The 144,179-nt window shown below is 31.0% G+C and overlaps 8 protein-coding genes and 3 long non-coding RNA genes across 16 annotated transcripts; 4 read left to right on the top strand and 7 right to left on the bottom strand.

Moving 5' to 3' along the window:
* Positions 1 to 2,151: 2,151 nt before the first annotated feature.
* Positions 2,152 to 3,231, top strand: LOC108478226 (uncharacterized). The gene is made up of 2 exons (XR_001870284.2): positions 2,152 to 2,501; positions 2,946 to 3,231. It is a non-coding gene; the product is annotated as an uncharacterized LOC108478226 (long non-coding RNA).
* An 11,398-nt stretch (positions 3,232 to 14,629) lies between these two features.
* Positions 14,630 to 23,685, top strand: LOC108479866 (uncharacterized WD repeat-containing protein C1306.02). The gene is made up of 19 exons (XM_017782690.2): positions 14,630 to 14,833; positions 14,929 to 15,215; positions 15,306 to 15,396; positions 15,562 to 15,644; positions 16,494 to 16,717; positions 16,807 to 16,912; positions 17,049 to 17,131; positions 17,322 to 17,537; positions 17,947 to 18,306; positions 18,959 to 19,121; positions 19,250 to 19,441; positions 19,764 to 19,973; positions 20,051 to 20,143; positions 20,380 to 20,594; positions 20,814 to 21,377; positions 21,462 to 21,542; positions 21,627 to 22,438; positions 22,590 to 22,743; positions 22,838 to 23,685. The coding sequence occupies exons 1-19, from the start codon at positions 14,707 to 14,709 to the stop codon at positions 22,899 to 22,901; spliced, it is 4,125 nt and encodes a 1,374-aa protein (XP_017638179.1). The 5' UTR covers positions 14,630 to 14,706; the 3' UTR covers positions 22,902 to 23,685.
* A 23,430-nt stretch (positions 23,686 to 47,115) lies between these two features.
* Positions 47,116 to 49,715, top strand: LOC108479327 (S-adenosylmethionine synthase 1-like). Its single transcript, XM_017781865.2, has 2 exons — positions 47,116 to 47,248; positions 48,261 to 49,715. The coding sequence occupies exon 2, from the start codon at positions 48,268 to 48,270 to the stop codon at positions 49,447 to 49,449; it is 1,182 nt and encodes a 393-aa protein (XP_017637354.1). The 5' UTR covers positions 47,116 to 47,248; positions 48,261 to 48,267; the 3' UTR covers positions 49,450 to 49,715.
* A 3,725-nt stretch (positions 49,716 to 53,440) lies between these two features.
* On the bottom strand, positions 53,441 to 59,569 carry LOC128285218 (uncharacterized). Its single transcript, XR_008275662.1, has 2 exons — positions 59,524 to 59,569; positions 53,441 to 53,669 (listed from the first exon to the last, which is right to left on the bottom strand). It is a non-coding gene; the product is annotated as an uncharacterized LOC128285218 (long non-coding RNA).
* A 5,352-nt stretch (positions 59,570 to 64,921) lies between these two features.
* Positions 64,922 to 67,081, bottom strand: LOC108478893 (glucan endo-1,3-beta-D-glucosidase-like). The gene is made up of 4 exons (XM_017781349.2): positions 66,951 to 67,081; positions 66,631 to 66,671; positions 65,238 to 65,496; positions 64,922 to 65,142 (listed from the first exon to the last, which is right to left on the bottom strand). Exons 1-4 carry the CDS (start codon positions 67,030 to 67,032, stop codon positions 65,114 to 65,116), a joined length of 411 nt encoding a protein of 136 aa, XP_017636838.1. The 5' UTR covers positions 67,033 to 67,081; the 3' UTR covers positions 64,922 to 65,113.
* A 1,412-nt stretch (positions 67,082 to 68,493) lies between these two features.
* On the bottom strand, positions 68,494 to 76,140 carry LOC108479250 (squamosa promoter-binding-like protein 1). The gene is made up of 10 exons (XM_017781727.2): positions 74,686 to 76,140; positions 74,369 to 74,550; positions 73,489 to 73,985; positions 71,590 to 71,664; positions 71,398 to 71,505; positions 71,193 to 71,310; positions 70,947 to 71,088; positions 70,618 to 70,768; positions 69,423 to 70,058; positions 68,494 to 69,280 (listed from the first exon to the last, which is right to left on the bottom strand). Exons 1-10 carry the CDS (start codon positions 75,288 to 75,290, stop codon positions 68,831 to 68,833), a joined length of 2,964 nt encoding a protein of 987 aa, XP_017637216.1. The 5' UTR covers positions 75,291 to 76,140; the 3' UTR covers positions 68,494 to 68,830.
* Positions 76,141 to 91,105: 14,965 nt separating this feature from the next.
* LOC108478212 (pto-interacting protein 1-like) lies at positions 91,106 to 94,710 on the bottom strand. Its single transcript, XM_017780646.2, has 8 exons — positions 94,513 to 94,710; positions 93,346 to 93,461; positions 92,716 to 92,966; positions 92,498 to 92,624; positions 92,016 to 92,289; positions 91,728 to 91,860; positions 91,547 to 91,633; positions 91,106 to 91,425 (listed from the first exon to the last, which is right to left on the bottom strand). Exons 2-8 carry the CDS (start codon positions 93,428 to 93,430, stop codon positions 91,291 to 91,293), a joined length of 1,092 nt encoding a protein of 363 aa, XP_017636135.1. The 5' UTR covers positions 93,431 to 93,461; positions 94,513 to 94,710; the 3' UTR covers positions 91,106 to 91,290.
* A 958-nt stretch (positions 94,711 to 95,668) lies between these two features.
* LOC108479585 (uncharacterized) lies at positions 95,669 to 99,309 on the top strand. Its single transcript, XM_017782281.2, has 3 exons — positions 95,669 to 96,217; positions 96,509 to 97,991; positions 98,103 to 99,309. The coding sequence occupies exons 1-3, from the start codon at positions 95,914 to 95,916 to the stop codon at positions 98,287 to 98,289; spliced, it is 1,974 nt and encodes a 657-aa protein (XP_017637770.2). The 5' UTR covers positions 95,669 to 95,913; the 3' UTR covers positions 98,290 to 99,309.
* A 2,063-nt stretch (positions 99,310 to 101,372) lies between these two features.
* Positions 101,373 to 108,234, bottom strand: LOC108479417 (uncharacterized). Of its 6 annotated transcripts, none has more exons than XM_053022739.1 (13): positions 107,866 to 108,234; positions 107,536 to 107,628; positions 106,498 to 106,559; positions 104,983 to 106,369; positions 104,207 to 104,893; positions 104,029 to 104,112; positions 103,761 to 103,836; positions 103,306 to 103,622; positions 102,757 to 103,198; positions 102,523 to 102,605; positions 102,126 to 102,151; positions 101,918 to 102,024; positions 101,373 to 101,827 (listed from the first exon to the last, which is right to left on the bottom strand). In XM_053022739.1, the coding sequence occupies exons 4-9, from the start codon at positions 106,327 to 106,329 to the stop codon at positions 103,007 to 103,009; spliced, it is 2,703 nt and encodes a 900-aa protein (XP_052878699.1). In that variant the 5' UTR covers positions 106,330 to 106,369; positions 106,498 to 106,559; positions 107,536 to 107,628; positions 107,866 to 108,234; the 3' UTR covers positions 101,373 to 101,827; positions 101,918 to 102,024; positions 102,126 to 102,151; positions 102,523 to 102,605; positions 102,757 to 103,006. The 6 variants fall into 6 exon arrangements, with proteins under 6 accessions (XP_052878699.1, XP_052878703.1, XP_052878701.1 ...); XM_053022743.1 differs by having other exon boundaries at positions 101,918 to 101,951; XM_053022741.1 differs by having other exon boundaries at positions 101,918 to 102,048; positions 102,523 to 103,198.
* Positions 108,235 to 116,065: 7,831 nt separating this feature from the next.
* On the bottom strand, positions 116,066 to 116,755 carry LOC128285276 (uncharacterized). The gene is made up of 2 exons (XR_008275742.1): positions 116,646 to 116,755; positions 116,066 to 116,318 (listed from the first exon to the last, which is right to left on the bottom strand). It is a non-coding gene; the product is annotated as an uncharacterized LOC128285276 (long non-coding RNA).
* A 7,195-nt stretch (positions 116,756 to 123,950) lies between these two features.
* Positions 123,951 to 126,265, bottom strand: LOC108476900 (uncharacterized). Its single transcript, XM_017779266.2, has 4 exons — positions 125,785 to 126,265; positions 125,112 to 125,695; positions 124,415 to 124,927; positions 123,951 to 124,345 (listed from the first exon to the last, which is right to left on the bottom strand). Exons 1-4 carry the CDS (start codon positions 126,026 to 126,028, stop codon positions 124,220 to 124,222), a joined length of 1,467 nt encoding a protein of 488 aa, XP_017634755.1. The 5' UTR covers positions 126,029 to 126,265; the 3' UTR covers positions 123,951 to 124,219.
* Positions 126,266 to 144,179: the final 17,914 nt, after the last annotated feature.

The following is a 144,179-nucleotide window of genomic DNA, read 5'->3' as shown; positions in this document are numbered from 1 at the left end:
TCTCTCATTTCAAAGATATGCAGTATCCTACCCAGCACGATTGGATACGATCCTTTATACCTCTAAAAATACGATTGATTTTTGACTTTTGAAAACTCGTACACTAAAATTATAAATGGTTATCCAAATATTTAGTTCACTGAAAAAATTATACCCAGCACGATTGAGCACGATTTTCTGAATTTCCAAATATTGGATATTGCCTTATATCAGAATTTTTGAATAATAAAGAAAATTAGAAATTCGCTCAAAACACGTTTATTTGTTTTAAAATAGATGGAATACTTAATGCATTGTATCGAAACATTGGCATAGGAAAGGATTAATGCACATGAAATAATAGGATACAAAAAGTCACAATTAATAAATCCAACAATTATGTACAGCTACTCTAAGTAAAATGTAACCAAATTCTCAATCATGGATGGTGAACAATCAATACAAAAATAATATACAACAATAATTAACATGGCACAATATAAAACGATCCACAAAAAAAATAAAATGGAATTAGAAATCAATATATAGTATAAGACATTTTCAAAATAATGATGAATTAATTAACACATAACATAAGTTGACAAGTTGGTATGAAAGCTAGGGATATATAATTATTTGAAATAAATATTGTAGAATAAAACATTTGAATCGAATAATATGCAAAATATTTCAAACACAAATTTTAAAAATTGACAATATGCATGGTTGCTTAAATAACATATAAAATATAAAAGATAAAAGAAAAATAAAACACATGATAGGATATAATGTACATAACAAATTCATAAAACATGTATATATAAATAAATTTGGAAATAATTATTTGTAAAAATAGCATGAAATTAATAATGTATGGAAAAAAAAAGTAAATATATAAATTATACATATAACAAATTTTAGAAAATATAATCATATACACAAAAGGAAAAATAAAAAAACTATATTTACAAAATACATAAATTTAGTGATGTGTATTTATAAAACTATATTTATAAAGGAATTTTAAAACAAATAATATATAACATAATTTTACATGTAACAAATTGATTTGGATTGAGGGTACATATAAATAATACATATATAAGGGTAATAATATATGAGAGTGTATACAATAAATAAATGGTATGATTTAAAATATTGTTCTTAAAAGAAATGCATTATACACATGAATAATTTTAAAGAAAAAAATATATATACATCAAAGAAATATTAATATGAAATCAATAATGTAGACTATAGTAAAATAATTCAATATGAGTTATATACATGTGAAGAAATTTTATAAATAATTGAATGTTAAAATAACATGAAATAAAAAATGAATTATAAAATTAACTTAATTTTATCATATACTATACATTTAATAAAACTAAAAAACAATTAGGTACAAATTTAAAAGCTATATACATAAAAATAACATGGCTTTAATAACATATGTAGATTAAATATAAATACAAAATATATGTTTAATAATAACTTAAATAATACATAAAATATGTGGGATTTTTCCTTTAAATAATAAGGATATATAATAAAATATGTGAAAAGAAATTATATGTATAAAGTACTAGTATTTAGTAATGTATATAAATTTAATATATATACCAATATTTTTGTATACGTATAGTTAGAATTTAAATAATGTAGAAAACATGTGATTTCGTTTTAAGCAACAAATACATATATAACATAAATATGTGAGTAAATTCAAAAAAAACAGTTAAATGTATATAATAATTTAATGTTAATAATATTCAGAGAATAAAGCCAATTTTATTATAAGGTACATATATACATGTATAATAATGCATAAAACATTACACAAAATAGTATACAACAATGTGAAAATACAATTACCCAAATTACAACAAATAAGTCAGCCAATAATATAAATGATACAATTAATATAAACATTCCCAAATAATATACATGTTAAGAAAAAAACAAAATGAATCTAAACAAATTTCCTAATTGAAATCAAAGTAAAATAAAAAGATAATTTACAAAATAAATAAAATACTAATAATAAAATAATGACTCATATATAACACGCATGAATTCATAGGGACCAAGATTGAAATTATCCCTGATCCTGAAACATTGCGTTGAGATGCGGGCTAAAATGTAAAAGCGCTCAAATTTTGGGAAAAATTTGAAAGAAAATAAAACAAATCAGACACAAATGGGAGCAGATCATAGCGAGGCACAAAGAGGAAGGACCTGCCGCACAAATAATCCATTTTAGGCGTAAAGGCGCAAATCCGGGTCTCCAGGTGGGTTGACACGCGGACCCTCCCCTTTCTTAAATGGCACCGTTTTGATTTTGATGCTAAAATCCCTACTTTCATTCATTTTCTTTTCAAAACACAGATGAAAAAATAGCACCCTTGCTTTGTGAGGGCTCATTTCATCGCGCAGACACTAACCTTCATCGGTTTGATGGCCAATGGTGCGGATAATGGCCGGATCTTACCAACGGAGGCCGCGATTCTGGAAATCTGGTAACCTTGCTCCCTTTTTCTCTTTTTTTTTGTTTTAAAAAAATGTGAATCTTCTGCTATTCTTTCAAAAAAAACGAAATAAATTTCAAAGATTTAAACAAAATTTTAATACCGCTCGATCCTCGCCCACATCTATGCATATCTGAGATGTTTGGGCTATCATCGGCATCGAAGGTTCCCCTTCATGTATTTGTACCAAATTTGCAAGCCAATCAAAGGAAATAAAGAATAAATCTGGAAAATCACCTTTCAAACTTTTTGGCTTGATTTTTAATATCTAGTGTGCATGCGTAGTATACGTACAGTGTGCGTAAAAAATCCAGGATTACATCAATGGCTTTTATAGCCAAATTTAAAAATAAATAAACTCTTAAAAATCCTATTTTCCTACTGTCATTTGGCTGTATATTCTGTTACTGCTTCTTTTCGTGTATTCTACTGCAGGTTCAGTTGTACGGAGAAGATGACCTGGTGATATGGAGGCTGTACGCGGGTATCTCACGTGGGAAGCCGACCCTCTGGTGCCCTTCCAATGTATTCCAGAACCTTCTGGATACTTGGCTGCTGAAATCCTTTTTTCTTTTGGGTTCTTTCGGGTTTGGGTTGGGTTTAGGATATGGGTTTATGAATTTGGGTTAAAATCGTATTTGGGCTGGTATAAGCTCTTTATTTGGGCCTAAAAATTTGTAAAAAGATATTAGTAATGGACTTTTATTGGTTTTTATCTTAATTTTTTTTTTGTTTATTTTATTTTTGGTTTTTTTCTAACGAGCCGGGCGAAATGGGCCAATTACACTTAATATGGATTATAAGTATGAAATGAATTATTATGGCATATTTGGTAAAATGTGGCATGAAACTAAAATTGGAAATGAATGAAATTATTAGTTCAATTAAAAAGTTATTTATGAGTGATCAAGTAGATAAATTGTTAAATCAATGTTGTAGGCATAATTAGTTATGTTTGAGTGTGGAAATGTATGGTTTTTTATATTGGTTGCAAATTGGTTGTGGTTTGGAAATTGCAGGAAATGTTAGATGTTTATAAAGGGGTTATGTTGAGTTCAAAAAAAAAATTTACGAAAAATTTTCGGAGTACTTAAACTAATCCTGTTCCACTTTTAATACGTGTTTTGGACCTTGAGGGTCTATTATAAGGACTTAATAATTAAATTATACTATATATGTTATTGATTTGTGAATTATTAGTAAATTGTTTGATATGTCTGGTAATGCTCCATAACCTTGTTCTAATGACGGTTTAGGGTTAGGGGTGTTACATTTCCCTTAATAATTCTATCTAAAAATTCCGCTTGCTCAATCTTCACTAAAATAGTCATAACTTGAGTTCTTGAACTTGAAATTAAGTGATTCAAAGTGCGTTTCGAAGATAAGAGATAACTCTTCGAATGCTATGCAAACATATCAACCCATAACTACCTAAATCCCATCCAAAAACTTGTCGCAAGTTGACTAATATTTTGAGCTTGAAAATTGGCAGCTTGGTTGAATCATCTTTGATAAATTTCACCCCATCCATGCATGTATCACAAATCATTTCTCTCTTTTATACATCATATTTATAAGAGCTCACTGCTCTTACTTGCCCCTATTGTGACTTCTCTTGACTGAGATCCCTTTGATTGACACAAATAGACTTAAGCATGCCTACATTGAACACTGGGTTAACATTAAGTATTGTCGCCAACACTGGTTTGTAAGCCCATTGACTTACCCACTTTAGAACTTTGAAAAGGCCTATGTGTCTTTGCAAAGCAACGATAAGCCATAATGTAAAACACTAAGAAGGTGTTTGATATGTACTTCACTTGTTGCATTTACTTTTTCTAACGGCCCAGTTTGCATCGCCACTTTTCCCACAAAGTCTGATGCACATCCCACCTCTCTCAAATGTGGTAGCCCCACTGATAACTTAACAGACTTCATATCGATTTGTCATACCTTTAGCATTTCTAAGGGGGTCTTCTTAGCACTCTAATCTACCAAGTCAATGTTCTTGACATAATAAACATCCTCGGCTAGCTAGATTGTGGACAATACCTTGGTTCCACCTTCCCCATCATAACTCACTGACACCACGCATCATTGTTTACAAGTATTTAAAAAACATATACAATCAACAAAAGGAATCAAGAGGGAGTTAATCTAGTTAAGGAAATTCAAGCCAAATACGAAGTCATAATCATCTAAATGAATTACCTCAAAGTCTTCATTACTTTTCCACTCACTGATTTGTAGCTCAACTTATTGTGCTACCCCCATAATTGAAACCTCTTTTGAATTAACCGTATTGATCTACTTAGTCAAATTGCTAACTGAGAGACCAAGTTTACCCATAACTTTATCTGATATGAATAAATCAAATGCCATTGTATCAACAAGAGCACTCCTCATTCAACTTGCGATGTTGATGTCCAAAAAAATTAACCCTTTCTACTTGTGATCCCTCTTTACTTCAGCAGAATTGAGCATCATTGATCCAAGTCTCAATCCATAACATAAGAAATACTCCATTTGCTCATTTAGTTTGTTGTTGGATTTCTATTTCCCATTATGTGGTTTTTCATTACCACTATTTTTCTCATATCTCCACCATTGCCCTTCTCCTTGGGCTTGGAAGACTTAAACTTGACGTTCCTCAGAACAAGCTCAATTAAGGAATTCGCTATAATCATGGCTTTGGTAAGTTATTTGACTCATCAACGTTGTAACTTTTGCTTTGCCCAAGGCTTTAACCCATCCATAAAGCACAAAAATTCCTTATTATCACTTAAAATAAAAAATCTAGAGTATGAGTTCTCTAAACTCCTACACATACTCCCTAAATGTGCCTTGTTGCATAAGCCGGAGAAACTTATCTCGAGCCTTATCCTTGACATACTCTAGGTAAAACTGCCCCTTGAATTTACTCTGTAACTCCTCCCAAGTCCCAATGGTAGTTGCACATCATTTATTATCTATGGACCTACAGTGCCACCATAATAGAACAACATTAGTAAAATACAAAACAATAGTATTTACATTAGGATCATTATCCACAATACTTTTGCCACATAAGAATTACTTTATTCCCCACAAGAAGTTGTCCACATCCCTTAAAAGCTTCATCCCCTTGAACTATTTTGGCTTGGGGACATTCACCTTAGGTTTGTGTGTTGTAGCCAACACCTAATTACCAAAGCAGCTTTGTAGATAATGAGCTCCCACTTGAGCTCCTCAATCAATTCTTTCAAAGCCGTCACCATGGCCTCGAATGCATTATCCATCACTATCAACTTATCCGTAGTGAAATTGAACACTCTGTACATTGCCTCCACATTGGAATCGAGAGACTCTACCACAAATTCTCTAAATTTCTCCCCCATCGAGTCTAGCTCAGTGATGTGTCCCTTAACTACCTCGAGCATTTCCTTCACATCACCCATGGATTCCTTAAGGTTAGTTACCCGACCTTCCAAAGCCAACAACATATCTTTCGATCTACTAGCTTTCTTTCCCCTTCCACAAGTCTCCATAGGCTAAATTTGATCATTTACTCTTCTCGTCATCTCGATCGGTGCCTAACAGCCCAAACTTGATCCAATAAACCGGATTTGAATCTTGGGCACTATCGGTCTTATACAATTAAAACTTAGTTCTACTTGTACAAAATTCAATCGAATACAACTAATCAACTTTAAAATGAAGAAATCTTACTAAAAAACATCAAGAATTTAGTTACAACTACGACCAAATTGAGGCCTTGGCCTAATATAACTATCTCGCGAGAAAGGTTTTTATAAAAATGTATCAACTTAGAATCGATCCTATCATCAAGTTCATTCTATAAGCATAATAGCCCAACACGTCACTCCTTCGACGCAATCTTGGAGTCGTCCTTTCAGGCTAATACCTTAAAACCCACCTGAAGCATAACACACAGACGTAAGTTCAAAATAACTTAATGAGTCAAATGCTCATTTACCTGAATCATACTTGTGCATTACATTCAATGTTTCAATTATTGTCTCGTCACCTTTATTATTCATTTTTGCCTTTAATGATTACTTCCTCAATTGTCATTCTTATACTCATGTTCATTTTCATACCTTATCCTAAGGCCCTTTCTCCATCTCTCCAGTGTCTTTAAGACATTACCTACATTCTTCAATCACTAAACCATGACTCTATCGAGTTTCAGAAAGAGACCCATGTACAAATGATTGATATTTACTTTAGTGCGTACCATGTTTACATTCATTTCCAGAATAAATTTTCATTACTTCGCTATATCTTTTTAATTCCTTATTCTATACAAATATTAATCATATTAAATACCTTACCATTATATCTATGGACATGTCTCGTACTTACTTGTATTATTATTTCTATTTAAAGACAATGTAGGATACACCAATTACGTAGCACAAATCCATCGTAAGAGCGTCCTTCATGGTTCATCATTGGAAGTCCTTCTAGATTACGCCATAAGAGGAGCCCATCCTATGTGCGTCATAAAAACCTTCATTGTAGAATTTTCCATAGAGGTTGTTTCTTCACAATCTGCCGCAAGGGCATTTCCTTCATACATTCCTACTAAGACTTTGATTTCAGAGGTTACCTTTTATACCGTTTCTTTAGAGTTCGCAAAAAAAAATTATTTTTTCAGGGTTTGTCATACGTTCCATTTCTTTCATTCAAGGCTACCATAGAGAAGTTCCCTTCAAATGGTTGCCACAAGGGCTATTCTTTAGAGTATGCCACAAAGGCATCCTTTACAAGATTTGCCACGAAGGTTTCCATTTCTTAGATCACCACAAAGGCTTCCATTTTTCTAGAGTGTTTACAACAGAGATTCGCCTAGACTCGCGTTTAGTGAGGTTTGCCCCTCATCGTTCTAGGTCACTTAGAGAACCCCATTAGGTAATAATCTTATTTTAGTTCTTTCCATATAATGCCATAGTACACCAACTATGGTGTTACATGATATGGTGCCATGGCCATGGGCTTTCCTTTAACAGAATGTGTTTAAAGTCCCGATAGAACTCTTTGATTACACTGCGGTGAATAGACGTAGACTCACTTAACAGACCTTTCATGCATTTGTACCAAACTTAAGATACATCTAAGACATTCTTTTACAATCATACTTTCTACTCAAGATTTCTCATCATATGCTCTATACTTGTCAGATTCATACAAACTATACATGCAAATCGTATTCAATATTCATATATCAGCATATTCATCATACCGTCCCTTTTTAATTTCATATCACAGTTCCAAACTCCAAATCCGTACTTTTCTTATAAGATTAGTAGCAACTACTACAGAACATGGAAACTCATTAGGATATATCCAAATACCCCATTTTTTCATTATTCTAACACCACAAATGCCCAAACAAAGCATTATCTCACCCATCTTAGGGATATACCAAATTAACAAATTTACTTTTTCACAACATAATATAGCGGGTCAAAAATCTTACATTGATATGGAGAATTCATAGGTATAGATCCAGATCTACAACTTCTTATGTGAAAGAAGGAAATACTCTAGGTTCCTTTAGATCTAGACAAAAATACTTCTTGAAGAAGGAAGAAGAAAAACTCTTATTTTCCAAATCCTGATTATCTAGATTTACAACCTTTGTCCCTATGGAAACTTGATGCATATCATAATCTTATTCAATCTGCCATACAAGTGGTTTACAACTGTAGAGAAATGTGTACAAAAACCTAACATATATATATAGTAATCTCATCATTTGTTTCTAACCACCCTGTTAGAATGTAACCAGTACCGTGACTAACCAAACTTAGCGTACCATACTCTTCAGCGATAACCCGATTACCTAGAATTCTATAATATATTACCAAACTCATTTCCTTAACAATGAATCATTTCTAAGACAGTTCCTCGCAACAACCCAATGTCTGCTACATGCCTACTTTTACACACCAAGAGCATCGGTTGGGCGGATAGCACTATACTACTCAGAGTACTACTCAGTTTACCCGTCAATTTCAGAACCTACCAAAATCGGATGTTACACTAACCTTAACTCAGATACCAACTGTCATAAGGCTAGAACTTTATTCTTGCAAACCACACGTCCTCAAGCAATTCCTTTGGTACGAATTTGTCTAAGTCAGCCTTACTTTAAAAAAAAAAAGAGAATTTTCAAGAGAAATTCTCTAAGGCGCCGAAAATAAAGGGGTAACAACTTAAGACAAAGAAACAACAAAATAATAGAAAAGTCACAAAAAAGCAATAGAACACGAAATGTTTGAGTAAATTCTCTGAAAATATTCTATTACTTAATAATGGGATGATTATAAATGAGGGGGATGTTGGAAAAAGTCTAGTTTGAAAATGATTTTCTTGAACAGCGGAAAATTAAAATTTTAAAAATTGACTCAGCTTGTGAAATTTATAGCAATAAACTTTAACTGAATTCGTACCTGTGTTTTCGGCTTAGCGAACTTTTTTATTCCCAACTTTCAACCAAACGATATTTTTCGCTATTCTCATCCACGAACTACTTCGAGTGTGGGCTCGAACCTATTAAATCGTAATACAGAATTAGAAAAAGTTTTCTCTCATTTTAGGGTGAAAATAAAAATTCTCTTTTCTTAATAGAAACCAGTAGAATTTTTATTCTGGAAAATATATATGTAACAGTTGATAATAAATTTTATCTATTTTTCGGCAGAATAATAATATCTCAAAGTTGTGTCAATAGCTCTACTGGTGCTATCTATTTATAGGAAAAGAAGGGAGAACCCTTATTGAGTTGTAGTAGTTTATTTCAAATATAAAAACAACATCCTACGTATAATAGGACTAGGATGGATGACAGACCCTAATATTCCTACTAGAGTTGTCGCTCCCTTCATGTTCATGAGGGGATTTTGGGCCTCTTTCACATTGGGTCCAATTACGAGTACTTCATCGGCCTTTTTGACCTAGTACTCTATAATGTGATCCAACTCGATTTAGTTTTTCTATTTCCTAAAATAAACTTTAATATTCATATATAAAACAATTTTCTCATCCCTATTTTATTCCCAACAAAATTTTGATGATTTTTTCCTAGTAAAATTTTGAGAAAATATGTTCAATATTTCACAACTCAACATATTCACTATGACCGAATGGTTTATTTTTATTTTCAGGCTTCAAAACAGGAGGCTCGTGGAATTGACGTGAGGAGGTAGGGGTCCAAAAACATAAACTCATTCTTCTGATCATTTTTTAAGTAATCCATATAGGATTGCAAATGGATCATTTTTATTTTCATTTCTATTTCTATTTTTGGAAACCTACATTCATTTCCAAATGATTCCATTTCTCCATTTTGGAGAAAACTATAATTATTCCTGAATGTTTTTCATTTCTCTTTTTCTATTCATTCTGTTCATTTTTTTTTAAACAAACAATTTATTTTTGGTTTCAACGAACTAGCAGAGGGATCGATTGGACATATGTCGTTGAGACTCAAATGATTTATAATTAAGTTTTGGCTTTTTGCCTATTAATTATAAACTCATTTAGTCACGAAGTCATTCTATTATAGTATAGTGACTGAGCTCTCCCCAACGACATACCATTGCGAAAGCAACTACTCATTGATCGTCCAATGACCTTGTCATAAATGTGTTACCCTCATAGGATATCCTTAATATTTTTGGGATAATATCAATTCTCCCAATATGATTCTATTTTATCTCATGGTAACCATTACATCTTCCTTCATGAAAAGTCAATTACTATCTAATAGTAATTAAGTCATTCATCACAAAGACAAATGACCTATAACCATGTTTATTTTTCATCAGCCATGTAATTCCAATGAGAGGATATCATTTACCCATGTCTCGAGATATGAATTCCACTATTGTGAATGATGCTACATATTGCAGAAGTCATATTGTGAATGATGCTACATATTGCAGAAGTCATACACCCAATGCACCAGCTTTTGGTTCCTTATCTATTCGAACTCAGACTTTTACTTACATTAAAGTGTACAAATCACGCATACATAGTCTGTCATTCACTTAGGATTTAGGTATGCCACACTATGAACGTCATAAGTGAATAAATCCATAAACGAATTGAGGATCTATTCTGTTTGGGTCCTGCCCGATGTATTATTAGTCCAATCAATCCCATCTATGTCTCTATCTTCTAGGAGTCATCTACTTCGATGTCCAAGACAAGGCATCTCCCCAATTGGACTTGATAGATAGCATATTAGTCTTTTAATTGGTTTGCTCATTTTCGATTAGGCTAAGGACATGTTTAGGTTCTACTACTAATATAAGCTGTCTTTTCGTATTACGATCCAACCACGTAATATCGTTTAGTATTAGTTAAACATTAGACAACCAATGAGCAACATTTGCTTCTATTTTTTTTTGCGTGCAAAAACCATTTTGAGGACAATAATACAATGTATATTAATCGTAATCAATAAATTTATTTTATTAACCAATTTGTTTGAAAAAAATTCGAGTGTATATTGACAAAAATACTATAGTTAGATCACTAGATCCAACAAGAGAAGACCTCTATTTATAGTTGAGCTTGCACAGATCCAATGATATAGTTTAAATTACATCGACGGTTAAGATCAAAACCAATCTACAAATTGAGATTCTTAAGGGATTTTCTAATATCCCCTGCGATTACAAATATTCTAATATTATAATATCTTCTAAGATTACTTTCCATATTTACTATGGTAATCCTAATTCTACTTGAGTGCTTCACTAGGCCACTAAGGTTTCAAGTGGATGGGCTTTTCTACGTGTTCCATGAATCGAGCTAGTTCAAGTAAGTTTAATGAGTCTCATTTAATCAATTGACCTCTATGAGATGTTCTGTGTGCATTCGTCATGGATTTTGATCCACAACCCGTGACACTCATATGCAACTACCATATTATGTACTGACTTCAAACTCAAACTCAAACCCCTACTCAAGCCTCTTACCACCATGACCCATGCCTAATCTAGAAACCTCAAACGCATTGTATCACTATTTCTAATCCCTACCACAAGTCCTCTTAATAGGTGACTTAAATTAACACCTATAACTAAACTAGCAGTCAGCAACCAAAAAAAAAAAATCGAAGAAGCAATTAAAGGGAAGAGTCTTCCCTTAATAGATATTTGAAAATTTTAAAGCATTGGTCAAAATATCGATAGTGGGGTAACCATTAATGTCGAGAGAAGCCGCGAGTTATAATTGGTGGCTGATTGAATAGCAGGTGAAGGGCAATCTCAAAATGATGTGAGGCAGCCAATGCTGCATCGAGAAGATCCAGAGCTGAAACAATCTCTGTTTCCTTATGGGTTGCAATGAAGAAGATCATTATATATATATATATATATATATATATATAAACTTTTCTATTTCAAAATCGAAAAAAATGAGCACTTTGATTGAAAATGAAAATACCTTTCGATCGCTAAGTCAGTAGTGTTTCTTTTGATCATTCACAATCAAACATGGAGAAACAACCATTGGGATTAAATTGTTTTTTGTTGGCTTTATGAGGAATCAAAACTCAATCAACCATTAACCTGTTTTATTTTTCTTCTTGCTCTTAAAGCATGTTGCACATTTTTGTTTTCTTTTCACTAATAAATAATGATAAGAAAATGAATGATTTAAAGAGTAGTAAATAAGGGAAGGGATGAGGAGAAAACAAAGGCACTATAAAAATAAAAATGCCATATTTGAACTTAGAGAATGCTTTGATCCTTCAACTTCAACAAATTAAGTTGAAAGTGTTGGTGTTGGTGAAGGTGTTGAAAATCTTTGTCGATTGAAAAGGCCACTGGAGTAGGATAGCGGCAACGGTAGCAGTGACAATAGGTAAGTTGAGTGAAGAAGATAAAGAGGGAAATGGAGGAAAAAAAAGTGAGAACGAAGAAAAGAAAGTGAAAAAAAAAGCAATAAAAAAAAGGGTAAACTACACCAAATGCCACTGAACTTTGGTTAATTTATAATTTTATCTATAAACCTTTTGAAACTTACAAAGATGCTACTAGCATTATCATGTTGTTACAAAAATGTCACTCAATTGTTCACTACCATTACTGAAGTAATGTGCGTCTGGCATGGCACGTTAAATATGCTACATGTTTAATTTTTTTTCCTTTTTTTAATATTAAAATATTTTTTATTTCTTTATTTATTTTTACATATTTTCACTCTCTTTTCCCTTATTTCTATTTTCCTTTTCATGTTCTTTCTCTTTTTAGCAAACCTTAGCTGCCACTAATTTCACCATTGTAGGTGGCTTTCCCTGAACACCAAATCCACTAATGGATCTCCCAAGGTTGTTCCTTGATTCCGATAAGCCCAACCCTTACCTTTTATCTCCTCCTAGAAACATAAACCCAAACCGAAACTCATTGAAGATGAGATGGCTAAACCAGTGGAGCAATTCTAAGGAGTGAAACCAACGGTAGAGATCAAACATGATGTAGTCGATTTGGAGGGATGCACCAACACGCAAGGGGTAGTAGTGGATAATCCAAGAATGAACTTGTCAGGAAAAATCATGCTTTAAAGTGACAACCTCATCTCCAACAAAGAAATGCACCTCTGGAACAACCACCACCACGACAATTGCAACAATTGTAGCTACTGCGATGACAACAATATTGCCTCATCCTCCTCCACTATTTCAGTATATTGATGTGCTGCGTAAGACACAATATGAGCTTAAAAAGCCTAAATGTATTCATTGCGGCAATATTACCCATTCTAGGTGAAAGAGAAATCTTTTTTATTTGTTGTTTTAATTTTATTTTCATATGTAGTTATGATTTTTTTTTGTAGCAATTTCCCCCAAAAGAACAAATGATTTTAGTTTGGTTGTCAAATGTTATTAGAGGTGTGCAAATTTTGGGTAAAACGAATTAATTTAGTTAACCGACCAATTCGGTTAATCGGTCGACTAACTGAATTAATTAGGTCAGGGGTCGGTTAATAATTTTTTGAAAACTCCGTTAACGATTAATTTGGTTTAAAATCGGTCGGTTAACCAAATTAACCGAATTTAATAAATAATATTATAATATATAAGTATTCGGTCGGTTCAGTTAATTTTTTGGAAATATAAATTAATCGGTTGGTTAAGTCGGTTAATTTTTGATATGTTTTATACTTGTTTTAACCAATATATATATAAATTTCGGTTAATTCGGTTAACCGACCGAATTAACGAAAAAGTTCGGTTCGGTTAATTTTTTTGAAAAATTTTTGGTTCTGTTAATGGTTAAGGGTTAAAAAGGATCGGTTAATTCGGTTAATGGTAGTTAGGGTCGGTTAACCGGTCGATTAGCCGATTGAACACCCCTAAATGTTATTATCTGATTTTTGTTTGGTCAAAAGTTGCAGGACTATGGTAAAATTTGCAAACTCTGCAATTCAGTTTAAATATTTGATTAGTTTAGTCCATTTGAGTTCTAACAAATTTATTATTGGTATTTGAAAATAATTCTTTTAGTGGTTTGTTGGGAAGAGAAAGAACACAAAAAAGAAAAGAAGGGAAAAAAAGAAATAAATAAACAAATAAGAAAATAAATATTTTAATATTAAGAAAAACGAAAATAAAATTAAACACATGGTACATTTGAGTTGAGTGGTATTTTTGTAATGATGCAATAATGTTAGTGGCATATTTATAAGTTTTAAAAGGCTGGTAGCAAAAATTATAAATTAAACAAAAGTTAAGTGGCATCTGGTGTGATTTACCCTAAAAGAAAAAATAAAAAACGTGGAAGAGAGAAAGAATTAAGGAAAAAACATTAGTTTCCGGGCTCACAATAAAAAAAAAAAACTTAAAAAATTGAAGACATGATATCCAAGTCAGCATTTAACGTGTTACGTGTTACTTTCGTTACACTTTTAATGGCAGATAATGGTAAGTGACCAAATTGTTATCAATTGGTAACGTTAGTGACTAATCATAATAATTAAAACATCAGTGTCCAAAACATAAACATAAACAAACATAAAGGGACTATTTTTGCAGTTTGCCCATTCCTTTTTTATTCTTTCTGTATTGGGCTATTTCCCTTCTTTTAAAGCCCATCACATTAAAACAAAACAAAACAATACAAAAACAAAAAACCTTTGCAACTTAAACCTGTTTCCAGCTTTTGAAGTTATTCTCACAATGGCGGACTCGCAGCTGAAACAATGCCAATGGAACATACGTAGCAGTCAATACCTTGGAGAAATCTCAGCCCTTTGTTTTCTCCACCTTCCCTCTCATCTCTCTTCTTTCCCTTTTCTCCTTTCCGGTATAACTTTTCTTCCTTCAAAAACACCACTTCCTCCCCAAAATTTTTCTTTTATTTTAAAGCCTTAATTATTATTTTTACTCTTTTGATATCAGGTACTGGTTCTCAAGTTCTTCTTTATGATCTAGAATCATCAATGATGATAAAATCTTTTCAAATCTTTGAAGGCATTCGCGTACATGGACTCATTTGTAGCTTGCTTGATAATACTACTTTAGCTTGTAAAGTAGTTGTTTGTGGTGAAAAGAGAGTAAAGTCATTTAATTTAACCTTTGAATTGGTGTCTAAATCAAATACCCAGAGTGAGTTTTGCGTCGACTTGTGTTTAATTCACTCTTTGCCCAGATTTACTCATTGGGTTCTTGATGTTTTGTTCTTAAAGGTAAAGTTTTTATTTTTTATTTGTATTTTTATTTGAATACTTTGGTTTAAAAGTTTGAACTCGGTTTTTCTATGTGTCATTGGTTGTTAGGACCATTGTCTTGCTATTGGATGTAGTGACAACTCTGTTCATGTTTGGGATATGTTAAAGTCCAGTTTGGTTCTTCAAGTTCCATCTCCAGGTTAGTTGTATTTAAATTATGGGAATCTTTTATATACCTAATTCACCATTTTCATGTTGTTACAGCAAGTGTTTGAGTTTTTTTATTGATTATTGTTTGAAAAAAAGAAGCTTTATATCCTTTTGTAACGTTTATCCTTGCACATTCCTTTTAACTTATATGTAGATAGGTGCCTTTTGTATTCCATGCGATTATGGGGTGACAATCTTGAGGCTCTTCGAATTGCTTCTGGTACAATTTATAATGAGGTGGCTTGTCTTTCCTTGTGATGAATACTTCTCTTTCTCTGTAATGCTTTCTCATTCTTTGGAATTCCTTTTAGTGATTTAGTAGATAAAATATCCCTTGATTTTCCAATTATAAGTTCTTTTTGGTTGGAATCAAGGTATTAATTCTTTCGGAGTTCATAGCTGCCCATCTCAACAATGCCAGCTCCAAGATTTGAACTTAAGAACTTCCTGAAAGTACAATGGTCAATTATAAGTTTTTCTGGTTCTTGCTTACAGTATATAATTCTCAGCCTTTGAAATAACACAAGTATGGTGGTAAAAGTATCATAGAGGCCCCTGTGCTACAAGTCAGATTGCATTCTACTACCTTTACTCAAAAAATGGGCTTAGTCCTTATACATTAGATCGAAGAGCAAACTGGTTCTTTCTGTTAAAATTTTTATCTATTTTTACTGTTAAAAACTAATGTGGCTGACAGAGTAGTTAGTTAGTTTCATGTGACGTGCCACCTGTACCTTATTCCAACGTACACGAACCAATTTTTAATGATAGAGTTAAATGGAATTTTTAACAAAAGGACCGATCCGATTTGCTTTTTGAACTAAAGTATAGGAGCTAATTTGTCCTTTTTTTTTTTAAGTAGAGGGAGCGAAATACAATCAGACTCTTAGTACAAGGGCCTTTATGGTGCTTTTACCTCAATATGGTCCTTGGCCAAAAACAAGTTAAATGATGGTGAACCTTGGTTTTTTTCATAATGTAATCATTATTATAATCCTTAAAGGGTTACACTTTGTAGGGGTAAACTTCAATACTACTCACCACTAGCATTAAGTGATCTCTTACTAACCAAATGAGTTTGAGCAGATTATAGTCTGGAAAGTCATTTGTCAACATGATTCACCAACTTCAACAAGTTCTGTGAAAGGTTGCATGAATTTAAGCAGCTCAAATTCCAACTTTGCCAAGTGTTATAAGCAGCAGTATAAAGCTGTTCATATATGTAGACTTGTGGGACATGAAGGTTCAATATTTCGCATTGTCTGGTCTTCCAATGGAGTCAAACTTGTTTCTGTGTCAGATGATCGGAGGTGAATAGGTTTTTTTAGTACTTTGTTTCTATTTGTTCTACTTAATTGGGTTTACGTAATGGGTTAATATGGTTTCTTTATCCATGTAGTGCTCGTATCTGGACAATACATGATCATGATGATAGAAGGGAGATTGTTGGTCCTGTGCTCTTTGGCCATAGTGCTCGGATTTGGGACTGCTGTATTTCTGATCATGTAAGATTCATGTAATCCTGTTGAACTAGTACTTGCTTTATTCTTTCTGGTATATGTAAAATATAAGAACAGATAACTAAAAAAATATCTGTGATCGGTTTAATCTGATCTTTTCTATTATTATTATTTCTGTTAGTTAATTGTTACTGCTGGTGAGGACTGCACATGTCGTGTGTGGGGTCTGGATGGAAAGCAGCTTAGGATGATTAAGGAACATATGTAAGTTGTGATTCCAGATTTTTGTCCTCGAGTTTGTTTCTTCTTTTGTGATATTCTATGTGATGTTATATATTGAAGTCTTTGTTGAATTAGCCCTAAAGCTGATCAAACTAGTATTTTATTACAATATAGATATACTAGTATTTTATTACAATATAGATAAATTACTAGAATATTTTTAATGGTGCAGAGGAAGAGGCATTTGGCGATGTTTATATGATCCAAATTCTTCACTTCTTGTTACTGCTGGGTTTGACTCTGCTATTAAAGTTCACCGGTTGCACACTTCTGTTTGTAAGACATTGGACTTGGAAGGAGATGCTGATTCTGAAGATATAATTGAGGGAGCACAGATAAGCACTACTTGCATCCCAAATTCAATGGAGCATGCTGGACTCATGGACAGGTAAAGTTTTTTCAATGTATTGGACTGTAAAACTTTCCGGCATATTACCTTTGAAAATTGACATGCCGCCAAGATTCTATTAGTGTTCTCAGCCATAAAAAACCTTACTTTATAAATTAGAAAAATGTTTGTTATAACTTCTGTATGGATCATAGATAGCAATATGTAAGCTTTCCTAGCTCGTGGCACTCTGATTGACATATGATATATCGATGCCTCTAAAAAGTTACAAGAGTGTTGAATTTTCTGTTATATGCGCTGAATATCTGGTAGTTGCTATGATATCTCTATTGAAGGATCAAAACTTGTGCCTTGTGGATCACAAACTTCTGTCGATTTTGTATTGACTGGTTATTTTGTATCATATTCTTACGATGGTCAATTTTCATTGTTCGTTCTGTTGTTGCAGCAAAAGTGAATATGTGCGCTCCTTGTATTTTAAATGTGAAGATACCATTTATGTTGCTACGAATCATGGTTATCTCTATCATGCTCTATTATCTGAGACAGGGGATGTCAAATGGACTGAACTGGTCCGTGTCAATGGAGAGGTTCCAATTGTTTGTATGGATCTGTTGTCAGCAAGCCTTTCCAGAAATCATTGCGGTATAGAAGATTGGGTTGCTGTTGGAGATGGTAAAGGAAACATGACTGTTGTTGGAATCACTGGTAATCCTTCCTCACCCAAAGTGGCCTTCACCTTTGCTTGGCCAGCTGGAGCGGAGAGGCAACTCTTAGGAACTTACTGGTGTAAGTCACTCGGATGTAGGTAATAACTTTTCTTTATTGATTAGATTATATCTCGATTTTGATTATCTGACAGTTATTGCTTGCCTGAGCTGTAAAAACCTATATGCTTGACTGTGAATTTTAAACACATTTATTTATTATTTACTCATTTATAAACCTGTTTGCCCGTTTACTAATATGATAATAGGGTTAAACCACTATTTGGGGCCTGAAGTTAGCAATAATTCTCACATTGAGGTCTGAACTTTTTTTTTTTGGTCAAGTTAGTTCCTGAACTTGATAATTGTTCTCACATTGAGGCTTGAACTTTTTTTTCCAAGTTAGTCCCTGAACTTGATAATTGTTCTCATATTGGGGCCTGAACTTGGCAAATGTTCCCACATTGAGGCTTGAACTTTAGAGTTCAAGGAAATATCAGGGACTTAACTTGGACAAAAAAATTTCAAGCCCCAATGTGGGAACAATTGCCGAGTTCAAGCCCCAAAAAGTGATATAACCCATGATAATATGATCGGTAAAGAAGTGACCAGCTCTTATGCTGCATTGTCTGATGCAGAATCTGTAAATTTACTGCTGATAATCTGGCATTGTCAGTTGAGAGACATATTTGGTATCATGCTTTACTTTGAAGATGTAGAGGATTTTGAAATATCATCTTTTCTGTTAACTAGGTATGTCTTCACCACTGATCCCAGAGGAGTTTTAAAGCTGTGGTGGCTATATGACCCCTCGATATCTGTTTATCAGGATTCTCAAAGAATGTCCCTTATAGCTGAATTCCCTTCGAGCTTTGGAATACGAATTATGTGTTTGGATGCCTCATTTGAGGAAGAGGTATGTATTACCCTTTCTTTTTTCGGTTTTTTTTCCTTTTTTTTCTTTGTTTACAAGAAGAAGAAGAAGATATATGAATGTTGGTACTAAATATTATGTAATGTATGTTGTACTTAAAACTTTTGCAGGTACTAGTCTGTGGAGATCTGCGTGGTAATCTGATTCTGTTCCCTTTATTAAAAGACCTGTTGCTATGCACGGCTGCCACTTCGGGTGTGAAGATATCTCCACTAAGTTATTTCAAAGGAGCTCATGGGATTTCGACCGTGTCCAACATTTCAGTTTCTAGATTGAGTCACGGTCAAGTTGAAATCCGAACGGTAATGTGATCTAAGTTCCCTGTAAAAGGAAAATATTAGAATAATAACTCTTTAACATTTTCTCTTGGCTCATTGTTTTCTCTAGTAATTTTTTACTATATAAAGATTATAAAAATGAAAATTTCATAATAGATTGAGGAAAAGAGAAAATTCTTGTTAAGGAATTTATATGAACATCCATAAGCCTTAAGAAAGGGAAAAACTGTAAGCCTTTGGGAAATGGCTTGATGCATGTCTGCCTGTATGCACATGTATTCTTCACGTTCAAGCATTTGTTAGTATGTTAATTATTTTCCCATTTTCCTTTCTTTTTTATTTTCAGACTGGAGCAGATGGGTGCATATGTTATTTAGAATACGATAAGGACCAAGAAAGTTTTGAATTTATAGGAATGAAACAATTGAAAGAATTGAGTTTGATTGAATCTGTCTCCGCTGATTTCAAGTCTGCTGATGATCTGGCAAACCGCAACTATGCTGCTGGTTTTGCGTCAACGGATTTCATAATATGGAATTTGATAACTGAGGCAAAGGTATTCGTGCCCCCACCCCTCCCTACAAGTCTCTTTAGGTTATATATTTTGATTGCTAAATGTTTTCATTGGCACAGGTTTTGCAAATTCCATGTGGAGGATGGCGACGTCCTCATTCCTATTACCTTGGTGATGTACCGGAGATGAGGAACTGTTTTGCATACGTCAAGGTATGTTTACTTCTATTGTTTACATCTTCATCCTTTGAGAAACATTGGAAAATGCAAATTATTACTTTAATTTATGTGATACACCTGTCTAAGATTGTTGACTTGTATAATAAGGCATCATTGTCAAGCACTCACCTGAAGCGACATCCTTGATATTTCATGGACCATAAAGCATATTCTAGCTCGTGTTTCCTTCCTCAAGTTTGTATATCATTTTTTTTCAATAATTTTTGCAGGATGAAATTATCTATATTCATAGGCATTGGTTACCAGGAGGCGGGAAAACAAACTTCCCTCGGAATTTACACTTACAGTTTCATGGGAGAGAGATGCATTCCTTATGCTTTGTTTCTGAAAATTTACAAGTTCAAGGAAATGAAGAGGAAAACTTAGTTGACAAATCTAGTTGGATTGCAACTGGATGTGAAGATGGAACTGTGAGGTTAACTAGGTATGTTGAAAGTTATCCGCCCTTTAGAATGAGGCGGAATGCTTCGTCATTTTGTACACGTTTTTTGTTTTATTGGAGAAACCGGGGCATGCTGCTATGTCATGCACTTGTGTACTGTAAAAGACACATACCTTTTATGTCTGTCCCATATGTTATTCCCTTGTTTCTCATTGATTCTTGCCCTTTAATAGAGAATCTGATCGTGTTACTGGTGGTTAGGTTTGCTCCAGAAATGGAGAATTGGTCTGCATCTAAATTGCTTGGGGAACATGTTGGTGGATCTGCTGTTAGATCAATATGCTTTGTGTCAAAGACACAAATAATTCCTTCCGTTGTATCCAGCACGCCTGGCTTGGAAAAGGGACAAAATGACACTTCAGATGGCAAACAAAATCCATGTTTGCTGGTTTCCGTTGGTGCAAAGCGTGTTCTGACAACTTGGTTACTAAAGAATAGGAGTCTGGACGAGGAGGAAGAAATATACCCTGAACAAAAGCTCAACAGATGTGAAACCAGGTGTAAACCAACAGTCAAACAGTGTTCATCGATGTCATTTAGGTGGCTTTCAACAAATATGCCAATAAGAAGTCCTAGCATGGAAGGAAGAGAAAAAACCGTGAGTGCTGCCAACAAAATTTCTAGCCTTGATAGTGATGCAAAGACTGGATCAACTTTTATAGAGAAAGAGGGAACAAAGTCAAAAACTTGCTTGGTGAATAAGTATGAAGATGATTGGAGATACCTTGCTGTAACTGCTTTTCTTGTTAAATGTGCCGGTTCCAGGTAAGCTCTGATTTTTCCTGCCTTTTGTTCGCTTTGTTTAATTTATATAAGGAAAGAAACTATTCCCTTTTCGCTCTATTGCAGGTTGACTGTCTGTTTTGTTGTCGTTGCTTGTTCAGATGCCACGTTAACATTGCAGGCTCTGGTCTTACCACATAGATTATGGTATTCACAAAGGCTCAGTATTAATTCCAGTTTCAGTACTTCTGTGTGCATCATGAAATTTAATTTACTCCCTTGTAATTTCAGGTTTGATGTTGCTATATTAGCTTTGATGCCATCCCCGGTTTTAGCATTGCAGCATGCAGTTGTCCCTTTCTGTAATTTAACCCAGACTAGCAGCATGTACCTTGTGATAAGTGGAGCTACTGATGGCAGCATTGCCTTTTGGGACATAACTGAGAGTGTTGAAACCTTTGTTCAACGAGTATCTAGTCTTAATATAGAGAAGTTCATTGATTGCCAGAAACGGCCACGTACAGGAAGAGGAAGTCAAGGAGGACGGCAATGGAGATCACTGAACAGTAGCATGCCTAAGAGAAGATTTGGTGTTGACTTGGTAACTAGAAAAGCTGGAGATGTGGATGATAGCGATTCAAATATTACACCTGACACATCTTCGGAATTAAATGACCTTCAAAAGAGGTCGAAGAACTGTTCTCAAGCCGAGCATGACACTTTGCTCGAGCCAGAGACCAGCAGAACCGATTCCTTAACCAAGATATGTGAAATACAGCCTATACGTGTTATGAATAATGTACACCAGTCTGGTGTGAATTGTCTCCACGTTTCAGGGGACTTCCAAGGTTCCGGCAACTGTTATCTGTTAAATATTGTCAGCGGGGGTGATGACCAAGCAGTTCATTGTCTTCAACTGAAGCTGACACTGTCATCGACTGAGTTAGATGCTAAAGTTGTGACCTCAGAAACAATAAGATCAACCATTCAGTCCGAAAGTACTGAGAACATTGTAGATTGTAACAATAAGAACCAGGCCCCGAATCACATTAGATTCCTCAATCAGTATAGAATCCCCTCGGCTCATAGTTCTGCTATAAAAGGTCCGTAGTCCTTGTTTGAAAGTAATCCAGTATGTGCATTATTACTTAATTGTGTTTCAACTTGCGATATCCTTAAAGTCGAATGCTTTCAGTTACCAACAGTCAGTGCCCCACATGCCTTGTACTAACAGCAAATTTTTATTCAATGAAGGCATTTGGACAGATGGGACCTGGGTGTTTTCCACCGGTCTTGATCAGCGCATCAGGTGTTGGCTTGTTGGTGAGCACGGTGAACTAACCGAGCACGCTCTTCTAATCATTAGCGTACCAGAGCCAGAAGCATTAGATGCAAGAGCATGCGGCAGGTCAGTTTAGGATTTATCTGCAATTTTTAGATTGTCGGCAATCCTTTATTACAGTTTAAATCTAATCAAGGTTCTTTTAATCGGTGTTTGTTAGGAACCACTATCAGATTGCTGTTTCCGGAAGAGGGATGCAGATGGTCGAGTTCTTCCTACCTTAACAATAAAAAGATTTCACAGAAGCCGCAACATATAGGATATAGGTACCACCTTGTTGTGCAACTATTTTTGTGCCAGTTCCACACTCATTTAACAGTTTACATATAGCTGTCTAACCCAGCTTAGTCAACCATTTTCCCTCAAGTACCGGTTGACCTGTGAATCCAAAGAGGGCGGTCTGACTTACCATGTTTTCTACTTCCGTTTACGAGCAAAGCGCCTTTAGACTTGGCTCATTTAACCCTAACCAGGACGGATCAAGGGTTACATTACATTACATTACATCTTACAGTACTAATATGTAAAATTCAATGAAAATATGAGTGTCATTACTTTGATTCTAGTTTCAATCAGTACAATCTATTTTGTATTTTTTTTCAACTGGTTGAGATTTTTAGCTGCCTAATAAACCTCGAGTTGGTTCATGTTTAGTTGTGTCAAAGTCAAAGGGTGCCTATATGGACAAAGTATTAGCTCAGTTAACATAATTGGCAAAGGTGGAAGTCTTGGATTTTGAGTACCCACGGTTGAGATCCACCGTGCATAATTATGTGTCAATTATATATATACGGGTTTTCAAGTCTTACCTTATGCTGTTGTAATATGTGAGCTTTAGTTTGGTTAGTTAATCTTTGTACGGATTGTTTCGTTTCTTAATTTGTTTATATTGTAATTATTTGATTATATACTTTGTTATAGGGGTGAGTATTTGATTAAATTGAGCGAAAGAATTTTGAGTCACGAGTTTTATTTTATCATACTAATTCAGTTTGAAATTTTTTTGAATCAAGTAGCGTGAAATGAAATTTGAGAGAGTTGAATTCGACTTATTGACAATATGAATAAATTTTGAGTTAAAAGAACATAAATACCATATATATATATATATATATATATATATATATATGAAAACCCTTTAAAATAAAATAAGAGATTAAAAGATATAGATTTAGTATGATAAATTTGATTTGATAATTTCTTCATATTTATCTATATATTTAATATTTTTTCATAAATTTTAATATTTTTATAAAATTTTGGGGAAAATAGTTTATAAATATTTTCAATTTTAGAAGATTATTTTAATTTTTAACTTTTTGAGGGACTAATTTATATATTTTTAAAGTCACTTTGTTATTCGAGTTATTCAAATTATTTGAGTTGTAAAACTTGAATCGAACTCAAAAAATTAAATTGCTTCTTTGAATTTATCTAGAAAAATAACTCAATCTGATCAACTTTCTAAGTTAGAATTGAATTTTATTTATTTGAGTTTTTACTGATGTAATTGTTTGATTAAAAAATTATATAAAGTTTCTTCAAAGGTTACATTGAAGGCGGCTCCCTTACATCCGTATTGTTTTTGCTCGTCATCAATAATACTTTATTGGATGAGAGATCATGAGACTAAAGACTGAAGATTTTTTTGGTCCCTCAAAATTTATTCTTTGTTAAAGTCAATTCAATTTACTTCTTAGCAATTGCAAAACCATGTGATAAGCCATAGCTTTGTCTCTTTTTTGAATAAACTGCAAATTAAACACTAGAATAGGTTAATTTGGTTTTAAAATTTTAGGGTGATTTTTGGGTTTATTGTTTTAAATTTAGGTTTTTTATTACAGTTTAAATTATTTTAGATTTTGATTATTTTTAAAGTTTAAATTATTTTGAGTTTATTATTTAAGATTTGTGGTTTTCAAGTCAAGCCATTTCGTGTTCAAATCATTTTAGATTTTGACCACTATTATTTGAGATTTAAGTTATTTTTTATTAACATTTCAATTTTGATTCAATATAAATTTATGTATGTATGTGTAAATATTAACTTAATATATAATAGGCTTAATATAATATTATAATATTTAGTATCTGAACTTGACACTTTTTATAATTTAGTATCTAAATTTTTTTAGCTCAATTTGGTAATTAAACTTGACATTTTTCCCTAATTCGATACCTAAGCTTTTTCTTAGGTTCAATAAAGAGTTCAAAAATAAAACTAAAAGTTATTGAACAGATGAAATAAAAAAAATATTATATCATCTATTACATGCTGGTCATACATTGATTATTTTTGCTACCTCATAAAAAATAACATTGTTAGTATATTAGAGTAATTTGTAAAATGTTTGACAAGTTCAAGTACCAAATCGAACAAAAAAACAATTAGATACCAAATTAGGAAAAATGGTCAAGTTCCAGTACCACATTGCACCTCGAAAAAAGATTAAGTACCAACTTAAGAAAAAGTGTTAAATTTGAGTACCAAATTAAACCCAAAAAAATTAGATACTAAATTAAGAAAAATATCAAATTTAAATATCAAATATTATATTAAACCTATATAATATATTGATTTGCTTGCGCTTCCTTGGTAATATTACTAGAAGTTGATTTAATAAATCAATATATATATATATATATATATAAATGGTACTCATTTATATTAATATAAAATTAACATATTTTATAATTTTTATACAAATTTTAATAATCTAATCATCAAATTTATTAATATAATTATATTTATTATACATATAAAATTTAAAATATATCCATTAATTTTACCTCCAACCCACTCATTAAATTTAATCACTTAAAATAAACATAAGTAAATGCAATTGGAGACGCTAATAAAACAAAATTTGCCACTAAAACCCAAAATTTCATTAAATAATTAAAACAATTTGATCCACCAACCCCAAATCCAGATTTACCAATCTCATTAAATAAAAATATAAAATATTTGTGTCACATTATGTATAAATTAAGCAATTTCTCACCAAAAAACATTTCCATAATTAATGCATTCTTATCACCATGCTATCTCAACTTGTCTCACACAATAATTAGCACCAATAATTATTATTAATTTAATTATTCAAAATTTTCAACTGTTAAAATAATTTGAAATTTAATTTTGTATTTAAAACTTAAAATATATATATCTTATGAACTCAGTGACCATATCTTATAATAAATAAATTTGAGCGAAAAATATTAATAGGGTCAATAATTGTACTAAAATATTTAAATTAAAAATAAAATAATTTAATTTTGACTTTTCTTAATAAATGAACTGATTCTTAAACTTTAGTTTTAATAAATAACACTTTTTTCCCTTATTTAATTAATATGTGAAATCAATACCGTTGAATTCAATAATATCATAAACTATAAAATTATAATATAATCTAAATCATCACATCATCATCCTAATTTTTATATTATAAAAATATTTAATGTAATTATAATTTAAAAATAACATAGGGTAAACTTCATGGCAGGTGACCCTTAAATAATATTCTTCTTATTTTAGTCATACTAATTTTTTGATATCAATTTTGTTATTTTAATTAAGATAATTGTTCGATTTGGTCATTACTGTTAAAAATTCAGTTAATTTTTTTTACTAAAGATAGGAACCTCTCTATAATTTGTTTAAAATATTTTTTGGTTTATTTGCAATATGATGGTTTCAATAGTGACGTCATAGCATTTGAATCTTCTTTAAAAGAGAGAATTCAACTATGAAAATAATAAACCATGATCATGACTCTTACCTTTTTGATAAAATCATGTACTAAAATAACAACATTAGCTAACCTTTTCGATGTTGAAACATTAAAAAATATAAAATAATTTGTAAAAATAATATATAAAAAAGACAACACATGCTTAGAAGCATTTAAGCCAATGCGATTCTACCTTAATAATCCATTAGTAGATTACTGAAATTATTAAATTAATTAAATTAATAAAATAATTAAAATAAAAACGATGCTATTTACCTAAATACATAAATTAAAAACTTTTCTGACCTCACCAACCATAAAGCACGGACAAGTGGCAGCTATTCCCCAATCTTTTGGGAAAACCGAGTGTCTAAAGCTATAGGGGACTCTGCCTAGTTGTTGCCACGTCATTTTTTGTACATGACCGGGTTATGGCTTATTCGGCTTCTAGCTTGGCTGCTTAATTACATTTTCAGACATTGTTGAACCAATTTTCCGCAAAAAAAAAAAACGAATTTACGACCTTAAGATACAAAATTTGTTGAAAATTGACCAAACCCAACCCTTTTTTCTCACTTTACTTGTTATTTTATTATATGTGGAAAAAATTTAAAATAAAAATATTTTTTTTCATTGTATTACTAATTTAACATTTAAAAATAAGAATAATCAATTTAAAAGGTGGAAAAATTATATCATGATTATTACCTTAAATTTGGATTTATTAGTTGGAACAAGAAATATATTATAATAAAAATTATAATAAAATAAGAAACAGTCTAAAATGAATTAGAATACTATATTTATAATAAAATAAAATTGTGATAATTATAATAAATTTAGATTTATTAGTTGGAAAATGAAATAGATTATGGTAAAAAGTTGTGCTAATTATATTAAAAATAATTATAATTTAATTTAGATTTAATTAATTATATTAAAAATTTTGTAATAATTTTATTTTATTGATGTAAAATAGAGTTATAATTTAAAAGAAGTCCAAGCTTAAAAGATAGATTGATTTAAATTAATTATCACTTGATTTATACTAGAGTTATATATTAATTAAAATTTAAATTTAGCTTTATAAATAACATTCAGTAGTTAGATATATTTAATCAAGTAGCGTATAACAAAAATGAAGATTCTTAGTATTAAGAAGTTAGAAGTTTTTCAAAAGGAACAGAGCATTAAAGCTATGATTCTTGGAAGAGAGTTGGAAGATTATTTTAATTGATGATAAGGTAATACAATATTTTATTTTAAAAGAAAATTTCTTTATATTGTTTGAAACAAACATTCTTTTATCTTTTTTTTAACTTATTGTTATTTGTTTGGTGTAGATGAAAAGTCTCCAAAAAAAATTAATCATAATATTAAATGTGTTAAATGTGTTTCTTACTTTAGTGTAAATATTTTAGTATTTATCATAAATTATTAAAATTGATGCATGTTGTTTTACCTAATTTTTTATTTTTAATTTAATATTGTTATTTACTTGTTTATGTAGTTTCAAATGTAACCTTCCCAACCTGGCCTAGACGTTAGATCCGAATTCGAAAGATTACATTAGCCATTGAAATGACCTAGAAACCTGGTCTATTTCTAAAAATAAAAAAAACTTATAAGTTGACTAAAATACGATTTATTTAATATTTTTCTTGAAAAAGATCATTACCATTGAAAACTTAGACACTTTCTAGTTTATCTATTTAGTCAAAATTTAACTATAACTTAGTAGTGAAAAATGGTTTTAACTTAGTTTTATTTTAACTATTATTATGCCTTAATTAAATAAAAATTATATTTTAAAATTAAGTTAAACGTTATCCATGCTAAATAAACTCTAAATATGAGTCTCATGCCACAATAATAATTAAGATAGTATAGTTCTAAAATAACAAAAATTATAAAAATAGGCTTAATAATACTTTCATAAAAATAAAATGTTTCCGAGCTCTCCGTATGTCGCGTTCGCATCCTAACCTGGTGGATTATCTGTAAAAATGGAAATATAAAAGGGAGTGAGCTATGAAACTTAGTGTAAGTTCCCTCACAAGAAAATCGGCGCAAAAAGTAGACAAACTATACAGAATATCAACTTCAAAGGATAAACACAATTTGAATAGCAACTCAAAATTTTGGTATTTCAAATTAACTCATTATCATAATATCTCTGTATTCACTGCAATGCAATTTTAATTCATCAGAAAAGGTTCCTACTCCACCACTACATAGCACAGTAGGAGTTCTGCAAAACTCCTCTACCTTTACACCATGTTGTGGATAAAACCAATTATTGTTGTGGACAATCTACTCATTGTTGATAAACCACTAGTAATAAAAAAAGTGGACAAAACATCAGATTTTTTTGTAAAAAAGTTTTTATATACAAATTGCCAGAAGGTTGTGATTGCGCAACATGTTTGCAAATTGAATCTGCTAATACAGTGTGGTTAAACCACTCAAACAATGTAGACAAAAATTGCTCAAACGGTGTGGATAAATCACTCAACGGTATAGATAAACTGCTCAACTTCCTTGGAGAACATAGGTTCGAACTTTGGAGACAATATTATTGGGAGGGACAGTCACGAACTCCGAACATAGACAGTAAAACGAATATGCGTAATATAAAAAAATAATTAAAATTTTGAATAGCATTTAAATTGATATATAATTAATAAATAACAAACACAAAGGTTCAATTTTTAAGTTAATAATTTAAAAAAATTGATTTAATCAATTTAAACTTGAAGAATCAAATCATCATGATAAAATATATAAAATATAAAATAGATTGAATAGTCAATACAAACACATAGGAAAATAATTATCATGGCATAACAATATGAATACAACATAAATAATGTGTAAAAATCTATATAAAATAAATTGTTAATGTACAAAAAATTTGATATAAATTTATAATATTTTGAATAAAATCCAAATATCATTATTAGAACAGTAATTTTGGATGTTATTAATGACGGTTAGAATTCATACAAATAATCTTCCCAATTTAATTTAAGGTAAATTACACCAACAGCCACCCAACTTTGGGGTAGCTGACAAAACAGTCACCTAGGTTTCATTTCAGTCACTCAACTTTCGAAAAGTTACAAAACAGTTACTAACGTTATGAAAAAGTGACAAAATAGTCAATGATTAATAGCTTTTGTTAGGGGGTTAACGGGAGCGCTGATGTGGCAAGTTAACCAGCTGACGTGGCAAGTTAACTTGCCACGTTGGTGAAGCAATTGAAGGGTCTTGGTTTGGGGCGGGTTTAGGGAAAAAAATTGAAGGATTTTGGACTAAATATTTTAGGGTTAGAAACAGATTAGGATTAATGGGATTTGGGAAAAAATCAATTTTTGGAAATTTTGATTGTAACTTGGGGTTTTTTTAGGGTTGAAACTAATTTGAGAATTGATTGAGAAGGGTTTAGGGTTAGAAATCGATTTAATAATCGATTAACAGGGTATAAAGGTTTAGGGTATGATTGGTTTATTTTGTTTGGGGAGAAAAGAAGACGAAACTAGAAATCATTCAGTGTTTTTTATTCTCAACGACAATAGGCAATAGAAGAGAAGCTACCAGTGTTGTTACATCCACTTTAACAGGTAACTTGTTGCATTTAGTTTTAAATTTTTTGGATTTCAATGTTGTTATTTTGATTTAGGGTTATTTAGGGTTATTTCGATTTCAATTTTGATTTCGATTCTGATTTTGATTTCGATTTCTATTTCAATTTTAATTTCAATTTTGAAACACTCATTGATTCTGATTTTGATTTTGATTTCAATTTCGATCTCAATTTAGCTTTAGATTTAGATTTAAATTTTGATTTCGATTTGGGGTTATTTTGATTTGTATGACATATAATGTGTATTGTATGCCATGTGCATGATATTTATTGTTTTTATCTGCCATTGTATGGATGTCATTATCAAACTGATGTTTATTGTTTGTATCTGCCATTGTATGGATGCCATTATCAAACTGATGTTTGTTTATTGTTTGTATCTGTCATTATATGGATGCCATTATCAAACTGATGTTTATTGTGTATATCTACCATTGTTTGTATCCAAGTTGCTATATTGTGTGTGGCAAAATCAAAATTTGTTATTTACCTTCTTTATTGTCTGTTATTGTTTGTTACTCCAACTTTATAAGTCCAGTAAGGGGTCCTAAACAAAGGGCCTCTTTGTCAAACATGCTGCCAATATTGCTTCCTACTCTAAAAAGACCACCTGACATACCTACTGAGGTGAGAAGGAAAGAACCTAATGAAATAACAACAGAAAGGTTGTGCAAGAGAGGGGTAGACATGAGGTATAGTAAATACAAAATAATAGGCCACAATAAGAGGAGTTGCAAAGGGGAAGTTGGCCAAAACATTCCAGTAAATCGTTTGCCTTAAGTTTTAGTATACTTCTATTTATGAATTTGTTTGACAGGTTTTTGATGTTCCTGTAGGTCAAAAGACATAAAATTGGTGTCCCAACTCAGCAACAGGCTATCCTAAATTAGCAAGAGAGTACCCCAACTCAACAGGCTACCCCAACTCAGTTACCTAGTGCCTCGGCTTATCAACAAGCCGCCCTAAGGGAAAAGCTCTCATTCAAGAGAAGACCAACCACTGTTAGATGAATGCCTCCTACTCAAGGGTCATCCATGACAGACCATTAATGATGATGTGAACAAACCTTATTTTGTTAACTTTTTGAAAATGTGTAAATTTGCCTGCTACTGATCTATTAACTTATGCAGATAATTTTTTTTGTAAATTTTTCTATGATTGCTACTGTTGATAAACTTAGGCATATCGTCACTGAATTTTTTTTTTGTAAATTTCCCTACAATTCACATATGTTCACTTGTGTTGAATTGTAGGAAAATTTGGCAATATTTTGCCCCTCATTCCTTTTGTAAACAGTTTGGCATTTTGGCCTTAATATATGAGCATTGATCTATGCTATTTTTGTTATCTCTTATCTTCTAACATATGAGTATTGAAAAAACAAATGTGTGAGAATTGAGAAATACGTATGTGTTTTTCCATCTGTTATCTTTTTTTTTCATTTTGAGTATTGAGAAATACATGTGTTTTTCCATCTGTTATCTTATCTTCTAACTGTTGTAAGCAACAAAAATATTACAAAACAATTTGTAATCAACAAAAATATCCCATTTCAAGTCTTTCAAGTGTTTGTAAACAACAACATGAGCTGGTTAGCCATGTATACCAGCAGCCATGTATAACATATGTTAAGTAACAATATACCAGCAGCCATGTATACCAACATAACCAACAATATACTAGCAATAATATTACAAAACATAAGCTGGTTTTCAATGCTAACAACAACAACATAAGCTGATTTTTAAGGTTTAAAAAACAACAACAAAGTTACAAATGCAAGTACCAAAAACCAGGTTATTCTCTCCCTTCTCCTTGCATCCTCCAATGTCCTCACTTTTTTCAAAAGACCCAACAACACAATTCGTGATCGGGGTGTCAATGGCGGATCAAACCAGCTGAAAAATCAACAAGGTTTTCGAAATCCAGAGCCAAATTTGTTACACCCAAAAAACCCCCTACCTGGGTTGTCATTGGACCAAGACGTGTTTAACTTGGCTGGGTTTCCATAATAGCACACTAGAATCACTTCAGGCATCTCTATTTTTTCTCTTCTCCTTCTCTTTCTTCTTCTTCTCCTCCTATTCTTCTTCTTCTTTTTTCTTTTTCTCTAATCCTAAAATGGTGCTGGTAGGGCTGTTAAAGTGAGAGTAACCGGTCAGCTGGACGATTTTTTGACACCAACAATGTCGTTAATTGCCATGTCACTTTGCCGTGATGTCTATGATGGAAAACGGTAAAAAAGAATGTTTTGTAACTTTTCGAAAGTTAAATGACTACAATGAAACCTATGTGACGGTTTTGTCAACTACCCCCAAAGTTGAGTGACTGTTGGTATAATTTACCTTTTATTTTATCCCTTAAAGCCTTATTAAATTATGTATCTTTTTAAAAAATATATTTTCATTAATAATTATCAAGAACGATAAAAATATTAAAACATGATACATAATACAAATGTTTAAGACATTTCGAGTTGGTGTCCAAATGTTGTGTTAGCAGAATAAACTCCAAAGAGGAAAAAGACATATTAACAATAATCACAATACTAAGAGAATTCAGAAACAAAATAGAGATGCATTACCTTAATCATCAGACTTACATAATGATAAACTCTGGTCAACCAAGAAACCACTGCATCAATACTGCACAAACACATGTAAAAGCATAACTAGAAACTAAAAACTAAACCACTATTGCTTTAAGATAATATAGAGTGGACAAAACAAAAGCCACATACAGTGGATTGGAATTAAAAATAAAAGGAAATTAAAAAATATTATTTAAGAAGCCGAAATCAGCAACTAGCTCGAAGGCTAACATCTGTAAAAAAAATTTTTGAAAATTATAGAGAGTAAACTATATTGCAGATCATTCTAAAATAGTGTTATTCCTATTTTGGCCACTCTAATTTTTTTTGTCAATTTAGTCATTTTAATTAAGATAATTGCTCAAATTAATCACTGCCGTTAAAAATTTATTTAATTCATCAACAAATTGCTGACATGATTTTTTTTTTTTACTTTTTACTAGAGCTAAGATCTCTCTATAATTGGTCTAAAACACTTTTTTTATTATTAATTTATAACATAAGAGCTATTAATCCTCATCACCGCCACTTTTAGTCCTATTTCTATCACTCCACACTCTACTACCCCAATATTAAATATTTTTACTCCTATTTCCATATTAAATTTTATATTTGCAAAAGCTTGAATGCGCTTGAATTGCCCATTTTTCTTTACAAGTATACAACAAGTATTGTATACTACAGTTGAAGAGAGTTGGGAGGTATTGTGGTGGGATTAGGAGTACATATACAGAGAGTAAGAGAAATGGAACTCAGAAATTTAATTTGAAAAGCAAAAATAAAACAAGAAAATGGTAAATTACAGGGATTGCGTTCGTTTCTTCTTCAAAGTAAGAAGAAAATTTTGGGGTTTAGGGAAGAAAATTACAGGGAACCTTTTAAAAGAAGAAGAAGATCGAGGGAAGAAGAAAGAGAGTGGGGGAAGGAGAAACGAGTTGGGGTGAAGAAAATTAAAAACATAACAATTTTCTTAATTAAATTTTATTTTTAATAAATATATTTTAATTATATATACGATGTAGAAAAAAAAAGGCCACATGATGCATTTTGATTGGACCACATCAGCATCCAATTTGAAAATTAATGTTGTTAAATCTGAAGGGCTAACTAATCAATAGAAGTAAACTTTAAGTGCCAAAGTGACCAGCCAAAAAATGCCAAGTACTAAAGTGGGAAAAGTGATATCGTTCAGGGGCTAAATCATTAATAAAATTTTATTGTGCAGGGGCAATGGAGCGAGTAGTGATAGAGATGGGAGAGCAACGAAGTGTTAGGCGGTGATGAGAGTTGATGATTTTTATGGTGGGTGTTGGTCGGGGATGAGGATTGATAGTATTTATGTTGCAAATAAATAAAAATATATTTTAAACTAATTATAGAAAGGTTCCTAATTTTAGTCAAAAATAAAAAAAATATCACTTTAACAATCGGATAGTAGATTAATAAAATTTTTAATAACGATGATCAATTCAACAATGATCATAATTAAAGTGATTAAATTAATAAAAAATTAGAATCATCAAAATAAAAACAACACTATTTTTACTTTTAGCTTACATGTAATTTACCCAACACTATTAATTAGACCATAACAAGTAACAAGTGTAGGAGACATCTATTAATTAGCTTATCCTTATAAATGATGATAAAATCTATACTAAATATTTGGCAAAGTTAAATAATAATGTTAGAAATAGAAAAAAAAGTTAACGGCCAAACAATTAAATCCATCAGTTTTATGTTTTACTACTTTTTCATAAAGTTTATATTCCGGATTCATGGTAGAGATGATCATGGACGAGGTCGAGTTTTAATAGAATTTTAGGCCCGTTTTTAGACCTATGTTTGGCATGAAAAATATGTCTAAAATTTTGTTCAAGTCCGGTCTTAATAAAAATTGTTAAAATCCGAGTCTAGCCGGACTATTAAATTTTTTATATTATTATTTTTATATTGAAACAAATTTAAAAATATAATGCATCAAATAGACAAAAAATATTAAAATAAATATTTTTGATAAATTGAAAATAAATTAAAAATTATTTATACTTTTATGTGCAATTTAGCAAGCAATACCTCTAAAATAGTAGCAAAATAAAAATTAAAAAGAGTTATATAATATACAAAACAATAATAATAAAATGGTAACAATAAAATAATGAAACGACATCAAAACATTGACAAAATAACAAAAAAATAGTGAAAACAACAGTGGGTTTTTTTTCAAATTTGGCTCAGATCGGGCCGGGTTTAGACAAAAAAACTTACACAAGGCTCGACCCATTTAAAAAATGGGCCTATTTTTGCTTAAGCTCATTTTTTGGACTTATATTTTTATCAAACCCTCCCACTTTTTGAACCTGGCAGGTCATGATCAAATCTAATTCTTGACTATCCCTTTTAATAATATCATTTTTATTTAAGTAATTTAATTAATCATCCTTAAAAAAAACTAGAATTAATTAAATCTAATCAATTAAATTGGTTTTTTTTCTCCAAGCAATCAAATCCAAAAAAACAATTTTCATCTTAAAAAATGGAAAGATATATTTATTAAAAAAACAAAGAAAATTGCGCTTCGCCACAAAAAAAAAAAGAAAAAGAAAAAGAAAGAAAAACATTACAAAACATAAATATAATAGATTGATGTTTTTTTGTCTTTGTCCGGCTACACAACAAAACTCTATAGTATACGTGTACACTTATATTTTCAGGACTGTACCAAAAAGTTATTTCACAAAAAAAAAAAAAAAGTAAACGAACTGAGTCACTGACTAGTTGACATCTGGAAATTAAAATTTTTTTTCTTTTTGGGCCAAAATCTAGAAATTTTCAAGAAAATATTTTCCTGTTTTTCCTTTTTATCTTCTGTTTATTGAATTATTATGGTGCTTTGATGAATTTGGGAGGATATTGACTAGTTCTATGGGCCTCAATTGGTATTCAACAATTTTAATTATTTTAATATGAAAGATGTGTCTCTCAATTGAAGTACTCAATATTATGTTATTGGATTTATTTATAATAAATTTTCAAACATCAATTAAATTTTAGATATGAAATAAGTGAAAATATATGGCATATTGTCATTGGAGCTTTTAGATTTTACAAAAAGTTGACGAGTGTCCTATAAAGATATAATAAAATATATTTTTAAATTTACTTATGAAATAAAAAATACGCTACTAGTATACCAAATACTAACCCATAAAATAACTCATAAAATAAATTTACTTTTATATACAAATATAGCAAATTAGTTAATTATTTAAAAATTAAGGCTCTATTTGTGACATGTGTAACACTTTTGAAATTAAAAAAATGAATTAGGGAGAAATTTACTAAAGTAATTTTATATATCATTAATATTTTAACAATTTAATTATTAATCTTATCAATATAATTATATTTATCATACATATAGATTTTTAATTAACCTGAAATCTTTATCATATCAATATAAAATATTGTTTATATTAATATATATATATACATAAAAATTTGAAAAAAAATAATTTACTCTAATATGCATAATTTACGTTCAAAGTAGAATATATCAGTCACATTATTAAACAAACTTTAAAAAAAAAATTGAAAAAGAAAACATCTCTAAACCTGCCACCTCATATTAGCTACGAAAAAGTGAAGAATGACTCGCTATTCAATTTCAAAATTTTGTAAAATGAGTATTGAATTTTTTGAAAATTTTCATTTAAGTCGCTGAGTTATTAAGTTTATTTTTTTCAAAGTCTAATTAGTGAGCTCCAAGTAACAATTCGACAATCAATACCATCAATGAGTAGAATAATATATCTTAAATTTAAGTTAATATAACGACTAGTGTCAGAGATCAGATAAGAAAGTTGTTTAATTGGTTCGTAAATTCATGACGTTCAAAATTATTTCATGAAAAGAAGTTGAACTATAAAAGAAAACAGGAATGAAAGCTTTTAGTTGGTGCAGGCGATGTGAACAGAGAAAGCTATACAATAATGATTTTAACAACTCAGTGACTTAAATGAAAACTTTCAAATAGTTCAATAAATTATTTTATAACTTTTTGAAGTCGAGTGACCAATACATAAACTTACTAATAGTTTAGTAACATTAAGTGTAGTTTACTCTAAACTATAACACAACCCAATGTTTTTTTTTTATTATCATTGCAACATTAAGGAAAGAGAAAGAAAGATGACAAAGTTTGAACCAATGTCAACTAAAGCTCTAATTGTTTCATTGAAAACGTCTTACAAAAAATAATTTATGAAAAATGACTTATTTTTTGGGAAAGTATTTATAAATTTAAAACAATTAATTTTATTATTAATTAAAATTATTTAAGTGAAGATATCAATAAAAATGTTTTATTTAAGTATAAAATTAAAAGCAAAATTTAAATAATTAAAACCAAATCTTAATTTTAATTAATAAATTATGTAGGTTTGATTTTAAAAGTAAAAAAATAGATCCTATCATTTTTATTTCTAAAAATCACTTTTAATCAAAATTAAATAAATCATTTAAGTAATTATAAATTTTATTTTTGAAAATAATTATTAAAAAGAAATTATTATTGTTAGTTTTAAAGTCCAATTTTATAAACAAATATGATCGCAGAAATTATATTTTTAATTTTTATTACTATATTAATAGAAAATTTTATATATTACAATTTTTTAAAAATACATACGGTAACCCATGCATTGCAGAGGAAAGAAAACTAGTATTATATATTTAAAGATCTTTAAAATAATCTTCAATTGAATATTTAAAATTATTACAAGTGGATAATGTTTTATGTGTTAAATTACTGTGGGCCCCATAATTTAAAATATTTTTAATATTATACAATTATTTAAAAATTATCTGATTTTTAGCTAAAAACTTAAAAAGTCGTAAGTTAAATAATGATTTAATACATTAAAAGGTAAAATTAAAATATAGTTTAAACATTAAAGATCTTTTAAATTAGAAATAAAATAATTTGTTTAAAAATTTTATATCTGTTAAGATTAATATTAAAATTAAAATTTTTAAAATAATTTTTTAAATTTTGTTTAACATTAGAATTAGAATAAAAAGTTTTTCAAAATTGTAAAAAAAAATTATACGATAAAAATATCATATCTAAAACACTTTATAATACTAAAAATCCTATCACGTTCAGTATGTACGTGGAAACAACAAATTTGAAACACCAATGTGTGTTTAAAATAACATAAAATAAATAATAAAACTTACAATTTGAAACAAATTAATAACAACAGATGGAATATATACGTTATTAAAATGAAACAAATTAGATTAAATTGTTTATCATGGTGTCGTCATCGATCTCGAGTCGGTGTTGAGTTAATTTGTAACACCAACTCAATCGAATACATTATTAATATATACAACTAATTGAGGTAATAAAGTGTACATAATAAAATTAAAACATATAAAAATATCAAAATAAAATTTTAGTTGAGTGGCAAATTAAAGACTTTTGATGCAATTGGCATGAGTTTGAATCCCACCATATGCATATTTTTATTGTTTTTTTAAAGTGAAAAGATTAAAACACCTTCGAATAATATTACTTATTTTAATTACGAAAGGATATTCTTGTAATTTTCTAACCGACCAGATACCCAATTGACTCATGACACTAACTTAACCAGGAGTTTAAATAATAATATAGATTAGTTTAAACATTTTAAAACTGATTATAATATGTTTATAATATGATAAAAATAGATTTAGGATTTTAAATAATATAGGTAAAAGGAGTTTTATTTTCAATTAGAATTAAAATAGATATTTTAAATCATACAAAAAGTTAAAATAGTTAATTTAAAATATGATTAAAATAATTGTTTAATTCTTTTTAAGCATATGTATATTTATTCAATGCATACTGTTATTTTAAGAAAAACCATTTAAAAACTTTACAATCTTTTAAAAAGAAAGAAATTTATAATTTGTCTACAATTTATTAAAACTTTATAATGTTTCAAGATTTAAAATTATATAACATTTTTAAAGCTAATTATAACCTTTTAAAAATATATTAAATTTCATAAATAATAGTTGTTGTGGAGTTATGTCTTGCATTTTTGGACTAAACAGTGTGTGATTTCGCAACGAGGAAGTGTTTTTCGTCCCGATGACTCAATGCCACGTCACGACGTGGCGACGTGCACCTCAAGTTTTTCGACTTTTCTTCTCACATATAAACTCTGTTTTTAGTTGCCCATTAAACTCTGATTAACCTAGAGTTGTTGTAGTCATATGTGCTATGATTTTTAGCCTATAAATAGGCGTTTGTTGCTCTATGTTTTATAACATAGAAATATTTAGATTGAGAAAATTTTATTCTCTATTTCAAAGGTTTTTTCGTTTGGGGTTTCGAGTTTTTTATTAATTCTCTCTATCTTTTGTACTCTCTTTTATTATAGTGAAATCTCTTTTTACCCGTAATTTTTTGTCTTCTTTTGAGGATTTTTTTATGTAAAATTTGCATGTTCGGTCTTTTCAATTTTACTTTATTTATTTGTTCGTTGCATTACACGGGTTAATTCCTTACAGTTGTATTTTAAAATTTTCAATTAAATTAATTTAGAGAATAATTAGGCTAAAAGTAGGAGCCCTAAAACAAATAGGAATACTTTGGGTACTTATAATTAATGTTATTTTAAATATTTAGTTTAAATTTAATAATAGAAATTAAACTTTTAAAAACAGAATAAGATTAGTAACATACTTTGAAAAATTACAATTTTTAAACAATAGAATTAAACTATTTTTGAAAAATCTTTAAAAACAATGACTTTTTCTTTAGAAAATTGTTTTAAAGATTTATACACTATTCTTATAGTATTTAAAATTTTATAATCTACAGTATTAGAATACAATATTTTTACTGTATGTAAAATATTGTTTAAAAATTTAAAATATTTTTATGAAATAATATAAATTTTTTTTATAATATAATTTTAAAATTTTAAAATAATTTAATATACTTTAATTGATACATACAACTAACCCTTGCATTGCTCGAGTAAGAAAACTAGTATATCTACTATTATAACTAAACTTTACATATAAATATGTATTTTAATAACTTCAAACATTTATATTGTAATTTTTTTTCAAAAATCAAATATATTATATTAATAAAATAAGTTTATCTGTAAACATGTTTCTTGTAATATGGGCACATTTCATATATCACACAATTGACATGCATGAAAGATTGCTGTCTAATGCATGTGTTCATTTCATTATAGATTAAAAAAAAAATTAAAACACTAGGTTCATAGGTAAAAGTACTATGGATAACACTGAATTAAGAGTTAAATTATATTTTGGCTCTTTATTAAAATAATGGGCAAATTAGTTTTTGTACATTAAATTAAAGAATAAATCAGTCATTCTATTAAAAATTTCAATCAGACTACTATTAAAAACTGGTTCATGTACATCATCATAAGGTAAAAGTGGCACCATGTGTTACTGTCTAGTTATTCTATCAATCACACTAGTTTTTAACAATAGAAATGGATGAATTTTTAACAAAAATGATCATTTTGCTCTTTGGTCTAACGTACGAGGACTAATTTATCCATTTTTCTAGTAAAAGGAGCAAAATGCAATCTGACTCTTGGTATAAAGGTCTCCGTTATACTTTTACCTAAGTTTATATGATATAGATGATAGAGTAAAAGGTTTTTGATCTTGTAGATGTCATATAATGTGAAGATCATTCGTACTTTTGAGTTTTTACCGATGTCGTTTGAATTGGATTGGACCAATCGTTCGGATCAGTTGGACCAAAAATTGGTCGGGTTGTTAGTCGAAAGAGTGGCTTTCAATCAGTTAAACTAAGAATCAGTATGAACCAACTAAAAAATCGGTTGAATTGAAATTTTTAAATTTATTAAATTTTTAATAATTGTTTTCATCAGACTAATTAAACCTATGAGTCGGTGGCCTGATTGGTTCGACCACAGTTCCAGTTTAAAAAAGCATTGGTTTTGACCACCAATCTCTATAAAGCCTAAATCAATTAAAGGTATATTATACCTAAGGTAATTAAACTATTAGTAAGTTTATGTTTTGGTCTCAACTTCAAAAAGTTACAAAATAGTTACAGAATTATTCAAAATTTTTATTAAGTCACTAAACTATTCAGAAGTTTTATTTAAGTTCACTGGGTTGTTAAAGTTCTTTTAAGTTCGGTTAGTGAGCTCCAAGCGACGATTCAATGACTGGTACAATGGATCAATTGTTGGGAAATATGCCCATATTGCAGTAAACACCTAACTGTTTTCTATTTATTTGAACGATAAATAAATGAATAAAGGTAATTTCACATTTCACTATTATGTCTTTTGTATTTATGTCTTTTATATTTTGCATACATAGCGAAATTGTGACAAAAAAATATTAGTTCATTGATTGTCTAAGTTCAAACTGAAGATAAGTGACATTGTAAGAACGTTTACATTGCGAGAAAGACAACTTACTTCAGTAGATAATCTAAATGAGTCTTGGCTATCGGAGCAGTTGACTCCCCGAGTAGAAACATAGATATATTCATTGGTAGAATGATACATTGGACTAGACCCAAGATGAATTATTTCTGAATCCGATTGTGAAATAATTCACATGTGACATTCATAGTGTGATTTACTTAAATCCTGAGTTAGTCACTAACTATGCATATGCAACTCATGTGCTTTAATATAAGTAGAGGCTTATGCTCTAAAGATGATCGAGCCCATAACCAGTATGTTGGGTACATGACTTGTGTATGGCATGACTTTACTAGCAACAGTGAAATTCATAGCTCAATTAAAAATTAATGATATCCTCTCATTGGCATTGTGTGGATTGATAAATATGGAATGTGACCACGTGTTGTTTGTTCTCAAAAGAGCAATTTATCACAGTAATTTGTTAACAGTTATTATATTAATCATTAAGAAAACACAATGGTGACGATGAGATAAAATAGGATTGTATTGAGTGAACGGATTTAACTCAAAGGAATCAAGGATATCATCTAAGGGTAACACACACATGACAAGGTCATTAGACAAAACAGTTGGATGATTTGCTTTCGTAAAGAGTATTCAATAAGGAGTTTTCAATCATGATACTTCTTGTAGACTGACTCTATGATTAAGTAATTGTGAATTATCAAAACAATGCTTCTGGATATAATTGCAATAACTAGAGCCTAATTGTATATGTCTAATTGGTCCTTCCACTAGCTTAGCGAAAATTCGATTAGACTGCATTTGAATTAGAAGAAAATTCTACGACTTAGGAAATAATTTAATTGAGACGCTTTATTTGACGTGGAATTAAATTAGGTGGTCGTGTGAATTGTTCAACTAGAGAATTTGATTAAAGAATTTTCTTGAAAAATTAATTTTGATCAAGTAAAATTAAATTAATCAAATCAATTAAAATTAATATGATATTTGGAAGTTAATTTTCAAGTCAGACAATTGCTCCGATGGGTAATTGAACTTGAGATCGTAAATTGGGCTTGAGAGCTCAAAACCGAGACCAAAACCCAAAAACTGGTCAAACTGGGCCTGGTATGTGAAACTGGGCCGATGGTCCAATCGGTCAAGTCATCATTAACCCGGACCGAACCGACTCGGGATGTCGTAAGGGTGTCACACCTGCATAACTGGACATGGCAATGTCCCGGTGGCAGGTGGTGGTTGGTCGTTGGTGGTTGAGATATTTTTTTGATTTACAACTTGACCCAAAAGTTTAGAGAAATTACAAAATTACCTCACCGATAATTTTTGTGAAAAATTTTCTGATTCGAAGAGAGCCCACACTCGGCAAATGTGAGCTTGAGGATAGTGGAAAAGACTACTCATTCGCAGTGCTCATCCTAAACGAATCGAAAAGGTACAATTTTGATTAAGTGTTTATTACTTTAGATATTACAACCAAGATCTTATTTTGGAAAAAAATTTAAAACTATGGTTTTCCCTAAATTTATTTTTCGTTGCGTTTTCCAAACCCGTTTTTCCAACATCAGTACCCATCGGCAAGTAGGAGAATGTACCTTAGATCCAAGTTGATTTAACGATCAGTTTAGAAGATCAAAGAATAAAGATATTTGGAATTTGGTTAATAAATTCATGACATTCAAAGTTGTTTCATGAAAAAAAAACTGAATTGTAAAAGAGAAAGGGAAGAGAAGCTTTTAATTAGTGCAAGTAGTGCGAATGAAAAAGGCCATATAACAATAATTTTAATAGCTAAGCGACTTAAATGAAAATATTTAAATAGTTTAATGACTATTTTGTAATTTTTAAAAGTTACATAACCAAAACATAAACTTACTAATATTTGAGTAACCTTAAGAACAATTTACCCATCAATTAATCAAACACTCACTAATCTTTTTTTCTTTTTTAGAAACTCAAGTTACCAAAATCTTCTCTCTAACTTTAATATGTATCAATCGATGTAGGAAGGTTGAATTAATAAATTGGTCTCTAAATTATATCTCAAAATTTAAATTAGTCCTTAAAGTTTTTTTTTTTTGTGTGTGTTCAGAAGCACTGTAAATTATCAATTTTATTTAATTTTATCCCAAAATGATGTCAACCAAACATATTGTTATAATATTAACTATTATCAATCTACTGACCCGCTAGCCCGTCGGGTCTTGACCCGCGCTCTATATGAGTTTGAACATGCGTAGTATAGGTGAACCAAAAATGAGGATGCGTAATACGTAATATGGGTTCGCCTACACATGGTGCGAATCCACTTTAAGTATACATGTGTTAACCCTAAAGTAAGGTATATATCATCATGTATAGAGACTTACCTAACATGTCACATCTATAAAACATTGACCGTATCATATAAATATATAGAATTAATCATCTAAGGAGAAAAAGAAAACTCAACATATAAAAATATATTTTCATTAGATATCATTCACCTTTTCGTTAAAGTAATATAAAATTAATAGTTTAAACTTTAAAATGTAATTCTAAGTTTGAGATATAATTTGTGGACCACTTTACTCATAAAAACTATGTAAAAAGAGCAAAAGCAAACCACCACTCCAAAACACCGTTGTTTTCATAATTTTGCTAGTAAAGGCAATAACTATGATATACACATTTTTTTGTGCTCTGCTTCATACCTCAATACGCATTATTATGTCGGCATCAATTTTTTGACCGGAAATATTGTTGCTGGACCTATTCCTCTAGGTTATTTTAATATTTCTATAGTTGGATTATTATCTAAATTAGTGATAAATTAATTTAATTAATAATTTTAATCATTTTATGATTTATTTTAACAAAGAAAAAGAAAATTTTCACTTATTTTAAAGTGGTTCTATTTTTTACAAGAGTTGTTTTTTGAATTATCTTATTAAAAATTCTGATCATATCTGCTATTTTAGACATAATGCGTAGAACTACTCATAGGTTCTCCTCAACTCATAAATAATAGGACAATGCGCTTCAGCGCACTTGAACCCATAGTCGAGCTAAAACTCAATCAACACAAATTTTTTTTTTACTTATCTTCCTAGTTTCAAATTTAAATTTATACTAATTATTTTTATTTATATTTACTATTATAATACATGTGTAATAAATAAGGTTTTTCCTCGTACTATTACACTAACAATCAACCTTTAATAATTGTATAAAATTAGGTTTTTTTGACTTTTAAATTTTGATAAGTAAAAGTACACGTGAAAAAGAAGAAGAAGAAGAAGAAAGTGTTGCATGAATAATAATATAATAGCTCAAAATCTTAAATATAACTGGCCTCTAAATTATACTGCTATTTTCGTTTAAGTACTTAAAAGTTTTTTTTTTTGGTTAAAAGTATTATGTAAACTAATCAATTTCATTTAGAACACAATACCAACCGATAAGAATATAACATGCAAACATATTCTTAGTGAATTCCATATACTTTTATGTAAAATGAAACGAATCTAATAATTTAATTATCACTTCTGATTAAAAACTTTAAGTATCTACATAAAAAAGCGATATAGTTTGGAGTAAAGGTGTTCGTGGGCCGAGTTATGTCAAGTTTGGGCTGGGCCTAAGCATGATATTAACATACTTTATGTTTGTTTAAACTCGGCTTGGCTCGAAATATGAGCTAACCCAAGCCCATTTTAAACTCACCCATATTATTTTTTAAAAAATAAAATATATATTTATATTTTTTTTAATTTTTAATTTAATAATTATATATTTTTATTTATTAAAATTTTATATATAGTAATTTTAATATTTTTGAATGTTTACATTATATACTACTATAAATTTATTTTGTGTTATAAATTACATAATATATAAAAATAATATAATATAAAACATGACGAGCTTAAAAAAAAGGACCAGACCAAACCTTGAATGTTTAAGCCCAATGCTGACCAATATTTTAAATAGTCCTAATTTTTATTTGCATAAACCCATTTTTCGGGCTTAATATTTTTATTCAAACCCTTCCAAATTTCACACGCATCTTCAAGCTTAGACAGATAACTCAAAAGCAAATTTATAATTAGACTTTATTTTAACATATGATATTTCAAATTAATAAAGAGTGTAATAGCTCAAGTTAATTAATTATCTCAAATATATTAAGTAACAATCTTATTGAAAATGGACATCTTAATTCATCTTATAAATTTAGTTTTCTAGAATATTTTATTTTTGGGGTTAGCTCTCTCAATACTATTTTTCATTTTAAAACTCAATTCAAACAACATCAATCTTTTTTATAACTTATTTCTACATTGATAAAATATATAAACTTCAAATGTGTTTAATTGAATAATAAATTTTTAACTTGATTTAATTTTTAAAAATCCATTATCATCGATGCTAAGATAATATTGTTTGAATAAAAAATAAATATAGTTATTTTTTAAAATGCACACAATTAAATGAAAAATTTAATGAATATAATCAATCTAAAACTAAAGTTTTGAAAATAGTAATTACACTAAATTAAAATTAAAATATTATATTTTACATATAATTAAATTAAAAACATATAAAAACCAAATATCTTGGATATAAATTCACTATCACCCTTACATTAGGTTACACGTGTTAATCTGAGATACCAGGAACAGAAAGTTACATCATTTGTCTAGTACTCAATTTTGTTGGGTTAAGCCAATGAGACAAACGGCTCAAGCAAAGCCATAAAAGCCAGATTACCGGCAAAGGTTGGTGAGTGACCGATGTTTCCCGGTTACTAATAACCTTTAAAATAAGTAATTAAAACCCTAATATCAAGGCAATACATATAATATTCTCTTTTAATAAAAAACAGGCAAATGTTTTTTTTTTCATTTCCACCAACCCCAACTAACCCCTCAAAAGAAAAATCATGATCATAATACTATGACATCCAACGCTACAGTTTTGTCTTCTCAAACTTTAATCTCAGCCGTCAGATCCTGGTTTTACTTTCACCAGATTGATCTAATTATGAATTTCATCCTTCACTTTACGATATTTACTTTAATTTGTTAGAATATGGTATTATTGGTAAACACATGAATTTGAATTATTGATTTTAAAAAATAATTCTTATATATAAATTGTTGAATTGTTAATTTTAGTGGGGACAAATCTAAAAATATTTTTAAGGAGTAAAAATTTAATTATAAATTTGAGAGATTAAAACATAATTTTGTAATTTATTACTTTATAATTTTATAATTTTATATTTTTAAAGGACTAAAATTTTTAGAGGCTAAAGAACAAATTTATTTATTATTTAAAATGGACTAAATAGATAGTTTCTCATTTTTCTGGGAGGAGCCAAGCCAACTTCCTGTCACTTAAGTTCACCCTGTACATAATGTTGAACTATTGAATTCAATGTTGTAAGAATTGGATTGATGACAAAAAAAAAATTAGACTATTGGTTATCCATTCAATCGTTTGAATCAATGGTTGAATCATTATAAAGTTAAAATTCAAAAAATATAAAAATTCATAAATATGAAAGAAAAGTAAAAAAAAAAATTTATAAATTATAACAACAAAATTAAATATTTAATTAACTTAAATTCAATTCAAATGGTCTTTAACCAGTTTTTTATCCAGTTTTTCATCGGTTCACTTGGTTTTGCACTAGTTCAATTCTCTTTTGATTTTATGATATTGATCGAACTGATTAGACCATCAATTTTTAATCTAATTGATCAATTCAATCTAGTTCTGACAATCATGGTTGAATTTGAAGTCATCAGTTTAAGCATAAAGTTTAACAAATTTACCGAATTGAATTAAATTCACAGTTTTTTCACTTTTTTATAAAGTAAGAGGGTTAAATTGTAACAAATTAAAGTATACTGGATAAATTATCAAATTTCATAAAAGTAGAGGGATGTAATTAGACCCACCAGATTCCAACCCCCAACTCACCCATTTTCTCTATAAATAGCCGCGTCCCAGGCCTAAATTCGTTGTGCCGTTGAGTTCCGCTTCTCTAGAGGTCTGGTCTACTCAACACTCTCTCCTCCCTCTTAGCAACCAAAGACTCAGATCCGCTCGGATTTCTTTGTCCCAGGTTGCCTATTCTGCCCTTATAATTTTCATTTTATTGCTTTGCTCCTTTCATTTTTGCTCGGAGATTTTCGCCTTGTTCTTCGTAGCAGCGAAAAGAAACTGAGCGTTCGTCTTTGTTCGGAGTTAAATTTGACTGAAATGCTTACAGATCTGAACGAATTTATGTTTGTTTTCGAGTTTTTAGCTATAAAAAATTTAAAGATATGAGATTCTGAGTGTCTGACTAATGGATTATTAATGGAATCTTACTGGAAAATTGTTAATTTTGTTTGGAGGAAACGCTTTGAACTGAACGTGAAGTAATTATTGATGGTTAATAAAACTTTGATTGAATTTAATTTTTTAACTTGAAAAGGATTTCAGTTTTGAGTAGGATCTACTGGATCTTTCAAATTGAGTATAAAATTTGTAAATTCTGATGTGATTTTTTGTACTTTGATTTAGATGTGTGCGTCCGTCATGTCTGCTGGCTTAAAAACTACTTAAACTTTTTACCTGCAACTGCGTAATTGTAAAGGCTGTGATCTAAAGATCCGGCTTTCGGATCTTGGAAAGAATTGAAGACAAACGGAAAGGATAATTTGCTGATTTGTTTCAGATAATTAGAAATCACTTCGAAAATATAAAAATATCAAATTGCAATCGGATCCATGATATGGAGAAGTATACGATCCCTAAATTCTAGATTCTGAATTCTGATCTTACATTGTTGTGACGTCAAAGTAATCTGTGCTTTTCTGTGCTTTTTGTTCTCATCCTCCTAAAGAACATGATCTTCCAAGAAAGCTTTAAGTTATTGTGGTTTATCCTGATTCTCCTGCAGTTGAACCGTTCTAGAAAAGCATGAACAATTTCTGTCGTTATTGAGATTCTTTTTATTTTATTGTTTTATCCTCTAGTCTTTTCCCATCAGCATATTCCTATTTGTTAGCCTTACTAATTCAGATTCCTTTTATGAAGTTATTGCTCAGATTTTGGATTAATATCCCTTTTGGTGTTTTTGCAATGTGCAGAACTAGAATGGAGACCTTTCTATTCACATCAGAGTCCGTAAACGAGGGACACCCTGACAAGCTTTGCGACCAGGTCTCTGATGCTGTTCTCGATGCCTGCCTTGCCCAGGACCCTGACAGCAAGGTTGCCTGTGAAACATGCACCAAGACTAACATGGTCATGGTCTTTGGAGAGATTACCACCAAAGCCAACGTAGACTATGAGAAGATTGTTCGTGATACATGCCGCTCCATTGGATTTGTTTCTGATGATGTTGGTCTTGATGCTGACAATTGCAAGGTCTTGGTTAACATTGAGCAGCAGAGCCCTGATATTGCCCAAGGTGTCCACGGACACTTTACAAAGCGTCCAGAAGAGATTGGAGCCGGTGACCAGGGTCATATGTTTGGTTATGCCACTGATGAAACCCCTGAATTCATGCCTCTTAGCCATGTCCTTGCAACTAAGCTCGGTGCACGTCTTACTGATGTTAGGAAGAATGGCACCTGCCCCTGGCTAAGGCCTGATGGTAAAACCCAGGTCACTGTTGAGTACTACAATGACAATGGTGCCATGGTTCCAGTTCGTGTGCACACTGTCCTCATCTCCACCCAACATGATGAGACTGTTACAAACGATGAAATCGCTGCTGACCTCAAGGAGCATGTCATCAAGCCTGTCATCCCTGAGAAGTACCTTGATGAGAAGACAATCTTCCACCTTAACCCATCTGGCCGCTTTGTAATTGGTGGTCCTCACGGTGATGCAGGTCTCACCGGACGTAAGATCATTATTGACACTTATGGTGGCTGGGGAGCCCACGGTGGTGGTGCTTTCTCTGGAAAGGACCCAACCAAGGTGGACAGGAGTGGTGCTTACATTGTTAGGCAGGCTGCCAAGAGCATTGTAGCAAATGGACTTGCCCGCAGATGCATCGTACAAGTCTCCTATGCTATTGGTGTGCCTGAGCCCTTATCTGTCTTTGTGGACAGTTACGGAACCGGAAAGATTCCGGACAAGGAAATACTCCAAATCGTGAAGGAGAACTTTGACTTTAGGCCTGGTATGATCACCATCAACCTGGACCTCAAGAGAGGTGGCAATAGTCGGTTCTTGAAGACAGCTGCTTACGGACACTTTGGAAGGGACGACCCAGACTTCACCTGGGAAGCTGTGAAGCCCCTCAAGTGGGACAAGCCCCAATCTTAAGTTCAGCTCTGCTGCCTGTCTCAGTGCCTGCTTATTCATAGTACTGAATAATATTGCCTTGCTGCTCACCTATACTCTCTATTTTCATCCCCAGAATGCTTCTAATCTCATTCATATAGTGCCCTATTCATTATCCTTTTTTCTTTTTTCTCCCTTGATTTTTTTTTTTTTTTTGGTTATTCTGAGTTTGTGTCCTGTATCAGTGTCGTATTGCAAAAATGTATGAGAATTTTGCTATAATATAGTAATGGCACTTGAAGTAACAAGCTCTACCCTTATGATTGTAATGTGTAATGCTGCGAATGTAGTAATGTTTTGCCATCGGCCCATTGCATTTATGAAAAAACTGAGGGCGAAAAACATTCAACATCAGAACAATAACAATTAAACAAAAATAGGAGTTAAATTGCTTCGCTTCTAACATAATTCACTATTATAATTAAACATAGAGTTGTTATTAAAACTTGAGTTCTGAATCAAATTTTGATTCAGATTTTATGCTCTCTAGTGTTTGATACTCGATCCCTCCCATGATTCTTCACCTGGTATTGAGTTTTGTCAAAAAGGCGAGTTAAAAAAAACATCGATTAAGTTGGTGAAATTTTAAAAAAGAAATCTTTTAGTTTTAAAAACATAAAAAACTAAAAATTATAAATGTTGTTTAACTATATTTTTATTAATAAAATAAATTAAAGCTACGCATTTCAATATATTAAAAAATTCCTACTTCATACATAGTTCTCTTTCCTTTATTTTCCTTCCACATATAGCTTCTTCAACTTTACTTATTTTTTGTTTTCAGTTTTGCAAATAATAATAATAATAATAATAATAATAATAATAATATTTAAAAATATTTTTCACGAGTGCCATGAAATTCAAATATTTATAGAGCCCATCACTTAATAGCTAAAAATTCATTAATAAATAAAAACATAGTAATTTTTAACCCATAAAATTGTGTTGGGCAATCATAATGCAACGTGTTTAGAGAAGAAGGCATATAGGGCCGAAGCTTTTCCACCCTCGCTTCACCACACTTGTGGCTTTCTGTTTTGTGGCTCTAGTTGCTTCATTGCTTCAGACTCCGTGCACGTGCCCTATTATATTCTTTTTGGGTATAATCACTATAAATTCTGTTTGAATTCGGTACCCATATTTTTACAAAAATTGCAAAGTTAATTCATGTAATTTAATTTAATTATATTTAATTTTTATATCTTTTAAAATTTTAAAGTTTTAATCCGATAACTGTTAAATTTGTTAAGTTAGGCTATTTTCAAAATCTAATGCGGCCAACATATTATCATATATGTAATGATATATCAACTAGAAAACACAAAACATAAGTTTTTTCTTTTTCTTTTTTTTTTTTATTTTTGGGGTAAAAACGAAAATTCTCTCTTCAAAATAGAAACCGACAAAATTGTTATTTTAAAAAAATATATATTCTCTTTATTTTTCGACAGAGTAACAATATCTTCAAATTATGTAAATAGCTTTACCGATATCATTTATTTAGAAAGAGAAGGTAAACCCCTTGTTGAATTGTAGAGGTCTATTTCAAATAGAAAGACATCCTAGTCCAACAAGGAGAGAGAGGGGGGATAATAGTGTGTATTTTCCCTCATATATATTATGATGGGGATTTGGGTTTTTCATTGTATTGGACTCAAGTATATGTGTTTTTTTGAAATTTTAACTCAACATTTTATAATTTAATCCAACCCAATGCATATTTTTCTATTTTCCAAAATAAACATTAATTTTTCGATTAAATAATTTTTCATCCCAATTTTACCCTTGGTAAAATTATGACGATTTTACCCCTAGTAAAATTTCCAAGAAAATATATTCAATATTTCACAACTCAACTTGTTCACTATGATCACATGGTTTATTTTTCATTTTCGGGCTTTAAAACTACTCAAAAACATAAACTCATTCTTCTAGTCATTTCTAAGTAATTCATGTACATTTGCAAATGAATTATTTCTTATTTTCGTTTTTATTTCCATTTCTATTTTTGAGAAAACCACTCTCATTTTCAAATGATTCCATTTCTCCATTTCGAAGAAAACTATAATCATTTTTGAATATTTCCCAGTTCTCTATTTCTATTCATTTTGTTCATTTTTTATTCAACACACAATTTATTTATGGTTTCAACAAGCTAGCGGAGTGACCGATTGCACATATGTAATTAGGGCTCAAATGATTTATAATTATGTTCCGAATTTTCGTCTTTTAATTATAAACTCATTTAGTCACAAAGTCATTTCACTATAGTATCATGACTGAGCTCCTCCTAACAACATACCATTACGAAAGCATCTACTCAATGCTCGTCCAATGACCTTGTCATAAGTGTGTTACCCTTATAGGATATCCTTGATCTCTTTGAGATAATATTTGTTCTCCTAATATGATCATATTTTATCTCATGGTAACCATTACATCTTCCTTCATGAAAAGTCAATTACTATTAAATAGTAATTAAGTCATTCATCACAAAGACGAACAATCCGTGACCACGTTTACTTTTTATCGACCATGTAATGCCCATGGGAGGTCATCATTTACTCATGTCTCGGGCTATGAATTCCACTGTTGTGAATGATACTACGTATTGTAGAAGTCGTACACCCAGCACACCAACTTTTGGTTCTCTGTCTATTCGAACTCAAACTTTTACTTACATCAAAGTGTATGAGTCATGCATGCATAGCCCGTCATCTATTCAGGATTTAGGTATGCGACACTATGAATGTGACAAATGAATAAATTCATAAATAGATTCAAGATCTATTCTACTTGGGTCATGTCCGATATACTGTCATTCCAGTCAGTCACATCTATAAGGAGTCATCCACTCCGATGCCCAAGACAAAATTTCTCCTCAATTGAACTTAATAGACGACATATTAGTCTTTCAATCAGTTTGCTCATTTCCGATTAGACTAAGGACATGTTTAGGTTCATCTACTAATATAAGTTGTCTTTTTGTGTTACAACCTAACCACGTAATACTACTTAATATTAGTTAAACATTAGACAATCAGTGAGCAACATTTGCTTCCATTTTACTTTACGTGCAAAAACCATGTGAGGACAATATAGATAGTATTAATGTAATTCATGAATAATTTTATTAACCAATTTGTTTGAGAAAATTACATATGTACTTAGACAAAAACACAACACTCAGGGCACAATATCCAAGAACTAGAACCACTTCCTTCATCTTTTTCTTCAGCATGTCTAGAACATAAAACTTTTCATGAAATATATTTACTTTAACATTATTTCTATAATTTTTTATCAAGATGAAACTTGAAAACATGATAAAACTTTGATATTCATACCTTATTCTCTTGATATCAAACATTAGTTTGATTTTCTCTCTCCTCCAAGGTGAACATACAATCTTCCTTTTGAAATCTAAGTTTACTAAATTGATGGAGGCTTGATTCTACTAAAACTTTTGGTGTAATTTCAAGGATTTTTCTTTCAATTTCAAGAAAAGGACCAAATTGTAAAGAAAACAAAAGTTGTTTTCTCCATGGAAGGTAGTAACGTTAGGATGAAAGAAAGATGGAGAGAATTTTTCTTAATCTTTAATTAGTATAAAATATCTTAAAATAAAATAATAATAATAAAGTATTTCAACCAATAATATTTCTACACCATTCAATCTTAATTATTACACTTAACATTTATCTAAATTGAGAAATGATCATTTTACCATTCATGATTCTTCAAATTTGCATTATTGAATTACTACTCTCTTTTGGTAAAATTGTGATTAAGTCTCTCATATTTCTTAACTTATTTAATTTGGTTCCTTTACACAAATTTTATTTCATTAAAAATGGGTTAATTTCACTTTTTGTAATACCCCTACCCGTATTCATTGCCGGAATAGGGTACGAGGCATTACCGGAGTTTACGAATTAATTTTTTTATTATTATTATTTTTTTCAATTCAACATATTTTCATGATAGATTCATGCATTTATATAAGATAACGTCATCACATATCTATAACCAGGTTTGTTAACCATACTAATGGCTAACTTTACATTCATTTCACGTTAACATTTACTTTGTTAGCTTATACATGCCATTGATTTCCAAAATAAAGTTTCTTTATATACCGAAATCCTGAGGTTGATAGTGTGATGTGTCTCCGACCAAATCCGACCTCCGAGCTCTTAACACTACAAAACAGGGAAAAGGAAGCGGGTAAGCACTTTGTGCTTAGTAAGCTCATGTAACAAGAATTATACTTACCTAATATTTTCAATACAATATAATAAACATTCATATATCCATTCAATGCATTATTACCCTAACATGCACAAACTCAACATTCAAGTTAGTACAATAATTTCCATGTATCAATAATATATATATATACCATGATTGATGTACTCATCAATACCATGATTTTCATTCCTTATTATTTTCATATTTATCCGTTGAATTTATCGAATTTCGATGGATTTTCAGAGGTACACTTTTAGTGTACAATTCAGGTTTGTCAATTCATATTCATGTGCACATTTCCATTTCAGAGAGTACACTCATGAACCTCAACCTTGCGGCGGGATTACCGGTCGAGCTAAATCCCTACAACGACAATTACTCTAATGAGCTTGGATCCGAATTACCAGTCCAAAGCTAAATTCAGACCTTAATTCGGATTACCCGTCAGGCTAAATCTATTTTACACATATTCTTCGGAGGGCTATATCAAGATAGGATCACCCGTCCGGCTAGATCCTTTTACCGTCAATTCCTTTTCGAGATCCATCGAATTTTCCTTTCATTCAACCGGATTTCTTCCCATTTTATCAAATATATCAATGTTTCATTAATTTTCATACAATGAACACTCAAATCATATTCACATCAATAACATACAATCTCAAGCATTTAAGAATATAATTCAAGTTACACGAACTTACCTTGATACTTGTTTGTAAACAAAAAATCTATTAATCCCGAACTTTTCCTTTCCTCGATCTAGCTTCGTATTTGAATCTTCTGGATCTAAATAAATAAATTTAATTATCAATTTAATACATTTCATGTTCATATGCAACATTCTCTATAATTCAACTATTATTTATAGTTCATTCAAAGCTGTCTACTTGAGTCATAATTACTAAATTATTTATAACTTGAGCTACGGAACTCCAAATTAAGATCCGTTAATTTTCCCTGAAACTAGACTCATATATATTTTTACCATAAAATTTTCAGAATTTTTGGTTTAGCCAATCAGTACAGTTTATTCTTCAAAGTCACCCCTGTTCTGTTGTCTAACAGTTCTGACCCTTCTTCACTAAAAATAAATTATCTCTTTATACAGAATTCAAATGATGTTCTTGTTTGTTTTTATTAAAAATAGAATCATTCAAAATTCTAGACATATAAATTTAAGTCCCTAATTATTTTTATTCAATTTTTTATAATTTTTCAAAGTCAGAACAGGGGAACCCGAATTCATTCTGCCCTTGTCTCACAAAATTCATTATATCTCAAAATTTACAAATCCATTGCTTACAATATTTCTTCTATGAGAAACTAGACTCAATAAGCTTTAATTCCATATTTTTTTCATCTTCTAATTCGATTTCTAAAATTTTTGGTGATTTTTCAAAGTTAGTCTACTGCTGCTGTCCAAACTGTTTTAGTGCAAGCTATGTATTACCATTTTTCCCCTAAGCTTTTAATAAATGATAATTTCGTCCCTACTCAATTAGCCTCTCAAGTGAGCTGATTTTTCTCAATTAACATTTTATTCTATCACCTTAAACTAGTTTACAACCTTTAGGAATCAGAATTTCAGCAATAGACTTTAATTCCAAACATTTTCACAATTAGGTCCCAAAAATCAATTTCCATTGAAATTGCCTAATAAAATCATCTCATAAACAAATTAAAGCTTTAATTTCATTCTATTTCATCATAAACTTACAGCACTCAACCATGGTGACTTTAAATTTCATCCATGAAATCAAAAACTAATGAATTTAATAGTAGGATCTAGTTGTAAAAGTCTTAGAAACACAAAAATTACAAGAAAAAGGCAAGGATTAACTCACTTGGTGCAAAAATTATGAAATACCAGCTTTTAGAACCCTCCTATGGCGTTTTTAGCTGCTGGAATTGAAGATAAATGAAGAGAAATCTAGATATTTCCTATTTAGTCCTAGTTTTATTTAGTTAATTTTGCAATATTCTAATTTTACCCTTAATTTATCAATTTTCTGCTGATTTCATACCCTTGCCGTCCAGCCCAAATAAATTTTGGGTCTAATTGCCTTTTATATCCTTTCTCATTAGACTAATAAGCTATTTAATCACTCTAGCAACTTTTACACCTATTACAATTCAGTCCTTTTCATTTAATTGACTACCCAAACATTAAAATTTCCTAACGAAATTTTAATACCACATTAATAACATTTCATAAATATTTATAAAATTATTTTTAACTCGGTTTTACGAGATAGAGGTCCCGATACCTTATTTTACCCAATTTCTTCAATAATTTCTTTTTCTAACTAATCACTAAATTGATAAAATTTTCCTATCAATATTTTCATACAATTTTCCTATCATATAAATTTTCAAGCAAAAATATTGAAATAAATTTCTCTTTAAATCGGATTTGTGGTTACGAAACCCTTTGTTCGATAACATTGAATTTACGCCATTACAACTCTCCCCCCCTTTTAAGGATTTTCGTCCTCAAAAATCTTACCAGTAAAGGGGTTTGGGTATTGTTTCCTCATTGCCTCCTCCGGTTCCCATGTTGCTTCCTCAATCCCGTGCTTTTGCCACAATACTTTCACCAAATTTATCTTTTATTTCTAAGCTCTTTTGTCTCCGTGCCAATATCTTGACCGGTTCTTCACCGTAAGTCATATCCGGTTGAATCTCTACTTCATCGGAGAAATAACATGTGAAGGATTTGATCGATATCGTCGTAACATAGATACATGAAAAACATTATGGATTCTATCAAGTTCCGGTGGTAATGCCAATCGATAATCGACTGGTCCAATTTTTTCTATGATTTCATAGGGCCCGATAAATCTTGGACTCAATTTACCCTTTCGACCGAATCGAAGAACTTTCTTCCAAGGAGACACTTTCAGAAATACCTTGTCACCGACTTAAAATTTAATCTCTTTTCGCTTAAGGTCGGCATATGATTTTTGACGATCAGAAGCTGCTTTTAGACTATCTCGAATAACCTTTACTTTTTTTTCTGTTTCCCAGATCAAATCAACCCCATGTATCTTCCTTTCACTGAGCTCTGTCCAATATAACGGTGTTCTACATTTTCTACCATATAAAGCTTCATACGGAGCCATTTTAATACTAGACTGATAACTGTTATTGTAAGCAAATTCAATCAAAGGTAGATACCTCTCCCAATTACCTTCAAACTCTAGTATACAACATCGGAGCATATCTTTCAATACTTGAATTACACGCTCAGATTGACCATCTGTCTGAGGATGAAATGCAGTGCTGAAATACAACTGAGTACCCAAGGCTTCTTGCAATTTGTCCCAGAAACGAGACGTAAATCGGGAATCTCTATCTGATATAATGGAGACAGGCACTCCATGTAACCTGACAATCTCAGATATGTACAATTCAGCTAGTTTATCTAAAGAATAATCCATACGTACCGGAATAAAGTGAGCTGACTTTGTCAATCGGTCTACAATCACCCAAATAGCATCTTTTTTCCTCGGAGACAAAGGTAGCCCCGATACAAAATCCATAGTGATTCTTTCCCATTTCCATTCCGGTATAGTAATTGGTCAAGTAACCCGAAGGTACCGATGTTCACTTTAACTTGTTGACATATTAAACACCTTGATACAAACTCAGAGATATCACGTTTCATTCCCGACCACTAGTACATCTTTTTCAGATCATTATACATTTTATTACTCCCCGGATGTACAGACATAGTACTACTGTGGGCCTCGCGTAGAATCTTCTGTATGAGCTCTGAATTCTGAGGTACACATACCCTACCTCTGAATAATAAACAATCATCGAACCAATGAAATTCGAATCATTACGACTCACCTTGTGCCTGTTTAACCTGTAACTTCTCATCATTCTTCTGAGCTTCACATATTTGCTGTAAAAATGTCGGTTTAGCTCTCAATTCAGCTAGGATTGAACCATCATCAGTCAATGATAACCGGGTATTCATAGCTCGTAAAGCAAACAGAGATTTCGGCTCAAAGCATCAGCTACAACATTAGCCTTACCCGGATGGTAATCAATAATCAAATCATAGTCCTTTATCAGTTCAAGCCACCTGCGCTGTCTCAAATTTAAATCTTTCTGTGTCATCAAATATTTCAAGCTTTTATGATCAGTATAAATATGACATTTCTCACCGTACAAGTAATGCCGCCATATCTTCAGCGCAAATACAATAGCAGCTAATTCAAGATCATGTACTGGGTAATTTCTTTCATGTGGTTTAAGTTGTCTTGAAGCATAGGCTATTACTTTACCTTCTTGCATCAAAACACAACCTAAACCATTTAATGAGGCATCATTGTAAATAACAAATTCCTTACCGGTTCATTTGCACTAATACAGTGCTTTCGTTAATAGGTCTTTCAATCGGTTGAAACTTTGTTGACATTCATCATCCACTCGAACTTTACATCTTTTCGCAATAACCGAGTCATTGGAGAAGCTATCATAGAGAATCCTGTACAAATCTCCGATAATAACCACTAAACCCAAGAAACTTCTAACTTCGGATACATTCTTTGGTGGACTCCAATTGACAATAGTGAGATTTTACTTGGATCTACCCGATGCCTTGGCAGATACAATGTGTCTAAGAAAACTCACTTCTCGAAACCAAAATTCACATTTCTTGAATTTAGCATACAACTGCTTCTTTCGTAGAATTTGCAACACAATTCTCAAATGTTCTGCATGTTCTTCTTCATCCCGAGAATAAACCAAAATATCATCAATGAATACTACTACAAATCTGTCTAAATACGGTCTAAATATCCGGTTCATCAAATCCATGAATCTGCGGTGCATTAGTTAGCCCAAACGGCATAACTAGAAACTCATAATGCCCGTACCTGGTTCTAAAGGCTGTTTTTGGCACATCTGACTCCTTTACCCATAACTGATAATAACCTGATCGAAGATCAATCTTTGAAAACATAGTAGCACCTTTCAGCTGATCAAATAAATCATCAATCCGAGGTAACGGGTACTTATTCTTTACTTTATTAAGCTGCCGGTAGTCGATACACAATCTCAAAGACCCATCTTTCTTTTTCACAAATAGAACCAGAGCACCCCAAGGTGAATGACTCGGTCGAACAAAACCCCTGTCAACAAGCTCTTGCAATTGTGTCTTTAACTCTTTTAATTCTATAGGAGCCATCCAGTGCGAGCTATGGAGATCGGAGTAGTTTAGGAATCAAATCTATAGAAAATTCCACTTCTCTTTCGGTGGCAATCTGGTAATTCTTCCGAAACACATCGAAAATTCACATACCATCGAATCGCTCAGTATCTTTGACTCAGATACCTTGGTGTCGAGTACATAAGCCAAGTAAGCATCATACCCCTTTTTAACATACCTCTGTGCTGCCATTACTGAAATCATATCAGATAACCCCTCTGTCTGATCAAATTTAACCCGGAGCAACTCACCATTCTGACATTTTAACACAATAAATTTTTGTTTACAATTTACTACCGCATCATGCTGGGTTAACCAATCCATACCCAATATCACGTCAAATTCATCAAATGGCAGTAACATCAAATCAGCCAGGAAACAATAACCTCTTACCATCAGTGGACAATTTTTACAAATTTTATCCACTAACACAGACTGGCCCAAGGGGTTCGAGACTTTAACCACAAATTCAGTAGGTTCAACAGATAAATTTTTAACAATTGCAAGTTCAACACATATATATGAATGCGTAGAACCAGGATCAATCAATGCAGTAATATCAGTATCAAGTAAAGAAAATGTACCAGTAATAACATCGGGTGCTGAAGCATCTTCTCTGGCACGAATGGCATATGTCCTAGCAGGTGCTCGTACCTCAGGCCTACCTATAGTATCTTTTGTAGCTCATTGACTACCACTGACATTACCGGATGGTCAAGGTGGTCTGCCCCTCGAAACTAGATTACTCGGCTTCGATATATGTTCAACTTCTTTTTCAACCCTTTCTGGACAATCTCTGAGGAAATGGTCAAAAGAACCACATCGGTAACAAGCCCCACTCTTAAATCGGCATTCACCAAAATGAGCTTTATTACAGTACTGGCATCTCGGTTTAGGAGTGCCAACACTGCCAACACTGGTCACTGATGGAGTAGAAGGACTTGGATTAGTGCGTTGAGAACCTCGTTCTTTGCCCGAATACCCAATGGCTGAAGTAGAACGATCCTGATATTTCTTCAATTTCTTTGAAGCAGAAAACTGGGATTTTCCCATCGGTCTTTTACTAAAAATTCGAGCTTCCCTCTCAGCCTGTTTCTTTTCTTTGCTCAATTCTTCTGCTTTATAAGCTCTCTCTGCCAATGTAGCAAACTCTCAAATTTCAAGAATTCCGATCAGTAACTTAATTTCTTCATTCAACCCTTCTTCGAATCGTTTGCACATTTCAACTTCTGACTGTACCCATTTTCGAGCATATTTACTCAATCGAACAAATTCTCTTTCATATTCAGATACTGATCTATTGCCCTGTTTTAGCTCAAGAAATTATTTTCTTTTCTGGTCAAGAAACCTCTGGCTGATATATTTTTTTGAACTCGATTCGAAAGAATTCCCATGTAATTTCTTCTTTCGGAACAACTGAAGCTTTAGTATTCCACCAATGGTAAGCTGTATCTTTTAGCAGTGAGACGGCACATTTCAGACATTCTTCTGGTGTACAAGATAATTCTTCCAGAACCCGAGTAGTATTTTCTAACCGAATTCAGCCCGTTCGAATCATCATCAATCGCTGCTCAAATTCTTTACCCCATATTTTCAATTTTATCTACTAGAGCTTTCCCTTTTCGATGATTCAAGACCTGTACCTTGTGGGATCTCGGGAACCGGTGAAAGAGCAGGACGGGAGCTTGAACTTGCTGCACTACTGAGGTTAGTTCTTCAAGATTGATTAAACCATTCATTCATCATTTGAGAGAAGGCTGTTTTTGCCTCCTCCCTCGACCCTCTATCTCGGCCTTCTCTCGCTAGTTTCTTCTCTTTGTATTGAAGTCGGAGCATGAATCCCGACTTCCTCAGATTGAGCTCGGTCGGATGACATTACTATAAGAAAACATATTTTAAATGGTGGGAGATATCACACTATCAATAATAATTTAAATGGCATGTATAACTAATCCCGTATTTGCTACATCGGTCCTAGAACCGCTAAACCGTAGCTCGATACCAATAAATGTAATACCCTACCCGTATTCATTGCCGGAATAGGTACGACGCACACGGAGTTTACTAATTAAATTTTTTTTAAATTTTTTTCAATTCAACATATTTTCATGATAGATTCATGCATTTATATAAGATAACGTCATCACATATCTATAACTGGTTTGTTAACCATACTAATGGCTAACTTTACATTCATTTCACGTTAACATTTACTTTGTTAGCTTATACATGCCATTGATTTCCAAAATAAAGTTTCTTTATATACCGAAATCCCGAGGTTGATGATGTGATGTGTCTCCACCAAATCCGACCTCCGAGCTCTTAACACTACAAAACAGGGAAAAAGGAAGCGGGGTAAGCACTTTGTGCTTAGTAAGCTCATGTAACAAGAATTATACTTACCTAATATTTTCAATATAATATAATAAACATTCATATATCCATTCAATGCATTATTACCCTAACATGTACAAACTCAACATTCAAGTTAGTACAATAATTTCCATGTATCGATAATATATATATATACCATGATTGATGTACTCATCAATACCATGATTTTCATTCCTTATTATTTTCATATTTATCCGTTGAATTTATCGAATTTCGATGGATTTTCAGAGGTACACTTTTAGTGTACAATTCCGGGTCTGTCAATTCATATTCATATGTGCACATTTCCATTTCAGAGAGCACACTCCCGCGAACCTCAACCTTGCAGCGGGATTACCAGTCCAGGCTAAATCCCCTGCAATATAAACTCATAGAGTATTGTCGAGATTACCAGTCCAGGCTAAATCCCCTACAACGACAATTACTCTAATGAGCTTGGATCTGAATTACCAGTCCAGGCTAAATTCATACCTTAATTCGGATTACCCGTCTGGGCTAAATCCATTTTACACATATTCTTCGGGAGGGCTATATCAAGATAAGATCACCCGTCCGGGCTAGATCCTTTTTACCGTCAATTCCTTTTCAAAGATCCATCGAATTTTCCTTTCATTCAACCGGGATTTCTTCCCATTTTATCAAATATATCAATGTTTCATTAATTTTCATACAATGAACACTCAAATCATATTCACATCAATAACATACAATCTCAAGCATTTAAGAATATAATTCAAGTTACACGAACTTACCTTGATACTTGTTTGTAAATAGTAAAAATCTATTAATCCCGAACTTTTTCCTTTCCTCGATCTAGCTTCGTATTTGAATCTTCTAGATCTAAATAAATAAATTTAATTATCAATTTAATACATTTCATGTTCATATGCAACATTCTCTATAATTCAACTATTATTTATAGTTCATTCAAAGCTATCTACTTGAGTCATAGTCACTAAATTATTTATAACTTGAGCTACGGAACTCCAAATTAAGATCCGTTAATTTTCCCTGAAACTAGACTCATATATATTTTTATCATAAAATTTTCAGAATTTTTAGTTTAGCCAATCAGTACAGTTTATTCTTCAAAGTCACCCCTGTTCTGTTGTCTAACAGTTCTGACCCTTCTTCACTAAAAATAAATTATCTCTTTATACAGAATTCAAATGATGTTCTTGTTTGTTTCTATTAAAAATATAATTATTCAGAATTCTAGACATATAAATTTAAGTCCCTAATTATTTTTATTCAATTTTTTATAATTTTTCAAAGTCAGAACAGGGGAACCCGAATTCATTCTGCCCTTGTCTCACAAAATTCATTATATCTCAAAATTTACAAATCTATTGCTTACAATATTTCTTCTATGAGAAACTAGACTCAATAAGCTTTAATTCCATATTTTGTTCATCTTCTAATTCGATTCCTAAAATTTTTGGTGATTTTTCAAAGTTAGTCTACTGCTGCTGTCCAAACTGTTTTAGTGCAAGCTATTTATTACCATTTTTCCCCTAAGCTTTTAATAAATGATAATTTCGTCCCTACTCAATTAGCCTCTCAATTGAGCTGATTTTTCTCAATTAACATTTTATTCTATCACCTTAAACTAGTTTACAACCTTTAGGAATCATAATTTCAGCAATAGACTTTAATTCCAAACATTTTCACAATTAGGTCCCAAAAATCAATTTCCATTGAAATTGCCTAATAAAATCATCTCATAAACAAATTAAAGCTTTAATTTCATTCTATTTCATCATAAACTTACTGTACTCAACCATGGTAACTTTAAATTTCATCCATGAAATCAAAAACTAATGAATTTAATAGTAGGATCTAGTTGTAAAAGTCTTAGAAACACAAAAATTACAAGAAAACGGTAAGGATTAACTCACTTGGTGAAAAAATTATGAAATACCAGCTTATAGAACCCTCCTATGGCGTTTTTAGCTGCTGGAATTGAAGATAAATGAAGAGAAATCTAGATATTTCCTATTTAGTCCTAGTTTTATTTAGTTAATTTTGCAATATTCCAATTTTACCCTTAATTTATCAATTTTCTGCTGATTTCATACCCTTGCCGTCCAGCCCAAATAACTTTTGGGTCTAATTGCCTTTATATCCTTTCTCATTAGACTAATAAGCTATTTAATCACTCTAGCAACTTTTACACCTATTACAATTCAGTCCTTTTCATTTAATTGACTACCCAAACATTAAAATTTCCTAACGAAATTTTAATACCACATTAATAACATTTCATAAATATTTATAAAATTATTTTTGACTCGGTTTTACGAGATAGAGGTCCCGATACCTTATTTTACCCAATTTCTTCAATAATTTCTTTTCTAACTATTCACTAAATTGATAAAATTTTCCTATCAATATTTTCATACAATTTTCCTATCATATAAATTTTCAAGCAAAAATATTGAAATAAATTTCTCTTTAAATCGGATTTGTGGTTACGAAACCACTGTTCCGATAACATTGAATTTACGCCATTACACTTTTAGTCCTTCAACTTTCTCATATTTGCATTTTAAGCCCTAAAAATATTAAATATTTAACTTGAGTCACAAAAATTTTCACATATTTATAATCCAGTCCTTGCTTTGAATTGGTATAGCATAACATACTTATTGAGTCAACCTCATTTAGCATTCATAAGCCTTCTCTTTTATTTATTGTATTCTTTATTTATTTTACAAAGAAATTCATGATTCTCAATTCTCACTTAATATTACTAACAATTTTAGAGGTGCTACAATACAAATCAAGAAAGCACCTAATATTAAATAGGGCCTAACCCCAATTTTCATTTTCATCTAATTCCCTAGTTATTATTAGTGATATTATGTATTGTAAGTAATAAATATTCAAATTAATTTGTGGAAAAAAAATAATGTCGAAAATGAAATTTAATTGATATTTAATGTAACTATAAAATTTTAAAGGTTTTGGATAAAAAATTAAACAAGATCATCAATGTTTTTATTGATGTGTTTCAATTATTATTTTAAAATATACATATATTTAGGAAGAAATGTACTAATCGATATAATTGATACCAATACAATACCATGGCAGCATTACGAAGAAATGTTTCTCTTGATTTGAGAATTTATGATATTCCTCCAAGATGATCGAGATGGAGATTCTACAAGACAATGTTGGTGTCAAATGTAATTCCTGTTATGACTAAATGTACTTGGCTTTCTTATCTACCAATATATATATATATATATATATATACTTATGTGTTTTAATGTGTTATTTTATATTTACCAATATTTTTTAAAAATCACATATTTATGATCTAATATTAAAAATTATAATAAAATATAAATTATATACACATGAAAATATACTTGCATTTCAATTACATGCATGGATTATATTTTATTATTTAATATGAAGGAATTATACATTTACCTTTCGTAAAATTAACGAGTTTTATTAAATTTATAATTAAGATTAAAATAAATTTCTTTTACCTTTCCAAATTTCAATTAATAATAAAACACTGAAGCGTTCATAGCACATTAAAATAGTAAAAATAAAACAAAATGAAATTTAAAATACTTATATTAAGAACAAAATAGAATGTACTAATCGATATAATCGATACCAATACAATACCAATAACTATGGGGGAGTATGAAAATAATATACTGCATGTAAATTATTTTTCAAAACTAAAACAGAGGACACAACAAAATTAAACATTGAAGAAACATGTCTTCCACAACAGTTGTCGGGCTTTTTCGATCATCACATTGGATAGTTACAGCTACCAATGGCTGCCAACAAGAAGAAAAAGAAAAACCCAACATTGTAATGGCAATTCAAATAGAAAATAAATAAAGAAGAATAGTAGGTGGGAAAATAAACTTACATGGGTTCTCTGAAATGATAATGCCAGTGCCATTGAAATGACAGTTCCAACTATTCTTCCCTGCAACCTTGTAGAAGAGATTCATGGCGTAAGAAGCATGAGAGACAATGGTGTTGGGGCGGTAGCAGGTACCACCAGGTTGGATTGGCTTGCAATCCACTCCTTTTTGTGAGCAGCTGTAATTGATGTTGCCATTGAGCCTGAAATTCTCTGTTGATGGCTTCGCAATGCACCATGTATTTTCACCACCGCTGCTTGCCTAGAAAAGCAGTAATGAGTAGTCAATTACGCGTTATTGCAGCAATAAGGAGAATGTGGATTTATGCATGTTTTTATTTCGATTTCGTACTAGATATTATATAAAAAAAAAAGAAAAAAGTTAAATTATGTCATTAGGTTTTGTATTTTTATTATCAAAATTTAATTTCTTGACTTCTTATATTTTAAATTTTAAGTTCAATTGTTAATACTATTTTTTTATTAAATTGATTACTGCAACATTTTAAATAAAAAAATATTCACTTGATAGCAATATAACTAAAAAGTGAGGTTCAAAATTTTCAAAACCAAACCAGTGATTGAATTGGTCAGACCACCAATTTAACAGTCCAACCGGTATGATCGATTAAATTAGATAAATCACTAAAAATCATAAAAGAAATAGAAAAAAAAAAATTCAACCAGCTTTGTCCTATTCAACTGGTCTATATCAGTTCTTAGGTCAACCGATTCAATTCTCTTCTTCGATCCAGTACTCCGATCGATTTCCATTTTGATCCGGTTCAAAGAACCTTGATAAAGTTGTAATGAACTTCAATTTAACAAATAATTTTAACAATATTAACAGTTAAATTTAAATTTTAAAATCCGAAATATAAAAAGACTAAATTTTTAAAAATAAAAACACAGAGACCAAATTCTAAAGTTATAAAAGTAAGGGGACTTATAGCATATTTTAACTTTTAAAAGAAACTGGGTTTTCATGCTTTTAAACAGTTATGTTGCCCCCATTAAAAATGTAGTGAACTTAGAATGCTGTTGTGTTTACTTTTTTTTTTTCAAAACTGAACTTCAATGTTCGGACCAAAATGAATGTAGTATATCTAGCTTATTTTCTTAATTTATATCAGTTATTTTTAATTTTACTTATTATGTTATATCATATGAAAATTAAATATATTATATTATAATCTAAATATAAAAAATATGTTAATATGTTTGTGTTTACAAGTTTTTAATAATAGTAAAATATGTATAATTACTAAATATTAAATAAAAATATAATATTTTAAAAAATATATATGAACGATCTAAATCAATTTACTTTAACTATTTACAAATACCAGTAATTTAAAACAAAATTTGAGCTCTATTTTTCGGACTTGGAACTTACCTTCTGGTTGGAGTTTCTCCCATTACCATGTCTTCTTGCATCTGCATGCAGCAGCACAACCCCCATTATATAGCACAAAAATACTTTAAAGCCATTCAGAGAGCATAAGGAGATTAATGGAGTAGAAATATACTATCTTTAATCATACGTCAAAACTCTTCTTTTTTAACAAGCAAGCGATCACATTATAATGGGAGAAATAAAACGAGTTTACATTAAGTCAATGGCATGATCTTCATATACCAAAATTTAAGAAGGAAGAATAAAATGACAAATTCCTCAATAATAAAAGATGGAGATGATAATGGAAGTTAATGCACCTGGACAAGCACCAAAACAAAGAAGCAAAGAGAAGGCAAGGTGAAGAAATGGCAATGCCAAAAGTTGTCTTCCACATTTCATTTTCTGTTTCTTTGGTGTTTAAAATAGAGCTCAAGACTTTGGTCAGTGAATGAAGGAAGATCTCCCCAAAAGGTATATGTATATGTAGATAGTGAAGTGTGAGTGAATTTACAGAGAGGTAAAAAAGGTAAAATTTTCTATAATGCTTTGAAAATTAAAACATTTTTTTTTTAGAGCTGTTAGCTTCATCTTCTACATGTGATACCTGTACGGTACTCTAGCTAACAGAATTATTCATGTGAATTTTGTTGGGGGTTCTATTATGTCTTTGCTAAAAGAGCATGAATATCCTGTGGTACCACCGAGGTGAGAAAAATAAAATGCAATGGGGGCTTGGTTAATGTGGATGGAGAGAATCATAAGCACAGTAAAAGAGTGACATTGAGAAAATAAAATGCAATGGGGGCTTGACATTGTGAATATTTTAACTGCAAATCACCATTTAAAAAAGTGAACCATCAACTGGTTTTGAGAATAATTATGATACACCGTGTTTGTTTATTAATTATTGGAAGAGATCGTATCCTAATTTTTTTCATTTATAGCACAGGGTATTTTCAGTTTTTCTTTGAAAACTCGTATTCAACACTCAAGCCGCACATACAATTCGTACATAACTGTAGTAAATATGATCCTCTAAATATATCAACATCCATAAACATACTCGTATTAGAGACATATATGTATCTAAAACTCACAACCGAATCTAAAAAACATAAACATATTTCCTATGAAGCCTCTCTATGTCTCAATGATCAAATTGTAATTTGTCTCTTATATTCAAAAAATAGATAAAATAGTCATTGTATATTAGATCAAATAGCATACTAGTTCTTTTGTTAAAAATTTTATCCATTTTTACTTTTAAAAATTAGTCCATGTATGTCATATAAGTGACTATTTTAACAAAAATGACCAATTTGCTCTTCAATTTAACGTACAGAGACTAATTTACCCATTTTTAAAATAAGATCAAAATACAAACTTAATCTTAACACAAGGCATCCATAATACTTTTATCTCATTGACATAAAAAGGATGCAGAAATTTATGCAACTGGGACAGGTTTAACCAATCATCAGGGGCATTTTATTGCATCGTAAATGTGAACCTTTTTAAAAAACAAACATGAGTGGAAAAAAAAAATGCTCACAGAAGAGGGAGGCTTTGTCTTCACGTGAATGATCACTGTGGTAACTGGTGAATCATTAGTCAAAAATTGCCAGAATTAGCTCTGCTGCATTTGTCTGCCAAGAATTGACTTGGAATCTTGGACCAGAATTGCTGGTCTTTTTTTGGGAACTCTGGCCTTTGGCTTCTTCTTTGTGTGTTTTGTCCACAATTACCAAACCATTCACAAGAAACAACTTCAAAATCAACCTCATTAATCTTCCTATTGCCAACCAAACAGTAATCCATGAGTATCAAAATCCTATCTAGTACGATAAATAATCGGGAAGATTATAAAACAAGAAAACAGATATTCATCTCAGCTGCAACAACACAGATTTTTATTGTTAATGGTTACAATGCTACATCTCCCATTATCAAACGTTGAAGACATGAACCTCAGACCCCAGAGGGAGAACTATGCATGTGTTATGATGTTATACCCTGGATAAACGTTACATTGATGATTGAACAACAAATAATATATATGCCGACAATACTACCGTGTCTGAGACTCGGTCCAAACACTGATGTTATACACCAGATCCCGGCTTTGCAGTCTATCACAAACATATTACAAATACAAACACCACCTATTGAAGGTTACCAACTTAGGGCGACTTGGACTTCAGCTTGTTCCGTAGTCCAACAATTCCCACCTGAAGGGACGGAAGATGTATAGAACTTCGGGACAGCTCTTAAATAGTAGGGCAACACAGACACATACTGCGGCAACTGCTACCATTGAAAGCATTGCAGGCCTGTACACCAATGACCTGTTGGCTGTTCCATATCCATATGCCAGCTTTTGATCACAAAGCTTGCAATTTCGCTTTATGGATCTCAATTCAAGCTGTCCAATCTCAAAGCTGGAGGTTGACTCGTTGTTTGGCTTCTGGTTTGTGCTACAGTCAGAGATGGCACTTGGAATATCAACGACCACATGCCCAGAAGGTGGTCTCTTATTAATTTTCTTCTGTACCAGGTGGATGTAAGAGTAGTGGCCACGCAAGCGAGCATAATCTTCAGGTGTAGAACCAGTGCTGTCTCGAGCATTTTTCCAAGCATCAATGCCAACCTAAAAATAAATTTGGAAATACATTAGACAGACACAATCTAGATTGAACAAGGTACAAAAGGATGCATTTCAAAATATGATAATTGCAACAACAATTCTGTAGCTCTGTTCCAGGCATATGCTTAAAAACAAATCAGATTACCTTTCCAGGATCATCAGTCAATGCATCCAGCAAATCCTCGGAACCATCTTTACCCGCTGCAATGTGAAGAGGGGTCAAACCAGCAGGGCCTATGACATCAGGTCTAAACAAGGAGCTTTTATGAACACCATCAGCTACTGTCTCGTTTTCAAATCCTAATCTATCTGAAGTCTTCTCAGGGACAAATCTTAAAAGGAGCTCCACTAGAGGTCTACAATTTTTCCTGACAGCTCTGTGAAGAAGACCCATCTCTGTCAAAGCAAGGTTAAGGGAAGGATGTTCCCCTGGACTGACTATTCCATCAAGAAGAATATTTAAGAGTTTCTTCACTACAGCACACCATTCATGGTCCATAGAGAACTCCATAAGCCACTTGAAACGCCTTAGAGGAAACAGTTCCGGGTTAGGATCCAAGTGGCCCAATCTAGATTTCAATTGACTTCTATGAAGAAGCCAACCAACTTCATGAATGAAATCCATGGCTTGATTTTTGGCTTCCATTTTTCCACATCTGCCAATATCTGCATCAGTGTCAGTGGTCTCCAGCACAGACTCGAGCATTCGAATCTCTGAACAAACATCATCCTCAGCAACTATGAAAGGGAAGAAACTGCTATTAAGACAATGGTCTTCAATCTGCAGAAGATGTAGTAGATGTCAACTTCAGCTAACTAAAGGATTAGTCAAGAGTAAATTACATAATATGCATCTTATATCACCTACATGCAAGGGGAAAAAGAAACAAAGACGGATATACAGTAGATTTTATTAATTTTCTGCTTCATGAGAAGATGATAATGTCTAACGAGCACAAAGCAAACGGAAAACCAGAAACTACATCTTTCTCTACATTTTAGCCATATACTAATATACCAAAACCAACCAGAAATTTATACAAGTTCTGGAAGCAGCCAAGCATCTTCACAATGACACCATTCATATCAAATACAAAACATCCTAATACCATTCTCTATTTCTCTTCCCTCCCTCAACCCCCCCCCCCCCCACCCCCAAACAACCAAAACCCCAAAATAAGATGGAGTTTCATGTAAAGAATCACAACAGTAGACCTTATCTACAATCTATCTTGTAACCTCTCATCGCATTGGAGAAAACATTCCTAAAATTCACATATCAAAGATAACAGCAAGGAAAGAGGGGGGCAATGGAATCAATTATAAGAAGAAAAAGCCACCTCAATGAATCCTCTTCCAATCACGTTAGGGATGGAGCAAGAAAAGTTAATACACTCAAGCTCATCTTGCTCCTTCAAATCATCGCTGTCATCCATCAACTCATGAGTAGCTTCCTGTGCCAGATACTTCCCTTCTACTGCACAGAGCAACCTGTAAAAGGAAATCCAAGAATGTAGGAGTCTCTTGAGCAACCATGGAAGGCCAAAACAAAATATAAAGTAAACTAAATCTTATTTTATACACACTGCTACTGATCAATTAAAGCCACGGAGCTTGAGGGTCAAGATGACACAAGAATTATCGACTGCAATAAAAGCGTAAAGAATACCTCGTGGCTGGCTGAGACAGGTTGATACCTTTGACTGAAAATTGAGCTCTCTCAGTTGCAGATATTGCAATTGGTTTGACACTCATAATTTTACTATAATGATTGCTTCTGAGAGGTAAAGATGTATCTAAGACAACCTGACCTGCAGCATAAAAACAAAGTGGTTAGAATATTCAATCCTGCATGCAAAAGTGATTTTGCTTGTCCATTCTTTGGTCTTATGAATTAAATAAAAACTGAACTGACCATTATAAATGAATGCTATTTGATCTAGCACCCTTATACATATCCATCCAGTCCTCCAGAAAGTGTCATCCGAACAATGCAGAAGCCGACTCAAACTGAAACTCAGATCATAGCGAAGCTGACAAAAGAATTCAGAGGATTAAAATTAACAGCATTTAAAAGCAAAGAAGATAAAAACCCATAGTTTCAAGCAAACCAAGCTTACTTCATCCCATGCAGCCTCAGCTTGACGAAGGTAAATTGTCAGAACAATGCAGCCAGGCCTAATATAGCTCTCGATGTCAGTGGGACTATGTGATAGCCAGTCAAGAATCTGGAAGTTCAAACATTTTACATAAGCATACTTTCTGAAAAAGCGAACCCCAAAGTACAGTTACATTCAAATACTTTAAAGTACCTGTGCTCGCAAGACCAGAGGAAAATCATTTGGTTCCTTACCAAATAACTTAAACACAATCCTATCTGTACGGCTCTGCAATGGTCAAAGTCAAAGAAATCATCAGAGACAAAAGTTTTAATTACATAATTAATGACACTACAGATATTACTAGACAGTAATGGATTGTCAAAATATATATTAGTTGATAGATGGATTATCAAAATATTTGATTGTAATTGCTAGTCATGACACGAGATAAACTCTCTGCCAATAGGGGTGAGCAAAACTCAATTCAACTCGAAAAAATTGGAAAAAAAAAAATTCAATTTTCAAGTTGTTTGAATTGAGTTGTTCGGTTTTTTGAGTCAACTCAAATTAATAAATCAATTTTTCGAGTTCGAGTCGAGTTGAATTTTTACAACTCGAATATCCGAAAAACCGATTAAGCAAAATGACATAGTTCAAGGTTAAAGTTACAAACTTATTTTTAACTGTCTTCCACACTTTTATCTTTAGCTTTTCATCAAGCAGCTTGATCCTCTTTCCCAATTAAGAGAAACCCACCCCCAATTTAAGGTTTATTTTTTGTGTTGATTCAAGCTCATGTCTTCCCCGCTTAAGAGAAAAGCACCCCCCAACTTTGAAACCCTAAATTTTTCTTGCTCCGATCTCTTCCATTCCATTCTCTGTGGCTGCATTCACTGGCAGTCCAATCAATTTCAAGTATCTTTCAACTTTCCTTTTTACTTCTTTTTTCCTTGGTTTATCTTTTATGGGGTTGCTTCACTCTTTTCTATCTACTATGGTTGTCATTTGGTGTTTAACAAAGGCTTAGACACCATACATGTTAGACCTTTGTACCTAACAATCTTTTGTTCGAGTAATAATGGCTGCTTTACATTTTTCTTTTCATCTTTAATTTGGGTTGTTTTTTTCATGGTGCACATGGCAACACAATTACTGCTATGAATTTCCACCAAACATTACCAAAAGCAAAACTTGTTTGTTAATTAGTTGATCTTAACAGCTTCTTCAACGGATATATTTTGATTATCCTTTTTAATTAGATGAAAATTAAAAATGAGTTAATTATGTTTTTTTAGTAAAGATTTGCTTAAATAGTTTTAATAGAAATCTGTTTAAAGTTATTCAGTTAGTATTTTATTTTTTTATATCATGAGATTAATTTGAAATATTATAGAAAAAAAATGAATTGTCTAAGTAGCTTATTTAGGAAAATTTATTATTCTAGCAAGAGATGATTATTTCAAGTTTTAAGTTGATAGAGATGGACTATTCTGTGAATGTTTTTCTAATGTTTCATTAATTCCAAATAGTGAAGATAAGTAAGTTCAAGAAATGAAAAAATAGGGAAAAAAAACTTTTATAATTATTTTTTTTTCCTTTTATTTAATTTCCATGTAACTCGAACTAATATATTAGATTCAACTCGACTCAAACTTAATATCACTCGATTCGAAAAAATTTCAAATTGAGTTTGGTTGATAAAATAGGATTAATCAACATGATTAACTCGAATTTCTTTCACTCGATTCAACTCGACTCAATCGAACACTCACCCCTACCTGCCAATGTTATATTTATCAGACACTGACTAGATTCAAGAACTCTTTCAAGGAACTAGGCAAGGTTAGCATAACCATGCTAAAGTTTTCCATGCATGATTCCTCAATAGGTCATAACATGGCTCATTCTACAACTTAATGAGGAGTTTATCATAGATTGATTTTTAGATAAGAGGGACTGCTTAAGTACTGACACAAGCTAGAGGCACAATCTGCACCTCCTGCACAAGGTCAAGCCACCTAACAAATGTTCTTTACCTCATAGAAATATTCATGGACTTTTCATCAACAAATGGCATTCAATCATGCATATTATGCAATATAAAGCTACCTGAACATCACCACTGGAACTAGAAGGTGATTGGGCAGAGGCAGAATCTGAATTCCGACTGGTCTGGGGTGGACTTGATTGATGAGAATCTTGCTGGACCCATGAAGGGCAATCAAGGGAGCCAGTCCCTGCATTCACAGGTGCGGGTGACCTCTCTATGCCATCTGTCTCATCATCTGAGTCAATGTATATGTCATTCAAATCAAAATTATTTATCTTGACTGCTCCAGCTGTATTGCTTGGCACTTCAGCACCTTTAGTATCACAAGATTGTCTTCCTGTATGTGGAATCTCTGATGCAGGTCCAGTTATGTGGTGCTTGAAAGGCCGAGGAGGGCCTTGGCCATTCGAAAATAAAGCTGAAACAGCTTCTAAATCACGAGCTTCTGGCAAAAGCCCAGACATGTTTCTCCCCCCTTGTTCACCAGTACGGCTTGCAAGGCTCCTTAGAAGATGAGTAAGCAAATCCTGATCTGTGGTCTGGTCAGATCTGTTAGCTGTAATTTAAGAACAACAGAATCATTCACCAGTGTAGTGCAAAAGAAACAAAAAAAATATTCCAAGCAAAAACAGACAGCTAGGACCATGCTGCTATAAAAGAAACATGCCAGCTACTTTATCTCTAACTTCTAAATTCATCTAGAATCCAGACTTCATAGAAAGTAAATGATAAACATCACTGAAATTTCTTTCCACATTGTTAGTTCAAGCATAAATTAATTCACCTTAGTCCCCATAAAAATAAGGGAAAATGATTGTGAAGTATGAAAAATAAATAGCTGTGGAACCCCATTGTTCACAGAAAAAACGTACCCTTAAAATAAACAGCCACAAAACCCAACTAGTATTTGTTGTAGCAGAAAGCAATCGAGTTACTTACAATGCATGTTAGAAAGTATCCTCAAAAGACTTAACAATAGATAACCACTAGTCTGCTCGTCATTCAACGAATTGCTATTGACAATGGCATCAGGATTTGTTTTCCTCCTCCTTTTATTATGGCCAGCCAAACGTCTGCGACAGCTTCTCTTACCTTCATCGAACTCTTGAAGGACATGAAACCTAAAAATCAAACGATATGTCAGCTTGAACTACAATAACACATCAAGACTTTCTTTTCTATCAGAATATCTAAAAAAAATTAAATTAGCCACTCTCTTCCATTTCCGCAAAGGTTGCATATTTTTAGATGCTTACCTACTGCACTGCTGACAAAATCGCTGCATGACATTTCCAACCAGTGCCTTACTAGCTTTGGAATGCATCTCACAAACCTTATGCCTTCTATGATAATCCTTGGCATGGCTCAGATCAGCCCCACAGTCCTCAACCTGACAAACTGTACGATTCCCAGAACCTCCACTCACCTTAGTTTTCTTCCCATTAGTTCCTTCCCAATTTCTCATCTCCCTTTGACTAACTGGATAACCATGGCCACCTTGGGAACCGAGCTTTAAACTGAGGGAACCTGCTTCTTGATTCGGACCGTCATCCTCAACCACAATAACCCTCCTTTTCTTTTCTAATTCCCTTTTCCCTTTCTCAGTTTCCGGATTCACTTCTTCAGAGCATGAAGATGAACTATTAGACGAATTCCCTGGAATCCCAGACCCGATTGGAAAAAATTGCCTTCCCATGCTATCAGCAGACACTGGATTTATAGAGCTAGCTATGAAAAGGTCACCATCCCATTTCCAATCATTCAAATCCCACTCCAATGTCCTTTTCCCAACTGTCGGCAAACCCACCGGATTCATCATACCATAAAATGGACGAGCTTCGTTTCCAACTCTAACCTCCATTTTTTCCAAACCCAAATAACCAGAAGATCCGAAACCCAGTAAAGTTGAACCTAAATGAACTTATAATTTTAACAAAAATAAACCACAACTTTAACCCTATTCTAGCTACAGATCAAAGCTCCAAAACCCCCCAAAAAATAAACAAATTATACTATCAAATTACAACTAATCAGCTTCAGTTCTTCCCCAAAAGTCCAAAAACAGTACACCGACACATCCATGATTCCAATTAAGCGCAACCCACATGCCAAATTAACTTACGAGAAAGGGGGGAAACCCAATTATCAATTACCCAAATCTAAAACACTGACCCACTTTTTTTTTTCCCTATTTCCAATCTTACAAGAAACTACTCAATAAAAAAACTTCAAAAAGTTAAAACTAAACAAGCAGAAAGAATCAGAGATAAAGGATTAACAGACTTCAAAAAAAGGTAACTTGCTGAGATGATAAGCTGCGGGGAAGAGTAGGGAAAGTGCTAAAACGGAAAGTGAACGCAAGTTTTAGACAAGTTGGGCAAAGGTTTTTTCTCTGATGATGATGAAGGCAACGTGTTTATTTGTTTGCTTTGCTTGTTAGTTCTTTTGGGAAAGCGTTTGGGTAATGGTTTGGTGTGGCATATAACACCAAAATAAAAAAAGGGAAATGGAAACCATTAATTTATAAAAATTCACTGAATTTTACAAAGAAAATGTTCTTTTCATTTTTACTTATTCAGTTATTCGAATTCCAATTGTTCGATGAAATGTGTGTGTGTGTGAGAGAGAGAGAGAGAGAGAGAGCCGAAGAGGAAGGGGAAGAGTGGAAGGGATGGAAACAGTGCATCATTATTATAACAAAAACCTTTAAAATATGCCTGTACTAAATTGAGAACTTTTTCATGTATTTTTATTTTTAATTTTTATTTATTTAATAATATTGTTATTAAGTAAGTTTTTATTTTAAAATATTATATTAATAAATTAACAAAAAAAGTAATAGTTTTAATAACTGGATCTAAATTTTGAAATCTGAAAAATAAAAAATTAATTTTTAAATATAAAAGTATAAAATTAAATTTTAAAATTTTCAAGAGTATAAACTTTACTAAAATCAAAAGGCTAAAATATGTCATCATTCTCTATACTCTTCATAATTTTAAATTTTAATCTCTATACATTTTAGATTTTAAAATTTAAGTTAAATTGTTAATAAAATTAAAATTATTTTGTTAAATTTAAATTTATTATAATATTATCTTTTAATTATATTATTATTAAGTGAGTATTTATTTTATTTCAAAATATCAAGTTAATAAATTTAACAATTTTAATAATTAAAATTAAATTTGAAAATGAAAAATTTAAATTCTGAAAATTAAAAATACAAAATTTTAAAATTTACGAGAAATAACATATTTTAACCAAACCTAAATGGTGGGGTCAGTTGCACACAGCGTGTCTCACCCTCCATTAGCTATATAGACAAAATAAGGAATCCAATAAATAATCTTTAACTTTACGGTAATAAAATGTAAAAGTGAACTTTTTGGCCCGGTCTAAATTTTATAGGAGACAAAGACCTAAAAAGGTCAATATCTTATATAATACAATACACTCCAAGGGCTGTTACTCTAGATTCTAATCAAGATAAGATAGGGACAAACATTGTGAGTACAATTTTTATATATTCGTTTTATGATTTATGTTTAAAATTTATGATAATTTTTTTAAAGTTTAAATTTATATTTTTTATTATATTTTATTATTATATGCTGTATTTATTGGTAACTTTCACTGTTATTAATCGAGTTAGTTTTGGGGTTTTTTTTTTTCATAGGTACAAGAAAAAACTCTAGTTTGTAACTTCCATAACTTATTCGTGGCAATCAAGTATGACATAAAGCGTTAGAGTCTTTTGTCATGGAAAGTTAATAGCAAGCCGTTAATGATGAAACTAGAAATTCTTTTTAAGAGGTTAAAATTAAATTGTAATTTTTTACGAAGTTAATGTGTGATTTTATTTGGTATGAATTTATGATTCTATGATTTTATCATTTTTTATAAGGTCAAGTTGTGGATTTAATCCATATACTTTTATTTAGTTATTTTTAGTTTCTATACTTTTCAAATTTTAAAATTCTTTTCCTCATCAAATGATAAGTGTTTTTTTTAACAATATCTTTATAATTCTGATCATATCTTTTTCTTCTTTTTAACACAATTCCTATAACTACCCATAGCCCCTCCCAACAATAAATAGGAGGATAATGTGCTTCAACACACCCGAACTCATGTCCTCTTGCATTGGCAACAATGCCCATACTAATTGAGCTAAGACTCAACTGACTCATCAAATAATAACTGTTAAATTCATTAAATTTTGTTATTTCCAAAATCTAATGAGACAGACATATTATTATATCTATAATGGCATGCCAACTTGTTATTTCCACATATTAATCACTAAAAATCAAGTTAATTTATTATTGTTTATCATCTGTGTCAAGACTAAAGCTTCAAAATTTGAAAAATATAGGGGCTTAGAATTATGTATTTTGTTTTTGCTTTTTCTTGATTTTCTAAACAATCTAATTATGTGTAGAACTATTTATAACCTCTCTCAAACTCTTAAATAGGAGAATAATACGCTTCAATACACTTGAACCTACATCCTCCTGCACTAGCAACAATGCTCATGCCAAATGAGTTAGACTCAATCGACAATAATTATTAATTATTATATTTAATAAATAAGGTTAATAATGTTAATGAATACCATATGTAAAATTTATTAATTTCAATTACTTATTTAAAATAAGTTAAATTTAATGATGAGTAATTATATTAAATATATATGTTTTACTAAAATCATTTTAAATTATTATACTATTTATAATTAAAATATAGTTAAGTTTTTTACAATTTAAAAAAGTTAAATTGCAAATTCACCATCATATTATGAATAAATACTAAAATTTGCCACTATACTTTATTTTTATTGATATTTGTTGTTTTTTAATATAATTAAAATTGACACTCAATTTTATATTATTAAATTTTGCCACTAAACTTTAAATTTTATTAAATTTTGGCACCAACTTTTCTTTTTTTAATTAAATTCTATCAATCAATATTAATTTTGATTATTTGAAAACCAATTTTAATAATAAACCTACTTTAAATATTTTATTTCAATAGTTAATTATAAGTTAATTTCTAAAGTATCAAAATTAATAAATTAGCTTGGAGTTTTAAATTAATAAAACAAATACTTGAAAATAATATATTAATTTTTTATAAAATAACCATTTTATTAATTTCGATAATATATTATTTACTTATTGATGTTAAATATTAAGATAAAATAAAAATTTATTAAATTGTTTTAAATTCAAATTGATTAGAATATTTAAATCAGTAAGTGACAAACTTTAATATAGAGTTAAAATATAGCAATAAGTTTACCTTTAATTTAGTGTTAATTTTCAATATCACCTAGAACTTTACACATAAAATTTATGTTTAAAATTAAGTGGTAATTTTTTAATTTAAAATATATTTTTATTAATAAATACAATCATTGCATCGCATGAATAAGAAAATTAGTTGTATATATATATATACATATATATTAATTTTAATTTTATCATTTATTAAGAGACTATAAAATTTCAAGTTGGGTAATTATTGAAAAACTAGAACAAATCAAATACATCTTATTTATAAATTTGCTTAAAATTTATAGATAAATCCGTTGAATTTTCAAATAAGTTGAATTTCATTTCAATAGTCTTTTAGACTTGATATTGGAAGTATGTGATTTACTTCAAGTGTCTAGGAGGTTTGCTTTTCAAAATGAATTTAAATCTCCATTCTTGGTTGAAAAAGATCAAGCATAATTTATTTTAAATTTAGTATGACTTTCTTCGAATTTCTTTAAATTATTTGGAAATTTTGAGAGAATTTCAAGACTTCAAAATATTTTCTTAATAAAATGATTGTGTTTCTAAATTTATAAATTATTGTTTCTTTAAGATTACAGTATTGCTTTAATTTAAAATTATAGTGTAAAGTATATTTTTAACTTTTAGTTTAAAATAAAAAGGTTTTCCAATAAATTATTCGATTCTTAAAAAAATACTATTATGATTTAGATTAGTATTCAATACATTAGTAGTGTACATTTTTTATTACACAAATAACATTAATAATTTTTCACGTGTCCTTTTCTTTAAATATTTATTTTTAATATTTTACTATGTTTTTATAAGATATTTATCAACTCTCGACTCTCTTGATGGAGTCTAAAAACTCCACTAATTGTGTTCCATATATTTTCCCTTATAATTTTATTATTGGAGCTTCCCTATGTCATTTAAGTTTTTTTTCAAAATTGCTCAGGGCTTAGAAAATTTTTTAAAGGGTTAATATGTGTTTGCTCGTTAATTTTTTTAAAGGGTTAGTATGTTGTTAATGGGGAAATGGTTTACAAATACATAGATTGAATCTTAGACCTTATGTCAATGAACTTGAAATCCACAGAAGTTTACCATTAAGCTAGTGATGTGTTTGGCTTAAATACATGACGTGTCCCAAATGTTTATATATATATTTATATAATTTAAACTTTTAATTGAGTTGGTGTCATGAGTTAACCATACACTAATTCATATAGAAAAAATTATTAAACTATCCTTATATGTTTGAAATAAGTCATATTCTTACAATGATACTTTTATCTTTTTACATTTTAAATAAAAACAATAAAATGATGAGATTTTAACCCATGCCATCAACATGTACAAAACTTCAACTTTATCAGTACAACCAATGCTTCATTTTAAATTTCTTTTTTACATTTTAATATTATTACACAAAAGTTTTTGCTCGTATGTATTGCATATATGTTGTTGTTATCATTTTCTTCAAACCATATGTTTTTATTTATTATATGTTAATTTTAATTGCATAATTATGTTTTGAATATGAGGTTTCTACATACATACACATGTGATAGAATTTTAGTAGCTCTATATATATATATATTATTTTTACTATACTATATAGGACATACATTACACTCTAAACCATTTTGCCAGGTTTACAATGTTGTATATGGGATGATTTTCCTTTAAAAGTACAGGTCATTTTCATTTCATAGGAAAATAAAATATTGAAAATAACATATTTGATTAAAATTTTTGAAAATGATTTATTGTAAATGAAAATTTGTGAAAAGTTTATTATTATTATCAATGACTTCTCCCCACCTCATTAAAGTTTTCCGGATTCTTCGGGCATCTTGGCCTGTACTAAGAACTTGAGAAAATATAGAAACATTTCTCTGCGACAGACTTTAGAGTAAGATTTTATCCCACACGCCATGATGAAGAAATCACAACCCTTAATCCTTCTCCCATCAATACATGTAGAAAGATTTTCAAAATTGAATTGATGATCAAATTGGTCAAACAGTTGATTCAATTAATTTAATCGGTTTGACTAGTTTATTTGATTCGATTAAATAAATCATAAAAAATTATAAAAATAAGAATAACAATAATTTTAATTCAATAGATCCATATCGATTTCGAATCAATGTATTTTTAATCTTTTAGGTTACAAATTAAAAAAAGAAGAAGAAAGTTTAAGTGTGTATTATGTTAAATTTCCTTTGACTAATGCACTATCCATTTTATTTTACAGTATTAGGAGTTTCTATATTACTATATAAAGTTCGTTTAGTTTTGTACTAAAATTGCTTCAAATTATTTTTTTATATTAAAGTCTTATGTAAATCACGACACTATTACAATTTGTTATTAAGTTATTGGTAATTTGAGTAAAATACATTATACTCTTGATCTAACCCAACTCATAAAAAATAGATTTGTTTTAGCCACACAATAAATCAAAAATACATAGATTTTTTGGGTGATGAATGAGTTTTTTATGTGTTTGGTCGCAAGTAAATCAACTGGATATAATGTATTTTCTCCAAATTATTAGTAATTTGATAACAAATCATAACAATGTCATGATTTGATAACATTTTTAAAGTGCAATGACTAATGTGGAGCAATTTTTAGTAGAGGGACTAAAATGAACTTTACACAGTAGTATAAGGACTCCTAGTAGACTTTGACATCATTTTATTGTTTGTGAAGATTAATTATTTTAATATTCATGATTATTCCTCCTAACAATATCATCTCTAAAATTCATTTTATATATTACCATTTAAGCAAGACTTACCGTTCAGAAATCAAATAACAATAAGAACTAGCTAGAACAAGGTAGCTTTTAACTCCGAACAGTCTATCAAAACAATCAATAGCATATCTTAGTATTAAGTTTAGGAGGATTTAACTAAATTTTTTAAAATATTCGAGGGATTTAATAAGAATTCTTTTAAAGGTTTAATGAAAATATACAAAATTTTGGAGGAGTAAAATTAAAACTTTCAAAAATTTTGAAATGGTGAGTGAGAACTTTTAAAAATTTTGGGAGCTAAAAATTAACATCATACAATTATTAAAATGTTATTTTCTTTCAAAATGGTTGAACAAATAATGCTAAAATAAATTGGTTTCAACATAAAGTTACATAAAGTGATATAAGGAGTGTTTTTTTATATCTGTTTATTTTTTTACATAATATTTAAAATTACTCATAGTTGTTTTCTAATTCATAAATATGAGGATAATGCGTTTTGCACTTAAATATACGTCTTATTTTATTGATAACAATATCTATATCAATTGAGTTAAGATTCAATGACTGAGTGTTAAACAAAAAATAAAAAAAAGTTATTTTGTGTTTCAAAAATTTAAAACAAAAGTAAATGTTTTATTTAATGAAATAATTATTAGGTGGCCATCTTCTCCCCATAAGTAAAGAGAAGTCGGTTAAGAAAAAAAGGGGTTTTGATTCAGGGCATCTGCATTCAATAATTGTAAGTCAGAATAAAACTGTAGGACCAATCAGGAAGCGAAATTGCATTGACTTTGACTTTATCCGAAAAACGAGAACGGTATTTGCTGACATGTCATAAAGGTCAAAACTAAAAGAGTACGCCGGTGATCAAATAATAAAGTGTGGGCCGCCTGAGTCTTCGGACCGGCGACCAATTTTGTCGGGATCTGAGATCTCTCACACATCTGCCGCGTAAGTGGGCCAGGACTGTTTAAATAATTTAATTTAATTTTGTTTTGTTTTGTTTTTGAAAATAATTTATTATTTATATTTTGTGAATTTGATATTTATTTTTTAAGTTAAACTTAACCTTTAATATTAAAAATAAATTTTATCAATAACTTTTAAAAGAATTGAATTGCTTTTTTAAAAGAAATACTATTAAAATATTAAAATTTTAAACATGACAGTTTACATAATAATATACGTATATAGTTCATGATAAATATTTTATTTTTTAAAATTATTTATTAATATGTCATATAAGACAAATAGTGTAAATGTCAAGATAAAATACACGTTGACTACCACATAAACTGCGAAGCCAATATTGTTAAAAGAATTGATATTTTAGTCAGCATTTTTATTGAATAAAAGTTATTTGACTATTTTTTAAAAAGTTAACGATTAAATTTAGCTAAAAAAAATGCCAAATTGATAAAAAAAAATGTTGAGGGCTAAATTTACCATTATGACAACAGAAAATAAGTTCAAAGTTTTGATGCATATATGTTGGCCTAATACATAGTTTGGTATCCGAGTTTGACATTTTTTTTTTCTAATTTAGTACTTGTGTTATTTTTTTGATCCAATGTGGTACTTATATTTAAAAAAAGTTAAAGATTTTGGTAGGCAATAGTGTTAATTTTTAGTGCTTAAATCATGTTTTAGAGTTGATTTGATGAAAATTCATAAACAACTAATAATATTAACAATTAAATTTTATCAAATCATCCCTAAAATTCAAATTAAATCACACCCTTGAAATGTATTTGAAAGATTAAATGTAAATTTAAGCAAATTCACAATTACCACTAAATTTATTCTATTAACAAAATTATGATAAATTCAAACCTAATAATATCGTAATTAACTTTCATCAAATCAACTCTAAAAGTTAAATTAAACACTAAAAGTTAACATTGTTACATTTAGGTACCAAAATGTATAACTTTTATCAAATACAAATACCACATTAGACAAAAAAATATGTACCATTTTAAAAAATGTCAAATTCAAATACCAAATCACATATTAAGCTATTTACGAAGCAATAAAGAAGATTGTAGTAAATTGTTTTTAATATTCTAAAAAATCATAAATTTTCTAAATTATTTATAAAGTTCAGAATTTTAAAGGTTTATGTTTACTTGGAAAGCACATTAATTACTTGCTAGCTGGAGTTTAAGAAAAACTTTTAAATAACTTAGTGATTTAAATGAAAATGTTTAAATAATTCAATAAACATTTTGTAAATTTTTAAGTCAAGTGATCAAAATATAAACTTATTATTACTTTAATGATTTTGAATATAATTAACCCTAAAACAATATAAACAATCGAAGGCTTTCATCTAAATTTGTTTAATGATCTGTTTAAGTTGACATCCAGTTTTTTTTTTTTTAAATATAGCTTATACTTTATTAGTAGAAGTAAATTATTTTCACACACATCACTTGCAAACAATTTTCACGATTTAATTCTATGACATGGGCGGGGTGAATACCCCCTAATAAAGGCACCAAATGTTGATGCATAATTTCACATTGAGTTGGATTATGATTATTTTTATAGGTTTTATTAGTAAATTAGTCTCTAAACTATATCTCATTTTCCAGATTAGTCCTTAATTTTTTGTGGGATTTAACAAATTGCCTCAGTTAAAAAAAAAAAAAAACCAACACGTTTTTATTGGACGTTATACATTTTTTTAGAAAATGAAACAAAATTAGAGGGTTAATATTTACACACATGATAAAAGTATATTCGCATCATGCACACATTGTTAGAAGGAAATTTTTCAAAAAAAAAAATTACCGTTCACACTAGATCAATTTTACGAATAAATATCTCTTACTCATCAGACCAAATACGAAAATCCTTACAACATGTGCCTAAAAAAGAAAAAGAAAATTGAAGATTAAGATGGTTATGGGGGTACAGGAGCCCACGAATCGAAACAAATCTTTTGCCAATTCTTCTCCAGCCTGTCCAAGTTGTTATGTCGAAAAACAGTTCAATCAAACCCCCCTCCCCCCCCACATGATGACACCATCACCGAATCTTAACCCTCAACTATTTGATCATTTCCCTAATGAAGTCTTAAAATAGTGAGTAAGGATCTTAATTTGGATGGGGTATTCATAATCGTATTAATTTTTAATTTCACTATTTAACTGATGCAATTGAATAAATTATTAAAAGTTAAAAAAGTTGGTTTAATCTTTTAATTGTCTAATTCGATTTTAAAAACAATACAAATCTCTATAAATATCTAATTTGTTTTATTTAATTTGTGAATTTGGATATTATGAATTTCGATAATATTTGGATTTGGATTTTAAAATTATTATGTATTATGGATTTGAAGCGAATGTGGATAAATATTTTAGATATCTATTATTTGAATCTTCAGATAATGAATGTGGGTTTGGATTTTATATACAGTCAATAGTTTCTATAACAATCCCATTTATTTGTCATAAATTTGGATGTTACAGAGATGTAACTATTCTATATCTATAATTAAATTTGAGACATCTATAATAGAATTCAATATTTAAATTAATCTTGAAAATTTAAAATTTTTATAAATAGAAATATGGTATAAAGATTAAAATAAAATATAAAAATTGGTTTTAAGACAAACTTTTCTATTATAACGAAATGGTGTTGTAGAGGGTGATTGTTATAAAAGGACGGATTATATAAAAAAAAATTTAGAGAACTCAAATTCAAATTTTTGTAGATTTGGATATCCGAAAAATGTGAAACTTTTGAGGTTTTTTTTTTGCGAATTCCATTATTTGATGGATAAATATATTTATTTTGAATTTAGATTTGTATAGTAATCATCGAATAATATGTATAAATAAATTCAGATTTTTAAACATAAAATGCATATATAATCTGACCCATTGTTAATCCTAACAACAAGGTCGAGGCTCTAAGAATTTTAAGAACTCAAGTTTGAGTCCTTAATGCATGAAGTTTTCTCCGAACTTATTTTGATTAATTAATAGTATTAATTAATGAATTTGAATATTTATAATAATTAATTCATTTTAAAGAAAATAATTGACATAACAACAAATTTAGTCCTTAATGTTTAGATTTTGTTGCCAATTAAATCATTATTTTTTTTAGCTAAATTTGGCTCTCAATCTTTTTAAAAAGAGATGAATTTGACCATCATCATTTAAAAAGAGTCAAATTATTTTTTCTTTTAACGGAAATACTAAATGACACATTAAATTTTTAAATGGTAGCCCACATAACATTTTACGTGTACTTCATGATAGGTTTTTATTTATTTTTGATTTTTTATTAATTATTTTGAATATCTTTTGAATATTTTATATATTTTAAATTATTTGTTATCATGTCATATAAGACATAGTTTCATGCTAGCATGAAATATACATAGATTGCTATGTGAGTTTATCACACCAACATCATTAAAGAAATTAATGTTTTAGTCAACATTTTGGTTAAAAAAATTTGACTCTTTTGAAATGTTAATCACCAAATTTATGGTGTGTTTGATAACCCATTGAAAATAAAAATTTTCAACATTTAATATTTTAAATGCGTTTGATAATTATTTTAATTTTTTATTTAATATAAAATTTTAAAAAATGTTGAATAAGATAAGTAAATAGTTAGCTATTGATCACTTAATGTAGAAAATATTAAGTTAATTTTAGTTTATTAAAATAAAAATAAATTATCTTTTTAATCAAATTACCATATGTATCTTTTATTCAAAACTATCTAAAATAAATATAAAATATTATATTAGTAAGTTTAAAATTTTAAAATGAATAATCATTTAAAATTAATATTTACTTTTATTGAACAACGTAATTATTGAGAAAAAATTATTTTATGGACACTCCTCACCACATCATTTATGGTCTCTTTCCAATTATTTAATGATATTTCAACAAATTTTTCCATATAATTGATGCATAATTTTGGTAATTTTTGAGGTTCAAGGTAAAAAAAATAATTTTGGTTCAGAGTTTGAAGTTTGAGGTTCAGGGTTTCAGGTTTAGCGTTCGTAAAAAAATTATCAAAATTATGTATTAATGACATGGAAAAAATTATTAAAATGTCATTAAATAATTGGAAAGGGTCGTAAATGATGTGGTGGGAAAGTCCATAAAATAATTTCTCTTATATTCAATACTTATATTCACTAATTTACCAAGTAATTTCTAATATAAATTTAACATTTATAAAATTTAGCACTTAAAAATTTTAGTTTATTAAACCACCCTTAATTTAAAAATAAAAATAGAAAAATAAAATTTACAAAATATATAAATTATTATTATCATAAAATAAATAGGTTATTCTATTATATACTAATTAAACGCTCATCTTCTACCTCGCAACGAAAGATCTCCAAACAAAAGGAATAAAATTATTACTTAAAAAAGGGCAAGAAACAATGAAACTTTGTTTTGTATCTAAAATATCTTATAATTATTACATAATGAATTAAAAAAAAAAAAAGAAGCATAGTTTTTTGGTTGTATTAGCACCGCCTAAAACTGGCATACAAAACTGAAAACTGTTGATTCTGAAAGAAACAGAAAGTGGTATGATTTTATGTAATGATACCCTCCAACTTGACAAACCGTATTCAAGACAATCATATGATCAAACAGACAAATCTATGTATATTCATGTTGTCTTAGATCATGCTCATGTATAATTTCAATCATTTTTTTCTTATAATTCAATCCGAATATTGTTTGTCGCCGGCCACAATGGCTGGTCTGATCTCTCTGTGCCTGTGTATCTTTTGAGTTCTTCAGCTGCAATTAACTCTTTTAATACTTAATTTTATGGGCAATGTTAAGTAAATTTATATTTTGGTCATTAAATTATTAGAAAGTTTTCATTTAAGTTATTAAATTATTTGAGAGTTTTTAATTAAGTCTTTAGATTGTTAGTTTTTTTTTTTTGAAGTTTGGTTATGAGTTTTAAGTGATAATTTGACTATTGGTATAGTAGATCAATACTCATCGATAAATAGAAGAACATAGCTTAGATCCAAATCAATTTGAAGGGAGATCGAAGAAAAAAACTATTTGGATATTGATTCTCAGATTCGTGAAGTTTAAAGTCATTTCATGAAGAAAATTGAATTATGGAATAGAAGGATAAAGAGAAGGAGAAATTTCGAACGGTCCAAGTGGTGTGAACAAATAAGGCCCACCACAACGATTTTAACAGTTCAATAACTTAAATAAAATTTTTCGAATAGTTCAATGACCATTTTGTAACCTTTTGAAGTTGAGTAACCAAAATGTAAACTTATTAATAGTTTAGTGATATTGGGTGCAATTTACCCTAATTTTATAAAAGAAAGTTATTTGATATACTGTGAGTGAAGTTTTTTAGACTTCACAGGCGAGTTAAGGATTTGAAAAATGTATTATAAAGTTTTTTTAAAAAGGTAAATTCATTAATTCATTCAATAAATGGAATCATACAATTCGGAGAGAAAAAAAAATAGTAAACACTCGTCGTAGATGGTGAAGGACAAACTCTATTAACACAATAAAGGCTTTAGCCTCAATATCAATAAAACATTACGACACATTGACAATTGACTTTGTCACAACTCAAGCACGACATATCTGGAGTGATTAAAAGTACAATAATGAAATCAGCTCCGGATGTTCCAAAGCGGCGAGCAAAAATCAACAAAAGAATTGAGCATTCACCAAACTAGATAGAACAACAATAAAATCATCCCTAAAATCACTTGTAAAATTAAAATTACATGCATAAGGAAGACTTAAAAACGTGCTATAAGAGGAGACAAAAACTTCTAAAACGGAAGACTTATAAACAATGGAAAAAAAAATATAAAACTTAAGACAATATAGGTCCAAATCGACACGTGAAATCATTTATTATTCTGAAACACTCTCAGACCAAAAACAGATTAAGAATTTGACAAAGAACCACTCACCGTCATCTGTCCATCACAACTTGTGAAGATAATAAAAATACCTACAAAATAGATCTGCAAATTGAAAAGAGAGAAGACGTGTATAGTGAATGAGAAGAAGAAAGAAAAAAAGGTTGAGAGGAAAAAGGCGGGCGATAGCCAGCTCGGAGGTTGACACCGCCACTAAGCAAAACAAAAGGTAAGAAGCAAAAACGGCTTGGAAAAAAATAAATTTTTTAAGGTTTTTCTTATAAAAATGTATTATAGAGTTTAATAAAAAAATACAGTACTAACCGTATATCAAATAATTACACTTTTATAAATTATAAATATATTAAAATTATAATAAGAGCAAAACACCCCACTAAATAGGATTTTTTCCTTAAAGAAGTACTAATTCAATTTAAACATTTTTTATCTAAAATATGCATAAAGGAGGGTAAAAAGGTTTTTAACTTTAGCCTAAAAAATTATTTTATCTTTACACTATCAAAACTTGATTATTTATATGTAAATTAGTGTTGAAATAATTTAAGTAGTTGTGGTAGAATTAAAAATTAATATAGTGAATTGATTACAACTTAGAATTTAATTTCATCCAAAACATAATTCATTATAATTTAAAATTAATTACACTAATAATATATATAAAATATGATATAAATAGATAAATTACATGGTTATTTTTTAAATAAGTTTTGATCATATATGTTATTTTTGACATAATATTTAAAATTATTCATAGCCTCTCCCCAACCATTCATAAATAAGAGGATAATGCACTTCAACGCACTTGAACCTACGTCCTCTTGCATTAACAATAGCACTCATGCCAATCAAATTAAAATTTAATCAACTTATTTTATACATTGATAATTTATTCTTTAACGGATATATGGTATGGGAAGGTGGCTATCACATGGAATTTGGCAACTAATATAAGGAGAGAGAAGTTTAGTGGACGTTTGATTCACGTGAAAAAAAAGCCAAGGGTATAATCGGTATGACATTAATAATTGAGAGTGGCTGATGTAGACTTGTCCTAAGCTCACAATGTTTCCAGTTAAATCCATTAAATCTTACCCCTATAAATGGGTAGGGTTAAAGATTTTTGCTAATTTAATTTCATTCCAAAATAATCCAAATACTGTAATGGTTGGTGTTTTCCTTTCAAAATCAATGGATCCTTCAATATTTTTGATATTGTTACGTTTGAGAATTTATTTTTTTATTTTATAGACAACCATATGTTTAAGATTGTTTAAAGAAGTAGTGAATTTAATAGAATTAGAACATTTTATCAGGTGCATGAAAAGGCAGATCATCCGTGGTATATGATCACTTTTCAGAGATATGTAAATATTTGTGCTTCCGACATATAAGATACTTACGGATAACTGTCTTACCATTTGGCCAACCTCATTCCGCGACGCCTTCCCATTTTGTTTAACTCTCATCTTTATGTCATGAAAATCCTGTCCCCACATTCAGCATACTTGTCCACCTTCAGTTTGACCTTCTTCTTCCTCGACTCGTCCTCTACCAGAGGATGAGGTGAAGGGTTGATTTTTGTTAGATGTTGTAGTCAGCCAAGGTGCGGCCATTTTCGAGCTACTTATTGGTGAGGATGAGGTGTTGTCGGTCCGGCGCGATGCCTTGTTGTGCGTTTTGCAGTTCGTTTGGATTTTGCATAAGAGGCCCATTAAGTCTTTTCTGGGACAAAGAAATGCTCAATCGAGTATTGCATCAAACATCGCCAAATTATGATCATCATTTTAAATTGATTCCCAAATTTTAGAATATTCTAATTACATCCTAAATTATCAATGTTATATCAATCAAGTCTTTTTATTAAAATAATTAATTAAACTATTAAATAACACATAAAATATTATGTGATATAATTTAAAACGAAATTTTAAAAAGACAAAACAAACTATTGTATCATAACTTTTAAGATTAGAAACTAACAATAAAATAAAACCGAAAAGAAAGAGAATAATAATTTCTATAAAAACTTCAAAACCTCAAAACCAATATTTTTATAACATTTATTTTTATAATACTTATTTTTCTTTAAAATTTTCATTTAAAATTATGTCATATAAAATTTTTAACAGTTAAATTAATAATATTTGAATATTTCAAGACTTAGAATATTTTAAAGTTTAAAACCAATTTAGGGGATCTTTGGTGCAATTAACTCCTTTAATAATTTTGTTTTTCCGTTTTATGATGATAAAGTAGGCTTAGAATCAGGCAAAGTTATATGGTGCAGTGGAATTTTATATTCTATATGCCAAACACACATCGTGTAAAAATATACAAAAACTAAATATAAAAATGAGACATGCAACAAAATTTTAAATTTATTTTTAACCGCTAGTAGAATTTCAGACACACCCTTTAGAGTGTAATAAAAAAAAATTAAAAATAAAAAACAAAACATGTAATAGGTTTTTAACTCTATTGGTGCAGTTAAAAGATTCACTACCAGTATACCAATTCAAAAAACAAATACTATTTCTTTTATAAGATAACCAAACAAAATAAAACTAAAATGTTTTTTCTTTTAACGAAAATGGATTTATTTATTTAATTTTCTGTTTGATTGATGAAATTAGATATAATCAAATATATAAGAATATTTATAAATTGCTCTTAAATAATTCTGACATATAAACCACCTGTAATATCATCAAGATTGGATGAAAAGATTTGTGTTTAATTGTCCATGATAAAAATTAAAAATCAACCCCCAAACAAAAATAATAATAAAATGAGGATATAAGTAAGAAGACATTAATATATATATATATATATATTAAGGAAAAGAAAGAAACAGCCTCACACATTATGTGTTTGATGGTGTTTCAGCAGCTGCTCCAGGCCGTGCATTTAACAATGGTTGAAGAGCTTTAACAACGATGCTCATATTTGGCCGAAAATCAGCTTCGTATTGCACACACAATGCAGCAACAGCAGCCATCTGCAATCGAAACAATGAAAGAAATGCTTTAGGCATAGATTTTTCTGTTCAACTCGCTGGCACAAATTAGAACATTGCTGGCAAAACAGACGTTAGTGCAAGTGATCAAGCATATTAATACCTTTGCAATGGCCTTGGGAGGATAATCGCCTCCTAGTCTTTGATCAATGCATTGCCTTACCTTGTCTTCACTAAGTTTTGGTGTAGCCTAATATAATTCAAAACTTATTAATCAGCATGTCTGAAAAATTTAAGAATGGAATACAGGCTGAATTATAACAAACTATGTAGCAGAAAAATACCCATGTCACGAGACTTTGCTGACCGCGGGGTAAAGTATGATCAACAGGTTTTCTCCCAGTCAGAAGCTCCAGCAGAACAACACCAAAGCTGTATACATCACTCTTGACATTTAATTGCCCAGTCATTGCATATCTGTCAACCGAACGAACGAGAATAGTCAATATTCAGGGCTATATAGAATGATGACTTTACGATATTAAACTTTACAAAATTTGAGGTTCCAACAAGCAATTCATTATTGTTTTATAAAATATCATGAAGAGTGAAAAGAACTCCGAATTACATACTCAGGAGCATGATAACCGAAGGTTCCAAGTACACGAGTGGAATGAAGACGAGCTGCCATATCAGGAGCCTGATTAGATAAATCAAAGTCTGCAATCTTAGCAACATTGTCATCAAATATTAGCACATTGCTGGACTTAATGTCACGATGAATGATGTGAGGATCAGCCTTCTCATGTAAGTACTCAAGCCCTTTTGCAGCTCCTACAGCAATTTTTACTCTTTGTGCCCATGTCAAAACAGGACCTGGCTGAGATCCCTTAACACCTTTTCTCCCTGAATTGAAGGAATAAAAATAATGCGATAGTAACAGTAAGACATGTAAATATTACAAACCGGAGATTCCGTTCTCAATAGAGGAAGAAACTTTAACTTAAATTTTATAATAGCATCACAAAGATATCCTGATTCGAGCATCATTACACTCCTCAACAGTTTTCAACTTCGTGTAACTGGAACAATGAATAAGTGTTATCATACATACCGTGGAGAATATCATGCAACGATCCATTAGATGCAAATTCATAAGCAAGAATACGGGAGCTCCCATCAACACAGTAACCAAGCAATTGAACAAAGTTTTCATGCTTCAACCTAGATGCCAGGGAAACCTGAAAATCGCGAATCAGTTGATATAAATCTTAAACTCAAAATTACTATCATCAAGATGCGGTGAATGCAATGAATAGCCATTAATCGAACCTGGGCTAAAAACTCATCATCAGGTTGCTTGCTGGCATCTAACTTTTTGATTGCTGCAGCCTGCCTACTTTTAAGAACTCCATAGTAGACTCTACCATATGAGCCTTCTCCAATCAAAGAATTTGCACCAAAATTATCTGTGACTTCTTTCAATTCATCTACGGGAATATCAGGGACTTCAATAGGCTGAACCTTCAAAGTTTGAGCACTCTTTGCTGCAGTTTCAGATGAATAGTAAACTCCATCGCTTCCTGATTTAATCAAATTCAACCCATATTACACCAATGGATTCACTAAAGCAAACAGAAACCATAGCAATCCTAGCATGCAAAAGAAAATGTTGGAATAACATGTAACAGCTACAAGTAGTAAAAAAAATTTGGTGGGAAAAAAGAATAGCAAATGAATTTCCTGCTAATAAAAATTTGAAAACATATAAATAAAACAAGTAAAGAGATGCAGGTTAAATTTTGACTGATTATGGGAACCAAAGGATTTTATGCCATCACACCTATCATCTTTCATTCAACTAGTTCACTATATTGATAATGCAGAAATATCAAATGAAGTTCATGAAGATGCAACGTTATTAACTTTGATGTGAATTTCAACCATTGGATTACCGATTACCTGCTGAAATTTTAACCATGTGTTGGCCTCCATTATCAGTGGTTTTGCGGATATTGTCCTCTTCACAACAGCCAAAACAACTCATGGTTCAATCCCTTGAGAATTGTCGCTAATTTCTAAAATCCAAACATAAAAATTCAAGGAAACATATATGAGTAAGTGCAAATGTTAAATCAAAGAAATAGAATAGCTTAACCACCACCAAGTTTTACAAGCACTGCAGGCAAAGAAGTCACAAACCAATGCAGCAAAATGCCTATAGGCAGAGCACATAGATTTGGTTAGATAGATGAACGTAACAATGACAAAAGTCAGGTGCGAAAAGCATTCGGTTTCTCCACTATATGTTGGTTTGTGGTTCATATATTAAAGCATTGCAAATCTTTTCATCTTGTCTCAACTCTTACCATTTGTCTATGTGAGGACTTTCTCTAGTCTTCTAAAACATATAACACATTTTGCAATCTAATTTGTCCTTAATCCTAAACAGAGCAGACTCTCAGTTCTTTTTCATAATTAGCGTTTCCATTCAATCTGTTGGTCGAGGCATACGACCACCTTCCAGGATGAATTTGACATCAATTTCACAATACAAATTCAAGAGTTAAACCCTTCATTGGATCCTCCAAATGCAGCCAGGCATATGAAAATCCGAAGAACTCATAGATTATTCATGCTCACAAGTGGCATACGCATGGAAACATATTGGAAATAAAGTTTGGTCCAGTTTTTAAGCCGCGATAACTGCTAATTCTAAAATGGCGTAAATCTACAGCTCACACATTTTTTACACCTAAAAGTTTCCAGCACAGTTCTTCATTTCCAAGAAGTTTAAAACAGAGCTACGATCACAAACTCTGTTCAACAAACTCTTTCGAGTACAACCAAACACAATACTCCAAGTCAAATCTTCTTATCAATAAAAGTTCAACCGCTCCTCAAAATGAATCATAAGGACAACTTCTCGGCAAGAATATTTCAACGCATAAAAGGCACAGTCAAACTCAAAATTCAACAAAACTTGATCATAATTTTCCAAAATCTAACGATTTCACGAATCCTCAACTTCAACTAGTTACATTAATCCGCATGCATGTTAATCAATACCTACTATCGGAATCAAAGAACAGATAAAGAAAAAAAAAAAATGAGTTAAAAAAATCATACAGTATAAAATGTTATGTCTCCTAAAACTTGGTCGCCGACTGTCGTATTACTTGAGCAGGAGATCCGAAACGATGACGCCGGCGAAAGGTGCGCACGTTAAGAGAATCGAGTGGTGCGTAGGATAAAAGGAAAACAGGAGTCTTAATGACTTTATTGACAGAGTTGTTAGAATGCATTATTACATTATTTTTTTTTTAATGAACGTTATATTTTATGGGTAAATTCCACCAAATATCTCAAACTATAATCCAAAATTCAAATTGGTCTCTAAACTCCAAAATATTTAATTGAGTCCTGAAATTATTAATTTAAACGTTAAATACTAACTTGAATTTGACTTGGACTATATTTAAAACATGCAAATAAAATTTAAGATGATTTTGAACCTATTGCATGACAAACTTAGATCCAACTTAGTAAAGAAAAATAGTTCTTGTAAAATTTAACGACACAGTCTATTTTTAATACTTAGATCTAAATTATTCATGTAATTCGTATGTACATTTTTAAAATTTGATATTTATAATCTACATTAAATTTGAATCGATATTTAACATCAAAATTGAAAGAACTTAGTTGATGAAAAGACCTTACTCATATGGTTAGTGGTGGAGCCAAAGCGGCAGGCAAGCCCCGACCCCTCTTAAAATAAAAAATTTTCTATTTAGACTTTCTATAATTTATAAAATTTTAAATTAATAAAGGTAAAATTACGCGTTTCCCTAAACATAATAAAAAAATAATTTAATCCTTTAAAATTATAATGATATAATCTATTAAAATAGTGAAATTACATTTTTACTGTTGTAAAAATATATAATTTAATTCCAACCTCCCAAAAAAATTTTCTGACTCCGCCACTGCATATGGTAATATATTTTTAAGAGTAGAACTTGATGAAATTTAGACCGTTTTAAAACATTGATCATAATTGGGGGACGTATAGCAAAATTGACCCTTGTATTAGTTAAAAAGAAAACAAAATGGAAAATAGTGATTTTCGCCCTATGTTTCGGTGATTTAAATTCCAACTTTCAATAAATTCGAGCAACTTCAATGTCGTGTTGACTAGAGTGTACCTATATTCCGAATCTCTCCTAAGTTCCACAATAATTTGGCTTAAAACATAGGGTTATGAAAGTAAATCCCTAGAACTTTTATTTTTAGTACAAAGTGGTACCCTATGGCCTAAACTGCACTCAAAAGATATAAACAAAAGAAGCTTTCCAAAAAATAAAAAAGAGAAAAAGATTAACAAAAGGAGAAAAAATTAAATTAAAAATAACAACTTAAAAGCAGTAGTGCAGAGCGAAACAAAGAAAAAGAATCAAAGCCAAATCTTCTTAGATGCTATCCTGAGCCTGACTGCTTTTTTTTTTTTCTTTCTATCGTGCGCCACACATGGGAGGAGATGTAACCGGAGCAATTACCGCCGCCGCCATGGCTGCCGCGTCATACGGTGGAGGTGCGGCGGAACCTCAGTACGTTTCGGCGAAGACGTCGGTATGGTGGGACATAGAGAACTGCCACGTCCCTAAAAACTGTGACCCTCACGCGATCGCGCAGAACATTAGTTCAGCGCTGGCTAAGATGAACTACTGTGGGCCCGTTTCCATCTCCGCCTACGGCGACACTAATCGGATCCCTTCTTCTGTGCAGCAGGCGCTTTCGAGCACTGGCATCGCACTTAATCATGTTCCCGCCGGTAACCTAATCAAAATTTCTAACTTCTTGTGTATCTTAATCATAGTAGTAAATCAAGATTGAATCGTTGTTTCTTATTGACTGAATTGTGCAATGATTGAGAGGCTTTACTGTAATCTTATAAAAATTTAGGTTTCTTTCTAACAATATTGAAAACTGGTTTACTATGCTGATACTCTGATCTGCTGATACTCTGATCTAGGCTTTTAACTTGTTATCTTGATCTTGAAACTAAGGGCTAATATGTTTTGGTAAAAAGGTTGTTGACTAGTTGAGGTTTATACTTGAACAGGTGTGAAAGATGCGAGTGATAAAAAGATTCTAGTTGATATGTTGTTTTGGGCGGTAGATAATCCTGCTCCTGCAAATTATCTGTTGATTTCTGGTGATAGAGATTTTTCTAATGCGCTTCATCAGTTACGAATGAGGAGATATAATATTCTTTTGGCGCAGCCTATGAAGGCATCCGCACCCCTCGTTGCTGCGGCCAAGAGTGTATGGCTTTGGATGAGTCTTTCGGCTGGTGGTCCGCCTCTTTCGAGTGGTGAGTCAACTAAACTCGCTAATGGTCAGAATAGTTTTAACTCTGAAATGTCATATAATCCAATTCCTGAAATGGTTCAGTATAGTCAACCGTTGATTTCTAGTTCTGAAAATGTTACCTTGGGGCAAAATGTATCTAATGCTGGAAGGAATGGTGATAACAAATACAAAGGGAAATATATAAGGAAAACCACAAATCAGCCAAGCATCTCAAGGGCCTCTAGTGCGCCAACAACTGCCATTCAAGAAAATATGAACAATGGTTATTCTTACCAGCCAGAGTATGCACAGACAAAGACATTTAAGAAAGCACCACATGAGTTTTTTGGTGGCAATGAGCCAGCTGTTTCTGCAAGCAAGTTTACTCCAAACCTTTTTCCTAGCAATCCCGACCCTTCAGGGAGTAACAATAGTAATTTCATGGGTGTCCCTCAGAATCCTCCTCCTCCTTCAATGAGGCCAATTAATCTTCCTCTGCGACCAGCTTTTGCACAAGATAAATTGCTACCCCCGAATTCACAAAATCATGGTTTCCGCCCAATACCTCCTAGAGTGGAGGGGCCTAGATTTCCAGCCCTATTCTCAAATATGCCTGATGTTGGCAAGTTAAATATCTCTGAACACTCCACTTATCCTCAAAATCCTAATAATTTTCCTCATCGAATTGGAGAAAAGTTTAAAACAAGCTCTGTCGAGTCAATGCCTAATCAAACTGGCCTAAATGCACCACAAAGAAGCCATTTCCACACTGGTCAAGCAAGTCAGCATGATACTTACAGTAACAGGTATCCACGAGGTCCTGAATTTCCGCTCCCATCATCCTCAGCAATTTCTAGTTCTAGCAATGGCGTTTGGGGGGCTGAAGGACGCTCACCACCTTCTGAATATGTGCAAGGTCTTATTGGTGTTATCTTACTTGCATTAAACACACTCAAAAATGAAAAAATTATGCCTACTGAAGCCAACATTACTGATTGCATTCGTTTTGGAGATCCAAAACACCGCAATACTAATGTAAGGAAGGCTTTGGATGGTGCCATTGAGCAGCATATGGTATTGAAGCAAAGTTTAGGAGCAGTGCAGTTGTATGTTGGTAGAAATGAGAAACTGTGGAAGTGTGTCAATCCTATTGGGGGGAATCCTAATCAATACCCAAAGACAACGTGGGATGGAATACAAAAGTTCTTGTCTTCCCCTGCCGGACGGTCAGCAATAACGGCTTCTCAATGCAGGTAATGATGCTTGATCTACTCGTCAGTGTCTTTCACCTGTTTCCCTTTCCTAGTTGTTGCTAGGTTTTACTGGGGTATTCCCTTAGCTATAGTTTGTTATTTACATTGCAGATATGAAGCAGCTTTGGCTTTAAGAAAAGGATGCTTGGAAGAATTTGCACTAGGTGATGTTCTCCAAATCTTGAATATGATAATTGCCATGAAGAAATGGATTATACATCATCAGTCAGGATGGCAGCCAATTACAGTAACCCTTCCAGAGGCTAGAACAGAAATAGGCACTGAAACTGCTGCTTGACCTTGTCAAGAGTGGTTTTGGTACTCAAAAGTGATCCAATGGTGGAGGAAGATCATAAGTGTGTTTAGGGAATTGGGAGTAAGAAACAAGGGTCGCTTTGGGAAAAAAGAAAGAAAGAAATACAATCAAGTATCAAGAAAAGTAAGGGCAGACAGTGATTTTGGGATAACTACAAAAGTAAGGATAGGTTTCTTTTTGTTATGTTATGTTTTTCTTTTCCTTATTTTTCCTTTTTTGTATTGGCCGGGAGACTAAAATTGCAGAGCTGCAGAAGGGGAAAAAGATTTAAGATAAGTCTGGAATTAGACTAGTAATTTTCAGGATTAGCAGCAGGGTTAAGTAACAAGTTTGTTCTCTGCAATCTTGAGCCTGAAGATTTTTTGTAGCTGTGCTTATTTGGGTTTGGTAAATTACAAGCAATCCCTAATACGTTTGGTTGTTGCTGGTATTACTTAATTAGCTATATGCTAAAAGGCTTTCTTCTCTCCAGCACAATATGCTTTGAATTTTACTGCTTGGTATAGTGTCTTTTTGTTTCAGCAGTTGATTCCATCATACTCTTATGAAAATCCTTTGAAGATATACCGAGGCTTCCAGATCCTGTTGGAGAGATTCTTGGTCAGTTGCTGCATAATGGCGCGTAATATCGATAGATATGATAAAAAGCAAAGAGGTGAAGATTGACATTATTGGTCAAGGATTGGAAATCTAGACTCAGCATGGAAGTATGATCATGGAGCCTTATTCCTGGCAATACAATGTAAGTACTCTAAACATTTGCGGGCAATGAACTTCATGGCATTAACTATCGATTAAGTAAATGTTATTGAACCTTATGTTGTTTACTATCGAAATGACTGTACCTCTTAATGCCATTTAAGTACATACTTGAAAATAGTTTATATTGAAGTTAAACTTGGCTTAAGTAACTATTTGCATTTGGGGAGATACTGATGTTTGATCATGTAATTTCTTGATCAAATCCAGCTAATTCGTTTTTGCCTCCGATGATCGGAATTACCTTTGTGGGATTTTTTGTCATTACTTGAATTAGATTCTTAGGTCCTTGGAATGTTGCGTCACTTTCTTTTTAAGTAGGGGCCTTTGGAGTCTGAATTTTTCTATCACTTTTATTTTCGACTTCGAAAATAAAAAATTATCATAGGTTGCCTTCTAAATATAATGTAAAAAAGGTCAAACTATACAAAAGATCCTTGTATAATTGATGCTTAAACTATAGTACAAATTCCGTAAAAGTATAGATTGCATTGTGTCCCTTTTACTAAAAAACTAGGCAAATTAGTTTTTGTACGTCGAATGAAAGAGCAAATTAGTTTTTTCTGTTAAAAAATTCATTCATTTTACTATTAAAAATTGGTGGTGTTGATAGAATAATCAAATAGTTATATATGTGGTGCAAGTGGTACCTCATTCTAGCGTATGGGGTCAATTTTAACAGTAAAAATGCATGAAAATTTTAACAAGATTAGTTTACCTTTTGATCAGTATAATGATTAATTTACTCATTTTTTGAGTGGAGGGAATAAAATGTAGTAAGTATCATCAATTCTCATATTGGTGTTTTTAAAGATTTTTTTTTTTTGAGCAAAAGCGATCTTTAAAATGAATTCTATTATAAGTTACCAAAATAATATCAATCAATAAGAAGTAACATATGGCATATTTGCGTAGCATGTTGTACACTATTTTTGGTAAAATGGGACAAGTTGATAGTTTAAAGACCACTAATTAAAAAAAATTTAAGACCAATGTGATATTTAGGGTATTGCTTGCGAGTCAGTTTGCTAATAAAGCTTGTCCTATAATAGATCTTGAAATTAATAATTTTTGTTATTTCCATAAAGTAACTTGGATTATTTTTTTTTATAACATATTACGAGTTACATACACTTTGACAAATTTTTTAAGCGAATGATTTGTGGCTTACATTTTGGAATTCTTTGCACTTTTTTTTTTCACATTTGAGAAAAAGCGAAAAAGGAAAAATGTACAAAATTTATCTAATTGTAAAAAAAAATGCCAAGAGTATAAATTATGTTGAAATAAAAACGAAAACATGTTTTGAAAAGTAAAAGTACTAAAAATTATTTCATAGTAGTGTCATTAAATTTGTCAAAACAACATAAAACATAGACTTCATATACAAATTGGCCAGTAAAAGAGGTTGTAGAGTGTGCTTTGTGGAATTGTAGTATATTTAGAAAAAAGAGTTGAGGGTAGGTTATTGGTTTATCGGATCGATTAGACAATTGAAGTATATTTGATTTGCAAATATAGATTTTAAATTATTATAGTTTAATAATTTAATTAAATTATTATATCATGTTTCTTACAGGTAGATATAGTAAAAAATAAAATAAGTTAAAGATAAAAAAAGCGTATTAAAACTTGATTTTAAATATTAAAATATAGTATAACCCAGACCAGAAGCACCAAAACAACTAAATATACCAAAATTTTGACTTAATAAAATTTAAACTACTTAATATCAATTAATGAAATTTAAATTAATTAATATCAATTTAAAACTAGAACGAGCCTAGTGGAGGGTCAAATTTATTTGTTTTAATAAGATTTTTAATGCTTCAATTTGATTCTCAATATTTTATACCTTTCTTGATTAAAATAAACTTTGTTTATTATTATTTGACATTATTTGATAAAATTTCAAAAAAAAAACTCTTATATAGAACTTTTTGAAAAATATTTTTATATAAGAATTTTAAGTTACTTTAAATATTTTTTACACCATAAAAATTAAAATTAATTATAAATCAAATATGAATTTGGTTTGACCCATGTAATTTCAATTTTTTAACTTAATATTTCAAAAACACCGCAATTCAGATCAATTTTTGATATCTCATCTTTTCTCAGCCTTACGACTAGTACCAGAATTGTACCGACTTCGACTACCATGCACAACACTACTCCACAATGTGTTCTAGACGTAGAACGCGCTGCTTAACGACTCGCTTTTCCATGGAACCAAGCTACCACGCCGCACAACCGCCACGATATACATTGTTGCCAAAAAGCAATAACTACCAAAAATCCGTAACTATTTTAACTTTGTTGATTATATTTCAAACCCATTCAGCAGAAGGCTAATTTGGGAATTTTGTGTAACACTTCCGTTGCAGTTTCCATATGGCAACGGATACCGTACTCCCCGTCTACATACGACCAAACTTCAATACTAAATGTACCTCAATGATCATTCCACTATTATTAGTGTCCAAAGAGTTGTATAAGAACCAGATGCATGGATGCATGAACTTAAGACATTGGCTTAGAGAAGATTTTGCATGCCAACATTTGGACAGTTTAAGATAAGGCAGAATTGAAACCTGTGCCAATACTTGATAGCTCATTCAATACAGACGAGGGCTCACATTGGTTGAAGCTTTTGCATTGATTTCACGATAAAAACAGCACAATCTCCGGCTCAGAAACTTGGTCCACGAAGGGGAGGAATGGATTGCGAGGACGTTTCGCTTTTTGCTTTCTACAAGTCCTGAGAAGATGGAAAATACAGACTATTTAGATCCTAGATATACGTAATATTCAGCCAAAAAGCGGATCTTCTCATCATCCGGATGGTTACCTGGTAGGATTTAATCACCCAAGTTAAATGGTTCCTAGAACAATTAAGACCATAAGGAATCTGAATCAAAACATTATTTCTTCTTCCCCCACAAGCCTTTCGTACCACTGTTCATACGTGTGAACATGTAGCTAAAGAAAGACAATGTCTAAATAGAAAAATAGTGAAAGAAAATATAGTTACTAATACTTTCGGAAAAAGAAATCACCTGAAATGAACCTTCTCCCTCAGTACCTGTGACAATCATAACATGGAATTTCAAGAGCATGAAAAAAATAAACGTTATTGTCATGTTTTCACTCAACCAATGTAAATATAATTATATAAAGATAGAAGGTTTCCAATGGGGCTAGCAAACTCTTCAAGAATACAAGCCTTCTATGTAGGAGTAAGGATAAAAAGATGGTCCTAGAAAAGGTCAGTGAAAAGAAAAAGGGTGAAAAATGCCAAAATAATCACCAAGAGAATTTTTATCATTGGCATAATACCAAAAACTACGAACCCATCAAGAGCTAAGAGATGAAAAAGATGAGTGTTGTGAGGATGCAAAGAAGAGGGTATATAATACCAATTATGACCGATTGATGCAGGCACTATGCACTCACCTACAAGAGCGAATTTAGGATAACAGATGACCAACCTATAAAATGTGAATGAAAAGAAAAAGCTGCAATGTTTAAAGAGAATGCTGCAAGATCAAGAAGAGAAATTATCATCATCAAGATAACAGGAGTTCTAGTAAAGTAAATTGGAAAATGCCAGACAATCATGTACTAAGAGAGAAAAATAAAATTGGCAACCATAACAGTGTTAAGGAGGCTGTATAAGGTAGACGGTACCGATTGTGGGGATTGATGCAGACAGATGAGCTGACCTACTAAAGAATTGGCATCAAAAGAAAAGTAAATTTGAAATAATGTTGGTGAAATATTAATACTTCCAAAATGATATATGGCACAACAAATTACAATATAAGAATCTGTCTTTTGACAACGCCAAATTACTTTTCTTTCTATTAATATCCAGTTACTGGAAATAGATATCTCATGGCTTACTCCAAGTTTTGATGAGCCACATTGAAGATAAAAACTAATCCGTCAAATCATCATCAAGAAAATCGAGACCATCATCATCGGTAGTAACACCTCCAGCAGAAGGGATAACATCCAAAGGTTCAATAAAACCAGCTATTGTGACCATTTCCGCAGGTCTCTTTTCTTCACTCTCATGTTCATCCATATCATCTCCGCAAAATTGTTCCACCTCAGTATAGATGATCTCCTAAATCAGGAAAATTTATGCAAGATAGCATTAAAAATTGGCAATTATTCTATTTCTCCATACTCTTTAAGTTAAATAAAAACAATTTAAATGGAAATGAAAGGTACCTCATCTTCATGCATGGCTAACTTCTCTGTCTCCACAAGCCAGTCATCTAATACACTTTCTAACATGGCACTGTCAAAGGAAACCAACTCATCCGGCTTCCTTCCTAGTTGGCGTTCTCTTAGTCTCAAGTTGTAGTGAACATAGGTCTGGTCATTCAATCTCTTCCGAGACAAACAGTTGTGTCTTTTGATGTGAACCTGATCAAAAGCACTCCAGTTATGCTCACACCCGATTGATGAACATGTCTGGCTCAGTATGCGTATGGCAATTCGTTGCAGCTCCAAGCAACTTATCCCATGTTGTTGCCACCATGAGGCTAATGATGAAACAACAATTAGCACAAATTTCAATCAACGTGAATTTTGAACAGAAATATTAAAAGCAAAAAAATTGAATTTATCGAATACAAGCTCTTGAACAAACAGGTTTGTACATAAAGTCCTGATTGAATCACCTGGATCAAGTTCGCTTCTAGTACTTATGGCCAGATCAGTTCCAAAATCAGCTTTTGCCGACACAAAATCAGGTATCTGATAAATGAAAAGCAGGAGAGATAAAAATCCATAGTCAGAAAAGTGGGCCAGTTGGCTGCTTTCACAGCAAACAGTGTAGCCCCGTGGATAATTTGATCTTGGAAAACACAGGAAGCAACCAAATAGCTTGGAATAAGTCATCAGTTATCATATTAGATGTAAAATCCAGCAGAAATAAGAAACCATTACCTGCATGGATGCAGCAATCTTTTTCCCGTTGTCTGCCTCCAACCGAACAATACACTCATTTAGACCACGAAATACTTCAGGATTCTTCAGTAACACAAAGAAAAAGTTGAAATTAAGCACAGGAGAAATACGCAATCAGGAAGATAAGGGTCAAGTCGCTGTATATATAATTTAGTACCATCAAAAAATCTGGGCGATAACGATAGGATGGATTGAGAAAGTATGCAGCAACATAAAGAGGATGATGGAACAATGAACTCCAATTACTTTCAATCACACTCCAGAAAGGTCCATATTTACGAACATCGTCACCATGAATGGCTTTAATTGCAAGCTTTGTTCTACAGATGTCATTATATATAAACGGCATTGATCGGATTTTGTCACTACCTATCCTTTGAAGAACTTCAGCAACTGGTTCAAAGGATTTCTTCACATACTGCATTTTCTTCCAAAATGAGACATTTAAGACAATTTTTTCAACCTCTTTTCCTTCATCTGATTTGGAAAAGCGGGATGAAAGCCATCTATTCGATTGGAACATTCTCTTAAGACCAACCCTCTGGTCCAACAAACTCTGTAAAGTGAAAAAGTTGGTGCCAAATTTTGTAACAGCAGGCTGAAGAAGTTCCTGTCCCTTGGTAAATTCTTTCTTCATAAAATTCAACAACCAGGTGTTGTTATAAATAAACCTTGTCACTTTTTTTGCTTTATCTACGCATTCTCCCACCCATTTTATATTCACAAAATCCTCAAGCATTCTATCAATACAATAGACGGCACAAGGTGTCCAAAATAAATTTCTCCTTTTCTCTTCAAGCATCTTTCCAGCATTCCTGAAGCTCAAAGTGTTCCTAGTAATCACCTACACCAACGGGAGCAGCTCAGAAGGGTGCACACACATACAGATATAAAAGTAAATTTCACAGAGAAACAAAAGTACAGATATATAACCTGGACTACATATTCCTCGCCAACCTCGTCCACTGCTTTGTCTAACAACTTGAAGAGATGAACTGCATCTTCTATGATATCAGTTGCATCAACAGAAGAGAGAAAATAAACACCCCGAGGGCAAGAGACCAAAAAGTTTATCAGCATCCTCCCCTGTGCATCGTTCCAACTGTCAGCCATAACAGAACAACCAGTGATCGCCCAAGATGTCTTAAGCTCCACTAAGTACTCCTTAATATTAGCAATTTCCTCCTGAAGGAGACGACCAGATATCAGTCGACTCGAAGGACCTTGCAAACCTTGCCCGTACTGACCAACCAGTTCCAGCATTTTATGGAAATATGGAGAGTTAGCTGCATTAGAAGGGATTCCTGCATGGTAAAAGAATTTGCAGATGGCAGATATCACTTCTCTGTGAGTTTTCTTCTCAAAGCCTGTTCTAGCCCTTGGTTGTTTGTAGTGTGCTGATGTCTGGCTTTTCAGGGACTTCAAAAATACTGAATCCAGTCTTGATTTTTTGAGTAGTGGTTCAGCACCGTTACCACTACTACCAGGAGATCTACCTCTGACATTATTTCTAATATCATTGTCAGAAACTTTATCATCTATAGCCAATATATCCTTGCTTACGCATTGCAAATACCCCTCCTCCTCTCCACCTTCATCCTCATTATCTGAGTGCATGTAGAACGTGGATATCTCCTTGGTATCAGGTTTCCGATGCCTTCTGCCAGTTCGGTGCCATTTCATGTTTTCTTTGATTTTTAGATATACCTCTTCAGGTGCCTTCTCGCAGTAGGCAACTTCTCCAGGGATCCTAGCAAGATGTTGCTTAAACCGATTGATGCCCCCACTTATTATTTTTTCACAATAGTTGCATTTTACTCTTCTCTTCTTCTCATCTTGAGCAACACAATGCTCCCATCCTGGGTCTACATATCCTAATGACCGAAGAGGGGTAAACTTGATAACCAAGTTCTTGTCACCCATCACTTTCTTGCCTTTGTGTTTATAACTTGCGGAAGCATCTTCTCCATCGCTGTACTCATTAGATTGGATACTTAAAGCAGCTTGTTCATAATCAAATTGCCTCCGTTTTCTACCAGAACGACATCCTTCCAGATTTTTTCTCATATTCAAGCATACTTCTTCAGGAACCTTTTCACAATGAGTAACTTCACCAGACAATCTGGCTAAATGTTGCTTCAATCTAAATATTCCACCACTGACTACTTTCCCGCAGTAGTTGCATTTAACCTTCTTCTTCCTTTCATCTTGAGCAGTTCCATGCTCCCACCCAGGATCAACATATCCTATGGAACGAAGTGGGGCCATCTCTTCAACCATTTGTTCAGTAGCACAAGAGCAGAAACTTCATATCACAAGGCTGTTCATGATTTGAAATAAATAAAAGTCAACAGAAAATTATAAATTAATACACTAGAATTAAATTTCAACCATAAAGTGAATTTTCCATTTCAGAACACAGGAAATCCGTTTCGAACTGCAAATCACCTGTTGCATATCCCTCAAAGGTAGAGCTTGCTTACTTTATTCCTCAAAACATTGCATGAGTCCTACAAAGCAAGCTTGAGCTAATTATCAAAACTTAACAGGTGAGTTGGTTAAACAAGTTATTACGTTCCCTGATAAACACCAATATAATGATCAAAGTCATTTTGACAGCCAGAGGAGACAATATAAAATGGAAAGAAAGTATAACCTACTGCTTCCTAAGTTCAGACAATAAGTTATTAAGTGCTCATAAACATATGCTACACTTGGAGAACGTTAAACAAGAACTCTGTTCCCATATGAGACTGTATAGCCTACTAGAGAGTTTACAAACCAGATTTCTTAGAAAACTCTTAAAAATTTTCTCAGAAGCATATACGTAGAATGATTAGTTAATTACCAGACTCTAGGCAAGTGTAAACTTGTGCAATTTGAATAAAATGAAAATCTATGGTCAGATTTCTTACAAGCATAAATGCAATTGAAATTCTTTATCAAAATGAAAAATAAATTATTAAAACATTCATACTATTATCTTATATAGATTAAAATACTCACACTAACATATCTAATCACTCACCAGAACATATCGTTACAAATCCTTCCTTGGACCATGGATTTAACCGAAACAATGTGCAAATCTCTAAGCTATCTAGCTCCCTCTATGAACTTAAATGGTAACAAAAGGTCACAAGAAAGCTTTTTGAGGTAGTAGATTCTAGATACAGTAGAATTACTAATGTTCACTAAACTGTTAGAAAAGCCCTCAAATCACCCTAACATCGTCCAAACCTTGCTTTCTCCAAATCTACTTCTGAATTCTTAACCTATCTCCAACATGCTCCAACTGTTCCTTTTCATTTACCTAGAAAGCATGTCGATAAATAAGCTAAAACCAATATTTACAACAACCAGATTTTCCAAACCAAATAACAATATTCAAAGTCATCACCAACGAATTTGTGGACTACAATCAAAGCATTTTAAGAAAAAAAAAAAAAAAGAAGATAAAATGTTTAAAGGCATATCACTGCTCACCAACTTGAACTTAGACTCCGCCAAAGGCTTTTGCTGAACTGGAAACAAGTCAAGATGCAACTCCCATACTTTCTTTCTATAAGCAACTTCAATCTAATCGAATCAAAACAAAAAATCGAGGGAATTTGTTAGTGTAACTGATTGAAAGCAAGCAATTAGAGCTACAAACTACAAAAGAAAAGCAACTCAAATTCATAAATTTCAATCCAAGTCAACAACAACAACAATAAAAATGAGGTTAAAAAAAACCCTAGAATCAAGATTTAAGAACAAAACAAAAGAGGGGAAAAAGGAATGAAAATAAAAAATTAAAAAAAAATTAAAAAAAACCTGAGTAGGGCAGCGATTAGAGGGGAAACTTAGCAAGAGTCTGGCTTCATCACCCTGCATTTCTGTGAATTAGAGGGGCTGAGTCGCCTCATGTTTTTAGCTTATGGTGTTTTTTAAGGTTTTTTTATAAAATATATTTTTAATATTTTTACTGGTAATATTTGGGAAAGTAATTAGGTGTGAAACGCTCGGATATTTTACAGGTGTTGAATAGCTAATCGACGATCATCAAGATTCGCTGATCATTGATGAGATCGAAATTCCAACCCTTATAACGCTATCCTGTCTTGTCTATATATAAGAAGATGATGAAGCTTGAAAGGATTTATGAACATAATTTGCTCATTGGTTTGATTTTTAAACTTTATATAAGTAATTCTTCAAAACAAAAAAAAAAAACCTTTATATAAGTAAAATTAATAAGGGTAAATTATACTAGTAGTCATGTAATTATTAATAAATTTATTTTTTGTCAAAAAATTACAAAATGATTATTTTAATATAGATTTGTTCATGGGTCAAGTTACTCACCCAAGCCAGAGGGCTCATCCGAATATTGGGAGGGTTTAAATAAAAATATTAAGCTCAAAAATGAGTTTAGATAAAAAAAATTAAGCTCATTTAAAATATGGGCTGGACTAGAGACTAAACATTCAATGCTTGAGTTTAGCCTGGCCCAACTCGTTTTTAAGTTTAAAATATTTTATATTATATTATTTTTATACATTATGTAATTTAAAACACATTAAAAAGTTTATACAAAATATATAATACTACTCTAATGTAAATATTAAAATAATATTATAAAAGTTCAATAAATAAAAATGTATACAGTTATTAAATATTAAAATAATATAATATAAATATTTAAAAAATTAAAAATAATATGGGAGGGCTTAAAATGAGTTTTGTTAGTCTTTTGCAAATATGAGTGGATTTAGACAAAATTTTAATCCTATATTTTGGGCCGGGTTTAGCTTAAGTAAACATAAAATATGTTAATATCATGTTTAGGCCCGGATTGACTCGACCCATGAACAACTCTACTCAAATATTAGTAAATTTTTTTTTTGATCACCTAACTATAAAAAATTACAAAATGGTCACTCAGCCGTTCAATTTCATCTTTTTTGGTCACTCATGTTGCATTTTTGAGTGTTTCCATTTTTACATTAGCAGGCTTTGATGAAAAGGACAAAATTGAATAGTTGAGTGATTATTTTATAACTTTTCATAATTGGATGAACATAAAAGAAATTCACTAGTAGTTGGATGGCTATTTGTGTACTTTACCCTTAATAAAAACATATACCCCCTTGGCATGGAACAATTTATTATGCATCATTAAATTATCTATACTATTAATAAAACTTCTACCTGAGTTGGTGTTACAAGTCAATCGAGCACCAACTCAATTAGGAAAAATACAAAAATATCATTTTGTATTTAAAATAAATTATATTATTTGATGATACTTCAATCTTTTTAACTTAAAAAAACAATAAAAAGTATAAAAATCATGGATTTAAACTTATACCAATTATATTAGGAAAACCTTAAATTTACCACTAAAAAAACTTTATTTTTATTTATTTATACATTTTAATTGTATTATGTACACTTTATTACATTCATTAATTATTTAAATTTATGTTCTAAACAAATGGTTTTCACATAAATACGTGTATGATGGAGTTTGTAGTATAAATAATTATTGTTGATATTTAAAATTTAAATACAATTTATACTTTAAGGAGTAAAGAAAATGTAAGGTGAATATATTTGTTAGGAGAGGGTTCCACAGACACCGATTCATTTTTTTATGATTAATATTTCAGTGAATTAATTACCATGTTTCATATTTCATTAATATAGGTAATGCATATCAAATTTGATTTAAATTAAAATTCTTAACTATTTACTTTATGTAAAAACTTTCAGTTTTGTATTTATACTATTTTTTATTATTTTAGCCCTTGTACTTTGTTTTTATTATCAGTTTGATCCCGTACTTTAATCCTGTAATCTCCATTACCCCAACCGAAATTTCTATTAGAAAAATTAAACTAACCAATAATGACATATTGCAAAGTGTAAAAACCTCAATTTTTCTTAAAAATTTTAAAAATATGAGAAAAACTAAAATATATTAAAATTCCTCAAAAATATTAAAACTTAGAAAATTATCAAAAAACTAAAAAATATATTAATCTATCTTTGAAAATTATAAATTTTTTAAAAAATTATTACTATGCAAATTTTCAAAATTAAAAAATCCATAAAAATTTTAAAAATATTTGTTATGAATTTTGGGGATTCTTTCAGAATATTTAATTTTATAATATTTTTTATTTAAAAACTCAAAATTCCTTTAAAATATAAAAAATTCCTAAAATGCAAAACAAAAAACCCATAAATTTCTTAAAAGTTTTCATAAAATTATAAAATTTTATAAAAACCTAAAATTCTGAACAAACGCATTTTTAAATTTTCTCGAAGTTTTATAATTTTAAAAATAATTTTATTTATAAAATTCAAAGAATAAATTATGAGTTTTAAAATTTTGTATAATTTTATAAGTTTTAATTTTTGGGATTTTTTTAATTTTGATGATTTTAAGTAATTTTTAATTTTTTGACGCATGGTAGCAAGTCACTAATTGGTTTAATTTTTTAAATGGAAAACCGAATTGGGGTAACGGCCTATACATAATGAAAGTGCAGGAGCCAAATGTATAAAAAATATAGGTATCAAAGTAATAATTTTAGTATAGTACAGGGTCCAATAGAGGTGTTAATTTTATAACTTCTAATATTTTCAGGATGTTTTTGGATTTAATGATTTTTTATTTTTTTATAACAAGCTATACAACATGAAAGTACAGTGGTTAAATTGATAAAAAAAATACTACAAGTATTATAGTGATAATTTAGCTATAGCATTGGTACCAAAATAATAGAGGTAACGGATCGATTTAAAAATTTAACTGCATGACAAGTATAATTATATCAATAAATTTAATAGCTAGATTGTTAAAATATTTATTATATAGAACATGCATGTCAAATTTAACATAAATTATGATTTTTAACTATTCGCTTTATGTAAAAACTTTTAACGATCAATAAATATGAATATACAGTATTTTAGATCAAAATGATAAATATATCAAATCAAATTAAAAATTTAAAAGCATGAAAAATATAATTATATTGATAAATCTCAACAGTTGAATCGTTAAAATATTAATTATATAAAAAAAATATGAAAGGGATGGAAATAAATCTCTTTCAGATTAATACAAAGAATAATATAAACATAACATGTATATACAAATAACGAATCTTAAATATACTTCAAAAAATTAAATTAAATTAGTAAGATGAATAATATAAACATAACTTAAAATCTACACATAACAATTTATAAACACCTAAATCTTTCACAAGAAAATTATAAACAACTAATAATATACAAATTTGAATGTATTATATAAAGGAAAATCTACACACTTCTATATATTAATTGAATAAACAAAGCATCACGATATTAGCAATAAAGAAAAACTCACCTAACAAAATTAAAAGAACAAACATAAAATCAACTTTACTGTTGTTAGACCGAATCGGAAATTAGGCGATAGACAAAGCTTATAGATCATCTTTAAAAGTTCTATATTCAATACACAACACAATTTAGCTACTTCCAAGTCAACCCTACTCAATTCAAAAGTCAACCATTATATTATATTAGGGACATCTTTCATTTGTATAGATTCCTAAATCAAACATATATTTTATTCAAATCTTTAAAGGTCTTCTTTTTAATTGATATACTCAATCCATACAGTTGTTTAATATTTTCTTTGGAATTAATTTAATATTTTAAAATTATAATTTCAAATTTTAAAATATTTTAATTAAATATTTAAAATATTAATATTATATCAATTATATCATTCAATAAATTTAGTCATTACTTTGAGCATAAAATGGGAGTTCAAATCAGATTTAAAAATCGTTTAAAGCATGCTATCAAACTATAAACATGTGGATACATATTACATGAGCATATTAAATTACATGTGTTAAAGAAGAAATAATCTTTAGATTCTATTGATATATATATTTTTTAACATGTTAGATCTAAATTACCATTCAATTGTTTTAAATGTCTTTGTATAAAATTTGACTTGAATAGAAGACTAAGCTAGCAACAAGTTCTAAAGATTTAATTAGGATTTTTGAAAGTTAAAACTAGATTAGAATTAAGATGATAATTTAAGATTTTTGATGAAATTAACCTTAAGAAAAATAATAAAGAGCAAATTCACTCATATTCTTCAAAAATAATCTAGATTTGAATCATAATTTTATAAAGAAAATTACACTAATCATCGGAGTAAGGGTGCCTTTCCCAAGAATCTCACAAACTATATATATATATATATACTCGTTTTAATCTTGCCATGGAGGATAAGCATCTCCATTTATATAGTTCAAAGATCAATAGGCTTCCACATGTATTTAATAAGACAACTTTGTGTAGATTGCTTGTTAGTTCTCTATCATTTATTGAGGGGTTTAACATTAAATACGTTCGGTATTATAATTTTTTTTGTTGGGATTTTGTTTTTCAATTTTGATAAGAGATTAGATAATTTTATAAGATATAAACATTTTATAATGTTTGAACAAGTGAAACCGTGACAAATTAAAGAGTTTGTACATGATTTGACTCGACTCTACTGATTATGATAGTATTTGACTAATTGATGTAACCCTCAACTTGTGAACTCGTAGGGTTCTCAATAGAGTCGAGACAACTTGAACTACCAACATGTAGCTCAAGTGGTACCATGTTTGAGTCGTCCCATGCTTACCTCAGAAAGCATTGAGATATCAAAAAGAATGAGATATGCTAAACAATATCATGTTATCCCTTGGTAAAATTATCATGGAGGCCCTTGTAGAAAGAGTTAAATTGTATTTTGTCCTCTCTACTAAAAAATAGATAAATTAGTCTTTGCACATTAAATCAAAGAGCAAATTGATCATTGCTATTAAAAATTTCATCCATTTGTTTCGTTAAAAATTAACGTGACTAACGGAATAACCAGATAGTGACACATGCCACGTGTAACGTCCAACGACCAAACTTTAACAATAAAAATTAATGAAATTTTTAACAAAATGATTAATTTACACTTTGATCTAACATATAGGGAAATACTTTACTTTTTTTAGTACAAAAGCAAAATATAATCTGACTCCTAATAAAAAGGCCTCCATATTACTTTTAGTGTTATCCTTCTTATCATCCATCCATAGATTTTAACTTTGAGATCGCAATGATAGAATTTGGATCGTCTTTTTGTTAACACCCTTGTTTTCCAACAGGAAATTGAAGCAATTGCAACCTTAAGCTCTGCTCAAACGACCTTTACTTAGCGGTCGTTATGTCTTCCCAGTTGCAGATTATTAATATTTTTTCATTAAACATCATGAAATAGTCAAGATCTTATGTCGTACTCCATTGTTCTCCTGCAACTTGGACCTACAAAATAATCCAAAAATCTCATTGGTGATGCGTATGTCAACAGAGAGAAACAAAGGCCGTGATGCAGACTTAGTTACAATTGACATTTGCTTTGTCCCTACCGAATTTGTAGCACAAAAGAAACCTATTCAAAGTATCGGACAGGCTTCAATTATTACAAGTTTGCAACTTATATTTCTTTGTAAAAGCTTCAACATTGCTTTCAGAGAATATTTGCATAATTGCATCTCATGGCTAGCGACAAGCCTACAACTACCAATGGGACTGGTATTAATGAGGAATTTATCTCGTCCAAGTCTTGACAAGTTGTTTATCAATGGTATGTTCCGAACCGTGGCCCTGGTTTTGGACCAATGGTTCGATAGCTTAGCTATTGATTAATTTCAGAGGATGTGAAGTTTCGAAGATAAAATAAGGGTGTTTGTCGACTTACTCGATAGAATAATTATACTTGATATTATTAAATGTTGAGTTGATACTTATTCATTAGAGTAGGTCTCCTTACTCTTTTTAATTTCAACACAATTTCATATCTCATCAAAAATAAAAATTGAATCATTATTTACATGAATCATACGCAAAATTTTATTAAGATCGTGTTAATTATGTTATTGTCTATAAAAAAAACTATCATATTTTTTTAAGCGGCCATGACAAGATAGATGCATGCTATGTGTCAAAATCTAAGGCTAAAATATGTCTACTCTCACCTATAAATACCCATATTTGACCTTAGGGAATTTTATCTGACTCTCCGTTTTTATGCCTTATACTTTCTTTTCTTTTTTTCTATAGCTTCTTTAAATATCTTATCACTATGTAAACTGTCACTTTTTACGCTCTTCTTCCTCTCAACAACACCAATTTTGAGTTCAATTCTTTGGAAATTTTGTAAATTAGTCGCCTTTTGTATCATTCATGGCTATTTGGTCTAAGTAACCCACCTAGACACCTACTTATTTATGTTGCTGAGAAACACTAACACGATTTAAAGTAGAGATAATAGGGGGATAATCCTATAGTTTTAGCTCAAAAAATGATATAAATCAAATCGGATCAATTGATTTAATCGTAAATTTGAGATATTTTTTGTTGGTTTTATTTAAATCAGTTTAAAATTGATTCTAACTTATTATTTTAATCAGATCAAAAGAACATATGATAAAATCTCAATTCTATTTGTGAAGTTAAAATTTTTCATAATATATTTATCAAATAATTACTCATTTATAAATAATGATTTTAATATCCCATTTCTAACCAATCAAAATCGTTATATCCACATCTAATGATTTTTCTTTTATACTTTTATAAGAACAAATAAAAAGCTTGGAAGAGATTTTGTTTATGCGTCAATTGACCGCGAGGTACAATATTACATTTTTTAGAATAAAACAATTCTTTTAAAGAGATTAATTCTTTTAAAGTTTATAGTTATTTCTCGTAACAATATCGTTATCAAATTTTAAATCTAAATTTTTCTCTTAAAAATATAATATGTTTTATTATACGTCAATGACCACTAATCCGAAACCTGGATAAATAGATTGTTATACACTAATGACCACCAACCCGTAACTCAGATAATATTCAGGTCATCTACCTGCGATCCGAATCGACTCTGCTAGATGCATGTGTGCGAGACGTACAATGAGATGACAATCAGGGGAGCTCACGGTATCAGCTTGCACGAGTCGAGAGGAGTTCACAATTCAATTCGCACATACCCAAGGAGTTCACATGTGGTGGGCTGCGAGGTTCATCAAGCGACCCAAAACGATACACGTGTCCAGCATGCCCGAGGCCTACTCAGAATATCAATCCTATAAATAGCGGGGTTAAGCCCATAAACAGTGAAGTCAAATCATAAATAATAATAATATATATAAATATCTGAATATTTCCTTTAACGAGACACACCAAAAATTACTTAATATGTATTATTATTAATATATAACTTTTCTCATTTAGACTAACTGGTTGCGCTAACCCTAAATAAATCCATAAATCGAAAATTAAAGTCAAGAAAAAAAAAGTTGGTTTTGGGATGAACATCTTTCGGATTAGTCGTGAAAATTTAATTCCAACATTGAAAGAAACCAAGGTTAGTATTTTTCAATTAAAGAATCTTAGTAATCTCTTCCATTGAAAATTATGATAAGTCGGGGTCTCCTAAAATGTGGAATTTTTATTTAAATTTTTAAATTTTTAAAAATTTAAATTAATAAAAATAAAATTATATTTTCACCTTCTTAAAATGATAAAATTTAATCTAATCTTTTAAAAATTATAAAAATATAAAATATTAAAATAATAAAATTATATTTTTATTATCATAAAAATTATAATTTAATTTCAACTTCTATTTTTTTTGATTTCGCCACCATGAAAATTGAGTTGTAAACAAATAATTTTCTTCTACAATTTCTAAATCTTTATATCCCATTAAAATGTCATTTAATATAAAAATTTCAATATTTAATAATTATATTAAATCCCAAGATAAATTTTGAGATTAATTGTATTAAATCATTAAATAAGAGATTGTTTCTTCCAGCATTGTATTAAAATGCATTGGTTAGTGTGATCCTACCCACAAAAGTCGAAATTTGGAAAAGAAAAACGTGAACAAGAAGGTTGATTGGGTTTAAGATAAGATGATGCATAGATTATGTGCCAAAATTGCCGGCCCAAGCCCAAATTAGACAAACACAAAAACAATCCCAAATGTCCATTTACAAATTAAACCTAATAGCCCAAGCCCAATTGACCCATTAGTTAAACTAGGGTTCCAGAAAGGCTGAAACCTTAGCTAGCCTTCTGCCACCAGCCGCACTTGCCCACTGCCACATCTGCACCGCCACTTGTTCCATCGCCTTGTCGCCCACTTGCACCTGTAAAATTAAATGAATAAGAGACAGAAAGTGATAAACAAAGCATGTAAAATGACTTTAAAAAGCCAAGCCAAAAACTTTTGTAACATTCGACAATTTTTTCTTTGCAAATACGAAGCATTCGATTTTAAAATACAAGTGAAATAGTGACTTTAGCAACACCAAAACAGGGGGATAGTCTCAAATCAGAGAAAAATACCGAAAATCAAACCCGAAAACCTAAGGTGATTTTATTTTATTTCTTTCTTGTTTCTGAATCTATTTCCTTGCAAATATACGAATATTACAAACATATTAAAAAAATACAAAAAAAATATAAAAAAATACCTTTCGGAGGGCCGGCGGTGACCCTACGGCGATTTCTTCGCCAGATTCTTGCTTTGGCCAGAGAGAAATGAGAGAGCCCTCCCCCTTTTTTTTTTGAAACAAGGGAAAATGAATTTTTTATAAAAAATTTTGCTTTTATAACACCAAAGAAACGGCGTCGTTTTCATTGGCCTCCGCGTGTTTTTTTACGGAAGGGCTAATTGCACTTTTAACCCTTCCACTTTTTTATTACTTTGCAATTAAGCTTTTTCTTTGTTTTAATCTCGCCCTGAACTTGTGCTTGGAGTTCAATTGGGTCCCTCTTGGTGCTGTGCGTTTTGAGAGGATGGGATATTGCCCATTTTGGCCCTCTTTTGTTATCTGCGTGCCCAAATTGGTCATTTTCTTTGTACTTTTATTCCAATTTTGCCCCGAACTCCTATTTTAAGTTCAATTTAGTCCTTTTAGTCCTTTTGCTATTTTACCATTATTATTATTATTATTATTATCATTTTTGTATCCTTATTAATATATTATTATTGTTTCCTCCTATTATTATTAACCTATTATTATTCTTATTAGTATATTATTATTTCCTATTCTTTTATTATTATTATTATTATTATTATTATTATTATTATTATTATTATTATTAGTATTATTATTATTCATGTATATATTATTATTTATATTATTGTTATTATTTATACTCTTATCGTTACTATTGTTTTTATTCCTTTTATTATTATTATTATTATTATTATTATTATTATTATTATTATTACCTTATTTTATCACTGTTAACATTCTTTAATTACGGTCACCATTATATTTTTATTTTATTATTATTACTAATTTTTATTATCATTATTACTATAGTATTATTATTACTATTATATTTTCATCTACATAGATTTTCTTGTTACTTACCTATTTATATTTCTATCTATTTATATTTTCGATATTATTGTATTTTAAGCATTATATCTATATTATTGTTTTACTATTGTTATATTTTTCATATTATTATCATCATCACTATTATTATCTTTTAAATAGTTTCACATAATCTTTATTTACCACTAATTTCTTTATTTTAAATACTTTTAGCTTATTTATTATTTCTCTCTTATTTTAGTTCATCCGTTTTATTTTATTTTGCTTTTATTGCTATTGTTCACATTTGCGTTTATATTTATCCTGTCATGCCTGTCAATACCGAAATTTTTATTTATTTATGCATTTTTTATTATCTCGTTTCATTACGAACTTATACTTTACCCAACCCAAAATTAATTCTCTTACAAAGGCAACATTTCATATTTGGAAATTCGAGAAAATCGTGCCCTAACTTATTGGGTTTCGATTTTTCTCATTTAACCTAAATAACAGAATATTCTTTTGAATTGTAATACGAGTTTTGAATAAAATGCTTACTCTCAGAGATACGAGGTGTTGTGTCCTAACTTACTAGATATGACATCTTGTTACCTCAAGATAAGAATTTTTGCAAATAAAGGCAACATTCTGTATTTGGAAATTCGAGAAAACGTGCCCTAACTTACTGGGTTTTGACTTTTCTCGTTTACCTTAAATAACCGAACATCCTTTTAAAAGGTTAAAATACATGAATTTTAAATAAAGGCAAGCTCATTCTCAAAAGTTCGAGATATCGTGTCCTATCTCAAAAGTTCGAGATGTCGTGTCCTAACTTACTGTACGTGACATTTTATTACTTCGAGACGAGAAGGTCTTTAACATTCGAGTTTTCTACAAAAAAGAGGGATCGTATTTTAAAGTCTTTCAAGTTTTTTAATTTTCGACACTAAGACACTAATTAATCAACTAGGTACCAATTTTTGGGCGTCACGAGGGTGCTAATCCTTCCTCGTAAGTAACCGACTCCAGAATCCGTTTTTCTGAATTTCGCGGACCAAAATCGTTGTTTAAATAAATCAAATATGTTATTAAAAACAACCACTTTTACGAGGTGACCCGATCACACCTCATCAAAAAGGATTGGTGGCGACTCCCATTGTTTGTTTTCGTTTTCAAAACCAAAGTCGACCCCGTTTTTTCAAAAAAATGGTTCGACAGATTAGATTTTAAATCGGTACTTAAATTTTAAAACTTTTTAATTGAGTTTTGAAAATATTAATATTGTATTAATCAAGTCATTTTGTTAAATTAACTGCCAAAAAGGCATTAAATATCAATTTCGATCTAATATAAATCATATTTAAAACATGTGGATCAAATTGTAAATAGTATATATCTATCATATGAACAACTTGGATATAATGTGTTAAAATATTATAATGACAAATAAAATTTAGGGGCTATTTTTTTTTTTACATATCAATTTGATTCACATGTTTTAAATAAATTTCACCTCATATCAAAATTATTTTTAAACACTTAAATTGATGAAATGGCTTAATTAATATAAACCCAATCCAGCTGAGAACTCAATCACAACATTTTGAAGTTTGAAACTAATTTAAAATCTAGACTATAATTTAAGTTTATTGAATGGAATTAACCCTTAAAATTTAAATTTTAACCATGGTTAGATATAGATTAATGAAAGCCTTCATTGTCTCTAACCAAAAGCCTCCCTCAAAAACCACAAACAAAAAAATTGCTGCTACCTTTCTTCATCGATGAATCCTAGAATATGACAAAGCAATTATTAGCTCTTCCTTTGTTTCCCTCAAAAGAATCATATGGATAACTTTCCCAAAACATTGTGCGAGTGTAGCTGGGAGGAGAACAAGCTATTCGAGCTGGCTCTAGCAGTACTGGTCGATGCGCGACACCTAGATCATTGGCAAGTGGTTGCTGCCATGGTCGGAGGTGAAAAAACTACACAAGATGTGCACACACACTATGTTAAACTTTTGGAGGATTTATAGTTAATTGAATCTGCTATTTGAATGCGATTTTACATATAGAATGAAGAACATAAAGGCAATCAGATTCTGCAGATATGAACCTTATTATGTTGAAATAATGTGATAGTTTTCTGATGTTTGTAGTGTTTTGGGGTTTTACAGTTTGGTGGTTAGGTTGGGTACGTAAACTGATACCAAGGGGGGAATCCAAATTTTTTTTAAATAGGGTTGGAATTTAATTGTAATTTTAAAATATAAATTTATTATGTATTAATTTATAATTTTATTATTTTTGAAAGGATTAAACATTTTTTTCATAGAGGTTAAAGTGTAATTTTACAATATATTAATATATAATTTCTTTATTTATAAGAGGATTGAATCAATTTTTTTTATTTTGGGGAGTCAAAATGTAATTTCATTATATTAATTTATAGAGGATAGAATTTTTCATTTTTAGGTGACCAAGGTACCTGCCTAGGTTTATGAAAGTAGATTGACCAAGCAACATGCACCTCCGCTCTCCCCAACTTACCTCCAGCATCATCATCTCTTTCTCTACTCCGATGACTCTTTGCCTTGTGCTAAACAAGATGAACTTCCCATCTTCACTACCTTAATATCAACATTAAATATAATTTCTTAAATTATTTAGTTCATTTGATCTTAAACTTGTCTGAGTGTTAAGTGGAGCCTGAAAAGACAGAAGATATAAAAGGATTAGGTTTCGACATGTGTTTTGATTCCTAAATGAACGACAATATGTAGAGATGACAGAAAGCAATTGGTGTTTTTTTCCCTTCTTTGCTCAACGTTTTTGCTTGGTGGTTTCGAGCTTGATGACAAATGTAAATCACGTGTGTCACAGTATAAGAATTTTTCATTTTTGTGCTTTTGGTTGGGAAGATGAGATGGAAACCACGGAGTTTTGGTTGTATCTATATTTTATAGGAAGAAGGAAATGTGAAATGAAAATGGTTAATTAGTGTGACAGGGTAAGGTGCTAGGAATTTTTTATTGGTATCGTGATAAAAATATAAATTGTTGGAGGTCGGTTAAAATGACTTGTTAATTTTTTAGCATCCTTTATATCCGTTTTATTGTATATATTTGAGGTTCGTGATTATTTTTTTTAAGAATTTTTTTTAAAGTTCGAACTTACATTCTCTCATTAGAAATACAATATACATTACCATTACACCCAATTAGGGGCGAAGCTAGAACAAATTTTTAGGGGGCCGAATGAAATTTTCATTTTTTATAGTTTATATCTTTATATTTTTTAAAGGATTGAATCAAATTTTTATAATTTTAGGGGGGCCAAAGTACAATTTTACCTTTACTAATTTAAATTTTTAAAAAAACTTCAAAGGCCTAAATAGAAAATTTTCATTTTAGAATGACAGATCTATTCACTCTGTCAATAACCGAGCCGGATATGGTGTATTATAAGGGGTTTGCCTTTTCTATTGATTCCTACGGATTGGATCAAAAACAATTCTTGAATGAGGTATTCAACTCCAGGGATGAATCGAAAAAGAAATATTTATCGGCTCTACCTCCTATAAATGAATCTTTTTATCGAAAGATCAGAAAAAAAATGGGTCTAGATCTCTTGCGAGAATGATTTGGAAATCCAAAACCAAAAATAGTGATATTTGCTAGCAACAACATAATGGAGGCAGTCAATGAAGATAGATTGATCCGAAATCTTATTCAAATCCAATATAGCACCTATGGGTACATAAGAAATGTATTGAATAGATTCATTAAAAAGAACCGATCTGATCGCAACTTTGAATATGGAATTCAAAGGGATCAAATAGGAAATGATACTCTGAATCATAGAACTATAATGAAATATACAATCAACCAACATTTATCGAATTTGAAAAAAAGTCAGAAGAAATGGTTCGATCCTCTTATTTTGATTTCTCAAACTGAGAGATCCATGAATCGGGATCCTAATGCATATAAATACAAATGGTCCAATGGGAGCAAGAATTTCCAGGAGCATTTGGAACATTTAGTTTTTGAGTAGAAGAGTCGTTTTCAAGTGATGTTCGATCGATTACGTATTAATCAATATTCGATTGATTGGTCTGAGGTTATCGACCAAAAAGATTTGTCTAAGTCACTTCGTTTCTTTTTGTCCAAATTACTTCTCTTTTTGTCCAAGTTGCTTCTCTTTTTGTCTAACTCAGTTCCTTTTTTCTTTATGAGTTTTGGGAATACCCCGATTCATAGGTCTGAGATCCACATCTATGAATTGAAAGGTTTGAATGATCAACTTTGCAATCAGTTGTTAGAATCAATAGGTCTTCAAATCGTTCATTTGAAAAAATTGAAACCTTTCTTATTGGATGATCATAATATTTCTCAAAAATTGAAATTCTTGATCAATGGAGGAACAATATCACCATTTTTGGTCAATAAGATACTAAAGTGGATGATTGACTCATTCCATACTAGAAAAAATCTTAGAAAATCTTTTAATAATATGGATTCCTATTTCTCAATGATATCTCACCTGCCAGCCCCCTGTATCTGCCTCTACACCTAACACTCGTTAATAAATTACTACCTTTTAAGAGGATCCAAAAACAAATATAACCATTTAATCCAAGAGGAGACAAGCCAAGACGCCCATGTTTTACTTGCTCTAGTTGTCTACTTATATACTATTTTTCTAAGTGCTTTCAAGCCCAATGATGAATGTAAATCTGTATTTCACAAAAAAAAAAAAAGAATTTAATTATGATAATTTTAAAAATTCCATTTATTAATAAACACATAAATTAGATATACAATTTTTTTATTAATTTATTGCATATAAATTATTGATTTACTTTTTGTTAATTATTTATATTTAAATGGTTGAACTACTAATTTTTAGATCAATGGTTTAATAAAAGAATGTTCAACAATATTATTCAGTTGTACTAACTTTTTAATTTGCATAAAGTAGAAAGATAAGAGGATTTGTCTTCATAGACATGAAGGATACTTTAGTTTAAAAAACATTATAAGTTTACTTTTTCGATTTCATAATTAGATATAAATCAATTATGCTATAATATAAAAAAAATCATTTTCTTTATATCTATATTTAAAAGAAAAAGTGAAGAGGGAAAAGGTCAGTGCTAATGAAGCTTTGCCTCAAAGACAATGTTAAAAGAAAAAGCGAAAAAGAGAAGTAATTGTCTATGAAGCTTTGGCTCAAAGAAAATGTTGAAGAAAAGTGTGAAGTAAAAAATTGTTTAAATTTTGTTTCGTGAAGTAAAAAAAAAAAAATTGAATTGGAGAAGAGAAAGAAAAAAATAGTTTTTAATTGCTACAGATAAAGTATTACAACATCAACTTTAACTATTTAATAACTTAAATAAAAATATTCATATAGTTCAATAATTATATTGTATGATCAAAACGTAAATGTATTTGATAAATTAGACTTGGTTTACGTAAAAATATCAATTAGACTTGGTTTACCTAAAAAAAACTGATTAGGTAGGCTGACGAGATGCACATGCTCCAGCTGTAGTGCATCATCATCATGAATTCATTCGAAATTCTCTGATCAATGATGTTATATTGCTTCAACCCGTGAACGTTATACATCTGTTTCGTGTGTGTTTAGACATGATATAATTTGGCAATATAACTTTAGATGCTTCAACCACATGTAATCGACTTTGGACCACTCCACTTATTATTAACCCCCAAAACTAGTATATGATTATGTCAAAACCTTCCACCATGGTCCCATATCTATACACTTTTAACTTCTGTCAAACCCCCCCCCCCCATAATTTGGATTTTGAAATCACCAAAAAAACATTGAAAAACTGACGAGAAATTATTAACTTTGGTTGGATTAGATGGTAGGAAAGTTTCGGGCTTTAATTTTGTGGATAATAAATATAATATTGAAAGATATTTATTTTGTTTAAATGTTTGACCTATTTTGATTTCAAATTTAGTTAATGTTGAGGGGTTTAATTTTTTAAGGAGAAGTCTTTAAAGTGTTGTCTTTAGAAACGTCGACTTGATTCCTTAACAACAGAAAGTATTATCCTCCAAGAGAAGCCCCCCTTCCTCAAAAACGATTTTGCTCCAAGGTATTGTACTAGCCAAAAGTGACCTATATTCTATAGGTAAGGAGTTTGAATCTCACCATGGTCAGATACTTTCGTCTTCTTTTGGTGGGTGACCGTATATCCATGTACGGTCGAGACTTTCCTCTATATGAGTTGTACACAGCTCTTTGTGAAAAAGGATAAAACATTTTCCGAAAATAATATATTCTATTGTTGAAAGGTGAAATCGACGTCTCAAAAATAACATTTCAAAAACTATTCCTCAAAAATAAAAATTCAAAAAGTTAATTGGGAGGTGAAATATTTGACAATAAATAATGGGGTAGTGGGGAACCTTTGTTTCAGGTTAATTAGTCAATATCTAAACAAAAAGGTAGGCAAGACTGCCGCTCTTTACAACCTCAAAGCACTTAAATAAAATCGAATCCACCAGCTTTAAATTACTATAAAAACAAAAATATCAATTCAATCAACTCTTCATATCGAGCTTTCAATAATGGAAACCTTTCTATCCTATGCACTCTAATATACTCTCTTGCTCTTATCGAGAGATTAAAAAATAAAGAAAAAAACTAAAAATGAATCTGAATAAATAAATAAAAAATCATAAGAGAATAACATCTAAGTCACTAAGGATCCATTCTGCCTCTTCATCTTTGTCACTAACAAAAATTTCAGTGCCCATATCGATAGATGTCCATCTTCTTTTAGCTAGAGGGGTATTCGGATCCTGAAATAGAAAACTATAAATCTTAAACCCTAAACCATCAATGAAATCATTTAACAATCAAACAAGTACCTGATAGAAGTAAAGTCTACTAGCTAGGCCGCCAGTGTCAAGCACCCATGTTCTTGGATCCCCAATCCAACCTTGACCCTTTTCAGTTGGGTATCCGTATTCACCCCATATAGGGTGAGGCAACAATTGAACAATCTCTTGTGCTTGAGGATTGCTGTATGGATCGCAAAGACTAACAGGTTGCTCCAAGTGCTGAGCATTGCCAGGAGCACAATAGTAGTGGTAAGCTCCATATGGGAAATTGGCCGTGTCATTCCTTAAAATCTTTGTGTTGTTAGGAGTAATATGGTATGGTGGGCAATTCACCAATGCTGTGGGACTACACCAAGCTGGTACATCAGGGTTGATGATCATCTCACTATATCTTGTAACATCCGTCAGCACATCACCATCACAAGGCTCACCATTGTTCTTCCAACAACTACCTATGTCAATGAGGTAGAATTGGCTCTTGGGTCCACCTCCTTTTTTTATTTCTAATGAGAACTTGACTTTAAAATTAGATCTTGGGAGCTGAAAGTGAACGAAATGGTCAAATTTTTTTTTTTCAAAATTGAGTGACTTTGTATGTCAAACAAGGATGCATATGAATCAAAAGTAAGCAAGAGCATTGATTTGGTATGAATTAGTTGTAAAAGTAAGTAAAATGTCTGATTTTAAATTCTAAAATAGAACCAAGGATTGTTTTCAAACTTACAGTGTGGAGCATTCCTCTTGTTTCATAATGGTATCCACCAGAGAATCCTTTGGTTGCATCAGCTCTAAGGTAAAGCATCAACCATGGATATTTCATTGAAGTCTTGAGCCTATGCTTAAATACCCAACTTCCAGAACCAAGCTTTTTCTCCCAAATCACTTCATAAAAGGATAAATTTGTAAGACCTTTCCCAATATCAGCATCCAAATCATAAGTTCCATTGAACCATCCCCTCATTGTACCATCACCTAACAGTTGTGTAGGCTGATGGTTCAAAGTGGGTTGATTCATGCACCCTTCTCCAAAGCAAGGAAAGTTCTTTGAAGTAGTAAAAGGAGGTTTGGGTTTCCCATTTTCAGGACAAAAACCGGCCTTTGTATCAAAGTTTCCATTTTTCAACATAACCATCCAAAATTGCCATGGCTTTGAACTGTCTGAAACTTCGCATAAAGAACCCAAATACAACTCCTTCTCAACTGCATACAGATCTGGCCGATGCATTGCTTCTGTAGATAATCCTTTAAACGTTTTGCCTATTCCAAGCTTGTTATCTGCCTCAGATACCTTGTGTAACAGGGTTGAATCTGACCCATTTATAACTCAGAAAATTTAGAACACCAAATAAACATTAAAAACAAAATTCATGGACAAAATAACTTTTTTCTACACTTACTTGAAACGTCAAAACAATCAGCAGCTCTCGGACTCCCCATGCCAGGAGCTTCATGGGCAACTTCATTGCAGAAGTTCCAAGCTTCAAAAGCTACCCTCAAACCATTTCTTCTCATTCCTGGATCACCCACTGCCGACATTCCATTTGTAGCTATTTCCCTCTCTGCATCCTTATAAAATCTACCATTAACTCCACCTAAAAGCAAATTTACACCTACAAATATCACTAACAAATACTTCCTCATTGTCTTTCCCAGTACTACCTCCCTACTCCTTTTTTTACCCTATAAATAGGCAAAAAGAAAGCTAATCTCTTTACTAACTATGAGGCATAGGATTTTGACGGTATCTTTAAAATGTTTGGTTGCTGTTGTTTTCACTGCTGCTTCAGGCTTCTTTTTCCTCTTCTAACTGTTGCTTTAAGCAGGTATAGCTTAAAGGACTTGCAAGTAAAATCTGTCTTAATTTTATCTTTAATAGAAACAATGAGATGCCATGTGTTAATAACATTGGCAAACAAAGTAAACAAGTTTAAAATCTTTAGAATTTATTGAAAAAGAAAAAAAATGGTGAAAAATATTTTAATTTATAAAAAAATACAAAATGGTTATTTAATTATTTTGAAGTTTTTTAAGTAGCTAACTGGATTATATTGGTATAATGGATTAGCATCTATTGACAAATAGAAGAATATATTTTAGATTCAAGTTGATTTATGCAGTTGATATCAAAGATCAGAGAAGAAAATTGTTTAGATTTTGATTTGTACATTCAAAACTGTTTAAAAAAAACTTGAACTGCAAAGAAGAAGTGAAAAAAGAACTTTTTATTGGTGCAAACATTAAAAATATAGAAAGCGATTTTATTCATATTTATTTTGTGATAAATGTTTAAATATATTTAATACTTGCTTCAACATTCTAAATGTGTTTTAAATATTTGAATATTATTAATTTAAATATTTGAAGGCTTTTTAGTCATAATAAAACAAATTGATGCAAGATTCCTTTAAACAAGTAAATTATAAATATATTATAAATTTTAAAATATATTTCGGTTAAAAAAATTTAAATTTCATATAAAATTTTAATTATATTTTTATTAATTTTTAAAAAAATATATTTTACTGATTGCTTTAGGGTGATGGGCGTCGAATCCACCAAAAATAATTCCTACAAAATAGCTCTAATTAGTAATAGAGTGGTAGTAGGGTCGAGTTAACAGGGATTGATACTCTAATCAACTTTCGAGTTTGGGTTTTGAACAGAATGTCGTGTAAAGGGTCGTGGCTAGAGTCGTGCCCACGACTCAAAACGTACCAGCTGAAAAATAAGCAAATAAATAAGTAAAGCAGGGGATTTTTGAAATTGAGTAGAAACTAAATAATTTAAACTGCTAAGATAAATAATTAAATAAATCAGAAATTAAATTGGAATTTGTAATCAAATGTAATAAGCCTTAGCCTTAGACTCGGTAAATTCCGTGTTGAGCATCGATCCTCGAAAATTAATCTTCTCCTCCAATCGATAAGTCAATTATAGCGGTTAAGAACGTCCTAATCACCAATTCTTCCTCTAGTAGCTGGTTCCGATACGACCTTCAAACCAACCCTTACCGATTATCTAACCGAGATACACGTGTTCCCGATTCAAGATTCCGACAGCTTTGCGTTCTGAAGAACCCAACTCGAATCAACGGCCTCAACCGCGTGGGTCGTTTAAACCCGATCACCTCTTTCTCGATTTGTTCTCGGAAATCCTAATGCAGCACGGCCGACTCGAATTTTCAACTGTAAGCAAACACGACTCCAACCCAACGTGCACTTTGACTTGAAATCGAATTCAACTTTAAGAGATAATTGGTCTATCCCGATACTTAGGAAAAAGGTGAATACCGATTAGAAGTATTTTAGGCGCGAGTACGAATCTCACAATTCTCTACCGGAAAGAACACCGGCCTAAAGCTAAGATAAAATTTAGTGGAGCATGAATTTATTCATGCTTGAAAGTGATGATGATGGATTTATGTGAAAGGTGATGGAAATTGGAAAGGAAAAGCACTTGGAAGGCAATTAGCCCAATTTGACAAAGGAGCAAAACCAAATGAAAAAGTGGCAGAATGCTAAACTCCAATTTGAAAAGGGAAAATGAGAGTATTTCTATTCCAAGTAGAAGTAGGAATACAAAGACAATATATGATTTTTCTAAGAACTAAAAGCCCCTATTTATATACATGGGATTTACTAAAAATAGCTTAATTCTAAATTAATAAAATAAAATAATAATAAACAATAAAACTAAATAAAACAAAATAATATCTTCTATTTTTAGCTTTTTACAAAGTCAAAATTGATGTTAAATCCTTGGCATTCCCATCTTTATGATTTGGCCCCAACTCAATGATTTGTCTTTCAATTTGGCCCATTTTTGCTCCTTTTTTGACCAACTACATCCCTGACAAGATTAAATCATAAAAACACCAATTAAGCAGGGATTAATTCAGAAATAAACCAAATTAGACACAAGAATTATGTAAATTAATGTGTTTATCAACTCTCCCCTACTTGGCTCATGCTTGCCCTTAAGCGTGTTGTTCTTTCAAACATCAAATTTATTCTACAATTTATTAATAATCAAGCCTCTTTTCGCATACATGATCAATGTAAACAACTTAGGCAAAAAATAAATAAACGCTCAAGATACAAAGTTCGATCAACAAGTGTCATAGAATTGAAACATATGGACTAAATAATTTTACTAAATTGAGTTTGAATCTAATAAATTGCAAGGCATTATTTAATTAACTATACATTAGAAAAATAAAATTATTGACGTGGTCAAGCCTTTTTACGCGAACTAGGATGACAACCCAAGCACCCTATCCCGGTTGCTCAGTTCAAACTGTCTTAAATTTTATTTATTATATATATTATTATATTTTTTATTTTTTTTATTTTTTTATTTTCTTAATGTGAAAGCTCAGTTAGCTGAATGTTTATAAGTTATCGACTTGTCACTCGAACCTTTTTATGCGAGATAAGATGACAGCCTAAGCACCTTACCTCGGTTACTCAATCCGATCACGTTTTCGAAACTTCACTCATAACTTGAACCTTTATTTATTCACTTATTTATTAATGCACAAGCAAATTTAATTTTCCAAACAATCAATTTATACGAAAAAAAATCTAGCTACATATATCAATTTTAAGACACAAATGTTGACTAACCTATATACTTGAACATTTTAATTCAAACTTTGCCTAATTGTCCAAATTAACTGAGTATGAGATTAAAGGCTCAATGTTTAAATAAACTATCAAATGAATTTAACGTAAGATTGAACACATGCAAAAGAGAGACATGCAGCAAAAGTCATGCATATTTACTTACCAACTCAACCCCCACTTAATCTATGCTTTTCCTCAAGCACGTGTTATATGCAATAAAGTTTAGTAACTCAAACAACAAGCAAAGAGAAAGGTTAAGAATACTCCCCATGTGTTTCAACTGATGTTGTCGGTGTTGGGAAATAACTGTCAGCATTTAGCACGGCGTGCCCACGCCACCATCATTATCTGACTTCTGCAAAACCTCCATTACGTTCTTGAAAATAGCAAATTCACTAGATTAAATAAAAAATTATTTATTTACAACCTAAATCTTACTAAAACTCAAAATTAAATAAATGAAAATAAATTTGGGTTGCCTCCAAAAAAGCGCTTTTGTTTAACGTCGTTAGCTCGACGACCATAAATGTTATCCGTTTGGCTCATTGAGACTTAATTTTTCCATCTCGTGCACTTGGATGTTCTTGCAGAAAAGTTTCGACCTTTGCCCATTATCTTTGAAGCCCTTCCTGGATTCCCCTATTATTAGTGGATTAAGGTGTCTTTGAGCTTCTCCGTTCAAGTTTACATTATTCTCTGTCGGAATTCTTGTACGTTTTGGAAACAGTTTCAACTCTAATTTTGAGGCCTTCATTACAGCTTCACGTATTGGTTTTTGGATCATCGATAATTCCTCTTGCTTAACATCGAGATCTACATTCCTGGAAGGCACGTTTTGTGACTTATCATTGGGATGTCCCATATCCTCATAAACATTAAACTTAACCATTTCATTGTCAAATTCCATGGTGAGTGTTCCACTCCAAACATCAATTCCCGTTCGTGCTGTACTCAAGAATGGTCTTCCGAGAAGTATCTCAGACGAATTGGTCGAGTTGTCATCCTCTATGTCGATAATGTAGAAGTCTGTAGGAAATATTAGCTCGTTTACCTTAACAAGAACATCCTCCAGCACTCTTTCCGGATGCACTACGGATCTATCTGCAAGCTAAATAATCACACCTATTTCCTTTAAAGGACCCGCGTTAAGTAGTTTATAAATTGTCAAAGGCATAACATTAATTGATGCGCCTAAGTTACATATTACTTTTTTAATACTGACACTACCTATTTTACAGGATATGAAAAACATACCTTGATCCTTACATTTGGGCGGCATTTTCTGTTGCAAAACGACAGAGACATTTTCTCCAACACTTACCTTTTCATTGCCCAGAAGTTTCCTTTTACTTGTGCATAAATCTTTTAGGAATTTTGCGTATCGTGGGATCTGCTTAATTGCATCGAGAAGATGTATGTTGATTTCCACCTTCTGAAAGGTGTCGAGGATCACCTTATCGTCTCGTTCCTTCTTGCATTGGGCAAGTCTTCCGGGAAACGGAGGTGGTACTGCAAATGACTTTTGTGGTGCTGACTTTACTAGAGCCTCTGTGTCAAGTTTCTTCTCATCTCAACCAGTATCGTGGACACGACTCGTACCAGGTACGGGCTCTAAAATCTTTTTGCTCCTCAATGTTATAGCGCTTACATTGTGTAAAGGATTTAGCTCAGTTTGGGACTGCAACTTACCTTGGGATTCCAAACGGCTAACCGTGAGCGCGAGTTTGCTCACTTACTTATCCAACTCCTGCAAATACATGTCAGTTTTTTGTTGGAATTTCTTAGTACTGTTGGCTAACCTTTCCACTAAGGCTTCCAAAGATGACTTTGGGGTTGGTATCTGTTGATTCTGTGGCGGCCCTTGTTGAAACGGTTGATTGAATCGCGAATTCGTCCCATAACTGAGATTTGGGTGATCTTTTCACCCCACATTATACGAGTTCGAGTAGGGGTCATACCATCTTTGGGGCGGTCCTAGAAAGTTCCCGACAGTATTCGCTTGTTCTGTCAAATCCTCCTGTAAAATCGGGCATGAGTCCGTCGGGTGGTCTAGCTTGGCGCAAATTCTGCATAACCGTGCTAGGCCTGTTTTATCTAAAAGCAAAGTTTGAACAACATTAGTCGGCTTATCAATCTTATCTTTTAGAGAAAAAGAACTTAACCCATGAACCCGTCTAGTGGGTTCTGTAACTGGTCGGAATTGTTGAGAGTTAGCAGCCATGGTTGAAATCAACTCTCTCATTCTTTAAGGTGTCATGTTAACAAGCGCCCCCTACTTGCAGCATCTATCATTTTCATTTCCATCGGGAGTAAACCCTCATAAAAATACTGCAATAGTGACTGTTCAGTTAGTCCATGTTGTAGGCAGCTTGCACACAGCTTTTTATATCGCTCTTAGTAATCGTAGAGCGATTCAGTGTACTTTTGACAGATTCCTACGATATCCCTCCTTAGGAAAGAACCTGTCAAGAAACAAACGAGACATGTCAAACCATGTGTTGACAGATCCCGGAAGCAAATAAAATAGCCACTTTCTAGCAGAGTCGGCTAATGAAAACGGTAAAGCACGAAGTTTGATTTGGTCTTCTGTTACTCCCTAAGGTTTCATGCTTGTGCACACCATATGAAACTCCTTAAGGTCGGTGTGTGGATTTTCGTTTTGTAGTCCACGAAAAGTGGACAGTAGATGGATCAAACCTGACTTTAGCTCAAACGGCGTTCCTCCTGCCGGATAGGTTATGCATAAGGGCTATTTTTCATCCAGTGCCGCTGTGAGCTGGCGTATAGTTTGTTCAGCCATCTCGTCTGGTTCGTCAAAAAATTCTTCGGTGTAAGATATAGTTTCAAATCCAGGATTTGGCTGTTTACCACGTCGTATGGCTTCTCTTCGTAGTTGTTGGGCCAATTTCTCAATTTCTGGCTCAAACTCTAGATTTCCCGGTTCTGATCTGGTCATAATGTAATATCTCGAATTAGGGCCTAATAGGAATAGTGGTTTTGTGACCACAAATTCGAGATAGAAATAATTATTTTATGATTATTTTTAGGTCTATGATATGATTGCATGATTGTGTGAAAATTTTCATGAAGAAATTCTATACATAAAGTGCTTAATTTGAAGTTAGGGACTAAATTGAATAAGTTGCAAAACTTGCATTCTAGAAGTTTCTAGTATGAAATTGCTTTGAAATATTAATTAGTTGGTCTTAAATAGAAATTTGACTAATTTCTAAGTTTATGGACAAAAATTGGACATGGATGGAATTTTTGGAAAGTTTAGTAAAAATGGTATTTTGGTCATTTAGGGGTAAAATGAATTAAAATACAAAATTAAAAGCCAATTTTGTTCATATTCTTCACCATGGACGTGTATACCAAGGGAGACTCCATGTATAGGGTTTCCAAGCTTCCAAGCTCGATTGTAAGTCCGTTCTAGCCTCGTTTTTAATGATTTTTACGCTTTTAGAGTCTCGGTAACTTGATTTAGCTTATGCTAGCAATAATTCAACCTAGGGTTCATAATTGGAAAAATACCCATATGTGAAATTTGTTTATTTTGGTGTTTTATGATACAATATGAGGTTTTAAATTATGTTAGACAACTTGTGCTACTCGGTTTTAAGTGAAAACGAGTAAAAGGGCTTAATCGGTAAAAATACCTAATAGTCATAAGTACATGTTAGAGTGAGAATTTGATGTTGCCATAGAAGGGAAAAATTATCAGCATGTCATAAAACATAAGAAAATAGGATGAAGTTTAATTTTCGAACCTTGGGGAAAAAGTGCAAATATACAAAAGTTTAGGGGTTAAAATGAAAATTTGTAAAAATATAATTTTTGGACCCGTATGAATAGTGTGACTAATTATTAGGCTAAACGTGGTATTATAAATGAAGGAAATCAAGATTCGGGCTTAAATTGGGAAAATACAAGGTTATGGACTAAAATGGTAAATTGCCGTTTCTGGATCGAGATAAGTTCGTATGATAATAATAATGCAATGTTATGTTTGAATTATATTTCTTACTATTATTGCATATATTGTACGATTTAATATATTGGAAAAGTTGATGGAATAATGTTTATGATGTGGAAATATGACATGAAAGAATGTTACATGAAATGCAAGAAAATGATGATATATGACAAGTGATATATGAAATATGTGATATATGTTATGTAAATTCTTAAAAGCTGATTTGATATTTGAGTTGTGTCTTATTATACTATGAATGGACAATTGGTACTATGGATAGTGAGATCGACACTTCGAGTAAGTTCGTACATAAATAATCTATCGATTCTTTTTATGTTATTATATTTTGATATCATATGAAATGTGGCTGCCTATCAAATGGTTATTTGATGTAAGTTATGAGTTTAAATTGATTACGAAAAATTTAGTAAAATGTTGAAAAGTGAGGAATTTCCCGGTTGAACCTTCGGAATAGAAACGATACAAATGAACTATTGTGAGGTCACGTGTGTAGTACTAAGTGCAGGCTACTACGTATACCGGATAATTGGTCGCATATGTAGTACTAAGTGCAGGCTACTATGCGTACTTGAAAACTGTGATCACGTGTGTAGTACTAAGTGCAGGCTACTACGTGTACCAAATTATTGGTCGCATGTGTAGTACTAAGTGCAGGCTACTATGCGTACCAGATAGCTTCGGCTACAAGTGTGGAAATGGGAAAATGTGCAGGCAATTGTGTATCTGTTATTATTCCGATGAGTTCAAGGGGAAATCGATTAAATGAAAATACATGTGAAAGTGATTATGTGATGAACAAGTGCAATTATATGTTTATTTGAATTTATGAGCAATATGCTCGATATTTGAGCGAACCTCGGTAAAATGGAATGGATTGAGTGAATTGTGTAAAAGTGAACTTTAGTAGTAAAACAGTGTTGAACAGCAGCAGTGCATGACTTTGAAAATTTACCAAAAATTGTGTAAGTTGAATTAAATTTCAAAAAAATTATGGAATTAAAGATCAATGAGTCTATTTTCATATAAAAGAAACAGGGGGAGCAAAAGAGTTATATATTATGTGATATTATAATTTTTGTGAGATAGTGTCAGAATAAATTTGAGATCCGCTGTTCTGACTTTAGAAATTCACCATAAATTGTAAAAAAATTATTAAGAGTCATAACTTACATTCATGGATTCCTTATTGAATCTATTTTTAATGGAAACAAACGGCATGGTCGTTGAAATTCTGTACAGTGATAAATTTGGTTCGTAGTGCTCAGGGGTCAGAGTAGTTGTACACTAAAATAGGGGAAATTTTAATGAATAAACTGTACTAATTGGCTAAACCAAAAATTCTGGAAATTTTATAGGAGAAATATATATGAATATAGTTTCAAGGAAAATTAACGAAACTAAATTTGGAGTTTTGTAGCTTCAGATATGAATGATTTAGTAACTGTAACTTGATAACATAGCTTAACCTGAACATGTGTAATTGTACAATTATAATGTTTTATCTTGAAAAGTGTGGTAGTAATTGCTTATTATTTTCATATGAACTTACTAAGCGTAAAGCTTACCCATCCTCTCCATTTCTTTAGTATTGGCAGGTCGGCTCGGGGTTGGAGATCGTCGGAGGCAAAATCACACTATCAAACTATCATTTTGGGAGAATTAATTCAAATATTAGAAATATCAAGTGAGTGGCATGTATAGGAAGTTGGTTTGTGATATGTATTTTATTATGATTTTGACCATACGTGTCGATCGCATTGAGTTATCGTATATGATCATGAGATGTAGTCCTTATCCATTATGGTTTATAAGTTTAATTAATCGTGCCATGTCCTATGTTTTGATGTGATGATATAGTTAACTTTGTTTGTTATGCATGTGTTCGAAAAGTTTTGAATTAAATGAAATTTTATGGCCTAGTTTTCGTCTATGTGTATTGTTAAGTCTGGTAATGCTTCGTACTCTGTTCCAGCCTTGGATACGGGTAAGGGGTGTTACACATAAGGTAGACAAACAAAAGTTAGAAAATATCTCCAATCCCTGGCAACGGCGCCAAAATTTGATGGGCGTCGAATCCACAAAAAATAATTCCTACAAAATATCTCTAATTAGTAGTAGAGTGGTAGTAGGGTCGAGTCCACAGGGATTGGTACTCTAATCAACTTTCGAGTTTGGCTTATGAACAGAATGTCGTGTCAAGGGTCGTGGCTAGAGTCGTGCCCATGACTCAAAACATACCAGCTGAAAAATAAGCAAATAAATAAGTAAAGCAGGGGATTTTTGAAATTGAGTAGAAACTAAATAATTTAAACTGCTAAGATAAATAATTAAATAAATCAGAAATTAAATTGGAATTTGTAATCAAATGTAATAAGCCTTAGCCTTAGACTCGGTAAATTTCGTGTTGAGCATCGATCCTCGAAAATTAATCTTCTCTTCCAATCGATAAGCCGGTTATAGCGGTTAAGAACGTCCTAACCACCAATTCTTCCTCTAGTAGCTGGTTTCGGTACGACCTGCAAACCAACCCTTACCAATTATCTAATAGAGATACACGTGTTCCCGATTCAAGATTCCGACAGCCTTGCGTTCTGAAGAACCCAACTAGAATCAACGGCCTCAACCGTGTGGGTCGTTTAAACCCGATTGCCTCTTCCTCGATTTGTTCTTGGAAATCCGAATACAGCACGACCGACTCGAATTTTCAACTGTAAGCAAACACGACTCCAACCCAACGTACACTTTGACTTGAAATTGAATTCAACTTTAAGGGATGATTGGTCTATCCCGATACTTAGGAAAAAGGTGAATACCGATTGGAAGGATTTTAGGCGCGAGTACAAATCTCACAATTCTCGACCGGAAAGAACACCGGCCTAAAGCTAAGATAAAATTTAGTGGAGCATGAATTTATTCATGCTTGAAAGTGATGATGATGGATTTATGTGAAATGTGATGGAAATTGGAAAGGAAAAGCACTTGGAAGGCAATTAGCCCAATTTGACAAAAGAAACAAAACGAAATGAAGAAGTGTCAGAATGCTAAACTCCAATTTGGAAAGGGAAAAGGAGAGTATTTCTATTCCAAGTAGAAGTAGGAATACAAAGACAAGAGATGATTTTTCTAAGAATTAAAAGCCCCTATTTATATACATGGGATTTACTAAAAATAGCTTAATCCTAAATTAATAAAATAAAATAATAATAAATAATAAAACTAAATAAAACAAAATAATATCTTCTATTTTTAGCTTTTTACAAAGTCAAAATTGATGTTAAATCCTTGGCCTTCCCATCTTTATGATTTGGCCCCAACTCAATTATTTGTCTTTCAATTTGGCCCATTTTTGCTCGTTTTTTGACCAACTACATCCCTGACAAGATTAAATCATAAAAACACCAATTAAGCAGAATTAATTCAGAAATAAACCAAATTAGACACAAGAATTATGTAAATTAATGTGTTTATCATAGGGTTTAGGATTTTAAACAGTTTTAAATATTTTTATAAAGTATTTAATTTTAAAAATATTTTTAGACAATTTTAAATTTCATAGAATTTTTTATTTTTAATAATATTTGTAAATAGTATTCAATTTTGTTTTTAAATTTTAATAGTATTTATAAAAATAAAATACATATAAATATTTAAAATATATATTTAATTCTATTTTAAAAGGTTTTTAAGTAGTATTTGTTTGTTTTCAAAATTTTGTATAAAATTTAAAATTTTTTAATAAAATTTTTAAACATTGTTATATTCTATTTTTAAATTATGAAATTTTTAAACTCTAATATTTAATTGTGATGTTGTTGACCCAAGCTTTATTTGACAAAACCATTTTGATATAATAAACACTATGTTTTGAATAAAAATCATTTTAAACAACACGTGGTAAAATTGTACTTCAAATTATTTCTAAAATACAGAAATGTCAAATTTATATTTAGAAAATTTTTTCAAGGCCGGGCAAATTAAAAACAATACTTCAAAACAATTTCAAACAAGTTAAAATTGCTCTAGCTCAAAAAGTATCGATCCACTATTGATACTTTTTGTTAGGTATCGATAAATTTATGGAAATCGATACCAAAATAGGCTACTAACTTGCAAATGAGTTACCAAGTATCGATACGATATCGATACCTTTTTGTTAGGTATCGATTTTGAAAAATTTTATAGATATATTTTTTATTATCAATATGAAATTAACTTTCTGCCATTTTGAGACATCCATTAAGTATCGATCCAATATCGTTACCTTTTATTTGGTATCAATAATTTTATCCTGGTATTGATTTTATCGGTTTTAATGTTCACTGAATCAAGGCATTAAATGCTAAAATTATCGATACTTTTCCAAGTAGTATCGATACCTTTTGTTGCAAGAGAATTAAATGCACTATCCAAATGGCTCTATTAACTTCCACAACAATCCTAACGGTTGAAAATGAATTAGAGAGTATAAATAACATCTTCCAAAGGTCCTACAATAACAAGAAAGAATATTCAAGCAAAAAGATCAATCAAACAACCTTTGTGCAAAATATTCCCATACTTTTCTTTATACACTTGTGAGCTTCATTGCTATTCTATTAGCTCAAGTGTTTTTCTTTATAATTAAGCTTCATTTGCAAACGCATTAATCTTGTAAGGATTATTTCTTTGTTTGCTTCTTTTTATCTCTTTGAGAAGGTTCGTGTCTTAAGGTTTTAGTAGAAACCTTAAGGGAGTTTGTAAGATTAAGCCTTGCCTTCAAAGGTTATCAAATTAGTAAATTAAGAAAAATCCTTAGTTGTAAAAAGCTAAAGTGGTGGAGTAGGCAATTGGGGCCGAACCACTCTAAATTCTTGTGTTCAATTTTCTATCCTTTCTCTCTAGCTTTTGCAAAATTTTTAAAAGCCAATTCACCCCCTCTTGACAATTTTGGTTTGATTATTTTAGCTAACAATTGGTATCAGAGCTAGTCTCTTTTAAATGGTTTAGTAACCAAAGAGGAGATCTTTGAGGTAGCTCAACATTCAGCTAATCAATTCATAAGAAATGACATCTACACCTGGTTCAATTTTTCTTGCAAAATCACAAAGCCTCCTTACTTCAACGGTGCCAACTACTCCTATTAGAAGACAAGAATGATGTTGTTCATACAAGCGAATGATCTTAACGTATGGGATATCATCATGGACAGTCCCTCCATACCTCTCAAGAAAGAATGAGAGCTCATTATTCTAAAGAGAAAGAAAGAGTGGAAAGTGGAAGATAGAATAAGTATTCAATTGGATGTCAAAGCTATGCACACTCTACTTTGTGCACTTGGTCCGAAATAATATAGTAGAGTTTCATCTTGTTTTAATGCCAAGGAGATATGTGATAAGCTTGAAGTCAAACATGAAGGTACCAACCAAGTAAAGAAGTTTAAGGTTGACATTCTTACTTTAAATTATAAAACCTTCAAAATGAAGCCCGAAGAAGATATCAAGGCGATGTCTGATTGGTTTACTATCATCATCAAATGATTGAAGTCTTATGGGAATACATATCCAAATGAAGAGGTGGTAAGGAATATGCTTCAAAGGTTACCTAAATCGTGGGAAGCCAAAGTAACTGTAATTGAAGAAGCAAATAATTTAGAAATGTTAACTTTGGATAAACTTATCAGTTCTTTGCTTACACACGAGATAAGGCTCAATGAAGGGGTTGAAGAAGCCAAATTGAGAAAAAAAATGCTAGTCTTGCACTTAAATCCACCACAAATGAATCAAATGAAGAGGTGGATGAAGACAAAGAAATGGTCATGTTTGCTAGGAGATTTAAGAAGTTTATGAGGTCCAATAGAGGGAGAAAAATCCAAAAGAAGGAAGGACTCAAGCTTGAATCTACCAAAGAAAATGATCCCATCATATGTTATGAATGTAAAAAGACGGGACACATCAAGTTTGATTGTCCCTAATGGAAGAAAAATAGATTAAGCAAACAAAAACTCAAGGCTCATGTTACTACTTGGAGTGATAAGGATTCATTCGACGATGAAGATAAAAAGTAGCTAACCTTTGCCTTATGGTTATTGATGAACCACCAGTGTTGCAGGTTAATAAGCTACCAGTAGTTTTGAATACACAACGAGTTTACAGATAAAAGTTGCTAGTAAAAATTGTGGATAAACCACAGGTGTTTGTAGGTTAATACGCTGCCAGTGGTTGTGAATACACAACAAGTTTGCAGATAAAAGTTACTAGTAATTTGTGGGTAAACCACCAATGTTTGCAGATAAAGATGCCAGTACTTCTTCCTTTCAAAGCATCCCGCCCCATGCAATTCAGAATGACATGAGAGTATCAATACAATAGAGAAATAAGAGACATGTTTAACATGTATTTAGATCAACAGTAGCAGTAGATGTGTTTATCATGTATTCGGTTTATTGGATAACAGTGTGCATACTATTCATGCAATCAGTATTTTAGTAATACGAGTGATACTAACAGTTTATCAACGAATCAGTCATAAAAGACATGTACTTAATCACATATCATGTACAAATAGTAATAATCTAATCAATCAAATCACAAATTCTACATTTTTCATAATATCATAGAACTAACTGAAAGAGATAAAATTCTAAAAATAATTTAAGAATAATGTAGGGACTAAATTGAATAGTTTACAATTCTGGACAAAACTGTAAAATAAGGGCACATGGTCGTGTGCAATGCCTTAAGCCATGTGGAAGGGTTACACAGTCGTGTGGCTAGGCTGTATAATAGACTATGGCCGTGTGGAACATACAAACTTAAGCTACAGAGGAGACACGATTGTGTGTCAGACCGCGTGGAGGGTTTTAGGCTGTGTGAGAATTGAAATATCCTAAGATTTCAGGGGAACATGGCCGTATGAGGGGTCGTGTGGTCCATATGCCCATGTGGCTAGCCATGTGGCCTTAATCCGAGACACGATTTACCCCAATTCTCTTGTAAGAGAATATAGACCTTTCATCAAGATCTCAAACGATATCCCTCACGTTCAAATCTTATCCAAGGTACCTGAATTGAGTCCTTCAAATGACATTTATGCAAGAATTAATGACAAATTCTAAGATAAACCTTGTCGAAAGATTTGATGATAAATTGAGAAAGATCGTTTAATCATTTCACAAGATTATCATTAATTAGGAATTCTATAAAGATTCAAGATCAAACATCGAGATTGAGACGTACTTATCAATTCTTGGAAACGGTCAAAGAATGCTTCTAATAGCGAGTATAAGTTTGGTTGAGAAACAAGTTAAAATCGAGAATAGATTTTAATTCAGGAAACAAGAAGATTTTCAACAATGGAATAAAATTTTGATGAAAAGAAAAGGGAATAAAAGAAAGATGGAAGAAATAGAGAAGATAGAAGTAAAATTCTAATGGAATTTGAGAAGGAAGGAAAATTCTAGCCGAATTAGAAAAAAAATGGATTATATACCTAGGGTTTGGGTACCCTAGGGGTGATTTGGGCAAATCCCCAAGTCTGGCCAGTTGAAAACAAAAAAAAAAAAATAATGAAAGGGAAAATCTGAGGCTCAAACACATGTCACTTATAGGGAAGGCTTAATTCAAAACCATTTGGGCTGCTGCCGCCTACTAGGGGTGTTCAAACGATTAATCGCTTAGTTAACCGAACCAAATTAGTATTAACTGAATTAACCAAACTTTTTAATCCATTAACTATTAATCGAACCCAATTTTTTTCCAAAAAAATTAACCGAACCGAAATATTTTGGTTAATTTAGTCGATTAACCGAATTAACCGAAATTTATGTTTTTTTTGTTAAAACAAGTATAAAATATATAAAATAAATAAACTGATAATCATTTGACTGAATTAATCGAATTAAAGCTACATATAATTTGTATTATTAATTATTAAGTTTGGTTAATTCGGTTAATTACACGATTTCGAACTGAATTAACCGACCTTCAACCGAATTAGATCGGTTAATCAATTGATTAACCAAGTTAGATCAGTTCGGTTGGTTAATTTGGTTTTAACCGAAATTTGAACACCCCTACTATCTACTCTTGTTGAGTTTCTACTTCCAATAATATTTGGTGAAAATGAAATGAAAAGAAATGGGAGTGGAGTGGATAAAACCTATGACCTCTAGGGAGTGCATTAACCACTTAACCATCAAGTCTAGGTCAATATTTGATTTATTATTTCAATTAACCTCTTATATTTTGGATATGACAACTTTCAAAGGTAAAAATATTAAATTGCTCTGATTTTTTTAGATGCATTAATTTACTCAATATCGAAACTGAGAAATACTAGAAATATTTTTATCAATTTTTTTTCCTATGCAAAATTATTTAATAAAAAAGAATTTTACAAGAATACTACTACCAAATATGAATAAAGATGACCCATATGAATTGAATTTCGCTATCAAATTTGAATTGTATTTCTTAAAAAAAATACCCATATTATATTATTTGATATAAACTCAAAAATCCAAACTATAATTTAAGTCGGTAATGTTATTATTACTTTGACCTATTATAAAATAAATAAATTAAAATATTTTATATTAAGATAAAAATAAATTTCAAATTTCAAGAGATTAAAACTACAATTGAATTAAATATATATATTTTGTAAGTGCAAGAGGATATGGGTACGAGTGCGCTGAAGCATATTATCCTCTTATTTAATGGTTGGGAGGTGTTAGTTAATTGAATGTTAACTTGATTGGCATGAATTACATTGTTGCCAATACAAGAAGATGTGGACTAGAGTGCGCTGAAGCGCATTATCCTCTTATTTATGAGTTGAGAAGAGACTATGGGTAGTTCAAAATATTGTGTGAAAAAAAAAGTTGAGAGATACTGGGTAGTTCTAGAAATTATATCAATGTTTAAATTTATACTAAAATTAAAACAATATTTATCTTTTAGTTTTCTTTCTCTTTTTTAAGAATTACCAAATAGATAAAATGTATAATGTCGTAACTATTTTTTGAAAAACGGGAATCGACTTAAATTTTGAAAACGAAAATGAATAGAGGATTCGCCACCAATCCTTTTTGATGAGGTATGATCGGGTCACCTCGTAAAAGTGGTTATTTTTAATAAATGATTTGATTTATTTAAACAACGATTTTGGTCTACGCAAATCAAGAAAATAGGTTCGGGATTCGGTTACGCACGAGGAAGGATTAGCACCCTCGATACGTCCAAAATTGGTACCTAGTTGACTAATTAGTGTCTTAGTGTCGGAAATTTGAAAACTTGAAAGAATTTAAAATACGATCCCTCTTTGTATTAATGCTAATTTAAAAAATGATTGAATAAATTAAAACGAATGTTAAGGACTCTCTCATCTCGAAGTAATAAAATATCATGCCCCGTAAGTTAGGACACGACATCTCGAACTTTGAGGCTGAGCTTGCCTTTTATTTAAAATTAATGTATTTTAACTTCTTTTAAAAGAATATTCGGTTAGTTAGGGTGAATGAGGAAAATCAAAACCCAGTAAGTTAGGGCACGTTTCCTTGAATTTTCGAACACCGAATATTGTCTTTATTTGCGAAAAATCTTATTTCGAGGTAACAAAATGTCATACCCGGTAAGTTAGGGCACCACACCTCGTATCTCCGAAAATAAGGATTTTTAAAATTCGTATTGTGATTTAAAAGAATATTCCGTGATTTAGGTTAAATGAGAAAAATCGAAACTCAGTAAGTTAGGGTACGATTTTCTCGAAATTCCTAATACGGAATATTACTTTTACGAAAGAATTATTTTAAGGTATCGAGTGAAAAATATAATGTGATTTATAGTAAAACATAAAAGCAAATTTTGATATTAATAATAATGTATAATAATAAGTGTGACACGTTAAAAAACAATAATATGAGCAATTATAAAAGATGAAATAATAGCAAGGTTAGTAATACGTAAATATAAATAAATGCATGAGGAAAATGAAATGATCGAACACATAAGTAAATTAATAAATAAAACATGGAAAAATAGAAATGGCAATGATAACGAAAACGATAATAATAATAGTAATATGAATAATGATAGTATAAAACGATAATAATACATATGGTGTCAAATATTATAATAATAGTAATAGTAAAATACTAATATATAATAGATATAGTATAATAATGAAAATATAAATAGATAAGAATCATAATAAATGAGTAATAAGAAAATAAAAATATAATAATAGTCATAATACAATGGTAATAATAATTACAATAATGATGATAATGATAATAACATTAAAGTAAAGTAAATAAAAATAATACTATATATAAATATATATATATATATATATAATGAAAATACACACTACTATATAATAATAATAATAATAATAATAATAATATAAAATACAAAGAGCAAATATAATAAAATATTAAATTAAAGTAATAAAAATAATACTATATATAAATATATATATATATATACATATATGTACATAAAAATATACCCTAATATATATGATAATAATAGTAATAATAATAATAGTATTAAAATGCAAAAAGTAAATATAATATAATAGTAATATTAAAATAAAGTAATTAAAATAGTACTATATATAAAAATATATATACGTACATATGTAATAAAACATACATCAATATTAATAGTAATAACAATAGAAGTGATAATAATCGGCATTAGAATAAAATAAATATAAATGCAAATATAATAATGTAAATAATGTAATAAAACAATCAAAAGTAATAGAAAGGACATAATTGAATCTGAAAACGCAATTTTGGGGTAAATCCGTAATAAATAAAAGAAGATGGGCTTAATTCGCACACGCAAATAACCAGGAAGGACTAAAATGGGTAATAACCCTTTGTCCCAAAACGCGCAGCTTCAAGGGGACTAAATTGAAAAAGAAATAAAATTTCTGGGCATAAATTAAAAGCAAAAAAATGAAATTTAAAAGAAATAAAATGCGGAAAGGCTAAACGCGCAAATAGCCCTTCTGTCGAAAAAACACGCGGATCCTTAGTGGAGAGGGTCGGGTCTTCGGGCAGCGCCTAAACAGCGTCGTTTTTGGGGCTAGGCCTGGGCATGAAAACGGTGCCGTTTTGGTAGGCTATAAAAGCCTAAAAACTTCCAAAAATTCATTTTAATCAGGTGTTTTTTTTTTTTTT

Source organism: Gossypium arboreum, chromosome 12, assembly GCF_025698485.1.
Source record: "Gossypium arboreum isolate Shixiya-1 chromosome 12, ASM2569848v2, whole genome shotgun sequence".
Classification (NCBI taxonomy): Eukaryota; Viridiplantae; Streptophyta; class Magnoliopsida; order Malvales; family Malvaceae; genus Gossypium; species Gossypium arboreum.
The sequence above is the reverse complement of the archived record's forward strand: the minus strand, read 5'-3'. Positions and strand labels throughout refer to the sequence as shown.

Bases quoted from the DNA above. Each gene is read 5' to 3' on its own strand.
- LOC108479866 (XM_017782690.2), top strand. From the start codon at position 14,707: ATGGCGGACTCGCAGCTGAAACAATGCCAATGGAACATACGTAGCAGT. The intron at 21,543-21,626 runs GTATTCACAAAG...TTGTAATTTCAG, and splicing joins GTCTTACCACATAGATTATG to GTTTGATGTTGCTATATTAG. The intron at 22,744-22,837 runs GTCAGTTTAGGA...GGTGTTTGTTAG, and splicing joins GATGCAAGAGCATGCGGCAG to GAACCACTATCAGATTGCTG.
- LOC108479327 (XM_017781865.2), top strand. From the start codon at position 48,268: ATGGAGACCTTTCTATTCACATCAGAGTCCGTAAACGAGGGACACCCT.
- LOC108478893 (XM_017781349.2), bottom strand. From the start codon at position 67,032: ATGAAATGTGGAAGACAACTTTTGGCATTGCCATTTCTTCACCTTGCC. The intron at 66,672-66,950 runs GTGCATTAACTT...TGCTGCATGCAG, and splicing joins TTGTTTTGGTGCTTGTCCAG to ATGCAAGAAGACATGGTAAT. The intron at 65,497-66,630 runs GTAAGTTCCAAG...CTGCTTTTCTAG, and splicing joins GGAGAAACTCCAACCAGAAG to GCAAGCAGCGGTGGTGAAAA.
- LOC108479250 (XM_017781727.2), bottom strand. From the start codon at position 75,290: ATGGAGGTTAGAGTTGGAAACGAAGCTCGTCCATTTTATGGTATGATG. The intron at 71,665-73,488 runs GTAGCTTTATAT...TGACCATTGCAG, and splicing joins GTTCCAGTGGTGATGTTCAG to AGCCGTACAGATAGGATTGT. The intron at 69,281-69,422 runs GTAATCTGATTT...ATTTATTTTTAG, and splicing joins TGACTGATGATCCTGGAAAG to GTTGGCATTGATGCTTGGAA.
- LOC108478212 (XM_017780646.2), bottom strand. From the start codon at position 93,430: ATGAGTTGTTTTGGCTGTTGTGAAGAGGACAATATCCGCAAAACCACT. The intron at 91,861-92,015 runs GTATGTAATTCG...TTCGGTTGACAG, and splicing joins TTCGGTTATCATGCTCCTGA to ATATGCAATGACTGGGCAAT. The intron at 91,634-91,727 runs GTATTTTTCTGC...GAATTATATTAG, and splicing joins AGCAAAGTCTCGTGACATGG to GCTACACCAAAACTTAGTGA.
- LOC108479585 (XM_017782281.2), top strand. From the start codon at position 95,914: ATGGGAGGAGATGTAACCGGAGCAATTACCGCCGCCGCCATGGCTGCC. The intron at 96,218-96,508 runs GTAACCTAATCA...ATACTTGAACAG, and splicing joins ACTTAATCATGTTCCCGCCG to GTGTGAAAGATGCGAGTGAT. The intron at 97,992-98,102 runs GTAATGATGCTT...TTTACATTGCAG, and splicing joins ATAACGGCTTCTCAATGCAG to ATATGAAGCAGCTTTGGCTT.
- LOC108479417 (XM_053022740.1), bottom strand. From the start codon at position 106,329: ATGGTTGAAGAGATGGCCCCACTTCGTTCCATAGGATATGTTGATCCT. The intron at 104,113-104,206 runs GTACTAAATTAT...GTGTTACTGAAG, and splicing joins ATCGCCCAGATTTTTTGATG to AATCCTGAAGTATTTCGTGG. The intron at 103,623-103,760 runs GTGATTCAATCA...TTTCATCATTAG, and splicing joins TAGAAGCGAACTTGATCCAG to CCTCATGGTGGCAACAACAT.
- LOC108476900 (XM_017779266.2), bottom strand. From the start codon at position 126,028: ATGAGGAAGTATTTGTTAGTGATATTTGTAGGTGTAAATTTGCTTTTA. The intron at 124,928-125,111 runs GTAAGTTTGAAA...GTTCACTTTCAG, and splicing joins CAAGAGGAATGCTCCACACT to CTCCCAAGATCTAATTTTAA. The intron at 124,346-124,414 runs GTACTTGTTTGA...TTTCTATTTCAG, and splicing joins GTAGACTTTACTTCTATCAG to GATCCGAATACCCCTCTAGC.